Genomic DNA, 144,179 nt, shown 5'->3' with positions numbered 1-144,179 from the left:
ATTCTGAGACTGTCTGATATCATCTCATTTAGAAGCAGCTGCTTTTCTGAATTCACACTTCTCCTTTTTTCTAAGCCACTAGTTAACTAACCCGAGTGTACAGACTGTACAAATCTTATGTGGTCAAGAAACTGGAGATTTGATGCATGAACAAGAACTGGAGAAAAATTTCAAATGTATGCCCTATAATGTTTCATGGTCTAACTTTGAAAATTGTCTAACAAGTAGCATCTGTCTATAGTTAAAAATGGGGATCCATTTTAAAGATAGCAGGAATGTTCTTTCTGACATACAAATATCACTATGCTTCTGAGGTTGATGAAGTCAATCAAATGGAAGATGTAGGTAATTCAATAATTTACACCTATCAAGTGCTTTACAGATAATAATCTGTAAAATAGCATTTGATCCACTAGGAAGGCTTTAGAATGAGACATACTCAGCCTCAAATCCAATTCACTACTTTGTAGCTTGGAAACCCCAGGTTGGCCTACTTGCCCAGCTGACATTTGGTTTTATCATCTGTGAAATGGAACTAATGTGAGGATTGAGTGTAATGATACATACTGACTACCTAACTCTTCCTCAGATAATTTTTTTTTTCTTTTTTTCTTCTCTAGGGTCACACCTGCGGGATATGGACGTTCCCAGGCTAGAGGTCTAATCGGAGCTGTAGCCACCGGCCTACACCAGAGCCACAGCAACGCGGGATCTGAGCCGCCTCTGCAACCTACACCACAGCTCCCGGCAACGCCGGATCCCTGACCCACTGAGCAAGGCCAGGGATTGAACCCGCAACCTCATGGTTCCTAGTTGTATCGTTAACCACTGAGCCATGATGGGAACTCCTTCCTCACGTAATTTTAATTTCTTTTCCTTCCTTTTCCTGGAATGTTTGACTATAAGTGACATTTTTATTAGCTGGATCCTATTTTAAATATATAGGAATAAAAGCTGTAATATAAGGTAAATTACTTTTTAATGAAGAATAATTTTGCATGTGTATTATAACCAGTAGTCAATATAATGCAATGAAAAGAGTACTGGGTCAACAATCAGAAGACTGATTCTATCTCCATTCTGCAACTTTTAAGTTGAAATGACCATTTTTACAAGCGACAAATGATTGAATGAATTTGTAGAGCTGGAGTTCATGTCGTGACTCAGCAGGTTAAGAACCTGGCTGGTATCGATGAGGATGCAAGTCTGATCCCTGGCCTCACTCAGGGAGTTAAGGATCTATCGTTGCCGCAAGCAAAAGTGTATGTAGGTCACAGATGCAGCTTGGATCTGATGTTGCTGCAGCTTCAATTTGACCCCTAGCCTGGGAATTTCCATGTGCCACAGATACAGTCCTAAAAAGGAAAAAAAAATTGTGGTTCTGGATAAACAATAATCTCTCTAAGATTCATTTTCCCCATTAGATGAATTTAGATAACTACATTCATTCATTGATTTAATATTTATCATCTGCCTATCATGTGGTGACATTATTTTAGCTTATGACAATATAGTGAGGAATATGACACTGTCCCTTTCCTTCTGGTACTCTATTCAATAAAGTATACGTATAAAAATAAGCAAATAAGCTTACAAATCATATAAATTTTTCAGGTAGGGATAAAATATTCAGTAACTAGGTGACTGCTAAAGTTTTTTCAGCTTAAAAATTGTAAAATACTAGGTAATTGTTGTAATAAATTATACTCTTTTCTTACTGGATTAGTTTAATATACGATATATCTGCAGGTAAATCTGTACTTCTTAAAAATAGAAAGTAGCACCATAACTGTAGGAAATGTGAAGGAAAATCTTGAGAAAATCTCAAATAAAAGGATTCAGAGGATTATATTAGGAAGCAAATTTGGACACGTTTAACAGTGAGAAATGTCAAACAATAGCAGCTTAAAGAACAAGGGGTTTGTTTTCCTCATGAATCAGGAAGTCCAAATCCAATTACTCCAAAGCTAATTGGCCCCACAGTGCTTATAGGATGGGCTGCTCTTAGCCATCTTGACCATGGGCTTTCTTCTACACCCTTGTGTCTTCACGGTTGCAAGATAGTACATGGAAATTCCCTCTGCAACACTGCACCAATGTGACAGGCCAAAAGAACATAAAGGTCAAAGGGTAAAGATTAAATGTCAACTTAGTTTACCTTCTTTTAAAAAGTTTTCCCAGAAGCCTCACCGAACAGTTCCCACTTATGACTCATTAGCAGGAACTGGACTACTCTTGAATATTTAGTGAAGTACACGGCTACCCTAAACAAAATCAGAATTATGTTAACAAAGAGGAGAATTCAGATGAAAACTGGCAGTATCTACTAGAAGAATGTATCATATTTCACTAAGAAATATAAATCTAAACATCTGTGAAACAAACTATATACCAAGAAATATCATTACTAAAAGAAAACTTTGACATGAATCTTCTTATATAGCTCTGATTGGACCCCTGTCTGAGAATTTCCATATGCCTGGGGTGCAGCCCTAAAAAGCAAAAAAAAAAAAAAAAAAAAATCCAAGGGATGAACTAAATATAAATAGCTAAGGAGATCATGTCTGAAAAAAAGATAAACAAAACAAAATCCTAGAGGGTGACTGGCATAAAAGTGTACAGGTATGCAGAGGTCTCTAGAATTATGGGACGTGGGTGTCTAGCAATCTAAATATGTGCATAAATTTGGTAAAAATATTTACCAAAATTCACTATACAAGTAAAAATATCGGCTATAATGAACCCACGGGTGTACGTGAAGTAAAGGGTTGCAGGTGAATGCCAAGGGGTTCCTTTGGGCATATCCCCTGCTATGGTGTTCAGAGGAGCTTTGGATCAGGAAGTGAGAAGTGCGGGTACAGCAAAAATAATGGGATGTCACATCCAAGATTAGGGTACACAGAGACTGTGACTTCTTTTTTTTTTTTTTTTTTTTTGCTTTTTAGGGCTGCACCCGCAGTATATGGAAGTTCCTAGGCTAGAGGTCGAATTAGAGCTACAGCTGCCAGCCAACACCACAGCCACAGGAACACAGGATCCAAGCCACGTCTGTGACCTACACCACAGCTCACAGCAATGCCGAATTCTTAACCCACTGAGTGAGGCCAGGGATCGAACCCTTAGCCTCATGGATACTAGTCAGATTCGTTACCGCTGAGTCACGATGGGAACTCCAAGACTGTGACTTGCCCGTTCTAGCGGTCTCTTTTTTGTTTGCTCTGAGGGAAGCTTGCTGCCATGTTGTGAGCAGTCTACAGAGAGGTTCATGGAAGAAGTAACTAAGGGAGACCTCTGACAAACACCCAGTGAAGAACTGAGGCCTTGAGATCAACTCACAGGGAACTGAATCCTGCTAACAACCCGTAAGTGAGCTTGGAATCAGGTGAGTCAACAGCCTCAATGACATCTTGAGTGAGCCCTTGTAAGAGACTTTGAGACTGAGGGGCCCAGCCAAACTACACCCAGATTCCTGATATACAGAAACTATAATAACAAATGTTTGTTTTTTACCTCTAATTCGGGGGATAATTTGTTACCTAGCTAAGGATAATTGTGGAAGAATACAAAAATCTTTACCAGTTTTTAACAATTTGGCATATAAAAGAATATGTCTTGGTCATATGGGATTTTCTTTCATATATATGGAATACCTTACTCCTTGGTATTATCAATAAATAAAAAACTTATGGGGCAATACAAAGTATGACATTTTGGAGTTCAATCTAACCAGAGAGCAAACATAAATCCCCAACATAGAATCGGTGTTTACCAACAGAACTGAACTGGTAGGCCAGGGTAGATGACTGAGACTTGAAGGATAAAGAGCTTCCACTTGAACTAATAATTGATTGGTGGTTCTCAACCCTTAGCAAGAGTCAGAATCACCTGGAGGGCTTATTAAATCACAGATAGCTGGGGCCCACCTTCAGAGCTTTTGATTCAGTATGGTTGAGGTGAGGACCAATAATTTACATTTCTAAGAAGTTCCCAGGTGCTTGCTGGTTCAGGAGCCACACTTTGAAAACCACTGCAATAGGCAAGAGTTGCTGTAGTTTCCTGTTGTGGGGAGTCATGTGTGACTAGCACTCCCAGACAACTCAAAATGCATTAGAGAAAGAGCAAGGCTGAAGAGCTGAAACTCGCAACAACTGTGAGGCTCCCAAGATAATAAGGTGCTGGTACTGGAGAACAAGCAGCTTAACCGCCAAGGGAAATTAAAAAGGAAATATTAAAAGAGTTTGCTGACTTAACCACTTCTCTTTCAAATATTGCTGTTTAAACAATCACTCTAACTACAGAGGGAGAAAATCAAATTTCTGTCATACTAATGAAATAGCCACACATCCTGGCCAGGTTCACCTGGCTTCTGTGACAGACATGAAGTACCTTTCAGTATGGCTCCTATGAGTCAGGAGCTCTGAACTCTATTTATTGCTATAATTAACTCTACCCATTCTATTTACCTGATAGAATTGTCTTTAAACTTCCAGATGGCCGTGGCTTCCTCCAGGATCATCAGCTGGAGATCCTGAAAGCCATTCAAACCCTTCAGATTTGTGTCTGATCTGATTTAGGAGGTTTTGGAACAATGGATACAATTTTCCCTACTGGCATCCATTGTCTCTATTTCCAAGCTGAAAACAATTCAAGTCAAAGGACCATATGATTGTATTTATTCATGGGTTGTTTTTGAAATGCATTTATTTCCTCCATGTTCTAGAGACAGTGGTGTTACTAGAGTGTTTTCCAAAACACAGAGCCCATGGAAGTGCCCATTTCCAGGTCTGCGACATCTGGTAGTGGATGTTATAAGAAATGGTGGTGGGCTTCTTGGTGTCTACATCTTGGCATGTGCCACTAAGGACTTGGTTACCTTGCATTTTCCTTATAATTCCTTGCAAAGGGTTCAAGAATTCTAATGTGTTGAGAATCATGTCTAAGTGATAACTTCAGATGCTGGTGTATTTTTGCTCTTTGGGAAATCAGCTACCTTCCAGCAATTTCTAATACCAAACAATGCCTCCAGAACTGGCATTGCCAAAGAACTGTCCATAGACATCCATGGTGGATTTATAGGGAAGGGAAAAAGCAAAGCATCTTGAGTGTTGAGAGAATGGAAATTTACCCCCAAGGAGTTTCTAATCTAACAGGCAGAGAGACATTGTGAATAACCAAACAAGTTAGCTGGTATAAATAAAAATTTAGGGTCAAAATAAAGCAGCTCAAATGGAAAAACCACACATTTTAAGTATTTTTTAAATGAAATGAACATAATTAAGTTAATTTCCAGTATTATCAATGGCTATTTCCATAATAGAAATGAGCAGAGACTCCTGCACCCAAAACGTGAGCAAAAACAGAATTTTCTGCTTCCCCTGTCCCTGATTTTTTATTAAACTTATTTCTTGAGTAAACTTTTTAACAAGCAAGTGCCCTGGTTTCCCTCAGTTTCTTCTCTGACCCACTCCCTTGGCACAGGGCTTGGTGCTGAACTTGCAGGCATGTGTACTAGATAGATAGATACAGCAATTACAATGGCTTTGTTTTGCTTTCACTTCTTTTAATAAAGCCTCTAAAGGTGCTAACTTTCAAGCTGAACTAGAGCAAATACTTGGAAAAAAAAAAAATGCCGTGGTATCTCTTAGACCAAGACAACAGGGAATATTTACCAGTGGAATCACTATATAGTAGAACAAGGTTCTCATCCCATTTTGCATGTAGGCTAATGTGAATGTCTCCATTCTAATGGCAAACTTTAGAATGAATCAGCTCTGTATTCACTTTTTCTGAGTCTAAACTTCCCTGCATGGTTTAAAGATTGCAAAATGACCAGCTCCTTTCAAAAAAACAGCTTTTCCTGGTCTTCTAAATTCTTAAACCATCGGTTTTCTCACACTCGTGGGACTTTGAGCTCTTGGCAACCCAAACCCACAAGTACACTCACTCCTATCGGTTGTTGACATCGCTTTGAAGGTCTTTTCAGTTAACCTTTTTCCTGACCCACCCCACAATTTCCTCCCGTTTGTTATTTGACAGACCATCCAAATACTTTGCCAAAGTCATTTGCTTCCTTCCTACTGAAAGCTTTTTACCACTGCCACCAGCCCCTTTCTTCCTGAGGAAGGATCAATGTTTTATTCAGTCTCTGTGGCACATGGTCTCATTTCACAGCTTTTAATAAAGTTCCACTTTTTGAACTGCTTGTTGGGAAACAGGGGCAGGTATGAATTACAAACTCAGCCATAGAAGTGTAACATAATTAATTGTGAGTGCTTATGGTAACTACATTCAAAACTCACATTCAAATGTTAGAGGAAAACATTTCAAGGGAAGGGCCTTCTAGGTCCTTCCTATAATTAATTAACAGGTAAACAGCATTCATTTTAATTAGCCTATCAATTGCTTCCATGTGAAAAGAGTGTTCTCTAAAATGGTTTCATTATTTCCCTCTGAAAACTTATCTTTCTAGTCAATTGTTTAATAAATCTTATTCTTTTTTTTTTTTTTGGTCTTTTTGCCATTTCTTGGGCCACTCCCATGGCATATGGAGGTTCCCAGGCTAGGGGTCTAATCGGAGCTGTAGCTGCCAGCCTATGCCAGAGCCACAGCAACGCAGGATCCGAGCCGAGTCTGCAACCTACACCACAGCTCACGGCAACGCTGGATCCTTAACCCACTGAGCAAGGGCAGGGATCGAACCCGCAACCTCATGGTTCCTAGTCGGATTCGTTAACCACTGCGCCACGACGGGAACTCCCTAAATCTTATTCTTGTAGATAGCACCAAGGCAGAGTCAAAAGATCATGAACTCTAAATCAGAGGGTACTGAATCTAAGGGCTGGAGGCATCCTTTGATTTACTGGAGGAAGAAGTTGGTATGCATATATTTTAGTTCCCCCAAGGGGCACCGAATTCTTCCCCATTTCCTTCCTCTAAAGCAACCCTAAAGTAATCCTTTCACGCTCTACCACTCCCTTCTCTGGGACCTGGAGTCTAAGACATTACTTAATATTTGCCTGTTTCTCCCCTGGAGAATCCCCAGTTTAACACAGGCTACTTCATACCTAAAACACACTGGTTTGTCAACTCAATGTTGTTGAAGAGCTTCCCATTGCGAAAACAGTACCAAGAAGTGTTTTTAAATTGCCAGATGAATGGAACCTGGAAATTTTACAATTGGTTTCTGAGCTAATAATACTCCTAGTGACCAGGTATGAATTTGGAAGATAGTTGGAGAGTCTAAGCCATAACCTGTGTTGACAGACCTGAGCTCTATGTCTGAAACACTCAAACTAATCACAACCCACATATTCCTTTTTTTTTTGTCTTTTGTCTTTTTTGTTGTTGCTGTTGTTGTTGTTGCTATTTCTTGGGCCGCTCCCGCGGCATATGGAGGTTCCCAGGCTAGGGGTCGAATCGGAACTGTAGCCACCGGCCTACGCCAGAGCCACAGCAACGTGGGATCCAAGCCGCGTCTGCAACCTACACCACAGCTCACGGCAATGCCGGATCGTTAACCCACTGAGCAAGGGCAGGGACCGAACCCGCAACCTCATGGTTCCTAGTCGGATTCGTTAACCACTGCGCCACGACGGGAACTCCACAACCCACATATTCTGAGCTTGATAATAGTAGAACTATAAATTATTAAAGACACCTTTAGGTCCATAACAATATGGTCTGAATGTGGGCCAGATGTCAGGGGGCATGGATATAATTTTGTCCTCAGAAGTAATCATAAGCTATATTACACTAATCTGCCCCATCCCCCACCTGATTTTGACCAGAAGGTTCCAATAGGCTACCTTCTGGTCAAAATCAGGTGGGGGATGGGGAAGATTAACCCTATCATTTGTTATTCTATCAGTAAAGTCCTACTCTTTAATTTTGAAACATCTTGATAAGTACTCTAAAGTGCCAATATCTTTTGAAAGGGTTATACCAATCTTTTATCAGATGACATATTATGAATGGTTAGTATTTTAGCAGAGATTGAGACAAATGTAACACAGGCCAGCGAGAGAAGAAAAAGCTGAGGCTGATGAGGGATGAAGGAGGGTACCAAAACAAATTTTATTACTCTACCAAAACTGCTCTTTAAGGACTACCTTAATTCTCCTCTTCTGACCATCTCTTCATTGAGGCTGGTGGTTTTCCTGAACACACAGGCTTCACTATTTGGATGATGAACAGTGGCAACTTTGATACTTGCTAGCCTTTGGTCCAAAGCATGTCCATCTTCCTTCTATTGGTAAATGAATTCATTTTTCCTTAACTTTCTAAAAAGGCTCAGCTGTCAAGCTGAGACTCCTATCTATCCAGAAAGTGCAACCCATGACCCCTGTGTGCTTTTCTCTTTTCATGGGAATCAATAATATCAAGCTATCCATAATGCCAGAAGGCGGGAGATTTGCATTTTGAAAACAGCAAAGGATAAGGGAAGACCCATCTAAAACTTTCTTGTTGGCAGTCCAAAATATCTAGCCCTGACGCCAATGGAATTAACAGACAAAATGAATCCAAAATAGCTGAATTTCTGGTAAGAAGGAAGGAAATTATAAATACCAATTGTGGCTCCAGGACAAATTTCACAAACAAGGACTCCAGCAGCCCCCACTATAATCTTCCTAACAATTTATAGATAATATCCAGTACCTCTTCTTTCTTACAATTTCATATAAAGTATGTTGGTGGCAGTTAATTTTATAATTTTGTTCTTAGGTCACAGGATATCCAGGAGGGACTACTCCTAAACTAGAAGAATAAATATTACCCAGTTATTATTCAGTTTCCCTTTCAGAGAGATATTAAGCACATTTTCATTTGCACAAAGGATAATAGCATTTTGTTAGGTAATGCTAACAGTAAATAAATAAATATTGCTACTCCTGTTTAGAAATTAAAGTATAGGAAGAAGGGTATGTATAGATATTAAATGGTCAAAGGATGAACCAGGACAGCTTTGGTGAGTCACTAAGCATCTATTCCAAACACCTTATAGGGAGCCTTCCTCTACTGCAGAAGCTGGAGAATTAAAAAGTACATTTCTGATTTCCCGACTCCCAATTTAAGAAAGTTGATTAAATATACACATCTAACTTTGCTTCCTCTTGAAACTCTACAAAAAGTACAATAAAGAGAATTATTAAAAAACATTTAAAAAAAGATACATACCCTCTGGAGCTGGGAAAGCAAGAGGCAAGAACAGTAATATTTTGGAAGCTGGACAGTGGCAAAGAGGAAGCAGAGAAAGAAATCAATTTACATTGCAGGAAAGGATTCTCAAAAGGTTCAAGAACTCATTGTACTTGGTAATACTGGAGCTGGGGTGAAGGGGCATCATGCTGAAAAAAAGGAGGATTGAATGAAAGATGCTTGAATAGCAGTTAGATCCTTAGAAACCCTTCCCTATTCCACAGTGCTGGGTAACTGCTCTCCTTTATCCTAGAAGATCTTGGGGGTTTATTACCTATGTAAAAGAGGGTGTCGGGACTGGGGAATGCTAGGCTTCACTGAGGGCTGGATCCTGCACTAATAAACGGTCCACCCAGATGTCCCAAAAGTAAATATCTAGCTTGGTAAGTCCTACCCACTTGCTCAGAACTTCTGGTGTTTTCATTCCTACTTATTTTTACTTTTTTTTTTAAATAGGCATTTTTGGAGAGAGGTGTAATTTATATACAGTATTGAAATGCACACTTTTTTTTTTTTTTTTTTTGCTTTTTAGGGCTGCACTTGCAGCATATGGAAGTTTCCAGGGTAGGGGTTGCGTCACAGCTGCCAGCCTATATACAGCCATAGCAACACAGGGTCTAAGCTGCATCTGCAACCTATACCAAAGCTCACCACAACACCAGATCCTTTACCCACTGAGCAAGGCCAGGGATGGAACCCGAATCTTCATGGATACTAGTCAGGTTCATAACCCCATGAGCCACAACAGGAACTCCTGAAATGCACAGATCTTAAATGTACTTGAACAGTTTTGGTAAATACACACATCTGTGTAACTCACACCCCTAACACAATATAAAACATTTCCAGTTCCCCAGAAAATTAGTCCCTCACTTAACTTTTTTTTTTTTTTTTTTTTTTTTTTGTCTTTCCTAGGGCTGCTCTCACAGCATATGGAGGTTCCCAGGCTAAGGGTCTAATTGGAGCTATAGCCACTTGCCTACACCACAGCCACGGCAACTCGGGATCCGAGCCACATCTGCGACACACCACAGCTCACGGCAACGCCGGATCCTTAACCCACTGAGCAAGGCCAGGGATCGAACCTGCAACCTCATGGTTCCTAGACAGATTCATTAACCACTGAGCCACGATGAGAACTCCAGTCCCTCACTTTAAATCATGAATAGGCAACTAAGGATTACCAGCCATCTGAAGAAAAACCCTAACATGGAAAATAAAGACAGACAAACAAATAGAAAAAAGCAACTTAAAGGAAATAGCCCTTTTAGGAAAAATAAAACATTAAAAAAAAAAAAAAACCCAAACTCTATCAATATCCTTAGGGAGATAAGAAGAGTGCATACTGACTGCTATGAGAGAAAAAAAAAAACATCAAAGAACAACAAAAAAAAAAGAGCTCTTAGAAATTGAAAACATGATTAACAATAATGGGAAAAAAAATTTAGTAGAAATTTTGGAAGATAAAATTAGGAAAATTTCCCAGAAAAATAGAGCAAAAAGACCAAAAGAAGGAAAATCAGAGAGAAATGATAAGAAAACTGGAGCCCAGTCAGGAGATTCAACATCTAAATAATAGAGGGGAAGAAAGTAGCAATGAATAATTCAGGAGAATACCCAGGGTTTTCAGACTGAAAGGGCCTACTGGATGCCCAAGAGAATGGATGGAAATTAGATTCACACAGAGGCATGTCATTATGAAATTTCACTAGGAACAAAGAGAAAATACTACTAAAAAATTGCCACATAGCAGACAGAAAGCAGCACATAGAATCAGAAGAGCTTCAGATTTTTCAACAGCAGCACTTAAACCTAGAAATCAATAGAGCAAAGCCTTCAAAACTGAAGAAAAAATATTCCTAATCTAGAATTCTCTATCCAGTCACTTTATCAATCAAGCAGAAAGGAAGAGTAAAAACATTTTCAGATACCCAAGATCTAAAAAAATTTACCCACCACATACCCTTTTGCAGAAAACTGCTGGAAACTATGCTCCATTAAATGAAGGGAGTAAAAGCAAGAAAGAATATATAGACCATATGAAACAGGAGATGCAACAGAGGAAGAAGCAAAGGGAATCTATCAGATGACGGAGAAGGTGGTCCTCAGAGGCCTGTGCTACACAAAGCACAGAAGATCTTGTTAGAAAATCTGAGATCAAAGGCTGTGGCTGCCTGGGTGCATAGCTCTCCTTGCCTCCAGAGTGACTACTACACAGGGAGTTCCCATCATGGCTAGGCAGTTAACAAACCCGACCAGCATCCATGAGGACTCAGATTCGACCCCTGGCCTAGCTCAGTGGGTTAAGGATCTGGCGTTGTGGTGAGCTGTGGTGCAGGTAGAAGACGCGGCTCAGATCCTGCGTTGCTGTGGCTCAGGCATAGGCCGGCGGCTACAGCTCCAATTCAACCCCTAGCCTGGGAACCTCCATATGCTGAGTGTGCAGCCCTAAAAGACAAAAAGACAGAGTAACTACCCAGGCATAAGTGAAGCCCATGCATGTAGAATAAAGACGTTAACAGAGTAGCGAAGGACACTTCTAACACAATGTACTCTGAAGAATGGGGTCTCTTGGCAAACCTTCCTATTCCCTATAAATTATAAAGCAGAAAACTACAAAAATCTGCCCAAAGAAAAGAAATTATACTTTTTTTTTTCTTTTTTGCCTTTTCTAGAGCCGCTCCTGTGGCATATGGAGGTTCCCAGGCTAGGGGTCTAATCGGAGCTGTAGTTGCCGGCCTGCACCACAGCCACAGCAACACGGGATCCGAGCCGAGTCTGCAACCTACACCACAGCTCACGGCAATGCCAGATCCTTAACCCACTGAGCAAGGCCAGGGATCGAACCTGCAACCTCATGGTTCCTAGTCAGATTCATTAACCAATGAGCCATAACAGAAACTCCCAAGAAATTATACCTATTAATTTATATGTAAATCTTCCCTAATAAGATAGATTATACCTACTAATTTATATGTTCATATGTTGTGTGTAGGTATATACATATGTGCCATGTGCTTGTATATACATAGACTATCTGTGGATGGATTGTGAAAGAAATCTACTTTTTACTATCCACCTTTTTGTTCCTTTTTATATTTTTACCCTCTGCAAGTATTTGCTAGTCATGAAATGAACTAATGAATAAAATATATTTTCATTAAAAATTATAAACAATGGAGTTCCCTTCATGGCTCAGTGGTTAATGAACCCAGCTAGGATCATGAGGATGCGGGTTCAATCCCTGGTCTTGCTCAGTGGGTTAAGGATCCAGCATTACTGTCAGCTGTGGTGTAGCTTGCAGGCATGGCTCAGATCCCCGGTTGCTGTGGTTGTGGTGTAGGCCAGTGGCTATAGCTCTAATTTGACCCCTAGCCTGGGAACTTCCATGTGCCACAAGTGCGGCCCTAAGGGGGGAAAAAAAAAATTACAAATAGTATACCCATTGACTAAGAAATTCTATGTTTGGGAATTTATTCTATGAACACACTTGTACGCATGTGAAGCTATGTAAATACAAGGCCATTTGCTACAGCATTATTTGTGATGGTAAAGAACTGGATGCTGCCTTCCTGTCCACTGAGGGGAATGATAAGATAAATTATATGCCTTTATATTGGAGAATGCTTTGCAATCATAACAAAGAATGTAAAAATTCATTATGTATTGATATGGGATAATATATAAGATATTCTATTAAATAAAAAGGCAAGGTATAGAACAAAGTGTGAAATGTGCTGTAAAAACACAGGAGGAAAATGTCTCTGACACCCCCCCCCCAATTAAGTCAGATCACCTTGTTACATGTTATCATTATATTCTGGGCTTTGCCTTTATGATAGTTATGACAATAATAATGATTATTTGTGTTAAAAAAAAAAAAAAACCTCACACATATATTCCCTTGCAGCTGGTTCTGGGTGTGACGTTGGCTGCATCAATTCAATGCATCAAGCAAGAGCTGGAAAGCAGAAGGGGCAGGCACCATCTTCTTTTGTTCTTAGCTATTGCTGAAGACAGTCATGGTCATTGCAATGGCACACTGGTGTCTAGAGATTAGCTTCACAAGTGCCAAAAGTTAGTTGCAGTGGCAGCTTCCTGATCCCTGGGATTGCAGTCTCAGGGGTTATGTTCTTAAACTCAACACTCAGGAAGGGCTCCCAAATCTCCATCTTCTGGAGGTGGCACTTCTCTAGCCAGATAGCTCAGTGGTGATGTTCAGGGGGTCATTTGAAAGGACCCGTTTTATTCTCCTCTTATCAGCGCTCCTAACAATTCTGTAGGCACCCAACTCCCTGAATTAAATGCTCTTCTGGCAGTGTTGTTTTTTTTTCCCTGCAGCTGAACTTACACCGATATAATTGATAATATGGACTTTAACATAAAGAAACTGCAAACCTTATTTTAGAATCATAAAATTAATTTCATTTATTTGATCAATCATATACACTGTATGCTACCAAACCAAGTGTTAAAGTGTTGAAAAATTGCAAATCATCTATGAACTCTTCCACATGTGCTAACTACTGGCATGTCAAAACATACACAGCAAATCAGGGGCAGCATGTTAAACTTTGTTTTTAAAGTTTATTCAGAATATAGAACAAGTGAATGAATAGGTATTGAGGATTATTTTCAATAAACTAATATTTTTTTAGCTGTTGAACATGAACATGTCTGTCAGGTGGGCAAGTGGCTCATTTTACTCTCTAAGAAATGCCTGGTGACATCAATTCCAAAATCTGACAGAAATAACTGGGTGATTCCAAGTTTCACTCTTCTTGACTCAGGAACTGGAAATGATTCTCAATAGGCTGGGGAACCTATTAAAACCTCTTCTGGCCCGTAACTATAACAGGTTCATTCCCTTTCAATCATAGTGATACTGTAGATGACAAGACTGGATTTTGTCTTTTTTTACACTGTTTGCAATATAAATTTTACAATGAGTCAGTAAAGGTGAGCGCTACACAGGCAATTACAGCCTTTGAATACCACTGAGCACACACTTGATAAGATAGGTTTGTTTCTGAGGCAGCATTATATATTTGCATTTAATCCAGTGACTTTTTTTTGTGTGTGCTCTTAGAAAAGAAACATTTGGAGGTGATGTTGGCTAAGAGGGCAAATGACTGAGAAGTCACAGCTCCCTGCAAACATAGACATACAAATTTACAATTACCTGGCAGAAAACAAACTGCAGCAAACATCTAATTCTAAATTTTTAGAGATTACACAGTGTTAATGAGGTTTCCATTGAGGGCAGCATAAGACAGAACTGCTTTGACTCTCAGATCTATTAAAAAACTAGTTAGAACCTTCCAATTCTTGACCATATGTGAATTATCCACTTGGTAGATTATTCCCTTGAAATTCAGCCAGCATAACCCCAAGTGACCTGTTCTGCTTAAGTCATATTTAGGAAACACTAACTTATTTAAACATAGACTATGCAAAACATTTACAGGGTAAATATATCTAAGATAAAATATATATATATATATAACACTTCTAAAACCAAAGGAAATGTTTTTTTGACCATCCAAAATTTTGGAATTGAAATTTTTTTGAGATGCCAGGGCCCTTCTTGTCCTACAATTTCATTTAATAGCTGAGAAAACAGGTGTAGTGAGGTTTACTGACTTGCCCAGAGTAACAGTTAATTGTGAAATTAAAATGTTTAAATCATAGCTTATTTTCCATTAACTTGCACACACATTTTTGGAAATATTTTTAGAATTCTCTGAAATGTAGGGTAAATGATCCACACAAAAGCTCCCTAAGAACAGAGCTGGGCTCCAGCGTTGATGGGCTTGATGGGGTATGTAGCTGGGGGAAGGGGCCTGCCAGGTATTCCTTCACTCAACTTTGTTGCCAGCATTACAAGAATATTCTGACTCTATTTTACAACTCACTCAGATTGCTTATTACTTTTGTGCTCTTTCCGGCAAGTATATCTTGTATAGTTCCTTTCAGCTGCCTTTTGTGAACTATGGAATCTTGGGAGGAGCTGGACCTAAAAGGAGTCTAGAGAGACACCCGGCAGGCTAGCATAGAGAAAGCACTGCAGCTCCCGGAGAAGAGAGGAAAGTAAGGTTCACAGTGTATATTTAATGCTGCTGAGCAGCTGGGCGCCAGGAATTGTGAGAATTTACACCACTGAAGCCGCTCAGCAATGGTTGGTGGGGTGCTGCTAGAAGTGAGCAGATGGAGAGAGAGGGGTAAGTATCTATGCAGCCAGTGAATAAATTCCAGAAGCTCACCTCAGCACCACTTGCTGCCTTTCAGACTAAAGACCCACAACTGGGAGCTTAAATGTATTTGCAGATGTATTTAGATTTTACAGGGAATTCTGCAGCACCTCACAGTAGGATGGCTACTGAGGATGGTGACTATTAAAAAAAAGAGAAAGAAAGAGACAGAGAGAGACAGAGAAAGAAAGGAAGAAAGAAAGAAAGAAAGAAAGAAAGAAAGAAAGAAAGAAAGAAAGAAAGAAAGAAAGAAAGAAAGAAAGAAAGAAAGAAAGAAACAAAGAAACAAAGAAACAAAGAAAGAAACAAAGAAAGAAAGAAAATAACGTGTGTACTGGGGAGGATATGGAGAAATTATAATCTTTATGTACAGCTGTGGGAATACAAAATAATACATCTGCACTGAAAATAGTATGACAGCTCACCCAAAATTTTACAATAGAATTAACACATGATCCAGCAATTCTACTTCTGGATAAATACCCAAAAGAAGTGAAAGCAAGGACTTGAACCCATGTTCATAGCAACATTATTCACAATACCTAAAAGTGGAAATAATTCAATTGTCCATCACCAGCTGAATGTATAAACAAATGTGGTATATACATATAATAGAATATTCAGCCTTAAAAAGGAATTCTGACAAATACTATAACATGGATAAACCACAAGGACATTATGCTAAGTGAAATATGTCAGTTATAAAAGGACAAATACTGTGTGATTCCACTTATGTGAAGTACCTAGAACACTCAAATTCTTAGAGCCTGAAAGTAGAATGGTGGTTGCCACAAGGGCTAGGGTCAAAAGGAAATGGGGAATTAGTGTTTAATAGATACAGAGATTCAGTTTTACAGTATGAAAAGAGTTCTGGAGATGGTTGCACAAAAATGTGAATGGACGTAATGCCACTGAACTTAAAATGGTTAAGCTTTTTGTTCTATGTATTTTACTACAGTTTTTTTTTTTTCTTTTAAAGGAAGCCTGCAGTATTCCTAAAGTGTGTTAATTTGTAAAGGATTCTTTTTTTTAATTAGAAATGACAATCACAGCTTATCTTCCATTCATTATCTTCTTTATTCTTCCCTTCTTTCCTTTCTTCCTTGATGTCTCCCTATTTTAAACATCTATGGCTACTTAATATGTGCCAAACATGGTTTGAGGCCCTGGGAGGCTCAGACAATCCATACTGCCCTGATCACATTCCAGCTGTGGGGAAGTGCCCCAGGTAAGCAGACATGATCGCATGACCAAGGCTCAGCCAGAGATGTGTTCAGATTGCCATGGGAGCTCGGAAAAGGGACACCCTGACATGGCCTTGGCAAAGAAGGGAAAGCTTGGAGTTCCCGTCGTGGCTCAGTGGTTAACGAATCTGACTAGGAACAATGAGGTTGCAGGTTTGATCCGTGACCTTGCTCAGTGGGTTAAGGATCCAGCGTTGCCATGACCTGTGGTGTAGGTTGCAGACGAGGCTTGGATCCCGCGTTGCTGTGGCTCTGGTGTAGTCCGGTGGCTACACCTCCGATTCAACCACTAGCCTGGGAACCTCCATATGCCGCAGAAGCGGCCCAAGAAATGGCAAAAAGACAAAAAAAAAAAGAAGAAGAAGAGAAAACTTACTGGAATTTGGAATTCCTAAGTAGAGTCTTGAAGAGTAAACAGAAGTTAGCTGGCCAAAGAAGGAAAAATCAAAACTATCCTAACAATATTAATGATAACATATTTTATAGTAATAAAGCTATAATTCATGTATGATTTATCCAGTTGATGTTTATTAAATACTAGATGCCAGGCCCAGTTCTAGGTGCTGGAAATATGCAGGTGAATAAGATAAAGTCCTCCTGTTATGAAGTATAGGGAGATTGTCAATGAATGTATGGACAAGCAAATACATATATATCAGCGTATGGTAAATGTTTTGGAGAACATTAGAGCAGGAGGAAAAGAAAGGCAGGTTTAGGAAGGAAAGGATGTCACTAATTTTTATATGGTGGCTAGAGAAGTCCTCACTAATAGATTAGCATTTGAGCAGAGGACTACAAGCAAGGAGGGAAGGGGCCCTATGGGAAGAAGTAGAAGCCACGGCAATAGCAAATACAAAGTTTTTGAAGTGAGAACATGCCATATGTGTCAGGAGGACAGTGTGGCTGAAGTAGGAGAAGGGAAGGGAAAAGTATTGGGAGAGGAAAGGATGGGGAGTGAGAGGACGAGTGTTCCCATGCCCAATGTAGGGCATTTGAGGACATGATAAAAACGTTGGCATGAAGAGTATGTGAAATGGAAGCCACTAGAGGGCTCTGAGTTGTGGAATGACAGGACCTGACTTAGGTCTTAAAGGGATCATTCTGTCTGCTCTGCTCAGAAGACTGGAAGAGGCAAGCATGGAAATGGTGTCATCAATTAGAAAACTATTGCAATAATCCAGGACAAACTGATGGTAGTTTGGACTGGATGGCAGCAGGTGAAATTGTCATTTTCTATATAAATGTACATACATATATATTTTTTTCTTCTTTTTTGGCCCCCCTGTGTCATTTGAGGTTCCTGGGTCAGAGATCAGATCCAAGCTACAGTTGCAACCTATGCCACAGCTGTGGCAACACAACACTGAATCCTTAACCCACTGTGCTGGGCCAAGGATCAAACATGCGTCCTGGAACTGCAGATGCCACCAATCCTGTTGCACCACAGTGGGACTCCCTATATATATTTTTAAGACGACATCAACATGATTTGTTGATAGATTGGATATCAGATGTGAAAGAAAGCAAAATAGTCATGAGTGACTCCCAAATTGTTGGCCTGAACAACTAGAAGCCTAGAGCTGCTGTTTACTAAGATGAAGAAACTGTTGGAGGAGCAGGTAGAAGAAGGCAGGGAATCAGGCATTTGGTTTTGGAGAGTCAAGTTCAAGAGTCTTATTAGACCATATACAGAATTATCAACTACCTGTTACGTATAAAGGTCCAGAAATCAGGGAAGAAACATAGCTAAAGACGAAAACTGGAAGTTCTCAGCTTATGTCACTCACAGACATTCCCAAGGAAGTGAGTGTAGATGCAGAAGGTATCCAGCATCTGAGCCATGGGGTACTTGGGGGTACTCCAATAGCCAAAGGTCAGGGAAATGAGGCAGAACCAGCAAAGAAAACTGAGAAAGAACAGGCAGAGATAAAAGGGGAGCGTAGAAAGTCCTTGAGGAATTCCCATGGTGGCTCATCAGATTATGAACTGGATTAGTATCCATGAGCATGAGGATTCAATCCCTGGCCTCGCTGAATGTGTTAAGGATATGTTGTTGCAGTAAGTTGTGGTGTAGGTTGCAGATGCGGCTTGGATCCTGAGTTGCTGTGGCTGTTGGGTAGGCCAGCAGCTACAGCTCTGATTCGACCCCTAGCCTGGGAACGTCCATATGCCACAGGTGTGGCCCTAAAAAAAAAAAAAAAAAGAAAAGAAAACCGAAAAAACCCTTGAAACCAAGTGAAAAGATATGTTTTGATCAGGAAGGAGTGAGCAATTATGTCTGAAATTGGTCCATTGGACTTAGCAACTTGGAGGTCAGTAGTGACCTTCTAAAAGCTGCTTTGGTGTAGTGGTAGGAGTGAAGGCTTGGTTGGAGTACATCTGAGAGAAAATAGCTTTAGTTAAGTTAAAGTTTAACCAGTTAAAGTTGAATTTTCTATGCCTTGATTTCTTACCTATAAAAAAGAATGTTAGTACTTTCCAAATGGAGTCATAAAAGTTAAAGGAAATAACATATTTGAATTACTTGATTAAGGTCTAGTATATATAAGCCCTTAATAAGTACAGTGGTCTCTTGGTTCCACTTGGATTCTCTGCAGATGTCAAACTCCATGGATGTTGAAGTCCCTTACGTAAAATGGTGTAGAATTTGCCTATAACCTACACATATCCTCCCATATATTTTAAATAATCTCTAGATTACTTATAATATCTGCTACAATGATATGTAAATAGTTACTGGCATACAGCATATTCAAGTTTTGCTTTTTGGAATTTTCTGGAATTAAAAAATATATTTTTTTGATCCACAGTTGGTTGAATCTGTAGATGCTGAACCCAGAGATACAGAGGGGTGACGATATTTGCTATTTTTATTATTTATATTATTATTTTTAGATTTCAATTATTTAGGGGGAAAATAGACATTGACTTAAGTTAATCACCTTTTTGAAAGCTTAGATAAGAATTGCCATATTTGACCATTTTTCTCATTTTTATATTTTTTTTCTTTAAATCAGAAATAAAATGATGGTATAAGGATAAATGCAAAAAGAGGGGCAGAAGGAGAAGAATTGAAGAGAGATACAAACAGGGGAGAAGAAACAGCTGAATACTATTGAGAGTATTTTTGTTTTGTTTTTAAAGCAAGAGAAATAACTATGTATGGTGGAGAAAATGATCCAGTCAAGAGGGAAAAATTAATGACACAAGATGGGAAGGCAATGCATTTGAAAGGAAAAGAGGAGTGGGATCTGGTGCCCAAAAGTAGAGTATGGCTTTAGGAATGTAAACAATTCATCCATAACCAAAGGACAGGCAGGGTCTACAGGTTTAGATGCAGGTGGGTGGATAGATGTAGACAGTGGGAAAGTGTGGAATTTTTCTTCTTATGGCTTTCTGTTTTTTCAGTAAGACATGAATTAAGATCCTCAGCTGAGAGTGAGGAGGGGCAGAGGTATTGGAGGTTTGAGAAGAAATAAATGTGAAACATGATATAGCCATCTAAGAGATAAGGAAAATGAATATATTAAGGACAGGTAGGAGGGTTACTTGGCAGCACTGACGGCCTAATTAAGGTTGATGGTGAAGAATTTAAAATGAAACCAGTCAGCATATTTTCCAATGGTGTCTACATGCTGATGGTGGTTTGGAAAATGCGGGGAGTTGACATTACAGGGTTGGGGTTTTGTCAGGTGAGTACAAGGAAAGGAGAGAGGAGTAGGAGACTAGATGGATATGCAAAGGGTGATTATAGGACAGGACCATGTAAGGGTGGAAGAGGAGAGAAGTGAGGCCATGAGGAGGGATGATGAAATGGTGATAGAATCCTGACAGAGTACTAGACGGAGAGCATGAGACAGTTGGAGGGTGAACTCAGAGAATAGGGTTGTTTTTTTTTTTTTTTTTTTCTTTTTTAGCCACCCTGGAGCATATGGAGTTCCTGGGCCAGGGATCAGATCCAAGCCACAGTTGCTACCTAAACCGAAGCTGCGGCAATGCCAGATCCTTAACTCACTGAGCTGGGCTGGGGATCAAACCTGCATCCCAGTGCTCCGAAGATGCTGCCAATCCTGTTGCACCATAACGGAAAATCCAAGAGTAGGTTTCTTGATATTTAGATAATAGAGAGGTTGTGGATATTGGTAGTGACAAGACATGCTTGTGGAGGGGATGACTCAGGCGGTGGAGAATGAAACCACTGGAAGAAAAGAGAAGCAGAGATAAAAGTATTGGAGAGGTCAGGGTATGGGAAGGATCAGGTGCATGTCATCTGAAAGCACCCAGAATTAAGATTATTTTTGGAGAGAGTACAGTGAGACAGGAGCTAAACTCTTCAAAGAATTAGAGTGAGTGACCTGGGTAATATAAAGAGATTCAAACTTTGGGAGGCAGAGAGTTTAGGAAGAGGGAGGAATAATTGGTCTCAAAGCAACAGTAAAGAGCACGAAGATTATTGATCCTAACTCCAGGCCCAGTAGAACACTGGGCTATGGCAGAAAAAGCAGCTGCCACTAGAGAGAACTGTAAAGAAGTTCCTATGGGAGATACCTAGTTATCATTCAGGCCAACAAAGTGAAAAGACTATAGGGAATTTTGCTAATGTTGGACCAGGAGTTCCAGGGGACACAATGAAACTTCTTGTGTTGTACAGGTGAAGAAGTCAGGATCAGATTAAAGAATATACAGAGTAGTATGGGCATGCAAGCCTGGAAGGTGCAGTTCTGTCTTGTGGCCATCTGTATAAAGATCAGATTAGTGCCCATGGTCTTCCAGGTAGACTGTGGTAGTGAGGCTATGACTCTGGCATGGGAAGAAGGGACTATGGTCTTGCCAGAAGCACAAAGGCTGTGGGGTCTGTTGTATCTCCTGTGGCTGGTAAGGAGGAGGATAGGGGAGAAGTGATGATACAAGACATATGGAGCTGTTACAAGAACCCAGAAAAGGGATGATCATGGCTTGGGTTGTGGTAGTGGTAGAGTTAGTAAGAAGTTGGTAAAAAGCAAATATATTTTTGAGACAGAGTTCAGAGGAGTAGTTAAGGAACTGGATTGATGGGGTGAGGAAGTGGTGGGGAGGAGACAGAGAGAAAGAGAAATAAGAATAGTTCCTACATTTTAATCTGAAGAAAGGTGGCATAATCTACCAGAATGCTGAAAATTTAGAAGGAGGGATGACAATGGCTAACTAAAGAAACCATGTTTCAACATGTTAAATTTGACATTTAGATGGAGATGGTGAGCAAGCTATTGGATATATGTCTGCAGCTGTGGGTAGTGAAGCTTGGTGACCTTGAAGAACTTATTTAATTTCTCTAAGACTGTTTCCCCAGTGGAAAATAGAGGTATCTATTGTCAATATCTATGTGATGTGAGAGTTAAATACGGTAACACCATAAAATGCTCAGGCTAGAGCTTGGCATACAGCAATGCTTAGGAAAAGTTTAATTATTCCCACTGAGAGAAAATGGAGCCTGTTGAACTTAAAGTAAATTTTCCAATGCTGCTAAATAGTGAGCCTTGGAACTGGGACTTGAATACCAGTCTACAGTCTTTCTAATACACCAGTGACACAATTAGAAGTAATAGTCAGAAGCCTCTGCCAGCCAGGGTTAGAAGATTTTAGCATAGTATCAAAGTCTATAGAAGGCTATAAACCATTCTTCCAGTGTTTTCATATATATCACTTTTTTACCCACAGAATTATGATATATGGAAGGGAAAACATAGACTGTGGAATTAGACCTGGTTCAATCTCACATTATAATTTTACTTTTAAATTATTTGACACAACAGCAGATTCGAGGGGGGAGGTCATTTTTTTTTAAAGAGGAAAATTATTAAGTATTATTCCTTGGCTTTTAGTAGCACTAAGTTACAAATGCATTGTTGTATGTGGATGCATAGGTATAAACTACTCTTTTTTTTTTTTTTTAAATGTTCTTAGGTAACTTAAGCATCTACTTAGCCAGTTAAATAATTACCTCCCTGGCAATTACCATTTTCTAATACTAGTTCTAGACTATTAACCTTCATATGTCAACTTCAGAGATCCTAGAGTCTTGATAATTTTCTCTGCCAAAGAGAAGGAAAACAATCCTCTCAATGAGACTCATCACCACTACTTAACATGCCATCAGACAGTCAGCCTCATTATCCTGTGAAATAAGGCTTAGATCTCAGAAGATGATAGAGTTTACTCAGAACAAGATGAGTTCTCAGAGACTTTTGGGAACACTAATTGCAATGGATGAATAATTTATCTTTAATAGTTTTCAACAAATATTCATTGAGGGAAATCTTATCAAAATACTATAAATTCTTGCCTCTGGTTAATCCTGCCTCTAGCATGATTAATAAATGGATTCAGTTTTAATAACTTCAGGAAAGGGAAGGTTATTTATTTAAACACTATCTCTTGACTCTAAGATGCAAAGATGCAGGGATCTTGCCCTCAAGGCATACTCTATCTACTGGGGGATAAGGACAAGAAAACAAAAATATAAACAGTAGAGAGTGATACATAGCATAACAGATGCTTAAGATGTAATAGACTCAAGGCAATTTTCAAGTATGTCCAGAGCCAGGGAATCATTTACTGTCAGGTTCACTCCAGGATGGTTCCATTCATCTCTCTCAATGCCTCCTTCATGCCACCTCAGAAATTATTCACTAGAGCTAAAAGCATAAAAACTACGATTGAGGAGAAAGGACACTGGAAAAAGCAAAGCTGTAGGCTCTGGGAAGGCATCAAAGACACACCCACACAAATGTGCTGGAGGCCCTTGATAGCTCGTCTGGGTGCTACTGGGATATCATCCCTAGGGGAAGCATTTAATCGGCTGCAATAAGTATTCTCTATAAAACTGAATCTGGACACTGCCAATGCTTTTTTTTTTTTGTCTTTTTGCTATTTCTTGGGCTGCTCCCACGGCATATAGAGGTTCCCAGGCTAGGGGTCGGAATTGGAGCTGTAGCCACCAGCCTACGCCAGAGCCACAGCAATGCAGGATATGCCAGAGCCACAGCAATGCGGGATCTGAGCCGTGTCTGCAACCTACACCACAGCTCAAGGCAACGCTGGATTGTTAACCCACTGAGCAAGGCCAGGGACCGAACCCACAACCTCATGGTTCCTAGTCGGTTCGTTAACCACTGCGCCACAACGGGAACTCCATGTTCACTGCCAATGTTAAAGGCTGTGAATCAGAGGAATTCAACCTGGTATAACTAGGAAGTTGGTGCTTTGCAGGATAGACCGGTGGTGACTCATCACAACTTGATAATATCATATCTGAGGACACAACGTGGCAGCCTTGATTTGCTAAATGGGAATCAAAAATATTAGTCATTTTTTATAATAAAAGAGAGAGTGCTTCCAAAGTTAACTCTTTAAAATGTCTCCAGTTGTTGGGTATTCAACAGCAAGTTTAACAAACTGTGGAAACTGGAATATTGATGTTATTTCAAAGGACTCAGAAGTAGTTAAGTGACTTAGAAGTAGTTAAATATTTAGTGATATACACTTTATCTGAACAACATATTCAAGATTACTCATATAGCTTATTTTCTCATTTAAAGTTTGAATAACGTGGTTATTCTGCTGAAGTGCCACTTGACATCATCAATGATAATTGATATTGGCTCCTTACTACCCTTGATTTTTTTCTCCTCTCTATGGGAGCAGCTATAGTCTACATGCAGCCTTAGGAGAGGAAAAAGGTAAGTTCAGGGACCAAAAGGATTCATAATATTAGATAAATTTAATTGAAAGCATTATATATATATGCATATATAACTATGCATCTTTAAAGTTATTAAATATACGGCATATTTTTATGAGATACGACTTTTACAGAATGTGTATAATTTTAAAAATTAATCTTAAATTTTTTGGGAAAAACCTTCATTGGAGAAGGCAGCTAATGACACAATTGTTTGGAGAAGTTAAAAAAAAAAAAACTACAAAAGAAAACCCACTGGTTTTGAGAAATCCCAGATGGACTTGAACGTGCTTATGGAGGCAGCAGGTAGTAATATGACAGATTAGGTTTGACTTGACTGTCCAGTTTTCAAAAGGAAGTATGAAATTCTCAGATAAATGAAACTTGTAAAAGAAGGGAATTCATAACTCTCTCTCCGTGGATTTTGAAGAACTATTTAAGAGTATGGAACTGCCTAAGAGTAAAATGGGAGCAGTGGACTTGTTGCCCTGTCCAAGTCAGCCAGACCTTCCATTCTTTTATTTTTTTTTAAAATCGATTTTCTTTTCTTCTTTTTTTTTTTTTTTTTTTCTCTTTTCAGGGCCACACCTATGGCATATGGAAGTTCCCAGGATAGGGGTCAAATCAGAGCTGCATGCCAGCCACAGCCACAGCCACAGCCACAGCCTCAGCAACACCAGATCCAAACCACATCTGCGACCTACACCACAGCCCCCGGATCCTTAACCTACTGAACAAGGCCAGGAATCAAACTCATGTCCTCATGGAAACTAGTAGGGTTTGTTACTGCTGAGCCACAGTGGGAATTCCAGGACCTTCCATTCCATTCTTATCCAGCCATATGGGAGCAGTTATGGTTCCTTGGATACTGTTGCATGACCCCACCCCCCACATTCCTGTCCCACTCTTAAGCCTATTGGGTTCTCGTAGCACCATACACTTTCCTTCTGTGGCAATTAACACAGTTTGTAATTAGATATTTATTTGTTTAATAATCTGATTACTTGACTTCATCATACTGCAAATTTCAAGAGGTACAAACATCACAAAGTATTTTGTTCAGAAACATATCCTCAATGCCTACTTATTGATGAGGTATCTAGGAGTAATCAATAAATATTTTTGGGAGTTCCCATTGTGGCTCTGAGGAAATGAATCTGACTAGTATCCATGAGGACGCAGGTTTGATCCCAGGCCTCAATCAGTGGGTCAAGGATCCAGTGTTGCCATAAGTTGTGATGTAGGTCACAGATGCAGCTCAGATTTGGCATTGCTGTGGCTGTGGTGTAGGCCAATGGTTACAACTTGGATTCGACCCCTAGCCTGAGAGCCTCCATATGCTGCAGGTGCGGCCCTAAAAAGACCAATATATATATATTTTATGTATATATATATATATTTTTTGAACAAATGAATAATTTTTTATTCCCTGCTTATAATGTCTTCCCTCTTCCTATTTGGCTGTTGATCTCATATTTACGTTTTTCAAAACCCAGCTTGTATTGCCACTCCAAAACACTGCTCCTGCAAAGGGATTTATATCCTCCTTTCTCGCCACATCTTCTAAGCATTTGGATTGCTGTACTCACAACATTGTCCTGCGGTTGTTTATGCGGACCTTCTAATAATTAGACTATGAGCTCCTCAAGGTCAGCAATTGGGTCTTATTCATCTTTTTATTCCCAGTATCCAGTGGCATATCGTAGGTGCTCAGAATAAATGAACTTTGTGTTTCTGGCTAACACATTTAGCAGCAGTGGTGAGCTGTAGGTCAACAGAAGGAACACTGGTGTTGCTTCCTTTCCTTTAGACTTTTCCCACTTCTCTCTTCATTTTTCCCAAATGGAGCTTCCTAGGCCACTGTGGGGCAAGTCTATGACATAAGCAGGGACAGTCAAAGAATTTCTCTGGATATGTTCTTCTAATAGCTGAGTGATAGATAGCAGTTCTCTGCCCTTTGATGGTGCTAATGTCAAGTCATTCCCCACCACTTGTTGAATGCAGCCATCTCTAAAGAAAGTCCTGAAAGAATCAAGTGCCTAGTTCTCACAAGATTCAGCCATCACTGTTCTTTCAGTAGACTGGCTATATGAACAAGTACATTCCCATTTGGCCTAAACCAGTTCAAGCTGTAAGACTTGCTAACAGAGGCAGAGTTCAGCTTCAATCCACTGTCAGTCTTCTTACCCCATGCAAAATTTCAAAAAAAGATGTTCCTTTCACAAGTCCTTTCTTAAGAAATTACTGGATGATATATTCCACCAAATGAGGAAATAAACCGGGAAAGAACAGAGTGGATCCAGAGGATTCAACACAGGAGTGAGGCAAAGGATATCTCCAGCATGACAAAAAGAGGGAGGAAGTCCCAGAAGACCTCAGACTAACTAGGTGATGTGGTAGGCCTAGAAGCAACCTGAGTATATTAAGTGGGATGGAGGACTCCCTGAAGGATGCCACTGGGGGAGAAAAACAGAACTACTAGATTATCTAACAGGATTGGCCATGGGAAAATTTTTAGAGAGAAGCATTTTATAGAACTCTTGGTTGCTTTGGAAACACAGTTGGTTCAATGAAATCTAAGCAAATGAAAAAACAGAGGCATTTATCAACTTCAAGAGAAACTAAAAGATATACAAGAAATAAAGTTCAATCATCATACATTTCTTGACTCATCAGAAAACAATTCTTACATTCATATTAATTAGTACTGATTATGAATTCAATCAAAAAGCATGATACAACTATGTTAGGAGGATGGAGGAAGGGGCGGGAGAAGAGTAAAAGAGTACCAACTGTATAATGAAAGGAAACCAATAGGTAATATCATATTAGATGAATAGAAAGAATCATTACCCAGAAACTTGAAGACACATAGCAGTAATTACAAAAGCTGGAAAACATTGTCTCAGGATAATAGGATAGTAGGGGTGGAACAGAGCTGTGTGAAAATGCTGCTGAGTGTTTTTTTTTTTTTTTTAATAAACATTGTGGCAATACTTGACCTTTTATTTTTTATTTTCTTTCTTTTTAGGGCTGCACCTGGGGCATATGGAAGTTCCCAGGCTAGGAGTTAAACAGGAGCTGCAACTGCAGGCCTACACCACAGCCACAGCAATGCCAGATCCAAGCCACATCTGCAATTTATGCCACAGCCTGCGGCAACTCCAGATCCTTAACTCACTGAGGCTAGGGATTGAACCCACATCCTCATGGATACTAGTTGAGTTCTTAATCTGCTGAGCCACACCAGGAACTCCCTTGACCTTTTAAATTATGCACATATATTGCTTTGATAAGTAAAAATTAGTTTTAAAATATCATATTGAAGGAGCACCAAATTATTAGTTTTCTCAGTTGCCTATGTATCTTATAGCTCTACTCTTATTCTTGGAGGATTAAAAATATGGTCAGAGAGCTAGTCAGAGGACAAGTTATGAAATGCCTTATGTACCAAGCCTAAGAGCTCTGATTTTATTGTGCAGAGAATGGAAAGCCTTCAGGGATCTTAATCACTGAAATAATAGATTAGACATGATCTCTTGAGCATTAGTTTTCTAGACTGGATTGGCCTAGGAAGTACTATTCTGTCACTTTTAACTCTCTCAACATTTTAGCATGAAAATTTTTGAATATTTATGTTATTTATTTTTTATTTAATTCATATTTATTATATATTATTAAATAATTATAAATTAACTTTGCTATTAAAATTTTCAGAAAAATTGAATTATACATTGAACATCCATATAACCACTTAGATTCTACAATTAACATTTTACTGTTTTTGCCTCCTACATAGTGATCTACTTACCCCTCTGTCCATGCATCAATCCTCCTGATATTTTTGATAAACATCATTTCCAAACACTTCAGCATGTATATAATTAATGAGAGTTCCTTTTTTTACAGTTCTTTTGGGTAAAATCTACATTCAATGGAATTCACAAATCTGTAGTATACTATTCCAGAGTTTTGACAAATGCATGTGCCTTTACACATGCAAATGTAAAACCCACACTCTTTTCTACATACAGAACATTATCATCACCCAGAATGTTCCCTCATTGTTCTGCCACCTTTTAATTTCTTTGCTACCATAAAGTCCCAATGGGACTGGGTGACATCACCAAAGCCACTGCATGAATACAGGGAGGAGTAAGAGTAGGATGCAAGGGTGGGGTTATCACACAGCTATCTTCCTTGGTGGAGGGTCCAGGAAAATCAGAGACATTGACAGAATATGAGAGGCTCATCTTGGTAATATCTTGGTTAAAGATACCAGATAAGAATTTAAGATCAGGAGTTCTCTTCATGGCTCAAAGGTTAACGAACCCAACTAGGATCCATGAGGATGCGGGTTTCATTCCTGGCCTCGTTCAGTGGGTTAAGGATCTGGCATTGCCTTGAGCTGTGGTGTAGGTCATAGATGCTGCTCAGATCTGGTATTGTTGTGGCTGTGGCCCGCAGCCGGAGCTCTGATTTGACCCCTAGTCTGGGAACCTCCATATGCCACAGATTCGGCCCTAAAAAGCAAAAAAAAAAAAAAAGAACTTAAGATCTGCTATTTGCCAAAGCAGTACCTGACCTCTAAAATCTCTTCCAGCTCTGATGTTACGTCTTCGTTCCTGGGGTTTGGAAAGCTGACTTTGTTTTCAATGAATCTAGCAAGCACGTACTAGATATATAATTGTAATAGGATCTGAAAGGCCCACTGTACCTTAGGTATTACTAATACCATTTGTTCTTGGTCAGAGTTAACCACCTTTTACTCTGGCTCAGGCTTTTGGTTATATCTGTCTGGTTTGTGAGGTGGAAGCTGGTAAATTGAAGAGCTTCTGTAACATATGGTGATCACTTGACATATGGTGATCACAACTCTCACCCACCTTCCATAAAAATTACACAGTGAAAAATTGTCTGGTCCTGGCCAATGATGGGAGTTTGTAAGATTACCAGCTATAGTTAGAATTTCCAGCACAGAACTTTTCTCAATGTGAAATTAAGTGATCTTAGGACCTATCATCTCATGTTCTTCTTAACCACACACGACTTTAATAAACACTTAGTAAAAACTATTTGGTAGAATTTAATCAGAACTTTCTCTGGCATGTCTATAAACTTTCTCTGGCATTACTTTCAGAATGGTGAAGATCCAGAAGTGTCTTCACAAGAATAAAAGAAAAGACACAATAAGTCAGGCACTGGATTCTGAACTGCTAACTACAACCCCTTGCCCTGGGCTAGGTCCTGCAAGGGATTCAGAATAACTGAGAAAGACTCTATTTTTGAAGAGAAGACAGAGCTCACACCAACTAGGAAACACTCAGGTGCTTAGCTGTGTACTAACATCTCTCCCCTGGGTTGGAGAACATCCCCTCTGCTACAGATCCTGCTCTTTCTCTATCACAACTTTCTTGACACTTACATTTATTTCCTTAGTATCAGTTTCTCTGCTAGAGTGAGCAAGGTTCAGCCCAGTTCATTGCTGTATTCTCAGGACCTAGGCCACTGCCTGACACAGAGAAAGTTCTTAGTAAAGGTTGAATAAATGAATAAAGTTATAAAAAAAGACATTTCTACTAAATAAGAGATTTAAATTGTGAGTTGTGTCAAGTTAGGTTTTTAAGGTCTTTACGTTACAACATAGGTATCGTGTCTTGAGAGCAACCTCATCCCCACAAAGGCTGGTCCCACTTCTGCTACATGTTGACATGCGGCTGTACTTACACATCTGGAAAGACAGGCCCTCGGGGAAGGAGGCACGGGTCTGTGGAAAAAGATAAGGGAGGGAAGAGGTGCTGAAAGGAGGAGCTCTGATGAGAGCTCCACCCTCAGGAGCAGAAAAGCAGCCATCAACCCATCTGGGTACTGGATAAGGATAAAGTTGGACACAAATGTAAGGTTTTTGGAGACTTCATAACTCCTTCATGTTGTTAATTTTTTGTATCCCTTTCTGTTTCCCCATGGTGACCCCAACAAAGCCCTTAAAACCAAAGGGTCCTGTGTACTTATTTTGATACACAGCAATATAAGGATATATCCCAATCCACATCCACTCTTGGAGAAAATGAGAACCAAGAAATATACTAACAGCTCAGAAAAGAAAAGAAACCAAACTGAATGTATCAGATCTATGGAAAGGAGAAAAGAGGTTCAAGGGGTTGAGTCATAGAGAGTCTAACTGGGAAAAGAGCCATAGAGTCACCAACAACCCTCCTCCTCCCAGTGCTGTCCTCCTCGAGTGGTCTACGTTTTCAAATGTCCTTTCCTTCCTATCCTTAATTCAAATTCCCATGTGGGCAAAAGAGGAGGAGGGAGTGACTGGACCACCATGGAAAAATCAAGGAAAGATATTCAGAAGAGGCAGCCACATATGAGCTTCTTAATTTGGCATCATCTCTAACAGAATTCTTGTATGACTGTACTCTTCTGGGTCAGCATTCATGGGATCTCCAGGGAAAAAGACCATTTTTTCAAGAGGAATAGCTACTGTTCTATTTAGCGCTTGGAAGGAGAAGGTAGGGCAGAGCCAGTCCCAAGAGAAATATCCAGTGGAAGAATTTCTTAGTGTCTCCTAGTTGTACCTTAGAACCCATGATTTCTTTGCATTTATTCCTGAATGTGATTATATTAGTTAGACACAAATGGCAAATATTTCATGTTAATGACTATAATTTGTGTTCCTTTTACCTTGCCAAGGCAAGCATCTGTAGCTTTTCCTTTCATTCTGTTAATTATTCAGCATTAACGAAAAGCATCTATGTAATACTTTTTTACCAATACTGGATTTCCTATGTCACTTTTACACATTATTGGACCTTCAATCAGCCCTTTAGAAGCAGGAGATCCTCTTGACAGGATCTTTAATTCCATCTCCAGACCTGGGTTTTCTTTTGATCTAACCACACATGTTCCTTCCCATCTTCTAGGTTGCCCTGTCATATACACAGGGAATCTTGAGTAGCACTCTGGCTGTACCCCATTTCCTGTCCTAGCTCCTCCTCTTCCTGTTCCTAGAAGGGCTAAAAGGAACTATGAGAGTACGGCCTGCCCGTGAGGTTAGGGCATATGGAGTTCTTGTTGTGAAGGTGGCCTCTGCAGTCTGACAGCCTGCATTAGAATCCTTGCCTCCTTGACTAATAATATTACCTTGAGCAAATGTCTCAATTCCCAAAGCTTATAAAATGGAAATCACAAAATGGCCAGCTAACAGACCTGACTAATGCTCAAATAACAACTGATACAATAATCCCTAGCTGGGTATCTCATTTACACAGCAAAGAGAACTCACAGTCCTAATCTTGAGTGGTCATTTTACCTTAGTGGAAAGAGAACACTTCCAGCCAGCCCAGAACTTGTGCAACACCTAATTATTAAGGCCAGATAGTGCCAACCAACCAGAGACACTCCAAGACTTTGTTTTCTTAATATAGAATAAAGCTGGTTTGTGGTTTTAGCTTTAAACAGTTGGGAGTTTCTGTTGTGGCGCAGCAGAAATGAATCTGACTAGGAAACATGAGGCTGTGAGTACGATCCCTGGCCTCGCTCACGGCATTGTCGTGAGCTGGGGTGTAAGTGGAAGACACGGCTCAGATCCTGCATTGCTGTGTCTGTGGTATAGGCTGGCAGCTGCAACTCCGATTGGACTTAGCCTGGGAACCTTTATATGCTGTGGGTGCAGCCCTAAAAAGCACACACACACACACACACACACACACACACACACAAAGACATGATAGCCCCAAGATGGCCCCCCAAGGTTCCACACCTCCAAGTATTCATGCCCCTGTGTAATTCTTTCCTACACTGCATCAGAGTTGGTCTATGTGATGAACTGATAGCAGAAGTGATGGAATGTCGTTTCTGAGGCTGGGTTATAAAAAACATTGTGGCTTCTGCCTTGCTATCTCTTAACTCAGTCTTTCTGGAGCATGCCAGCTGCCATAGCTTGGGACAGCCTTGTGAAGAGACTGGTGAAGCAAGAAACTATAGCTTTTTTTTTCTTTTCCTTTTTTGGCTGCACCTATGGCATACAGAAGTTCCCAGGCCAGGGACTGAATCCAAGCCACATTTGTACCCAATGCCATAGCTGCAGCAATATCAGATCCTTAACCAACTGTGTAGGGCCAGGGATTGAACCCACATCCTTACAGACGCTATGTTAGGTTTTTAACCCACTGAGCCACAATGGGAACTCCCTAAATGTTTGTTGTTTTAAGCTGCCAAGTTTAAGGCAACTTTGGAAGGTAAACAGCAATACATGACTAATTCCAAACACTTTCTCTCTCTCAAACCTCAGCCCTAGGGTCAAAATTCTGCGCTATATTCCTGCCCAGCAGTAATTACAGAAATGTCCACTAAGAGCTTACTCTGTGGTAATCATAGTTCCTATCTCATAAGGTTGGGAGGATTGAGCAGGATAATACATGCAAAGAACTTAGTGTGAACCTAGCACATGGTAAGCACTTAGCCAATGCTAGTTATCCCTATAATACAGAAACATAGGGTAATTGCTCTAGATCTTGGTGTCTGGGAGGCTTAGGAAATAGAATAATGAGTGAAGACTTAGAGTTAAGGGTGCAGGGAAGGAACCCCCGAGGTACCTTTTCTCAATCCTAGCAGCTTTTAGGGATCACTCTTCTAATTGCTGCAGCCAGGGTTCCTCCAGTGAGACAGGAGGGACAAGCCAGAGGAGAAACATTCTTTTTTGTTGGTCTCTAAAATGACTAAAGTGATATGTTAAAATGTAGAAAAAGTTTACTAAGTGGAAAAAGAGACAGAAAATAGGAATATAGAATGGTGGAGTTATCTTTTTCTGCTTCTTAATTTTGCCTGGGTACTACTTAGTTTATTTTTAGTTTCCACTGGGCCAAGTAGAAGCTCTGCTCAGAAATATGCCTGATTTCACATAACTATGCACTCTGCAACTTAGAACAAAACATAGTCTCTTGTGTAGTATCTGCTCATGCCCCAGGCTATCTCTGGTATGAGCTGCACAGAAATGTGATAGGCTCTGGAGTTGCACACCAGGAGGCTTATCACTGGGCCATTTGTTCTCAGGGGAGACACACCGGAAGGGAAAGACAGTTTTTGAAAGGCTAAGAACAAAGTGAAGAATGTGAAGAACACAGTGAAAGTTTGTCAATCAATGTGTCAAACCAAAGTGATTATACAGAAAAGAAAGCAAGAACAATCAAGAGCCAAGAGTAGTCAGCGTCAGACTAAAACAAAATTGGTCAGTTGGAGAAATCTTGGAACTAATTCTATGACTATGGTTCATACACTGAATCATTATCCTTAAATAAACTAGAGTATAAGCGTCACAATTTTGTGTTTCAATCACTATGGTGTTCCCAGTGCCTACATCAGAGCTCAGCACATACTAGGAGCTTGATAAATATTTGTAAAATCAATGAATGAATGCGTCTCAACATAGCTCAAGAAGTAGGAGTAAATACAGATAGACTTATTTAAGTATGCACGCAGACATTTCTCAAGTTAAACACTTTTGATTGACATGGTTTTTAGCTGATCTCCCTTAAAAATCAGTAGTCAATGTGCATTATAAATCATATAAATTAGAAATCTCCATTATAAATCAGTCAATGTGCATTATGGCTCTTACTAAACTTCAAAATCATCCTGTCCCCAAACCTTGAGCTCCACTCACCTGTTAGACAAATTAGAAAGAATATACTAGCTTTGTGGGTTGTGGAAATAGGCAAGCTGGCTGTTTCAAATATATGAGATAATAGCTTGAGTTCAAAAGTCAGCAGCAACATACTCAGTTCAAGGGTTGTAAGCTATCATATCTTTTAGGGGTAGAACTATGCTCCCTGCCCCAGTGATTTACCGTTAGAGAAACTGCTTTGATAAGACCAACTGTTTAATCAGCCTAAGGCTCTACAGGGTCACTGCATAACTATCATTCCATCTGTAAGAATAAAAAATAAACCTAAGGAATTTCCATATTTTTTGTTACTTCTGGTATGAAAAAGAGACACAAACTGTGCTTGTTTGACTAGAACCCTTTAGTTCTTCAGGACTTTGAATTGTTTCAAAAGCCTCCTGAGAGGTAAACAAACCTCTTTGCACAAGAGATACTGCAGCATAAAGTTCAGGTCAGAGTACACATAGGAAAGACTCCACGGTTACCCACAAGTTTCACTGACTGTCCACAGCCAGCTTGGCTTCAGCTTCCTCAGAGCGAAACTTGGGAACAGTACAGTCATCTGGAGCCATTCTGTGCCGAATGACAGCCATCTGTTTCCCACGTGCCCTTTCTACTTGCAATCACCTACATGAAAACCCATTAATTCATATTTCTTCAAAGACACTCAGCCCCATCTTGGAGCAGTAACACCTCTGACAGCAATTCTTTGGGTATTAAGAATGGATTACCTAGAGCAAACCTCAGAAGTTTAGATTGTCCATGCATTTCGACAAGAAAAATATTCCTAGTTCCTTTTTTGAAGACTTTTATCTTCCCATCTCAGAAAATCAGATTACTCAAATGATGTATAAAGAATGGGTGAACAATTATTTACATGAGCCCTAGCTTATGGCACTAAGTTTTGTTTGTTTGTTTGTCTATTTAGGGCCACTCCAATGGCATATGGAGGTTCCCAGGCTAAGGGTCAAATTGGAGCTGTAGCCGCTGGCCTACGCCACAGCCACAGCAATGACTGATTCAAGATGGGAATGTGACCTACAACATAGCTCACAGCAACACCAGATCCTTAACCCACTGAGCAAGGCCAGGGATTGAACCCGTGTCATCATGGATACTAGTTGGGTTCCTTAACCACTGAGCCACAATGGGAACTCCTAAGGCATTAAGTTTTAACCATGGCGATAACTGGTTTAAAAGGATGCATGATTTGTTATAATCTTATTATGTATATTCATAACAGGTTTCCTTATGTTCATAGATAATCCACTCTCTAAGGATTAGAGATCTGGAAGTGGCAGATAAACAAACTGAATTCATTCATTCGATAAGTATTACTGCACTCACTATGTGTTGGCCTGGTAGTAGCCTGGGATGTGGGGGTGATTTTATATTTACTGAAGTTAGACCTTGTGACTTTTTCACTTATTTCCTCCTTCAGAAAGTACTTGTATCTATGCATCTATCAGTTAATTATTTTTATCTTGAGCATTGCACCAATTTGCACTGTAATTATCTTTTCAGGGCAGAGTTTCATTGTATTTATGCTATATGCATTATACATCTTGGGCAGTTGGCCTGGGGCAAATGTATTCAGCTCACTTTTCAGTCCAAAATGATTTCATAAAAACAAATGAAGCCAGGAAAACACCTATGTTGAGAATCAATATTACCATTGTCCTAGTACTATAAAATTTGCCACTTCAATGCAACTGATGAAATAAATAGCAATGGTTAAGAAGTAGAAGCCTGGGAATTGCTTAGACAAAAAAAACCAAAAAAAAAACAGGTGGTGAGAAGGCTCCAACATCAAAGAGAACCACAAAGGCAAGGCAAAGTTTACAGCTTTGGCACTCCCCTGCCTTTGAGAAATCACTCTAGAGGGCAAAGAGCACTAGGGTGATTACTGCTTTAAAACTAAGTCTCCCTAGAAACACTATGAAGGATGGATGAGAGGCAAACTTTATTACACATATACACACATATGTACATAAACATATATATACATACACATGTTTGTATATATATGCCCACGTATGTACATATATATACATGTGTACCTATACATATATATTATATAAAACAGTGTATGTCTGAGAGAAAGTAATGGGGAAAAGTAGAGAATCAAAGGGAAACTATGTGAATCGCCTCCCTCCCCAGGATTTTGAAAGTTTCTACTTGCACTTCAGTGAAGGGGAGAGCAATCAGAAAGAATTCACACCTGCTGAACCTGTTTTTTTTTTTTTTCACCCCCCTTTCTTTCAGTTTGCCTACCACTAAGAAGTGGAATGCCCTGGGAATTCTGTTTGGACAAAGAACGTAGCCCCTGCCACCCTTGGAAGGGAGTAGTCATTTCAGAGTCCATAGCTGGGGCAGGCAGGGGGGTAGTACACTGGAGTTCTCCTTATTCCAATTATTAAAATTGGAGTTTCACAAGAGCAAGAACTTGCTCACAGCTATAAACCTGGCAGAAAGGACAGCACAGAATTGGTCCTCAAAAAATATTGTTGAGTGACTAAATAGGTGAATTAAAAAATCAGTGAATGAGATCAATGAGCGTTGAATGTTTTCTATATGCAGTAGAAAACACAGGAAAGTGTAAGACATAATGCTGCCTTTAGGAAGCTTTGTAACCAGATAAAGACACAAAGTTAACAGTCATAAAGCGGTTGGAGAACAATACACATTAATGGCAAGAAAGCCACTATTGTTTTCACAAAATAATCTTGAAAGTGAGGTTATGAGTGGTTCAGTCCATAATGCTCTTAAGGAGCTTGGAAAACAGAGGAATGATGCTGAGCTGGGCCTTAAATAATTGGTAGGATTTAAATAACTGCCTGTTCACTAAACCTCCTACTTTATTGGCATCAGGATGTGCCTCAGAACCCCTTGGGCTGGTTCTAATAATTTAAATTTTTAAGGATGTGTTAGGAGTTCCCGTCATGGCACAGTGTAAACAAATCCGACTAGGAACCATGCAGTTGCGGGTTCTATCCCTAGCCTTGCTCAGTGGGTTAAGGATCCGGCATTGCCCTGAGCTGTGGTGTAGGTTGCAGATGCGGCTCAGATCCCGAGTTGCTGTGGCTGGCTGTGGCGTAGGCCAGCGGCTACAGCTCCGATTCAACCCTTACCCTGGGAAACTCCATATATCACAGGCGTGGCCCTAAAAAAACCACAAAAGACAAAAAAAAAAAAAAAAGAAGAAGTGCTAAATTCACCTCTCAGATCTATTTGCAAGCACAGAACTGTTATCATTAAGAGTGGAAAAAGGAAAACAAAGAATGACTTTGTAAAATAGGTATGGTGACCAGATATTTGGACCTCCAACCTCATATGCGAAATGGAGACTCCGTGGAAACTTTGTGCCCCCTATGTATTTGCACCCTGTCTGTTGCATATTTCATGGCCCTGTACTCACTTGTCACAGGGAAGGTGTTATTGCTTATGTATTACGGTGGACTCTCCATTCTTTGATGTAAGTAGCACTTCAGTTAAGTTAGCTTTCAGAGAGCTCTTTGCTGATAACTTAAAGACTGATTTGGGCTACAAACTAATCTCCTTTGTAGCTTAAAGTCCTAAGATCAAATGGATAAAAGCCATTTTATTTGTCTAATCAGAATGGAGTGAAGCTGTAAACTTGAACAGTGAGAGATTCTACAGCTTCTCTGAGAGGTCCTAACTCCCTAGTACCTCAGAATATGACTTTGATAGGGTCTTCGCAGAAGGGATTAGGTTAAAGTGACATCATTAGAGTAGGCCCTAATATGACTAAGGTCCTTATGAAAAAAAAGTGAGAAATTTGGACACAGAGACACATGCAAAGAGACAATGTGAAGAAACATAAGGAAAAGATAGCTATCTGCAAGGCAGGAAGAGAGGCCTGGAACACATCCTTGCCTCCCACCCTTCAGAAGGAACTAACCTTGCCAATACTTTGATTTTGGATTTCTAGCCTCCAGAACTGTGGGACAACAAATTTCTCACTCAATTTGTTACAGCAGCCCTAGCAATCTAATACATTACCCAAGACCTGAAAGCAACCATTTTCCCGAGAAGCTCAGGTTTCTTTTAGAGAAATGATATTATGGTATTTCAAGACCACAATCTGGTTGCTCACAACTACAGAATTTGTCTGTTTCTAGGCTTCTTCAGTGGACAGAGATATGAAAATTTAAAAAGAAAATTAAAAAAAACTCTTTCAATTATAAAACAATACACAGTTACAGAAAAACATACATTTTAAACATAAAATACCTCAGAGTTAATATTGCTATTTCCAATTTGAATTCAGGATGATAGGTTTTTTATTTAACCTCTCCTGTATTTAGTCTCCCACCATGGAAATTCTGGTACTCACGAGCAGAGGGTAAAACAGAATTTGAATACCTAATAATTGCTGTTTACATTACCCTTCATTGTATACATCCAGGATCAAAAAAATACAAATGGAATTACTGAGAAAAGATAAAAAATTTTCCTCATATATTTCTCTTCCCATTCTCCTCCAAGTTTTTGGTTTTTGTTTGTTTGTTTTTAATGGGCTGCACTTGCAGCACGTGGCAGTTCCCAGGAGAGGGGTCAAATCAGAGCTGCAGCTGCCAGCCTATGCCACAGCCACAGCAACACGGGATCTGAGCCTCATCTGCGACCTACACCACAGCTCACAGCAACGATGGATCCTTAATACACTGAGTGAGGCCAGGGATCAAACCCACATCCTCATGGATACTAGTGGGATTCATTCCTGCTAAGCCACAATAGGAACTCCCTCTCCTCCCAGTTTTAATAGTTGTACTGTATCTACATTGTCAGAAAGCCATTACATACCATACTCTTCCTTTTAATCCTTATTTAATCTTTATCCTATACATAATTATTTGTTTAATGCTCTTGAGCAGGCCTATTGTCAATATCTCTCTAGTCATTTTGTTTTTTTCTAAAGCTTGTTGTCTGACAGACTGCTCAGAGAGAAAAAGAGTGATATCCCCAGAGTTCTTGGTGTTGATAAACACTTGCCTGTACTTTTTATACTTGACAGTCAGTTTTGTTGGATATATTATTATTATTATTATTATTATTTGTCTGTTTAGGGCCACACCCCAGGCACATGGAGATTCCCAGGGTCAAGTTGGAGCTGTAGCTGCCGGCCTATACCACAGCCACAGCAATGCCAGATCTGAGCCACATCTGTAACCTACACCACAGCTCACAGCAATGTTGGATCCTTAACCCACTGAGTAAGGCCAGGGATCAAGCCCACATCCTCATGGATACTAGTTGGGTTCATTAACTTCTACTGAGCCACGATGGAAACTCCTCTCTTTCTCTCCTTTTTTTTTTTTTTTTTTAATATGTTCTTGATTCACGTTTGTTTTTCTCTGAGAGCCTTAAATATGTTACTCCATTTTTTTCTGGCATAAAATGTTGACAAGTCTAATGATAATCTCATTGTGTTTGTTATACAAATCACATGTTCCTTTTACTTAGATAACTAAATGATTTTTTCCCTTTTTTCTTTAAAGTCCAATGATTTTACTAAATTATGTTGGTGGTCCTGGTGGATATTCTCAGATACATAGTGTACTCTTTCAACATGTAATTTAAGTTCTTTCTTTTATTTCAGCAAAGTTTTCTTCAATCATGTTTTTTGGTATTTGATTTGTTCTCTTATTTTGACTTCTTTCTTGAGGACTTCCTATTATCTATATGTTGGACCTTCTCTGCCTTTAATTTGTCCCTTTCTCTTGAATTGTTTCTAAATCTTCTTCTTCTTCTTCTTCTTTTTTTTTTGTCTTTTGTCTTTTTAGGGCTGTATCCATGGCATATGGAGATTCCCAGGCTAGGGGTCTAATCAGAGCTGTTGATGCTGGCCTATGCCAGAGCCACAGCAATGCCAGATCTGAGTCGGGTCTGCAACCTACACCACAGCTCATGGAAATGCTGGATCCTTAACCCACTGAGCAAGGCCAGGGATCCAACCCGCAACCTGAAGGTTCCTAGTCAGATTCATTTTCACTGTGCCACAACAGGAACTCCATTTCTAAATCTTTAAATTCTTTTTCATTTTAAAAATTCTTACTCTTTTTATCTTTCATTTAGCTTAAGATATTATTTATATGTTCTCCTATATTCTCTTTAGCTAAGATTTCTTTCTAAAATAATTTTTCTTTTAGTGATATATGTCTTTTTTCATGTCCATATGTTTTAGATTATTTTTCTTTTCTTTCTTTCTTTATTTTTAGGCCTGCACCTGTGGCACATGGAAGTTCCCAGGCTAAGGGTCGAATTAAAGCTGTAGCCATTGGCCTATACCACAGCCACAGCAACACCAGATCCGAGCCACATCTGTGACCTACACCACAGCTCACAGCACTGCCAGATTCTTAACTCAGAAAGTGGGGCCAGGGATCACACCTGCATCCTCATGGATGCTAGGCAGATTCGTTTCTGCTGAGCCACAGCAGGAACTCCTAGATTATTTTTCTTAATACCTTTTAGATTATTGTGGAATTAAAGGTTAAGGTCTTGATGTATTCTTTGGACACATATTTCTGATGTGCTTTCGTTGTCTGAAGTGATGTCATTTGGTTCCTTATTTCAGCCCCCCCCCCCCAACTTCCAGCCCTTTGGTGGTATAGTAACTAATTTATTGCCCATTTTGATGTGAAAAGAGATTTCTGAATTTTTAGGAGGCATGGTTTGGGATAGCTTTGCTAATTTCACAGAACTCCTTCTTTTGTTTCCATGACTATTAAAAGATTGAGATTTCCTGGCTATAGTTCTTCTCTTTCCTTTGTCTATATTGTCTTTATCCTGATCAATTTTTATTCCATTCTCAGAAGTCTGTATCAGGCCCTATTCCAGAAGGGAGCCCTAGCTGATAGTTTCATGGATTTGGCGGGGGGCGGGGGGGCAATCTGTTCTATTCCCTTCCATCCTTCCTGGAAGCTTCTCACATTTGTCTGCCATTAGAGTAGGGGAAACACCTCCCAATTTCAGCTGCTAGTTGCAAAATGGTCTTCTGCCTTTCCAGTAAATACATGTTGTCTATTTTTTCTACTCTGCTTTCAAGTACATCAGAGGTCCTATTGCTTTCCTCTGCTTTTTCTCATACAAATAGCAAGTCTTGTGGATTTTGGTGGCTTGTTCTCATCTGCTTGTATTTTGGGTTTTCTGGGGATAATGTTTCATCTAATTTTATGACAAATGTTTTTGATTTTGCTATCTAGTGGCTTTATTTATTGTAATACGGGGATTTGGAAAGATTAAAAAAAAAAGTCACTGCTGCCATTATCCCAGAATCTTCTCAGTCCTAAAACACTTTTAAGTATACATTTAAAGCACAATAGTATTGTCCATCAAACAGCCCATAAAAAGATGGCCTGCTGACCCAGCAAGTTGTATCAGAGATCTTAGAGCTAGACAGAGTTTCAAGGAATCATCTGGTCCAGTTCCCTGTGGTCAGGCAAGAAAAGCATCATCGTAAATTCAGAATAGGTAGCAGTAGAAAGTAGAAATGGGACCTACTATTTCGGAGTTTTAAATTTGGATGTTTTCTTACAGTGTTCATATAAAAATATAAATATATAAATATATACTACAGAATATTATTCATTCAAATTAAAATAAACTTAAACATGCAAACAATTCAGCAGTACAAATACCAGGTTTATGTTAGTTACATTTTGGTGTGAATGAGTGCTAAAATGTCTGTATTAGTTATAGTCGTGAATTGGAAATATTAACTTAAAATAGCTATTTTTAAAAACCAAATCTGAAAAATCAGCTAAAAGTGACATCCAATTCAATCAGTTCATGAATAGATTTTTGAGTGAGCCAGAATATTTTAATGCAAGTTCTTATGAATTAACTGGGGAATAAAATCTCTGGTGATGGTAAAATATTGAACAACTAGTGATAGACCTTTTCTCAAAAGAAAGACAGCTCTCTGTAATAATGAAAAGAAATAACTGTAATACAAGATGAAAATAACCTAAAAGCAAACGGAACATGTCATTAATAGACTCCCTCATTATCTAGCATAGTCTGTAATGGAGAAAACGGCGAGTATAATTTTGTTATCTTACCATAGGCAATACACACACACTGTGAAATCCATCTCTTCATTTTCTGGTTGAAAAGATCATTGTAGAAAAAGAATGCCAGGGAGTGGAGGTCATGCTGATTTATTGGCAATTAAACCTGCAGGATTTCTGCACTCCCTTCAAAACAAAGTATCTGAGACTATTCAGCCAGGACGATTACATAGTGGGCTATCTACTAAAACCCAGGAGTCTTTCTGTTAGTGCACAACAGATACAATTGACTTGGCTGTATTTAGAAGATTACTGCTATTTTCTGTGCAGATTCTTGTTGTATCCTCCTCAAATCGCCTAGGTGTAAAGAATTACCTTGTTCGTCAGTTTAATAAGCAGATTCTTACCAAGTAGTATATAATTCTGCCTAGGTGGATAAGAACTTTGGTACAAATACAAAAATGGACTCATTTAAAGCAAGTGAATGTATTACTGAATCCATATAATCTGCAGTGCCTCAACCATAGTTTAACGAAATATGTGAGATGGTGTTTTGAGAGTTTGATGCTTATTATGAACTGAATGTTTGTGCCCCACCCCCCATTCATGTTGAAATTCTAATGCCTAACATGATAACATGAGGCAATGTGGCCTTTGGGAGATCATTAAGTCATGAGGATGGAGCTTTCATGAATGGGATCAGTGCTCTTATAAAGGGAACCCCAGAAAGCTTCCTTGCCCCTTCTGTTGTATGAAGATACAATGCCATGACATACAGAAGTTCCCGAGCCAGGGATCAAATTGGAGCACAGGTGCAACAATGCTGGATCCTCTAACCCACTGTGCCAGGCTGGGGATAGAACCCACACCATCACAGAGACAACACCGGATCCTTAACCTGCTGCACCACATGGGAACTTCCTAAGGTACTTTGTTATAACAGGCCAAACTAAGACAATAGTAGTGCAAATTAACTAGCTTTTATCCATTCCATGTCTAGACACAACCCAGGTTACATAGGCTAACTGTTTAGACCATGGATGCCATTTATATATAGACATATTTCCTGTTATCCTACAGATGGTGATAGGCGGGCTTAGGTACCAGGAATGATGGAATCTCAGCAACACAGGTAGGAGGGAAAGGGAAGGAAGGTAGGAATAGCTGGTTCAAAGTGGGAAAAGTGATCAGGTTAACATTTCTGCCTCTGCCCAACCTCACTGTACCTGAGTTGGTTTTACTCCTTAGAAACAGGAATATGGCCACTGTACATTGTACCATATAGGATTATCTGCCTCAGGCACTAACCTGCCTCCACCATTCTCAGCTTTCTCTTCCTCCCTGCTGACCTACGTTGCTAAGGTCTCAATTATTCATTCATCCATTTCATTCATTCATTCATTCAGTAAATATTTATCAAGATGTTAATTTATGCCAAATACTATTCTAAACTCTTACAATACAGCATGGATCTATAACATACTCTATTTTTAAAATGTTTTCATTTATAAAATTTTAAATAAAAATGATACATTTATTTTGGAAAAATATAGAAAATGAAGAAATTTTACTCTGTTATATGGAAAAGAATATAAAAAAGGATATATATGTATATGTGTATATATGTATATATATGATTAATCACTTTGCTGTACAGCAGAAATTGGCAAAATATTGTAAATTAACTATACTTTAATAAAAAAATTATTATAAAAAATCTGCATTATACTCTCAACAAATATTATACATTTCACTGTGCATCTTTTTGGTCTTCTTTTTATCTCTTCTAAAATACATATTATTTTATACATTTATATATATCCTTTTTAAGATTCTTTTCTCTCACAGGTTATTACAAAATATTGAGTTAGGGATTTCCTGTTGTAGCTCAGTGGGTTAAAAACCCGACTAGTGGAGTTCCTGTCATGGTGTGGCGGAAACAAATCCGACTAGGAACCATGAGGTTGCAAGTTTGATCCCTGGCCTTGCTCAGTGGGTGAAGAATCCGGCGTTGCTGTGAGCTGTGGTGTGGTCACAGACATGGCTCGGATACCATGTTACTGTGGCTGTGGTGTAGGCCGGCAGCTGTAGCACCAATTCGACCCCTGGCCTGAGGGTTTGATCTCTGGCCTTGCTCAGTGGGTTAAGGATCTGGTGTTGCAGTGAGCTGTGGTGTAGGTCACAGACTTGATTCAGATCCTGTGTTGCTGTGACTGTGGCATAGGCCCAGAGCTGCAGCTCCAATTCAACCCTTAGCCTGGGAATTTCCATGTGCTGCAGGTGTGGCTCTAAAAAAAAAGGAAAAAAAAATTGAATACAGTTTCTTCTAATGTTTTTCAGTTGAAGTATTACAGGCATAAAAAAATGTTAGGTATCAACAAAATAAGCACTCATGTACCTATTACACAGTTTAAAAAATAAATTATTTCACAAACTGTTGAAGGCCCTTTCACAACTGTATTAAACTTTGTCACTGTCAGGAGTTACCACTACCATGAATGCTGTTTTTATTTTTTACCACATTGACATTTAATATATTCTATCTATATATGTGATATATAAGACTGTTTTACATGTTTTTAACACTTTATATTAATATCAATCTGAATAAACTCTGCAGTTTGCTTTTTTTTTTTTTTTTTTTTTTTAGGGCCACACCCACAGCATATGGAGGTTCCCAGGCTAGGGGTCAAATCGGAGCTACAGCTGACGGCCAACACCACAGCCACAGCAACGTGGTATCAGAGGCAAATCTGTGACCTACACCACAGCTCACAGCAATGCCAGATCCTTAACTCACTGAGCAAGGCCAGGGATCAAACTCTCAACCTCATAGTTCCTAGTCGGATTCTTTTCTGCTGCGCCATGACAGGAACTCCTGCAATTTGCTTTTATCCCTTATCATTGCTTCGCTTCATTGATTTTAACTGTTGTATCATAGATATTCCAGAGGATGGATATACTACAATTTATTTACTCACTTTCCTATATTAGCATGTAAGTTGGCTCTAATATCTTGTTAAAAACACACAATGATCCTTGAGCATTTCTCCAGGATATATATCTAGAAACAACATTGTTAGAACATAGGGTCCAAATTATCTGGATATTACCAATTGGCTCTTCAAAGAGGTTATATTGACTTACACTCCTATCAGTAATACAAGTGTAACATATTCTTAAAGATAAAGAAAGGTAGTCATAGCCTCACTTATGCATATATGGCATGTATATGGAATGGATGTCATATATGTATGTATCAGGACTCAGAAGATCCAAGCCTGGATATTCTTACCTGGGTCTCTTCCCTTCTCTTTTTTGCCCTGACCCAATTCCTTTCACCTTCCTGGCCTTCAAGGCCCTGCTCCAGTCCCTCTAGAGGCCTTCCTTATCACCATCTCTCTCCTGTCCCTGACTTCCTGAGGCATCCCCTCACATATACTCACCACCTATGAGGGTTATTTAGTGTTTCAGAGGTCTGTGCTCTAATTCCACATCATATAATTAGCTCCTCAAAGGTGGGAACCATCCTGAAGATTTACTGACATCTTCTAGAATCTAGTTCATACCGGGCTCTTGATGAGAATGATGAATTATTGATGGAGTGAAATCAGTTTCTTTTTGAATTTGAGCAAGACCCTGTGGGGCCCTCCTCTGTATAAGACTTTCCATGTCCCCATTTCCTATCTTGTAGGAAAAACACTTTCAGCCACTTAGACCTTCCCTGAGTTTCAAAAGGCAGACTCAAACACTAATTAGGAAAGGGAGGGAATGCAGAAACAAAGGCAAGATAGTCAAGAAGCAATGGTGCAGCAATAGGGCAGGGTCCTGGTTCCTCCTCAGGAAATGCGTATAGCAGTCTGAAACTTACCTCTGAGTTCTTCTATAGGAACTAAGGCCTCCCAGGTAGAAGATGGTAACTTCAGGGTGAGCACAAGCACAAGGACCCCACACTGGTTGAAAACAGAAGGCTGATGATTGAGATTCCTAGACCACCACCCTCACCACCAAACAATCAGAGGAACATCACCCTGTAGCCCTTCCTGAAAATTTTGCCTATAAAAACTTTTCCCTGGAGTTCCGGTTGTGGCTCGGCGGAAACAACTAACATCCATGAGGACACAGGTTCGATCCCTGGTGTTGCTCAGTGGGTTGAGGATCCGGTGTTGCCATGAGCTGTAGTGTAGGTCACAGACTCACCTTGGATCCCAAATTGCTGTGGCTGTGGTGTAGGCCAGCAACTGTAGCTCTGATTTTTTGTCTTTTTTTTTTTTTTTTTGCTGTTTCTTGGGCTGCTCCTTCGGCACATGGAGGTTCCCAGGCTAGGGGTCGAATCGGAGCTGCAGCCACCAGCCTACGCCAGAGCCACAGCAACGCGGGATCCGAGCCGCGTCTGCAACCCACACCACAGCTCACGGCAACGCCGGATCATTAACCCACTGAGCAAGGGCAGGGACCAAACCTGCAACCTCATGGTTCCTAGTCGGATTCGTTAACTACTGCGCCACGACGGGAGCTCCTGTAGCTCTGATTTGACCCCTAGCCTGGGAACCTCCATATGTTGCATGTGTGGCTCTAAAAAGACAGAAAAACAAACAAACAAAAAAACCAACTCTTCCCTGAAAACCATTGCAGGGTTCAGGCCTTTTGGGCACAATCCACCCATTCTCCTTTCTTGGCCCTTGCAATAAACTTTACTCTGCTCCACTTCAGTGTTTTGGCTTGTTTGGCCTCACTGTCTGTCAGTCACACAAACTTGGGTTCAACAGCACTTTTCCTCCCATAGAGAGGTCAGATTTTATTTTTGGAGTAATTTCCTAAGAATAGATGTCCCCTCCCACACACACATTTTGGTAATATCCAGTTAAGATGCAATCCAGGAGTTCCCATCGTGGCGCAGTGGTTAACGAATCTGACTAGGAACCATGAGGTTGCGGGTTCAATCCCTGGCCTTGCTCAGTGGTTAAGGATCCAGAGTTGCCGTGAGCTGTGGTGTAGGTCACAAACGTAGCTCAGATCCCGTATTGCTGTGGCTCTGGCGTAGGCCAGCAGCAACAGCTCCGATTAGACCCCTAGCCTGGGAACCTCCATGTGCCGTGAGAGTGGCCCTAGAAAAGGCAAAAAGACAAAAAAAAAAAGATGCAATCCACACACCCAATGCTCCAACAATTTCATTCCCCTGTATGTGTCTTAGAGAAATGCTCTTATTTTCTTACATTCCTCCTCTTAGTAAATTCTCAGTGACAGCAACAAACACAGGCTAATCTTCTTGAAGCCACTACAAGTGATAAACAACCCTTTGAAAACCATAGCTACATATAGGTCAGCATATATAGGTTCACAGTTCAAGTTTGCTCAACTTGGAAGAAATCTATATAGAGAGTCTTTAGACTGCTCAGCTACCCAAGCATATTCTATTCTTAGACCTGGGTCCTTGAGTGAGAAGAGTGTATTCTCCTTCTGTTTTCCATTTCTAGCTATCTTCTAGTCTTCTCCTCCCATGTCCTGAACAATATGCCCTGTTTGACATATTTATTCTCAAAGCTTGTGTTTCCCTCAACAGGGAATTTTCAGATTTACTTTTTTATCAGATTTTACTAAAACTTCTTTCATTTTGACAGCAGCATGGTATGGTGAAAGGAAAGAAGGCTCTGGAGTTGATAGTCTTAGATGGAAACTAAAATGAAGGCCTAAAAGAAAGAATAAGTCTGCATGAGTCATTGACCTACCTAGACCCAGACCTGCAGTCTCCACTTTATCAGACCTCCACAGGTGAAACAACCAAGCCCATGAAGAGGTTGACTTTCCAAGGGCAAACATAGCCCCAAGGAGAAAGTTAAATTTTTATACCATAATCTCAATCACCATCCCAGACCTGTAGAACTCAGCGCATGATCCCCTGCCTATAAAACCTGATTCTCTTCCAATGGCGGGGGTTCTGAGTTCCTCTTACTCAGGGCTCCAGGCCACTCTGCTGTTCAATAAATCTTGCTTGAGATCTCAGTGCTCTGGTCGTTTTTCTTTCCCCAGTGCTCTAACAGACAGAACTTCAAAGTATGTTTGAATCTCCACCCTATCATGTTCAGCAAGTTATTAAATCACCACCATTTTTCTGGTGTGGGACTTGGCATCTCTCTCTCATGGTTGCTGAGAGAATTAAACATGACAACATGGGTTAAGTGTGTTTAGCATAGTGTCCTGCATACTGTAGTTGCTTGGTAACTGTTAGTATTAGTCTTTTTAAATTTTTCCTTCTTTTTGTCTGCATTCTAGAAATTCTCTCTCTACTAATTATTCTGGACTCCTAATTGACAGATATTTTACGTCCCTTCTCCACTATAAAGAAGTTTGTTAGGCATTTTGTCCCAGGACAGAGAAATATAATACAAACTTGTTACCAAGGTATACAGTGGGGCATTGAAAAGGACGGTCTTCATCTAACCAAGAAAATCTTACCAGCTGGCCTAAGGGACCTACTGAATATTCAATTATCTCCTAAAAGGAAAGAAATGTTTATCTCTATATATCTGTATATATATTGTAAATATATAAATATATATGTGTGCAATAAATATACCTATATATATCTATACTATATCTCTCTCTATATATATTTCCTTATATTGGGACATCTGGTACACATACTTAGTCCATTCATGCTACTGTAACAGAACACCACAGACCGGGGAGCTTAAACAGAAATTTATTTCCCACGGTTCTGAAGGATGCGAATTCCAAGATCTAGGTGCTAGTAGATTTGGTGTCTGCTGAGAGCCCACTTCTTGTTTCATAGAAACCATCTTATTGCTGTGTCCTCACATGGACAAAGAGTGTAGCCAGCTCTCTGGAAGTTTCTTTTATAAGGGCACTAATTTCATTAATGAGGGTTTCACCCTCATGACCTCCAAAATACCATCAAACTGGGGATTAGGTTTCAGTGTATGAATTTTCAGTGATCAAAAACATTCAGTCTTTAGCACAAACAGAAAGCAACGCCATCATTACACCAGAGCTATCCTTCTTCTCTCTACAATGAATGTGCTTTTTACTACAGGCCTTCTAAAATACTTTTAGACTACCGCAGAATAATGTTATTACTTAAAATATTCAATTACTTTTTTTAATAATGAAAATCTCGATACCAATACAATTGCCTCAACAAAAGAGTAGTTAATTTACTTATTATGTGTATCAACATCAAAGCAAATTCTTTGAAGGGTAACCAGCTAGAAAAGAGCTAGTTCATTCTGAATTAGTTACCTGAAAAAGCTAATGGAAAGCCTCACACTTTTACTTATCAAAGTAGAGCTATCCTAGGTCACCACAGACTGACATAAGACTAAGAAAAAAAGCATCATTCATTAGGAAGCGTGAGAAATGTCTTAGGGTTGATTTTGTTTAAATGCCAATGTGAGTTGATCATTAGCATTTGCCAGAGCTGTGCAAAATAACACCACCTAAGAGGCTAAACCAACATGGAATTGTTTCAGAGCAATTAATTCACTTCTAAGTTTCTTGCATTAATACCACCTTATTTCCCTAGTGTAGACAGACAATTTGTTTTAAAAATCAACCAAAAACTGTGATATTCTGCTAACAAGATTGCAAGAGAGAAAAAACAACCCCTAGTCAAATGCAAATTATAGTCATATTAGTGTGTTAATAAGCTAAGTGATAAACTGTGGGTCAAATTTCCTCCTCTTCAGCTTAAATAGCACTTGAAAAGATTTATTTTATAAAGCTTTGGGAAACCTAAGAGCAGCAACAGTTAAGGTTTATTACATGAATATCATCTGTTCAGCAATATGAAAAATTAATAGATGGGACTAGACTAAAATGAGATATAATTCTTTCTAGTGGTTTACAAGTTACTAAGAAACATGGCTTAAAGGAAACATTTATTCTAAACTTGAACTCTTTTCAAAATTTCTTATTTAATGATTAAAAATCTAAAGATCTGAAGTTCCCAGTGTGGCTCAGCAAAAACAAACCTGACTAGTATCCATGAGCATGTGGGTTTGATCCCTGGCCTTGCTCAGTGGGTCAAGGATCCTGCATTGCCGTGAGCTGTGGCATAGCTCAAAAATACAGCTTGGATTCTGTGTTGCTGTGGCTGTGGTGCTGGCTGGTAGTTGCAGTTCCAATTCAACCCCTAGCCTAGGAACTTCCATATGGCACACATGCAGCCCTAAAAAGCAAAAAAGTAAAAAAAAAAAAACAAAACAAGACAAAAAACCCCTAAAGATCTGTTTTGAAAGGAGATGTGATATCACGAGAAGGAATGCCTGGGGATGTAAATTTCTCTTTTTTTTTTTTTTTTGTCTTTTTGTTGTTGTTGTTGTTATTGCTATTTCTTGGGCCGCTCCCGAGGCATATGGAGGTTCCCAGGCTAGGGGTTGAATCGGAGCTGTAGCCACCGGCCTACGCCAGAGCCACAGCAACACGGGATCCGAGCCGCGTCTGCAACCTACACCACAGCTCACGGCAACGCCGGATCGTCAACCCATTGAGCAAGGGCAGGGACCGAACCCGCAACCTCATGGTTCCTAGTCGGATTCGTTAACCACTGGGCCACGATGGGAACTCCTAAATTTCTCTTTTTTGGACACTTATCAAAGAAGCCTTTCTGGATTGAACCTCCTCTCATCACCAGATTTCACTTTCTCACAAAGTAGTTGTGTGCTTTTACAGAATTTTTCAATAAATATTCACCAATTTTTTTTTTTTTTTTTTGGCCGTGCTCGTGGCATGTGGAAGTTCCAGGGCCAGAGACTGAACCTGTGCCACAGCAGTGACAATGCCAGATCATTAACTGTGAGGCCACCTGGGAACTCCTGACTACCTTTTACAGGTTTGTGTTCATTTTATAAGTTCCTTAAAATCCAAAGCAAGTCTGATTGTATTTCACAGCATCCAGCTCAATTCCTTGTCTCCTTATCAAGATCAGGAAAGTTGGGTGAAGACCCAAGAGGGCCAGAAGTCTGTGATGGTAAGACCCTGAAAATGGGGCCATGTGGATACCTCCCCCTTTTCCTGTGTATCCATCTCCATCTAACTTGTCTGCCATTTACCAAGCTGGCCAAGTTACAGAATCTTCCTGAGCCTCAACTTTGATGACTGTAAGAGGGAGAAAATAAAGCTTTAGGTCCAAGGCAGTGGTTCTTTACCTTGGCTGCACAATGGAATCACCTGGAGAACTTTAAGAGTACCAGTGATGGGGTCCCATCCTCAGAGCTTTTAAATTCATCAATGTGGTTGTTGCCAGGGCACAGGGAATTTTAAAACTCCCTAGTGATTATAACGTACAGATGAGGTAAAATGTACTAAAAGAATTAGATAAAACAAAGAAAAAACAGTACCTGACAAGAAATAGATCGAAAATATGTGTTTTCTTTTTGCTCCGCTTGGTTTTTCTGTTTGTGCTGGTAGTTGTATTGGATCCCAGCTGGAAGCTAAGGGAAGGAAAAGAAGGAGAATTTCATTCAAAGATTTGATTTATTTTTTTAACTTTCTATTTTGAAATAATTCTAAACTTAGAAAAAAGTTGCAAGAATAGTACAAAGAATTCTCATATTCAGCCAGATTCATCAATTGTTAATAATTAACATTTGCTCTATCGTTCCTTCACATTCTCTTCATAAATACTTTTTTTTCCTGAACAAGTAGAGAGGTAGTTGCAGAAAACATGCAACTTTACTGCTAAGGAACACATATTTATTAGGTACAAAGGTGATGGAAATGCTATAAAATTAGGTTGTGATGATCATTGTACAACTATAAATGTAATAAAATTCATCGAGTAATTAAAAAAAAAGAACAAAGGCATTCTCCTACATAACCATGTGATATTATTTGGAAAATTTAAGATTGATATGCTACTATTATCTAATCTACAGTCCATATGTAATTTCTCCAATTTTCCCAATAATGTCCTTATGGCCTCTCTCCCATGCTCTCCCCCACCACATTCAGGATCCAATCCAGTATCATGCATTATAGCTGGTTGTCATGCCTCTTTAGTTTTTTTTTTAAAATATGACATAATACTTCTGCCTTCCTGATATTGACATTTTTTTGGGAAAAGTACAATTTAGTTGTTTTGAATCCCATACCATCTTTTTTCCAAATGTTTATTTCATGACTTTTAGTAAATACAAAAGAGTTGTGTAGCCATCACTACGATCCATTTTTATAACATATCCATCATTCCCCCCAAAAAAATCACCTTTCCCTACTCCTACCACCAGCCTTAAGTAACCACTAATCTGATTTCTGTTTCTATAATTTTGCCTTTTCAGAATGTCAAATAATAGAAACATCTGTGTGGTCTTTTAAGCCTGACTTCTTCTACTTGGCCAAATGTTTTTAAAGTTCATCCATTTGTAGCACAACCCTGTAGTTCGTTCCTTTTTATTGCTAAATAGCACCATTGTGTGGCTGTACCACGCTGACCACAGCTTCTAAGACGTCCCACATGATCCCTGCCTTCTGGTATTCATGCCCTTGTGTAATTCCTTCTCACTGAGTGTGGGCTGGACCTAGTGACACATTCCTAGTGAACAGAATATAGTAGGATGTCACTCCTGAGATTAGGTTATAAAAAGGCTATGGTTTCCATCTTGAGGACTCTCATTCTTTCTCTCTCTCTCTCTTTTTGCCATGTCTGCAGCAGTTCTCAGGCAAGGGATAGAACCTCAGCCACAGCAGTGACAGCCCTGAATCCTTAACCACTAAGCCACCAGGGAATTCCTCTCTATCTCTCTCTTTTTTTTTTTTTTTTTTTGTCTTTTTGCCATTTCTTGGGCCGCTCCTGCGGCATATGGAGGTTCCCAGGCTAGGGGTCGAATCGGAGCTGTAGCCTCCAGCCTACCCTAGAGCCACAGCAACATGGGATCTGAGCCGTGTCTGCGACTTACACCACAGCTCATGGCAACGCTGGATCACTAACCCACTGAGCAAGGCCAGGGACCGAACCCGCAACCTCATGGTTCCTAGTCGGATTTGTTAACCACTGTGCCATGATGGGAACTCCCTATCTCTCTCTTTTTTTTTTAGGGCCACACTCATGGCATATAGGGGTCAAATCAGAGCTGCAGCTGCAAGCCTACAACACAGCCACAGCAATGTAGGATCCAAGCTGCACCTAAGACGTATGCTGTAGCTTGCGGCAATACTGGATCCTTAACCCATTGAGCAGGGCCAGGGATTGAACCCACATCCTCATGGATACTAGTTCAAGTTCTTAACCCACTGAGCCACAGTGGGAACTCCCTCTCTCTCTCTTTTGAATCCCTCACTCTGAGCAGCCATGTTGTGAGCCCTATGGAGAGATCCACATGGCAAGGAGCTGATGTTTCTGGCCAATAGCCAATGAGAACCTGAGGCCTGAAAACACCATATGGATGAGCACGGAAAGAGACACTCCGTTCTCTGCAGTTCTGTCTTCAGATGAGACTACAGCCCTGGCCAGCACCTTGATGCCAACCTTAGAAGAGACTAAACTAGAGTTACCCAACTAAGCAAGGTCCAGATTCCTGACCCTGTGATGTCTCACAGGAATGGTGAGGAAATCACATGTGTTGTTTTTAGCCACTACATGTTGGGGTGATTTGGCCATACAACAGATATCCAATATACCACATTTTGTTTATTGATTCACCAGCTGATGGACATTTGGATTGTTTCTAGGTTTTGGCATTTAGGAATATTACTGCCATAAACATTCACATATAGGTCTCAAAGGACTTTTCTTATGGCAAGTTCATTTGTACTATTACTACATCTTGTACTGTTCCTACAATTCCAAACACAACTTTAATTTTTTTTAACCATTTCTTTGCTTAAAGTACTTTCTTATCCTGTCAAGTAAAATTGGGCAATTTACCACCTATGCCCTTAAGTCAGAACAGAGTATGTTGGAGAAATAAATTGACTTAATTTAAAAAACCATTAAGATCCGATCTATACATAGCACCAACTATTTCTTGATATAGTATTAATATTTCAGGATATTAAAACATAATTTGGAGATAGCAGCCTACTTTTATTTTATACTAGATATATGTATAAGGTAAGATACAGTTTTATGCCCTGGGAGAATTAGGGCATATTTTCTTTTGCCACTTTCTTACTCTCCAAAGCACATATCTCTTAGGAAAAAAATCATTTTTAATCTACTATTCCTGCACAGTGATACCTGTACTCCTTTAATTCTTAAGGATACAGTTACCATGACCACGTGCCTAGTATTTTCTTTGCATAGCCAAGATGTGGACCATTTTCTAATAGTTAACACCTAATAAACTCTTACCATGCATTGGCACTGTTCTAAACCCTTCATAGGCATTCCGCTTCATTTAATCCTTATAGTGGTCTTAATTATCGCAACTCCATGAGGTAAGTACTCATAATAGGATGACCCCTTTGCACAGTTCTAGGGAATGCCATTCACGTCGTAATCCATATGAATGGGATCCCTGGAATTGTATATTGCTAGGCTGCTTACTGGAATTATCTATTAGACTATCTACTTTACAAATAAAGACTCACAGAGAGGTTAATTGTCTTGCCCAGGTTCACCCACTTTGTACGTGGCAGAGTCAGCATTTGTATCTAGGTTATCTGGCTTCATCCACTGCACTTACAACCACTGCACTCTTCTGAAGAATGTTAATTTTTGGTTAAAAAAAAATGTTAGCTATGGTCATCTTAGATGATTATTTCTAGAGCATTGTTTCTCCAGGAGTGGTTCTTGGACCAGCAAGATCAGCATCACCTGGGATGCTTAGAAATATGAATTACAATGTCCCACCCCCATCCCAGACATACCGAATCAGAAATCCTGGGATGGGACAGAGCAATCTGTGCTTTATCAAGCCTCCAGCTGATTCTGACACATGCTTAAATTTGAGAACAACTGTTTTAGGAAATAAGGGGGTTTTGTTTGTTTTTTGTTTTGTTTTGTTTTGTTTTCTTTTTAGGGCTGCACCTACAGCATATGGAAGTTTGTGGGCTAGGGGTCAAACTGGAGCTGCAGCTGATACCTACACCACAGCTTATGGCAACACTGAATCCTTAACCCCCTGATCCAGGGCAGGAATTGAACCCACATCCTCAGAGAAAATGTCAGGTCCTTAACCTGTTAAGTCACAACAGGAACTGCAACTTAAGGTTTTTTTGTTTTTTTTTAAGGAAAGAATTTTTTTTTTTAAATTTTCTACTTGTTTTGGAACAAGTTCTTTTCAAGTAACCTACTCAAATTAGTTCAGGTGTTTACTATACGCTTGATCTGTAATATAAGAATTAGTGATCTTGGAGTTCCCATTGTGGCTCAGAGGTAATGAACCGGACTAGCATCCATGAGGATGTGGGTTGGATCTCTGGCCTCACTCAGTGGGTTAGGATCCAGCATTGTGCCATGAGCTGCAGTGTAGGTTGCAGACACAGCTTGGATCCGGCATTGTTGTGGCTGTGGCATAGGCCTGCAGCTACAGTTCTGATTCGACCCCTAGCCTGGGAACTTTCATATGCTGCAGGAACAGGCTTAAAAAGACAAGAAATAAATTTTTTAAAATTTAGAATTATTGATCTTAGAGAATTCAAGGAGAAGGCAAGGGTGGGAACAGAGTGGTAACTCTTTCCAGCTCCTCTGATGAAAGTGATGCAGCTAACCACTTCCCAAGTTTCTACGTCTCATTCTCAAATGTTCAAAAAGAAGAGTTTCATTGATTGGTTTAACTATAAAATAGATGATGTCTTTGGGCCAACAAAGTGTCTGCCCATCACTTACCTGCCTAAGTCCAGGGGAGGGATGGGACCTCGTAGTACAGATAGGCCAGCAAGGGCTCTATTGTGATGGAGGCAAAAGTCAGAATTTTTGAGAATAGAGTGTGGTTAGAATCAATGATCTGCATCTCTAATACACAACTTAATGTTTAAAATTATGTGGTAAACAGAAAAGTATGCATGTCGTTCCATCATGTTCTTTATTGAACAAGTAGCAATGCATTGTTCAATAAACTTTCTTAATTGGTTTGGGAAAGGAAGAAGATAGGAGCAGGGTTAAACCCAAGCCCCATGCAGAGCAAGAATGGGTAAGATTTCTCCATTAAGTGGCAACACAGACACCCAAGAAAGGTCCAGTAATAATTAAATAAAATAATAAAAGGGGGAAATTATTTCCTTTGCTCACTTAACTGAATTAAGGTTAACATTTTTTTTTCCCATTGGAGAGCTGAAAATATTTTTTAACAGAACGTGAAATGCAGTGTTTACTGATGAGAAAATAAAGTCAATGGTAGTTCAGACTTCTTTAAAGTGATATCATCATTGGCTGAATTATACATTGTATTTAGCTATTTCTTGAACAGTATATATATCCTTTGAATAAATCTTGACTGGGATAATTTTGGCTGCCTTGTTTCTACCCTGTTGCATTCTCCCCAGCCTCAGCTGATTGGATCATACAGAGACAATTAAGAAGAAAAAAGCCATCTCAGCCAATAAGACTTCTTCTTTTTTTTTTCTTTTTTGTCTTTTTGCCTTTTCTAGGGCCCCTCCCTCGGCATATGGAGGTTCCCAGGCTAGGGGTCCAATAGGAGCTGCAGCCGCCAGCCTACACCATAGCCACAGCAATGCCAGATCCAAGCCGTGGCTGCAACCCACAGCAACAGCTCAAGGCAACGCCAGATCCTTTAACCCACTCAGCAAGGCCAGGGATCGAACCCACAACCTCATGGTTCCTAGTCGGATTTGTTAACCACTGAGCCACGATGGGAACTCCAAGATTTTCTCTATCAATAAAAGTATTTATTGATAGAGAGGCACATTTATGATAGTGCATTAGAGTAAAGGTCTTTCAATCCTGATACTGAGAGTCCCAAAATGTATAGAGGCCTGTCCTTCCTTTGGCTTACTTGTTGCTTGTTTCTTTTTGAACTGAAAAATGTTATTTTTATAATACCCATTCCTTTAGAAAGAACATATTATTTAAAAACACCTATATAGATGTAAAATCTGTAAATAATGAGAGAATGATTATCTCAAAAAAACAGTCTAACAGTTACCTCTGTAGAAGGGAGAGAGAGGTATGTTCAGATTGTTTCAGGGAGTCCTATTGTGGCGCAGTGGAAACAAATGCAACTAGTGTCCAAGCAAAAAAACAAACAGAGAGGTTCAAACAAGGGGCTTCCAAGGTATGGTAATATTCTATTTCTTCAGCTGAGTGGTGATTACTTTTATAGGTTTTTTTTTGTTTGTTTTGTTGTTTTAGGGCTGCACCCTCGGCCTATGGAGGTTCCCAGGTCAAATTTGGAGTGTAGCCACTGACCTGTGCCACAGCCACAGCAACGCTGGATCCTTAACCCACTGAGTAAGGCCAGAGATCAAACCTGCCGTCTTCATGGATATTAGTCAGATTCACTTCCCCTAAGCCACGACAAGAAATCCTACAGTTATTTTTAATATGTATTCATACATGCATATTTTCTACATTCTTGTTCTACATGACATAATTTCTCAAAAAGAGAATCAAATCTTGAGTATATTCAGAAGGTTTCTATTCATTTCATGCAAATATGTTCCAAGATCCACAGTTATTAAAGATAGTTTAGGGGTTCCCATTGAGGCTCAGTGGAAATGAACCTAACTAGTATCCATTAGGAGGCAGGTTCAATCCCTGGCCTTGCTCAGTGGGTTAAGGATCCAGTATTGCAGTGAGCTGTGGTGTAGATTGCAGATGCAGCTTGATTCTGGTGTTGCTGTGGCATAGGCTGGCAGCTGCAGCTCTGATTTGACCCCTAGCCTGGGAACTTCCATATGACACACATGTGGCCCTAAAGAGCAAAAAAAAAAAAAAAGTTTAAGTGAGTGTGTGTGTGTGTGTGTGTGTGTGTGTGTTTAAAGCATGCTATTCAAATTTCATTGGATTCCATGCTTGGAAGAAACCTAAGACATTTTATACTTAGTTGAAGGTCTTTATTTAACCAAGATAAAACTGAAAACCAGAAAAGTTAAATAACTTGCTCATTTTCTTTTTCTATCTCAGAATTCTGGGTCCTTTCTACTAAGCTCTACCACTTCTCTATAAAATAGACAGCAAATGCATATTTCAAAGATTCAATTATTTTTAATGCTTATTTTATCCTTAGAAGACTTGACTGCCTCAGCACTGAAAATAAATTCTATGTAATAATATAACATCTATACAGAAGCAACATTTTATATGATTGCTAGATATCAAGAACACCAAGAAAAGAAATTACTGCAATTTAAAATGAAATTTTACTGATTCTACTAAATTTTCTTTCCTGCTTATTAATTTTAAATCATACAGAAAAGTGAATTTAATGATACAGTGATTTTTATGGGTGTGGAAAAAATTGTTTCCCCTTTGCTAAACCCATCAAAGGTAAATGAAGATTAATAATACTATGTACTTTAAAAGTTGGTTATTTTCACTAATGGAAGACATATCACCACTTCCGATGTTATAACCTATAACTTAGAAAGGAAAAAGAAGTGGAATGCCTACAGACAGGACTGGCCATATTATTTGCACGGCCTAGTGAAAAATAAAAATACAGTGCCTGTTCAAAAAGAGGAAAAAGTGCCAACATACTGTAATTTTACAGTACATAATAAAATATAAAACATTTATTTCTTATTCTCTTTTAACTCATAACGGTGTTTTTCTTATTTGCTACTTAATGTCTTGTTAATTTGCATGGGGATACCTTCAAGACACTGCTCAAAGGTACCCTTGGGCACCATTTCATAACTGTGCACACTCCCCATCCACCGCTGCCAGGTTCACCTCTCACTAGCTGCAGGACCTAAGTGCTGTGCCCTAGCCAGGGGCAGGAAGTCAACCTCCCTTACCATGGTCCACCACCCTAGCCCATGGCAGAGGGGCAATCCCCGAAGGATAGCAACCTACTCTAGGAGGCACTTAGTACTCAGATGGGGGAAGTGAGAGCTTACCCCTACCAAGACACCTACCAAAAGCACTGTGGTGCTACCAGCCTGGGGCAGGGATGGGCACTGCCATGCCTGTTCCAAGATGCTGTGGGTGTGTGATGGACCACGACCTTCACCCCACTGGGATCCAGTTCCCTGCTGGAGGGTGCTAGTAGAATGCAACTTCCCCATTTCCCCATAATGCAGGTGCCACTCTAGGCAGGGGCAAAGAGGAGGGCAGGACAGGGCTTGGGGGAGCCAGTAGTTGAAAACCCATCCTGGGAAGCCAGCAGATGGACCATGTGTGAATTGAAGCTCCAAGCCCCAGTCCCCATCATATGCTTCATCGTCCCAACAACTTCATTTACAAAACACAAATTCAAAGATAAATTTATTAAGAGGAGACTACAGACATTACACCTCCAAAGCAGGCCTCCAGAGCACCAGGCCCTACAGGAATGTATTAGTCACATACCCAGAAGCCAGCCCAGCTCCCAAACGATGGTTACTTCCAGAGCATGCCAGCAATGCAAATACCTGTGTGTTTGCGTGTACATGTTTATGTCTATGTTGAAATATCTTTTTATACGAAGAAACTACTGCTGGCAGTATTCAAGTTATGATGCCAAGCAGCCAAAATAAAAAAGGTAATTCTTCCAAAAACATTATATAGCTTTGATAAAGAAACAGATGGGAAAATGTTGTATATAAAATACTTAAAAGCTTTTAAGGACTTTCAACTATCATATGAAATATAGACAATTATATGTCTATCTATGGTGGCTTTCAGGTCTTTTATTACAGAGAACTATCAATTTCTTCTACCACCCAGAATATAATTTCTTTCTGCTCTCCTACATTCTATTTAGTAATCCTCACATAGCTTCAATGCCCAATCATCTTTTCCTTCAGGCCTTTTTCCACTATCCCAAAGTTATCTGTAGGTTGCTTGTTTCTTATTTACCACTATTTATTGTTCATTACCTTTCAATAACATATGCATTGTGTTCCCAAGCCAGGAATTTATTTAAGGAGACCCCTATTACCTCTTAGTATTTCCTGTGCCTTTTATTTCTTCATCTTCCTACTAATGGCTTGATAATCTGCCTTATATTGTATAAACATAATCAGCAGTTTTTGTTTTGTTTTTTTTTTAAACAGAGCTCTAAATTGTTAAGAACTTGATTAAATGAGAGTAAAATTTCCATTGGAGATAAAAGACAGTGGAAGATGAGGATATTCATGGTCATAAAACCTTAGGCCAAGAATGGTATTAGGCAAAAATGTGATGAAATTGAGTAGAACATGACCCAACCTCTCACAAAACACAAAAAGAGCCACACATTCAACTATGTCCTCTTCCTACTGCCAGGACACATACTATGATCCCAATGCCTTTCTAAGCCTGTTGACAGTATGCTTTGCCTCCAAACATTTCTGAAATGACTGTTTCATCCTAACCATGAATACCTTCCTTTTGCCTTTTCTTTCAAGATTTTGTTCATTTTTATTAAAGAAGCTAACTAACCTAAATAAGTGTGTTAACAAAAGATGGGATGGACCCTACCAATTTCTCCCTTCCTTGGCAACATCTATACGTTTAAAGCAGACATTTAGAGACATATTCCTAACCCCAAAGGAGGGCTCTAATTATATGATTTTTTGTCATCTTTATGGTCCCTCTCCCAAAACTTCTCTCAGTTACTTGAATAGGTCTTTATTAGTTCTGCTAATACTACCCCTAAAATTTTCCTTGTGTAGCCCTGCCATGGAAGCCTCCATTTTGGCTCCATATCAACCTTGAAGTAGGAATCAGAACATATAAAAATCCCTTCCAAAGAAAACCCACTCTTCAAATATTTATAAGCAATGCAGATTCTTTTGGGGATTTCATAAAGGAGCCAATGGAGGGTTTTACAAACCATGGCACAGAGTATAAAATTTTACTAATGTCCCCACTTGTATTTGTCTTCTTTCTCTTGTCCCATGGGGAAAAGGGTAACAGAGATTCAACATTTTCCCACAGAGGGGCCAATCCCCAGCTCTTCCTCTGTGCACAACTGCTCCTATCCTCTCTGTTCTTTACAGCAATAGTCCCAATCCAGACTGCTGGCCTGAGGATGAGTGTCTTTCAGCCAATGTATAAGACTAGGCAGTCCTAAAAATAATGGATATTTGGACATAAAAGTTCTCTTCTGCACATAGGTATGGGGCTGCGACCTAGAAAGGAAGTGGAAATGGCATAAGTATATATTAAACAACATAATGAGTATAGATCTTTTGGTGAGGAGATATGCATGTCAACTTAAAATACAGTTGTATTTAAGACATTTGGGGGTTTTATCATAGCACGAAGAAGAAACAGAAAACAAAGAAAAGTAAAAAGAAAATGGAAATCCCTTATCTCATGCAAGTACTGGATTTGTCAAATTATTGTCAATTTAGCTTAGTCTTTGTCCAAATAAGATAGTACAACAAACACACACAAAAATAGTAACTAGTCTCTGTCCTGGGAATTTCTACATGTCCCACAGGTAAAGCAAAAAAAAAAAAAAAGGCGTTCCCAGGTGGCTCGGTGGGTTAGGTATCTGGTGTTCACTTCTGTGGCTCAGGCTACGCTGTAACACATGTTCAGTCCCTGGCCTGGGAATTTTTACATGCTGCAGGTATGACCAAAAACAAACAAAAACTAGTAACTACAAGATTAATTAATTTGGCAAATATTTGCTGAGTGTGTACTATATGGCAAGCACCGTTCTAGATGCTTAGCATACATAAGTGAACAAAACAGAGACTGCCACACCTCTGAAGCTTACATTCTAGTATGTGGGACAGGGAGATGCAGACTTACAATAAATAAACTACCTAGTGTGTTGCAAAATGATGAATGCTTTGGGAAAAATAAGAGTATAGGGGAAAAGGGATTAGGATTCCTGGGATATGGTTGGGGGTGACTTTTAATGTAAAATTAGGAGGTCAAGGAAAGTCCCATTGAGAAAGTAGAATTTAAGCAAGACTTAAAGGAAGTTAGCTAAGCAGATATCTGGGAAAGAACATTCTGGGCAAGGAACAAAGGTCATAGGGCGGGGTAGGCCTGGCACTATCAAGAAAGAGCAGGGAGGCCAGTGGTTGTGCCAGTGATGTGGTTAGGTTATGAAAGACTTTGTGGGCTATTATAAGAACCTTGGCTTCATTTCTGAGTAAAATGGGGAAGCCATTGAATAGTTTTGAGCTCAGGAGTAATGTGAACTGACAGATGTTAAGAGGGTCACTCTGGCTGCTAAGGTAAGAAAAGAAAGAGAGAGAGGGAGGGAAGGAAGAAAAGAAAAAGAAAGAACATAGAAGCAGGGAGTTGGGAGGCTACTAAAGTCATTCAGTGAGATGAGTGTGGTTTTGACCAAGGTGGTGGCAACAGAGGTAGAGAGAAGGGGTCAGATTCTAGACATGTTTTGAAGTTATGAGAGAAATAGCGATGCCAAGGGTGACTCCAAGGTTTGGGGCATGTACAATCAAAAAGACAGAGTGAGGCAACTGACCACAGTTACTAAAAATGCCCAACTCTAAATGCAACACTACCGTGGAACAAAAAGTAGCATTTGCTATAATATAATTTGGAATCTCTTTAATACTCTGCTTTCCTGGAGTTCCCATCATGGCTCAGTGGAAACAAATCTGACTAGCATCCATAAGGACACATCTTTGATCCCTGGCCTTCCTCAATGGTTTAAGGATCAGGCGTTGCCGTGAGCTGTGGTATAGGTCGCAGACGTGGCTCAGATCCTGCATTGCTGTGGCTGTTGGATAGGCCAGCGGCTCTAGCTCTGATTTGACCCCTAGCCTGGGAAGCTCCATATGCTGCAGGTGCAACCCTAAAAAGACACACACACACACAAAAGTACTCTGCCTTTCCTAAACATTTACCTTATCTTTCAAGAACCATTTTCACAACTGCAGTATTTAATTTTGAAGAAACTCTATTTACTAGATAGCCTATTGCAGATAAATTTGTTTTACCCTTCTAGCAGTAGAAAAGAAAACAATCTAGCTTCACATTTGCCATTTAGGCAATTTCTAAAATTGAAGTAGTTTGACTTTTCAGTTGTTTATTTAAAATAATATTAATAGTAGCTAACATTTATTGAGCACTTACTATGCACCAGGCCATTGCTAAATTGCTTCACATATATTTGTCTCACAGTACTCCTCTGAAGCAGAAATTATTATCTCCATTTTAGACATGATGAAGTTTAGAAAATGCTGAACTATTTTGCCTGGGCTAGTGAGTAGCACAGCCAGGACTGAAACCAGTCAGGTCTAAATCCAGGGCTTTAAAAAACTGTACACACTATCTCTCTACTTCATGCTAGATAAAAAAGAATATGGAATTTTAGCACTTTTTTGTTCCTAAGAATTAGTGAAGTTTCAGATTTGCCTCTTAGTTCATTTTAGTTGCTATGACAAAATATAATAGACTGGGTGGCTTACAAACAACAAACATTTATTTCTCACAGTCTGGAGTCTAGGAAGACCCATAGTTCGGTGTCTAGTGAGAATACAAGTCTTGGTTCATAGACTGTCATCTTCTCACTGTAATCTGACATGGCAGAGCTCTGAAGGGTCTTTTATTAGGGCACCAATCCCATTCTTTAGGGCTCCACTCTCATAACTTGATCACCTTCCAAAGTTCCCATCTTCTAAAACCATCACACTGGGCATTATGGGTCAACAGAAGAATTTGGGGGAACACAGACATCAGCTTAGAGCAGCCTGTTTTGTTAGCAATCAGTATAGTTTTAAATGTGGCCATATTTTAACGGAGTTTCATTGGTCACATTCTGAGTCCTAGTTTCCCCATCTTTAAGGTGAGCGAAGGGATCTAGATCAGTGATTTTCAAGTCTTAAAAAATTCCAACTCTTTCAAGGGAGGACACATCCCAACAGTAACAGGGATTCATTGTAGCAGAAGTTTCAATGAGGTGGAAGTGGAAGGGAGCCTGTGAGTTTGACAGAACTGGGCCCTGAAGATTCTATTACTCCCACTCATTCTGCTAGATCAGTGGTTTCCAAACTGTGTTATGGAGGAACGCTGGATTTAAATGCCTAGATTTTTCCAGCCCTTCTCTGTCTGTCAGCATCCATCCATCTTCAACCAGAGAAAGTCCACTTTGATCGTTTGATAGTTAGGCTCCGTAAGATTTCACTCAAACAAAACCGAACCATACTGTTCTGCTTTGAATAGTCTGAATACTACTGTTCTAATTCAGTGCTTCTCATACTTTCGTATGTGTGTGAATCATCTGTGAAATCTTTAAAAATGCAGATTTCTTAATCAGTGGATCTTGAGTGGGGCCTGAGATTCTGCATTTATAATAATAAAACTACTTGGTGATTCCAATGCTGCTGAGTGAGCTCAGAACACATACTGGGTAGCAAGGACTAGAATGATCCCTAAGATTGTTTAAACTCTTATAGTTTTTCTACTCAAACCAAAAGACCGCCTATGAAAGATTTTCCCGACAGTGATCTTAAGTTTACCAAAATGGTAAATTTTCATTTTCTAGATTTCATCTCCTCCTCCCCTGAAGTCTCAACCTATCTGCCTCTGTCTTTCCATTAATCTGTCTCATTCTCTTGGTAACTCTCACTCTCTCCCTCTTTTAAAAAGTAAGTATTTAACCTTCTCTGGACATGCATTTAAAAATCTTTGTATATATAATGAATCTTGTGCCTCAGCCAGTTCATCTCAGCAAGAGCTAACTAGGAAGGGTCTGGGAAATTTGCCACAAGTGTGTTATTTAAAGGTGGTTACTGTGACACGCTTTCGTAAATTTAGCATCTTAATGAACTTTTCCAGATTAAGGAGTAACTGTCTTGCACTCTCTCACCCTTCGTATAAGAAATTTAGCACATATTTAGACATTATTATCTTTCCTGCCTTAGAACATTCAAAGAGTTGTTTTCTCAAAATACTTCCTCAGCTGCCTTTTCTCCACATTATCCTTTTTCTGCAGAGGGGGAGGTGTTTTCCCCTCTCAGAACTTCATTACTAGAGCCAAGCCCTGCCTCCACTGCCTTCAAGCCTCTATAGCCCTAGTCTCCACATTCACCTGTCTAATACAGAGGTCAGCAAACTTTTCCTTGAAATGTCTAGATAGTATGGCTTTGAAGTCCATAGGTACTTTGCTGCAACTACTCAGCTCTGTCCTTATAAATGCCAAAGCAGCCATAGGCAATATGCCAATGAATGTGCTGTTTTCCATTAAAACTTTATTTACAAAAGTGAAAGACAGGCCAGATCCCTAACACCCTTGCCCCACCCCCAGGCTGTAGTTTGCTGACCTCGGGATCTACAGGCTTACTGAAATAGTTCCAGTTGATTACACCTCCCAGGAATTTGGAATTGGGACCCCAAGTCCCAATTAAGTAATAATTGTGAGTTAAGTAATAATTGTGCGTTGCTAGACAGGAAAGCTGGGCAGACTGGGTAGGGGCCAGAAGTGGAGAGCTGGGATCACTACTTAGGACAGTCACAGGCCACATGCAAACAGAAATTAAGCAGAGAAGCCAATCTGCAGAGAGAATGAAGCAGACATACTAAGAAAAACTGAGATCAGACATCAGAAGATGAGAAAGAGAAAGGGGGAAGGGGAGTTGTAAAGTTGGCTGCGCTTCCCACAGTTGTGTCTCACATAATCCCTGCCTATTTTTATATTCATTCCTCCTTTCCTTTAGCCAGCTGGCATGAATTTCTGTTTCTTGCAACCAGATAACCCCTAACTCGAGCAGTCTTTTATACTCCAGAAATTCCGAACGATTAACAGTTCTCTGAACAGTCAGCTCTCACAGAACCAGTCTTTGCTATGTGCCATGCCACTTCCCACCCCCACACTGTCACTTCTACTCCATATTCTTCTTTCTTCATGTTTTGCTCAGACATGAGCTCTTGCGGCTGAGTTAGGAGTTGGTTCCCATTGCTCCTTATGTAAAGCTCTACCACTACACTTACAAATCCATATTATATTTTGATTTTCTTTGTCTATAATTTTACCTATAGTTTTCATCTCTGTGCCATAAAGGTCCTGGCCCATAGTACAAATTTAATATGTTTATTTAATGAGTGAGGTAAAGGTATACAATGGTAAACAGAGCTGTAAAATAAGGGTATGTTCCAATCAGCCTGAAGGCTCAGGATCCTTGGATGTCCCTTCCAGCTTTATAAATCCAAACAGAAATAAGTGACAAATTTGTTCATAGGTAAAGGACTACAGAAATGTACTCAATATGCCATTGCACTGAACTTTGCTAACAGTGTTTTTCTTTTTTTCTTTTTTTAGCCAACCTCTTGGTATGCAGAAATTCCCAGGCCAGGGATCCAAGCTGTGCCATAGCAGCAACCCAAGCCACGGCAGTGATGACACTGGTCCTGAACTGCTGAGCCACCATGGAACTCTGCTAATAGTGTTCTTCAGGAAGTTCCTGTTGTGGCTCAGCGGTAACCAGCCTGACTAGTATCAATGAGGATGCAGGTTCAATCCCCAGCTTCACTCAGTGGGTTAAGGATTCAGTGTTGCCATGAGCTGTGGTGTAGGTTGCAGACATGGCTCGGGTCCTGAGTTACCATGGCTGTGGTGTAGGCTAGCAACTGTAGCTCCGATTTGACCCCTAGCCAGGGAACTTTCATATGCTGCAAGTGCGGCCCTAAAAAGCAAAAGAAAAAAGTATTCTTCAATACTTTATTCTTACTGAATTTTTTTAATCTATTTTATCAGTAACTGAATATGTTGACATCTGCTAAGGCATATGGAAATTCTTGGGTCAGGGCCTGAATCCAAGCCACAGCCACAGCAATGCCAGATCCTTTAACCCACTGCACTGGCAGGGGATCAAACCCATACCTCTGCAGTGACCTAAGCTGCTGCAGTTAGATTCTTACCCACTGAGCCACAGTGTGAACTCTAAAATTGTCAATTTTTTTAATTCAATGAATTTTTTTTATTCCTTGTAGTTCTGTAATTTTTGCTTTATGTACTATGAGGTTATGCTGGTAGGGCAACACAAATTTTGATTTAAAAATATTTTTCTGGCCAACTAAATCTTTATCACTACAAAGAGTATTCATTTATCTCTAGTACTGCATTTAGTCTTAGAGTCTACTTAATCTCTTCCAGCTTTCTTTTGGTAGTATTGCATGATTTAGTTTTTTTTTTTCATCCCTTTTCTTTTGGCCTTTCTGCATTTTTATGTTCTAGGTATATACCTTTTAAACAACACATAGCTCAGTTATGACTTTCTGTCCAGTCTGACAATCTGTGCTGGCTGATTATATGCATAAGCAGCCCCAAGTTTATCACACCTTCTGATATTTATGTTCTTATAATACATCTCCTTCTGCTTGACTGGAATGGGGCTACAATTTGTTTATCATAGAATGTGGCATAAGTGACAATGTACTAGTTCCAAGTCTAATTCCTTTGGAAGCCCTGAGCTTGTGTATAAGATGGCTGCCTATCTCCCAGAAGAGACTATACAGAGAGGCACTTGGAGAGAAAGAAGTCATGAAAACTACTTGTACAAAAATCAAAGAATCCAATCAACAGTGAGAACCAAGGCCTTATACATATGATCTCAGTCAAGCTAGTCCAGCTTCCCTCACCACTGGAGCCATCCAACCAGACACCAACCAGAGATGAGATGAGCCATTCCCTTTGTGTCCTGTCCAAATATCTGACCCATGGAATCGAGAAATATAATAAAGTGGTGAAGTTTAAAGTTACTAAGTTGGGGGGTAGTTTGTTACATAATAATAGGTAACCAAAATAATCTTTTTCATTAAATTAGAATCTGTTTTCACTTAATGTAATTAGTGATATGTTTACGTTTAAATCTACAACCTTATTAAGTACTTTTTTTTTTTTTTTTGGCCAGCCTCACAGCATGTGGAAGTTCCTGGGCCAGGGATTGAATCTGCACCACAGCAGTGACCTGAGCTGCTACATGCTAGCCTACGCCACAGCCACAGTAACGCCAGATCTGAGCAGCATCTGTGACCTATACCACAGGTAATGGCAACGCCAGATCCTTAACCCACTGAGCAAGGCCAGGGACCGAACCCGCAACCTCATGGTTCCTAGTCAGATTCGTTAACCACTGCACCACTACGGGAACTCCTGAATTGAGTTTTTCTAGTATCCTCGGTAGGAGGGTTGGTCCAATACCAGGGCTTATAGAAATGTAAATATGATTAAATAAGGTAGTTGCTTTTTTTTTTTTTTCTTTCTGCTGAGCCCTCAGCATGCAAAGTTCCCTGGCCAGGGACTGAACCTGTGCCACAGCAGCAACCCAAGCCACAGCAGTGACAATGCGAGATCCTTAACCCACTCAGCCACCAAGGAACTCTGACAAGTCACTTTTAAAAAAATACATTGAAAAAGATCCTTAAGGAGTTCCTGTTGTGGTGCAGCGGAAACGAATCCGACTAGGAACCATGAGGTTGCGGGTTCTATCTCTGGCCTTGCTCAGTGGGTTAAGGATGCAGCATTGCTGTGAGCTGTGGTGCAGGTTGCAGACGCAGCTTGGATCCCCAGTTGCTGTGGCGTAGGCCAGCAGCTACAGCTCCGATTAGACCCCTAGCCTGGGAACCTCCATTTGCCGAGGGTAAGGCCCTAAAAAGACAAAAAGACCAAAAAAAAAAAAATCCTTAAAAGAAAAAAAATTATACTTTCACAATTCTACCTTTTGAGTCCAAGTTCCAGACCAGTATTTAGCAATGTTGTATCCCAGTTCTGGTATCATTTGAGTAAATTACTTTTTTTTTTGACAAATACTACTGAACATCACCTCTGTTCCAAAAGCTATTCTAAGAAATTGCACCATAAGGATGAAAAAGACATGATCATTGACTTCAAGGGGCTTGAAATCTAGATTCTTTGTTGGTAAACTGGTTATTTTTAGACTCATCAATTCATGATCAAAAAGCCTTTTAAATATACATGATACAATAATAAATAAATTAAAATATAAACATGTCTATTTGAGTTCCTATCACTTTTCAGCTTAAATATGAGGGCATTTTATTTTATTTTTTATTTTTAGGCAGCATCTGAGGGATATGGAAGTTCCCAGGCTAGGAGCTGAAGCTGCCAGACTATGCCTCAACTATGCCAGATCCAAGCCACATCTTCAATCTACACCACAGCTTATTTCAATGCCAGATCCTTGACCCACTGAGTGAGGTCAGGGATTAAACCCAAATCCTCAAGGATACTAGCCCAGTTGTTAACCCACTGAGCCACAATGGGAACTCTTACGAGGGCATTTTATATTTTTTTCTTCTTTAGGGCAACACCTGTGGCATATGGAGTCCCTCAGACAAGGGGCCAAATCAGAGCTGCAGCTGTTGGCCTACACCACAGCTAGAGCAATGCCATATCCATACCGCAGCTTGTAGCAATGCCAGATCCTTAACCCACTTAGTGAGGCCAGGGATGAAATCCACATCCTCATAGATATTAATCAGGTTCTTAACCAGGTGAGCCACAATGGGAACTCCACGATGTATTTTTAAAACACCTGCCTTCTAGTAAAGTTTATATTGAATATGTTCCTTTAAAGTATTTTGGAGAAAGATGAATATAAGCATGGCAGGAGATCTTAAAACACCAGGATCCTCCTTTTCCTAAAGAGTTAAGCTCTGGTTTACTTTTTAGTCTTTGTAAACTCCTTGGAAAAAACTATTCACTCTGAATCATCATTATCTTTAATCAGAGCTTTTCCTTGGAGTTATACAAAGTCCTCTAAAATAACCTCTAAGTATACAAGTGTCTTTGGGCTCTAAACAAGTGTGACGGATTTTTCTAAGAGATCTGAGCCTTACCCAGAGAGATGATTTAAATGTGCCCAGCCTCTCTGGGGGTAGGTGAATCAGTCAGTAGGAGATGATCAGCAGAGAAAACTTAGTAGATGGGGATGCAGAAGTTTCATTATTTGACCTTGGACAAGTTACATAATTTTTCTGGATTTATTTTCCCACCCATGACAGACTGGGTTCCTAGACATATCTCTAAAGTTTATATAACTTTAAGCTCTCAAATTCTGTGATTCTTCTGGAGTTGAGGATTATTTGATCACCTGAGTTTAAAATAGATTAGAAGGAAAAACAGAAACTGAAGTTCAATATATCAAGTAAGACACAAGTATAGCAATTTATAAGAAGATGAAGACCATGACCATAACCAATAGAGAAAAACAAGACTGAGGTCTGAGGAGGCTATTATTCTCCAGAAACCACCTTCCCTCACACTTCCTTCCTTCTTACCTCTGCTCCCTTTCTGCTACACTCTCCTTCTAGAAACTTCCCTGAATTTAGGGGGCACATTTGGGGGCAACACTGACTGCTCTGAAGGGAGAAACTGAAGCAACTCTTGCTTCAGTTGAAGCATACTGTACATTTGCTTTGTGGTCTCTTACTCTTTTTTTTTTTTGTCTTTTTTTTAGGGCCACACCTGCAGCATATGGAGGTTCCCAGGCTAGGGCTCAAATCAGAGCTGTAGATGCTGGCCTATGCCAGAGCCATAGCAAAGTGGATCCAAGTTGCATCTTTGACCTACACCAAAGCTCCCAGCAATGCCGGATCATTGACCCGCTGAGCAAAGCCAGGCATTGAACCTCACGGATACTATTCAGGTTCATTAATGTCTGAGCCACAGAGGGAAATCCTGTGGTCTCTTACTCTGAATGCACCTATGGATTGTCCTCCAGGACAGTGTAATAAAAAACAAATGGAACTGGTAGATGACTTTGGACAAGCATATAGACATGGTGTTTTCATCTGTGGAATGAGAGGGTCAACCACTTCCATTTTTGTTACTGTATACTGTAACACCTATAATTCTTTGGTATCTGTGTCATCCTTACAGCTTAATTTGTTTCATTATCAGTAGGCATCTTGTTTCATATTCTGCTCACTTTATACTTAGAGCCTGGCATATAAACAGTTAACATTCATTGTTCTGGAAGGAAATGAACTTCTGTTAGCACCTACCTAGCATGCCTCAATCACTGTCCAGGTCTCTCTCACATACCCTTAAAAAAATTCATTCAAACACATTGGTGAGAAAAGCATCATTACTCTAGTTTTTGAAGATGTGGATATAGGAATTCAGATATTTAATTATCAGGGTCAAAATGACAATGTAAAATGGAGTCTTAGTTTTGTCCGCCTCAGTTTCTCTATCTGTAAAGTGGGAATTAGTAAGAATTAGAATAGCGTTGGTGGATTTAGCAAACAAAACAAAACTGGAAGGTATATACCAAAGGGAACATTCTTATGCTAAAAAGCTATTCCACATTTGCCTGAAATTCAGATTTAACGGGGGTCGCCTGTGTTTTATGTGGCAATGTTGTCTCAGCATTATGATTACGACAATGCACGTAAAGAACTTAGCCCTGTACCTAGCACTCTGTGAGAGGTCAGTAAATGCTATGCTTATTAAATTTTGAATCTTATACCAAAATCTATTTTTTTTTTTTTTTAGTCTCAGACACGTTAACTTTAATCGCCACATAAAATTTCAGTCAAGCGAGGGTGATACGACTTTAAGTGTCTATTAATGCTTTACCGTTCGTAAAGCGCTTTCAAAGCCTGGTCAATGGCGGAAAGCTCTTGAAGAAACCCACAGAAGCTCGCGCTGTTGCGGTCGTCGCTACATTCCCACCTCAGCCTCCGCGGGTCGCCGCAGCCAGACCGCCACGCTCGTCCCGCCTCATCTCGCCCCGCCCCCACACCACCTCGGCCACTCAGCAGTCGCGCCGCGCACTGCTGCACTCCTATAGGTCCTTCCGGGACGGGCGAGGCCTTTCCATTTTCCCGCCTTCCCCAGCCCTTCCTCAGCCCGAAACCCGACTGGCCCACAACGTCTCCGCCCTGCCTTCCGTGCGAGCCCCGCCCTTCCGGACACCGCATCTACCCCCTTTTCCTCTCCCACCCGCAGTTCTGGGCAGCTAGCCGGTCCCGGACCGGCCCTTCGGTAGGAAGTGGGAGGGGACAGGGAGAGACTGGTGGAACCCCCTCCCTAGGGGTCGCTGGAGGCGGGGACCAGAGGGAGGGGCGGGGCTAATCTCCTTGGCGCCGCGTTGCCATAGCAGCGGGGGAGGGTAGAGGGAGGGGGAGGAAGCGAGCGGGAGGGGGGATGTGGTACTGCCGCTGCTGCCACCGCAGCTGCTGCTGCCTTCTCCTTGCCGCGTCTTCCCGGAGGCGGCTGCTGGAAGCCGCCGGGAGCAGCTGCGGTTCTCTGCCATATTGTGTCTTCTCCTGCCTGTCCCTCGTCTCTCCGCTGCCGCGGCCGAGCTGATGGTGAGTCCCAGGCGGAGCGTAGCCCTCCCCCGCCGGCGCCGCCCGGCGTTCGCGCTCCCCGCGCGGACTCGCTGAGCCGCTCCCGGGCGTGGAGGCAGCGCGTGCGGCAGGCGCCGGGTGTGGGGCGCGGAGGCGGCTGTCCCGTGACGCGTCCGGACATTTTTGTCCGGGGAGGAATTGACGCCGGCGCAGAGTTCTCTCTTGCGTGCGGCTTGGGTTGTGTGGGCTCCCGGGGGGTGGTGAACTGAGGGGGTGCGGCTCCATGAGGAGTTAGTTTTTCCTGAGTGGTAATGATCGCCCGGGAGGGCTGCCGGCTGTTCGGAAAGGCTCGGAGTTGGCTCTGAGGAAGCTTAAGGCTCGACTCAGGGCCAGTTATTAGAGGAAGCGCCCCAAACCCGCCGAGAGTCTTTGCAACACCCCCTCCCCCGGCTTGAAGTGCAGCGAGACGTGCCAGGCGTGGGGTCCTGTCCGGCACCGGGCAGACTGGCTGGGCCCGGCCAAGTAGTGGCCGGGGAGGCGCCGGGCGCGGCCGGGAATGAACTTCGAGCAGCGGGGCGACCGGGCGTTGGAGTGGGCAGGGGCGGGTCCCGGATGTGGGGGTGGCCGACCCCGGCACCCTCTGGACACTCCTTCAGCAGGCGCCCCCGGGGCCTCTGAGGGTGGCCGTTTTGGTAGGGTGGGAGTTAGTGTTTTTGCGAAGCAATATGGACACTTCCTGTTCGCGGCTTCTCTTGGCCCGGTGGTTATCTCTGCCCTTAAGTCCTCTTTCCTGGGAAGGTGAGAGGTCGTGAGGGCGTGTGTGAGATCGTTCAGCTTTTTGAGTTCTCCCCACCGCAGCAACCGCGAGTCTGGAACCCGGGAGGACGGTGGGAGTCAGGGGACCGCGGCCCATGTGCGTTGTGTTCCATCTTACTCAACTCCACCCCTTTGCCTCTTTGAGGAATTCCTCAGTTCCCATCGCAACTCATGGGAGTCGGAGTGTCTTAATTCATTGGGAACACACTCTCGGGATCTTGTTGGACTTGATTTCTGCTTTAAAATCTCTTTAAAGCAGCCTCTGTACTTCGTTTTCACTTTGCAGTGAAAAAAAAGTTTTAGCGTGCAAAGATACACATTTTTTTCGCATCCCAATTCTGACGTTGTGGGAGAAGGTTGATTATTTTTTCCAGGTTAGTTTACACTGTTTCTCCTGTCTTCAGATTGTGACAGCCACGTGGCGGGCTGAGTATAATTGAGTGCCCTAGCGCCTCTAGAGCACAGGCGTCACTGGTAGCCAGGGGCTTTGTAACTGTGCAGTGTCTTTGCATCCACATTTAATGTGGTGTTTTCTGAGATGGGGAAGTGGGAAAGACCGAACTGTTTATGTCTTTTCCAACCGAATCTGTTGCCTTGCAGTCTTTGTAAGGGGTATATTGACATTTTTGCCTCCTTCTGCTATTTTGATGATTCATCTTTAAATTCTCAGCAGTATTATGTACCATTAAGGAGTGATGGGTAAATAAAAGAGTACATTATGGAATTTATCAACTGACTCTGGGAAAAAAAGTGTGAGTTTCAGAGCTGTTAATGAGAGGCTTAATGTAATCAGAAATAATCACCTTCTCGAGGATTTCTTTTTAAATAGTTGATTTATGCATGTTCACTTAAGCTTTTTTGAGGCAGAGTATTGACAGTTAATAGGTTAACATGAACAGATTTTAAGAGAATGAAGTTTAATTTTTAGGATACATAAGAGTAAAATGTCAAGGGTTGAAGATAAAAAAAGTTAATAAAAAGTAAAATAAATAAAATAACTATAAATTTAAAAAGATTAATACAAATTAAAAGGGTTGAGGATAAACTTGGAGAGTTTGGAAATTTTTAGAATTTAAGTACATAACAATCCTTGGTTACTAGTACATCATACTTCATTTTGTAATGCTTTGGTGAATTAGAATTATTTCTGGAGTTTCCAGGTGGCCTCGTGGGTTAAGGATCTGACGTTGTCCCTGCCTTGCTGTAGGTTCCATCCTTAGCCCAGGAACTTCCATGTGCCACAGACATGACCTGTAATAATAATAATTTGAAATATTTCTGTACCGTCTGTTTGTATTTGAATCAGTTTTACTTGAAAAGTGCTAAAACCACAGGAAACATTTAGAATATTTAAAAGAATTGTTAGAAGAAGTTAAAGCAGCACTTTTATCATAATTTTAATTACGCCATAACAAGGGTTCTCAATGATGTTAATAGCTAAAAAGATGGGAGGGGCTTCAGTGCAGGAAAGATAATACATTTGAGAAATTAGTATGTGTGCTGACCAATGAGTGCAGTGCTTAGTTGAGGAAAAAAAAAGATAAATGAGGTGAAGAAATACTTTTAAAGCAGGAAGCACTGAAAACATGCTGGGAGATAACGACGTTATTAGTTATGGGATCAACCATCAAATGAAACTTTTAAAAGTGCCATCCAAACGGGGGGTTAATCTTGTTCTTATGGCAGTTTGTGTGTGTGTGTTGCTGTTAGACTGTGTCATTTCAGTTACTGGGTTTTGTATAAATGCATAAGCTCCTCCAAAATAAAGTTTTGAGGATCCAATGCTTTGCTGATTGATTTAGAGAAGAAAAAGAGGTCTAAGATTTGATCTCTCTTCTTGGGTTGAAGTGTCATGATTAGTATACATAAAAGTTTACAGGAGTTCCCATTGTGGTACAAGGGAAACAATCCAACTAGTATCCATGAGGATGTGGGTTTGATCCCTGGCCTTGCTCAGTGGGTTGGGCATCTGGTGTTGCTGCTATGAGCTGTGGTGTAGGTGGCAGATGTGGCTCAGATCCTGTGTTGCTGTAGCTGTGGTGTAGGCCAGCAGCTGTAGCTCTGATTCGACCCCTAGCCTGGGAACTTTCATATGCTACATGCACAGGCCTAAAAAGCAAAAAAAAAAAAAAAAAGTTTATGTAATTAAGAGTTAAATTGAATGATGCAGGCAGGTACTATAAGAGTTCAGAGAAGAAGGAAACTAGAGGGTTTGGGTAGATAGGAGAGGCTTTTGAAGAAAGTAAGGTTCTTGCTTTCAAAAGTCTAACCTTTGTGTTGCTCCCATTAGATTAATCCTCCTAAAGGTTATATCACTAATGACCAAGTATGAATACCAAATTTCTTCCCAAAACTTTTCAAACTTTGGTCCCAGAACTTTGGTAAGTGTTCATTATTACCACTTCTAAGTGGTAGAACAATTTTCCTTCTTTTTACCTTTGCTGATACAACATTTTTCTCTTGGAAATGCACCTGCACACATCCTCTCAACTATTGAAGATCTACTCACACTTGAGACTTGGTTAAAATCTTGCCCTAAGAGTCTTAGAATCATAGAATTTTAGACCTTCTTTCACATCTCCAACTGAAAATTATTTTCTTTCTCTAATAGCGTATTATTCTTTTGGGCTGTAGCATTCTATACTGCCTTGTTTTTATTTAATAAATATTTTCGAGCACCTCCCCTTCACCAGGCACTTTTCTAGGAACTGAAGCTACAGGCTTAATTAAGACAAATTCCTGTATTCTTTATCATCTTTTTACGTTTTATCAAGAAATTCAAATTCAGATTTCAAGAAATTTGTAAAGTCTTTGACCATCCAGGGGAGTCTGATTTTTTAAGATATGTATTATATACTTAGTATTTGATTATTTTCTGAGTACAGCAAAGGCGGCACTTAGAATATGAGTGAAGAGATGTATGCAAAGCTCTCTATAAGTGAATGATTCCAAAGAATAACCAATTATGGATGGCCTTAAACACATCATTTCTGAATTCAGAATAGGGTTTGGTACCTCCTCCCTCTCCAAAAAAAGGGAACGAATTTGAACCTGGTAATGATAAGATAAAATCCTTATTTGAGGAAGTTTCATGTGACAGCAGTGTGCAAGACTAATTATTGACTATGGGAAGGAGAAAGATGTATTGAAAGATAAATTAATAACTTTGATAAGGAGGTTTGGAAGAGGAGTATAATCAAAATGGTGAGTTAGGTTAGAGTATAAACTGAGTGGGAGATATCAAAGTGAATATAACCTTCAACGACTAGAGATTAGAGGTGTGGGATCATAATGTAGAGGTGACAGCTTAAGTCAGTAATTGAAGTGTTGATGCTTGGGAAACAAGTTTAAGGGACATCTGCTTTGGTCATATGTGACTTCATGATTAATACTATAGATTTATTCAGTAACTTTAGTTCCACTTTATGAGAATGCTGCCAAATAGAATCCGAAAGAATGTTTATCATCATTCACTTTCAGGGGATTTTTTTTTTTTTTTCTTTTTAGGGCCACACCTGTGGCATGCCAGGGGTTGTTTCAGAGCTGCAGCTGCTGGCCTATGCCACAGCCACAGCCATGCCAGATACAAGCTGCATCTGCGATCTACACTTCAGTTTATGGCAATGCCAGATTCTTAAGCCACTGAGCGAGGCCAGGGATCTAACCTGCGTCCTCATGAATACTAGGTGGATTCTTAACCCACAGAACCACAATAGAAACTCCCATTCACTTCCAAGGGATTTTGATTTATGTATTTATTTCCATTACCCTTTTTTTTATTTAAATAAGCTTTAATTTTAGAATAATTTTACAAAAGAGTAGCAAGGTAGTAGAGTAAACCTCACTTGGTTTTTCTTACTGTTAACTTCTTACATTATGGTACATTTGTCACAACTAAAGAAACTTTAGTAGTAAAGTAAAAAAATGTGGTACATTGCTACATTACTATTAACTAAATTGAACACTTTATTCAGATTTCATTAATTTTCCCCTAGAGTCCTTTTTCTCCTCCAGAATTATAGTTTCAGACTTTTCTTGTTTTTGATGACTGTGACTGTTTTGAGGACTACTAGGAATTTTGTAGAATAGACCTCAATTGAGATTTATCTGATGTTTTCCTAATGATTAAACTGGGTTATGGGTTTTAGGGAGGAAGACAACAGGTGAAGTGCCATTCTTATCACAGCATCAGGGGTATATACCAAAAAACATAAAAATTGATGATGTTAACATTGATCACCTATTTGACGTCTTTGTGAGGTTTCAGTCTCCACCTGTTCATACTCTACTCTTTGGAAGCAAGTCACCAAGCATAGCCCATGCTCAAGGCCTTGACCTAATTTTGATTCATGTATTTTTTATTTCTCTTAGCCTGATTTCCTTGTGCATAAATCAACATTTAAGCTTGGACAGATATTTATTGAGTATCTACTGTTTTTAAGTGCTAAGAATATAGTACTGAGCAGGAGACATCATTCCTACTCTTTTGGAGGGGTCTGCCTGATGTAATCATAAAATAGAATGTATCCCCTTACCTGCATAGGTCTTCTTTCATTGCCAGTTATAAGCATAGTATTACTGTAAGCCAAAAGGCATAAAGCTATTAAGTAGCCATTTAGAAAATATGCTGTCATCATAAAGGTTAAATGTATATATCATAAAAATAACTATCTTTCTGCTACCAACATGTATAAAGTTACTTTGGTTCTCTCCAAGTAGGTGTATTACTGTTGAATTACCAGAATAGTTTAGTTATCATTAATTATCTTCATATCTTATAAAGTTTGCAGGTTGTATAAGAAAATTCTTGGCTTCTTTATTGTATTTTTCTAGGTATTTGGTGCTTTTGCTACTTAGAGGTTTTCGAAGAAGTTGTTGGAAAGACTTGTTGAATGAGAATTTGAGTTAATTTTTCTACTTAACTGGGTTAACTAAAAGTACTCTTACTTTGAATTCTGATTGGAATTCTTACTGAAATATTAATACATTTTCACATTTTTTAGTGTTCAGTCCACTGAGCCTAATTTAATATTTAAATTAGAATTTTGACACAGTATAGTTATTTTGAGACGTATGTATAACCCTGAAGGTAGAGAATTGAGGAAATTGATAGATGTACATTCTCGTGGTTTATCTTAAAAGAGGAAATACAGAAAAAAAGGAAGAGATTTCTTGTAAATTAAGACTTTACTGTTCCTTCTGCCTGCCCTATGCCTCTCCTCCATCCTTGAAAGTTCAGTTTAAATTCTACCTCTGTGCCGACTGAACAACATTTGTTAATAATCATAGCAAGAATTAAGTGACTACCATGTTTTGGCTTGGTATTACCTTAGACACATGAGTATATAATTTAATCACCCATAACAACTGTGCAGTTGTTTTATTCTTATAAAGAAACAAGGTATGTAAATGCAGAGCTGGATATTTGAACCCAGGTCTTTATGATTTTAATTAGGGTTTTTTTGGTTTGGTCTTTTTTGGGCCGCACCTGTGGCATAGGGAGGTTCCCAGACTAGGGGTTTAATTGGAGCTTTAATTTAGTTTAATTTAATTGCTGCCAGCCTATGCCACAGCCACAGCAACGCGGGATCTGAGTTGAGTCTGCGACCTACACCACAGCTAACAGCAATGCCAGATCCTTAACCCACTGAGCCAGGCCAGGGACCTGAACCCGCAACCTCATGGTTCCTAGTCGGATTCGTTTCAACTGTGCCATGACGGGAACTCCAGGTCTTTATGATTTTAAAACTTAATCTTGTTTGTTTGTTTTGGCTGCATTCTTGGCATGTGGAACTTCTGGGGTAGGGATCAATCCCTGGCCACAGCCGAGACAGTGACACTGGATCCCACTGTAAAACTTCATATTCTTTGTGCTATGACCTGAAGTCTTTGAAAAATGGGTATTTGCCAGGACAAGATGCTTGCATCTTGGTATCTCCCCAGGAAGAATACAGGGTAAAGAGAGCAAACTAATATTTATAGAATGCCTATTCTGTGATATGAATGCCACAACTATATTGTTGTAGTAAATTAAGTAAGTGATGTTTGGGACATAGGAGGTTATTTGTCAGAGATTAAGTAAATTGATGGATGATGGGTCTGCTTGACATCAAAGCTTTATTACTCTTTTACTTTTCTATTTTTCTAGTACAGGATTCTGCTATATATATTCATTCTTTTAAACTTTTGCTTACTAAATTTTATGATCTGTGATAGAGCATAAAAATGAATGTAATTTTGTTCTGAGTAAAGAGTTTATATTCTAGTACACTTTCTTAAATGTATGTTAAAGAATCAGTATAGTAAGTTGTTATTGAAAAGAAAATTTCAGGAGTTCCTGTTATGGCACAGTGGAAACGAACCCGACTAGTATCCATGAGAATTTGGGTTCGATCCCTGGCCTTGCTCAGTGGGTCAGGGATCCGGCATTGCTGTGAGCTGTAGTTTAGGTTGAAGACGCAGCTTCGCTCTGGCATTGCTGTGGCTGTGGGGTAGGCCTGCAGCTGTAGCTCCAATTAGACCCCTAGCCTGGGAAGTTCCAAATGCTGAGGTTGCGGCCCTAAAAAGCAAAAAACAAAAAACAAAAAACAAAAAACAAAAAAACCCAAACAAAAAAACCAAAAGAAGAAGAAGAAAGAAAGAAAAAAATTTCAGCAACAGCTATGACCTATTCCAGTGAATTCAGTCCCTGACCTGAAACTTTCATATGCCATAGGTGCAGCCATTAAAAAAGAAGAAGAAAGAAAAGAAAAAAAGAAAATTTCAGTGTGTTGTATGTGGCAAGGGTAAAGACATTATTTCATTTTGTTTCAGTTATGTATGTAAGCATCTCATGGATCTCTTATAAAAATGTGCTTGTTATGGGATAACATCAAAGGTTTGAAAACTACTGGTCTAGTGATTGAGTTGGAAAGGTAAGCAAATAATTAGGGTAATCAGAAATAGCAAGTAAGTTCTATTGTAGTGTTCTATATAGGGTGCTTAAGGATCATGATTGGAAAAAAACTAATAATTCAAGGAAGGCTCCTAAATAGATGACTTTGAGCTGGGGTTGGAGAACCTAAAACACATCTAAGGGCATGAAGGAGTGAAAGAGCATTGCATATTCAGGAAGCTTGGGGGTGGTGTGAAATAGATGCAAGCAGGAGCCAGAGATTTTAGGAAATTTGTAGGCCACCATGCTAAAGATTTTAGATTTTATTAGACCTGTGGGTTTTTCTGAAGTCTCTTGGCACCCTTTAGAACAGATGTGTTTGCATATTTGATTCTATCATACAATCTAGAAACAATTTTAGGAATAGAAAATTTGACCATATAAAATATACGTAGTATAAAATGGTAACTATGAGAACAACTGTAGATAAAAGCAATCATAACCAGGAGTATCTGTAGTGGCTTAGTGGTAATGAACCCAACTAGTGTCCATGAGGATGTGGGTTCAATCCCTGGCCCTGCCCAGTGGGTAAGGATCCTGCATTGCCATGAGCTGCAGTGTAGGTCATAGCCGTGGCTCCAGTCCTGTATTGCTGTGGCTGTGGTGTAGGCTGGCAGCTGCAGCTCTGATTTGACCCCTAGCCTGGGAACTTCCATATTCTGCCTATTTGCTCCCCCTTCCAAAAAAACAATCACAACCAAAAAAAAGCTAAGCAGTTTTGAGGTGACTATCAAATGCTCCTTTTCTACCTTTTCTTGCATTTTTGCTATTGCTAGCAGATTAATGGTAGCAAGTGCTAAAGTTTGAAGAAAACTTTAAAAAGTTCATTTTTCCCTTTGAATTGAAAGACAACTTTTTTCAGTTTTGAGGACAGTAGGGACCCCCAGTTGGAATATTAATATCTTATTGGGCCCATTTCTGTAAGCCCAGATTTGTGAACTTTACCTCCAGCTGTGTTTTAATTGGCCTGGAACATTTTTTTTTTAATTTTGCATACTTGCCAACACTTAAATATTGGTACATTTCATATACAAAAATCTAGAGTTCCTTTGTTTCTTGAAAAACTAAATAATGTGTCAGCATTGGTTTCTTGGTGATAGGCTGAAGTTTATAAGTAGCTCTCTCACTTTTCTCTTGGGCAGTCTTCATCATTCTCTGTTGTCTTATGTAAGACCAGCCTCGCTTGTTTGTTGCCTGCTCCGTTCTTTTAAGGCTTTTGAATTGCCTGCTGTGTACTGTATTCTGTGAAGTGTTTTAAAAGGGGAATATGGGGTCTTTGAAAAATCATTACACCAGTATTAGGGAAGACGGATTAGAGAAATATGAGTTGGCTCTGGTTAGAATTAATTGTAGGTGAGGTGCCCTCTTCTTCTGAACCCACAGTGCTTCACCTTTCTCAAAGCACTTACTGCTCACCACATATAACTTTCTCTTACATGTCTTATTTTGTCAACTAAATTATAAATACCTCATACATAATATGTGCTGGGTGAACCCTTGTTGAATTTAATTATATTTATTTTTATGATTACTGTGTTTGTCTCAAAGATGAGTTTTCTTGGCAATTTTAGAGTACCTTTTAACTGGAAAAAATCTTTTACACATTTTAAGTATTAGCCGCACTTTATTCTAAGAATGAGTAAATGTCAAGTACTTTTAAAGCATATATTATATGTGAAAAACAGAACAGGTAGGTTCTGTAAAATAAGATAGTGGACTTTTAATTCATTATCCTGTTTGCCAAACATCAGAATGAAACACTGTGGGAAAATTGTCTCTTGGTATGCTATGCAATTTTATTAAGTCATTTTGAAGATTATCCAAGAGCTTTTTGTTACTGTATTTTCTATCTACTGATAGCTAGAAGTAGTTTTAAATTGATAGCATCTATGTTTTTTTCTTTTCTTTCCTTTTTTTTTTTTTCCCTAGGGCCACACATGCAGCATATGGAACTTCCCAAGCTAGGTAAAATTTGCAAATCTGGGCTTACAGAAATGAGTCTTATATGTTTATTTTTTTTTTCTTGTATTCCTTTTACTTAAGTCTTCATTTCTGAAATAATTTGTTTTCAATTTCCAATTCTTTCCTGAGCTCTGTCACTTTATCTCTGAGCTTTTCTATTTCTAATGTAAGTTTTTCTTTTCTGTCATTAAAGCCCATTTTGAAATAGAAGCTCATTTCTATCTCTCCTGTGAGCATCCTTCTGCCATGCTTTCATTGTAGGATATTATTTTATTTCCTATTTTTTCTTTTATTTCTTTACTTTTTTTATTGTGGTAAGAACATTTAGCACAAGATCTACCCTCTTAACAAAATTTGAAGTGTGCAGTGCAATATTCTTAACTATGTTGTATACCAGATCTCTAGAACATATTCATCTTGTGTAATGGAAACTTTTACCAATGGAACAACTCCCCATTTTCCCTTCTCCTGCTTCTGTTCATTTGACTATTTTTCTGTTTTTTCTTATCATAACTTTGTATGCTATTCTACCTCAATGTTTTTCATCAGTTCTTTATACATAATTAGTTTAAGGGTAGACTGGTTCAGATAGCTCTTTTTAACTTCATAGTCCTCTTCTCTTGTTTTTTTTTTTTTTTGGTCCATCATTTATTTTATTTTATTTTATTTTTGTCTTTTTGCCTTTTCTAGGGCTGCTCCTGCAGCATATGGAGGTTCCCAGGCTAGGGGTCTAATCGGAGCTGTAGCCACCGGCCTACACCAGAGCCACAGCAACATGGGATCTGAGCCACGTCTGTGGCCTACACCACAGCTCACAGCAATGCTGGATCCTTAACCCACTGAGCAAGGCCAGGGATCGAACCTGCAACCTCATGGTTCCTAGTCAGATTCGTTAACCACTGTGCCATGACGGGAACTCCTTTTTGTCCATCATTTAAAGAGTGATGCATGACTTTCTGAGATTTTGTGACTCTCTTCTACTGTGGTGCTTCTGTCTGGACCCTCTTTCTTCCTTCATCTTGTTTTTCCCTATTCTGCTCAATTTTGTTTCCATGCCTAGTACTTCCTCTGAAGTATAGGGTCTGTCATGGAAGAGAGTCCCAGGTGTCAAGTTTTGAGAGCTCAGAGGAACTAGATTATCTATGTCTGTAGATCTTACTGTGGACCCTTTGAATGGTTTCAGCTTCTGTTCACAAATTGTCAGTGCTTTCCAGTGAATACCTTTTGACCCTTTTGTGCTTCTGTTCTCAAGTCCCTCAGACACCTCATTGCTTCCCTTTCTTTTCTCTCACTTAGACACTGATAGAAAATAAGTCTGTGGGCTGTTGGCAGGTTAAGTCATTTATATTTGGGAGTTTGTAGGGGAGACTATTAAATAGTTTTGTTGTAAATATTATCTGTGGCTTTTGGGTTTGCTTTCTACTTGCTCTGCCGACATATGGAGGTTCCCAGGCTAGGGGTCCAATCGGAGCTGTTGCTGCCAGCCTATGCCACAGCCATGAAGGATCTGAGCCGCATCTGTGACCTACATCACAGCTCACGGCAATGCTGGACCCTTAACCCAGTGAGCAAGGCCACAGCTCGAACCCGCAACCTCACGGTTCCTAGTTGGATTTGTTTCTGCTGCGCCATGACGGGAACTCCGATCTGCCTCTTTTTATGAGAAAATTCACAGGGAATCAAGATTTGCTGCCACCACAGCTACTGTCTTCCTATAATCCTCTTTCTGATAATTTAAATTTGGGGAATGGTCATATTTTCTGTTCCTAAACTCTTGGCAAAGAGTTTCATTTCATTAGAAATTATTGTCATTTAATACTAGCCACTGCAGTTCCCACTGTGGCACAGTGGGTTAATCATCCAAATTGTCTCCATGGAGGCATTAGTTCTCAATCCCCAGCCCAGGACCCTCCATGTGCTTTGAGGGCAGCTGAAAAAAAAAAAAGAAAAAGAAAAAATACCGTTCACTGATTGTATGCATACATGTCACAAAGTTCTGAATTTGTTGTCTTGCTCTGATTACTTCTTCATAGTTGAGAGACTATTGAAAAATCTATTAAAGTTACTTTGGGAAGTTGCGAAAGGTCATAGGATTATATTTCTTTTAAAATACACAAGTGTTAGTGCTTTGACTTTTAATGCTTTAGCTTTTCCCAATATTTAAAAGTTAACCTACATTATGTACACCTAGGGCCATTCTTAAGTTATGGGAAAGAATTGGGCTGAATAGCTTAATATTGTATCAATTGATTAAAATTTTGAGAATATATATTTTATATATATTTTTTTTTTGGCTGTGCTCACAGCATATAGAAGTTCCCTTGAGGATGTATTTGTTGATTTTCTTTTATATAAAGATGATAATTTAGAAATATGAAATAATTAGAAAGCTTAAAGGGAAATTCTTATGTTTGGGAAAACAAAAAGGGTGAAATGATTTGTACAAAGTAAAGATACTCATTTTACAAAAATCAAATGCTTACTATGTGTTAAGAATCAAATGCATAATAAATAATTGCAGGAGTTCCCATCATGGCTCAGTAGAAATGAATGTGACTAGTATCCACGAGGATGCAGTTTTAATCCTTGGCCTCGCTCAGTGGGGAGTTGCCTTGAGCTGTGGTGTAGGTTGCAGATGTGGCTAGGATCTCATGTTGCTGTGCTGTGGGCCAGTAGCTACAGCTCTGATTCAGCCCCTAGCCTGGGAACTTCCGCATGCCGCAGCTGTGCCCCTAAAAAGTAAAAAATAAAATAAAATAAGGTGATATCATGTCAATTGTTTCTTTTGAGCTATTGACACAAATAACTACTATAAAAAGAGGACATATAAATGTAATTGGAACATTGTAGGAGAGATTAAAAATCCCTAAAAGAGGAATTCCCATTGAGGCTCAGTGGTTAACAAATCTGACTGGGAACCATGAGGTTGCGGGTTCGATCCCTGGCCTCACTTGAGTGGGTTAAGGATCCGGTGTTGTTGTGAGCTGTGGTGTAGGTAGCAGATGCGGCTCAAATCCGGCATTGCTGTGGCTCTGGCGAAGGCTGGCAGCTACAGCTCCGATTCGACCCCTAGCCTGGGAACCTCCATATGCCCCGGGTGTGGCCCTAGAAAATACCAAAAAAAAAAAAAAAAAAAATCCCTAAAAGAAGTTAAGGTGGAAATCACTTGGGGGAATCATTAAATGAGGCCTTAAATATTAGGGTTTTGACTGAATTGTGGTAGGGAAGGTAGACAATTCAGATATTTAGAATAGCAAGAGCAAGCATATAAATAGAGAAACGAACAGGAACAGTCTAGTTTGGACTAAAATTTCAAGCAGAGGAGCATTAGCTTGAAGATAAAGATACTGAGTCAGATATATTGATGATAGTATGTCCTATTTTTATGTACTTATGAAGTAGTCTAGGTAGAATGGCAGCTAGTGTAGTAGTCAAGACTGCAATCTCTGGAGCCACACTCCCTGAGCTTATATCCTATTGCGCCACTTCAATGTTTGGGATATAGGCATGCTGTTTAATCTTTCTGCATCTGTTTCTACATAAAATGGACACTAACCTGGTGGAATTGTTACAAAGATTAAAAGACTACTAGTAATGCACCTGGTATCAATAAGCATTCAATTAAATTTTTTATATAGATGCAGGGAGACTAATTCAGGAACATATCAAAGCCGCTGTGGCTGTTTCTACAGGACACAAACCGTAAGAGGTGCCATTCTTGTAGGCTACCATTGTAGTGATCTAGATGAGAGGTATGTTGACCAGGACTACCTGTGACTGGGAAGGTGGAGAGAGATGAGCACATTTCAGATTTAACTATTCCAACATCTAAGCCAGACCTCTTTCCTGAACTTTACATCACATATATCCCAAATGCCCACTCTACTTAAATATCTCACAAGCATCTCAACCTCAACAGGTCAAAACAAAAGACAAAAAGCACACACACACACACACACACACACACACACACACACACACACACACACCAAACCAAAAATCACCACAAACATTGATCGGTCAAAACAAAAGACAAAAAGCACACACACACACACACACACACACACACACACCAAACCAAAAATCACCACAAACATTGATCGGTCAAAACAAAAGACAAAAAGCACACACACACACACACACACACACACACACACCAAACCAAAAATCACCACAAACATTGATCTGCCCCCAACAAGAGAAACAGCCATTTTCTCTTTCACTGTTCTGTACATTTTCAAATGGAACATCCCCTCAGTTGCTGATCCTATCTAGTAGTAATGACAGCTAGATTACTTAGCTATAAATAGTTGTCGCTGATATGGCCACTTAGAATTTGAGTTGTATTCCATGTAAGTTTATTTAGAAACTTGAGTGATTATTAAAGTTAAGCATTACTTTCTAAAATGCTCTGGAGAAGCTCCCATTGTAGCTCAGTGGGTTAAGGACCTGAATATTATCCATGAGGATGGCCGTTTGATCCTTGGCCTCACTCAGTGGTTTCAGGATCCAGCGTTGCCCCAAGCTGCAGCATAGGTCATGGATGCAGCTCGGATCTGGTGTTGCCTTGGCTGTGCCATAGGCCTGCAGCTGCAGCTCCAGTTGAACACCTAGCCAGGGAACTCCCATATGCTGCAGGTGTGACTGTAAAAATAAAATGCTCTAGAGATAGTCTATTTAATAACATATGTATCTTTAATAATTTTTAGTATAAATATATCTTCAGTAAGTGTACATATAGGGTTAGTTTAATCAGTATATTAAATCAGCCACTACACAGTCTTAAGTTTTTTTTTTTTTTGCTTTTTGATTTTTAGGGCCGCACCTGTGGCATATGGAGGTTCCCAGGCTAGGGGTCTAATCAGAGCTATACCTACCGGCCTACACCACAGCCACAGCAACATGGGATCCAAGTCCGTCTGCGACCTATACCACAGCTCACAGCAATGCCGGATCCTTAGCCCACTGAGCAAGGCCAGGGACCAAACCTGTGTCCTCATGGATGCTAGTCAGATTAAGATTCATTAACCGCTGAACCACGACAGGAACTCCAGTCATTGTCCTTAAATTTAAATTTATTTTAATTCCGAATATACTTTTTTTTTTTTTTTTGCTTTTTAGGGCCGTACCCACAGCACATGGAAGTTCTCCTGCTAGGGGTCGAATCTGAGCTGCAGCTTCCAACGTATTCCACAGCCATGGCAACTCTGGATACAAGTTGTGTCTGCAATCTATGCCACAGCCCACAGCAACGCCAGATCCTTAACCCGCTGAATGAGGCCAGGGATCCTCATGGATACTCGTCAGGTTCCTAACTCCCTGAGCCACAATAGAGTGTACTTCTAAAAGATGCTTATTTTCAGAGGAACAATTTAATTTACTGTAGATTTATTGCCTGGCTGACTATCGATTATGTTCCAGGCACTGAAAACACATTCAATTTTGGTGACAAAGAATACCTGCTTATATTCAAATGACAACCAAATTTATCTTTGTACTTTAGGACATTAGGTCTGTTGACCTTCAGATTTCTGTGACTTTGTTTCTTTCAAAATAATTTTTTTGTGGGGGAGGCCTTGCCTGTGGCATGTAGAAGTTCCTGGGCCAGGGCTCGAACCTGTGCCACAGCAGTGACCCAAGCTGATACAGTGACAACTTCGGATCTTTAATCCGCTGTGCCATAAGAGAACTCCCAAATTAACTTTTCAAGTACAGTAATGAGGCTTTCAAAAAACCAGAATGTTGGTTGACTGACCGATCACTGTTTGGTTTATAGCACAGGTGCTATTACTATTTCTAGATGGTAAAGATTTCCCTCCATTTGTGTTGTTTTTCTGTGCTGTCAGGTTTTTTTTTCAGCCGTTATCATATTTATGTTCAGACATGGCACTGATTGTAATCCCAGAGGATGAGAAGATGTGTTCTAAGCTGGATTTACTCTAAGAGCTAGTAGCCTTTTTATCTATCATTAAGTTTAGTTACATGTCAGGTAGGGAGTTCCCTGGTGGTCTAATGGGTAGAAATCCCCACTTTCACCACTGTGGCCTGGGTTTAATCCCTGGTGTGGGAACTGAGATCCCTTTCGGAGCTGCTACATTTGCTGTGGCCAAAAAACAAAACAACCCCCCTAACCCCCAAAAACGTAAGTAAGGTAAACTAGTGCTATGTTTTAGATACTAATAGAAGTTTACCAAAAAAACAAAATAAAACAAAAAGTTTACAAGTTATTTTGTCATCAATTTTTTAAAGCTTTTATTAGAAATAACTGTTTTTCTTGACAAAACACTCAATTTAGATCTATTTTGGTACCATTGTTTGTTTTTGTTTGCTTTGTTTTATTTTTCTTTTTTGGCTGCCTCATGTGGAGTTCCCAGGCCAGAGATCAGATATGAGGCGCAGTTGCAACCTATGCTGAAGCTGCGGCAACACCAGATCCTTTAATTCACTGTACTGGACTGGGGCTCAAACCTTCGTCCTAGTGCTGCAGAGACGCTGCCCTAAGCATGTGGTACTGTTCTGTATTATTTGTTTTGCCTTCTAGGGCTGCATTCACAGCATATGGAGGTTCCCAGGCCAGGGTTCTAATCAGGAGCTATAGCTGCCGGCCACAGCCACAGCCACATCAGGTCTGAGCCACATCTGCAACCTACACCACAGCTCATGGCAATGCCGGATCCTTAACCCACTGAGCGAGGCCAGGGATCAAACCCTCAACCTCATGGTTTCTAGTCAGATTTGTTTCCGCTGCACCATGATGGGAACTCCATGGTACTAGTTTTTGAAACCAGTATTTCTCTGTGTGAAAGGTAGGATTATGTGCTGGGAATTCATTGGTTTTTTAAGAAGTATAAATGTATTTCATGTTTTTGTTTATGAAGTTATTGCTTCATTTTAACTTCTCCAAGAAACTGATGAACAACTGAGACATTTTTTTGATGACAAACGCGGCAACAATGTGTAGGAAAACCCTGTATACTGTGTATACATAGCACAGAATTGGTAGAAGAGGCATTTGAACCATAGTTTACACAATGTATCTGGGCAAGTTAACTTAGGAGAAAAGTGGATTCAGTGGAAGATTGCCACAAAACATTTTCCTTCCTTCTTTCGCCCCACCCATTTTAGTGTTTTCTGCTTTTAGCATGAGTTGGAGAAAGATTTTTTTCCCCTACTCAATTTTATTTCCTTTTTTATCCCTATTTGAAAAACAGTTTCCCTATGAGACAAATCTTTGACCCTTTTGTATTCTGTGTCCTCCCCTCCCTTTCCCTTTCTTGACTGGAAAATGCAGCTGCACACATTTTTTGTTTGGAGACAATGGATCACATGCTGTGTCACCTAAATCTATGACCAAGAGGCAGTTTTATCCCTAAGAGACCATAATGCTTCAGTTGTCCTGGATACATGACATCATGTAGCATTATAATCAGATATACATCTTTTTGCAGTAGTACATTTGGGATTTGAATCTACCCTCTAATCTCAATATTGGATTTTATAGGATGGACAGTATTTATAATAGAGAACCTTAAAACAAAGAATGTATTATAGGAAAGGTTGTGATTTCCTTTTATATGTCTTATTTCTTTCTTACCTGAGGGTTACCACAGTTATCAGATAACTTGGGTTAATAGAATATCTTTAGAGTTCTAGTGTTAGATTTGTGAACAATGCCTTGCAAATATAGTATGTGCTCAGCAAGTGTTACACTTTATTATCACTATCAATGTGATAACAAGAAAATTATTTTTGTTAGTTAAGAATGAGGAACTCTTGAAAATAATTAGTATCTGTAAACTGTTATGTTGAGCTTCTTATAATAAGCTTATTATGCAGCTGAATAAATCTTGAAAATGTAATACTATGCCTTCCAGTCTTGAGTAATAGTGCCTTTTGTAATTAATTAATAAAAATAGTTTTTTTTCCTAAGGAGATTGAAGGTGAGGAAGGAGGGGAAAATTGAATGGAATTTCCTTTTAGTATATCTTAATCAGGGACAAAGCTTAAATTATAGTAACGAAATGCAGTATTTGCCAGGCAGTTCTAATAAAATTCACAAACATTTTGGAATTCTATACTATGTCTTAACTTTGTAGTGGATTTTTATTTTCTATGAAAACATTGTTTAGTGATCTGAGCTAAGTGAATGACAGCTGTTTCCCTTGCTAGGGTTGTCTTAGCCCATCAGATGTTTTTTATATTGAGTACTTAAAAGTGATTGGATGGGAAAGCCACAAGTCTGAAAGGGGGCTTACTCTCTGGTTGCTCTTTTGATATTTCTTTTTTTGTTGTTGTTGTTGTTGTTGTTGTTGCTATTTCTTGGGCCGCTCCCGCGGCATATGGAAGTTCCCAGGCTAGGGGTTGAATCAGAGTTGTAGCCACCGGCCTACGCCAGAGCCACAGCAACGCGGGATCCGAGCCTCCTCTGCAACCTACACCACAGCTCACGGCAATGCCGGATCGTTAACCCACTGAGCAAGGGCAGGGACCGAACCCGCAACCTCATGGTTCCTAGTCGGATTCGTTAACCACTGCGCCACGATGGAAACTCCCTCTTTTGATATTTCTAACTAAAGATTGTTTGATTTACTTAGGACATTAAGCTCTTGGTGAAAGGTAAAATGGCAAGTCATCAGAAATAAACTTTCCAAATGTCTTAAGACCATACATATAAAAATACAGACATTGTAAATGTATAAATTAAATATAACCAAATATCAGATTGGTTTGTTACATGCTTCAGGAATTTAGATGTTTAAAGTACTTGAGACTGATTTTAAGTAGGAAGTTAGACTAGTAGGGTAAAAATGGTGAGAAACAATTTTTTCTGTAGGTCAGATATTGCCACATAGTTCAAGATTGATCAATCATCCCTTGCTTTAAGCATGGGACTGACTGCAAGTCTTCTTCAGGGCCTCTCAGTGCAATTGTTCCAGAGTTGGTTTCAGCTTCTTTTCCAGCTCTAGTAGAATATAACAGATGGTATGTTTCCTTTCATTCCAGTGTAAGAAAAGCTTCTTAGGAACAGCAAAATTGATTTTTCTCATTTATCCTTTCTGTGTAATGAGGAAAGAAATATTCAACAATTGGCTTGCTTACTTGTGGAATCTAAAAAAATGAACAAATGAACGTATTTTTAAAAACAGAAACAAACTCATAGACTTCAAAAACAAATTTATGGTTATGAAAGGGGAAAAGTGGCTGGGAGGGATAAGTAAGCAGTTTGGGATTAATATACATATACTACTATATAGAAAATGGATAATCAACAAGAACGTACTTACTGTACAGCACAGGAAACTCTACTCAGTATTCTGTAATAACCTATATGGGAAAAGAATCTGAAAGTATAATTAAATCACTTTGCTGTGCATCTGAAACTAACATAGCGTTGAAATCAACTATATGTCAATAAAAAATAAAAATTAGTTTAAAAAAACAGCATAATTGATTTTCCTCATTTATCCTTTCTGTGTAATAAGGAAAGAAATATTCAAGGATTGGCTCAGGGGTGCAAGGAAAAAATAAATAGGAATAAATTTGCTTTGGGATATCATTTTATTTTAATGTCTTTTTTTTTTTTTTTTTTTTTTTAGGGCCATGCCTGCAGCGTATGGAAGTTCCCAGGGTAGGGGTCGAATCAGAGGTGCAGCTGCTGGCCTACACCACAGCCACAGCAACACAATATCCAAGCGGTGTCTGCAACCTGCACTGCCACTGACAGCAGCGCTGGATTGTTAACCCACTGAGTGAGGCCAGAGATCAAACCCACATCTTCAAGGATTCTAGTCAGGTTGCTAACCTGCTGAGCCACAAAAGGAACTCCCATTTTGATGTCTTTTTTTAAGTGCTGTTTTTTATTTCCTAAGAAGAGTTCTTAAATAATATTTGCAAACAATAACTTACAGATTTAGGGTTCTAAGAGCTATAATATAGGTAAGATTAAACAACTAAAATTGAAAAATGTAACATGAAATTCGGTGTTCCCATTGTGGCTCAGGGGAAACAAACCTGACTAGTATCCATGAGGATGCGAGTTTTATCCCTGGCCTCACTCAGTGGGTTTAGGATCCGGTGTTGCCTTGAGCTGCAGTGTAGGTTGCAGATGTGGCTCAGATCTGACATTGCTGTGGCTGTGGCTGTGGCAGGCAGCTGCAGCTCCAATTACACCCTAGCCTGAGAACTTCCATATGCAGGTGCAGCCCTAAAAAGAAAAATGTAACATGGAATTCAATAATACAATTTGAAAAGCACTTTTGAAAATTATTAAACACATTAATAGAATTTAATTAATTGCAATTATTCCTTATTTGCTATGGAGTTATATTACTAAGGTTTACATTAAAATTTTACTGGACTGAGTTGAGAATTGCTGACTAGAATTACTGGACCAAGAGCCTGATTTGGGGGGTTGTTAAATAAATTATATATATATGAGTGGTGTGTGTGTTTTGGCCACTCCTGCCACATAGAAGTTCCCCAGCCAGGGACTGAATCTGAGACACAGATGCAACCCCTGCCATAGCTGCAGCAATGCCAGATCCTTTAACCCACTGCAGTTGGACCAGGGTTTGAACCCATACCTCTGCAGCAGCTGCAGTTGGAGTCTTAACTGACTGTGCCACAGCAGGAACTCCCATAAGTCTATATTTTTATTTATTTATTTATTTTGCTTTTTAGGGTTGCACCTGTGGCATATGGTAGTTCCTAGGCTGGGGTCAATCAGAGCTACAGCTGCCAGCCTGCACCACAGTAATGCGGAATCCAAGCTGCCTCTGAAAACTACACCACAGCTTACGGCAGTGCTGGATTCCCGACCCACAGAGCACGGCCAGGGATCGAATCTGCATCCTCATGAATGCTAGTCAGATTTGTTTCCTCTGTGCCTTAATGGGAACTCCAGTCTGTATTTTTAAAGTACTGTAGGAGTTTCCATTGTGGCTCAGCAGATTCCAGCTAGTATCCATGAGGATGCAGGTTTGATCTCTGGCCTTGATCAGTGGGCTGATGGTCCCGTATTTGGATCTGGTCAGGAGCTGCAGCTCTGGTTCTCACCCTAGCTTGGAACCTGCATATGCTGCAGGTGTGTCCCTAAAAATAAATAAATGAATAAATAAGTAAATTAAATACTGTAGATATTATCCTGAAATTACTTACTTACAATGTAAGTAATATTTTGAAAATTGTTATTTTGAACATTGTGACTTGATAAGAATTCTGTAGATCCAAGATAGTAGATTCTGAACTAGTTGGAATCAAATAAATAAAACTATATATAGATCAAATAAATAAAACTATATATAGATATTTATAATCCTGTCCTGTTTTGAGTGTAGCATTATATTTGCCACTGTATCTTTTTGTTACTGAGAATGTCATTAAACACTGAAAACTCAACATATTTTATACAGAGATAGTGTAGTTATTTACTTCACTTTTTTTTATAAATTCTTTTTTGTGTGTGTTAGAATGTTAGCATCAGACAGAGATGTTAAAAGGCACTTAGACCCTTTTGGAGCCATTAATAACAAAATACTAAAAAAGGGTTTTTTTAAATTTATATGGTTTAAATTCTTTTATGTTATTAAACTAGAAAGATTTGAAGAAAAGTTCTGTCATGTAGCATGATTGGTAAAAGAATTGACATAACATAATAAGTGAAGTTCATGGAAACAGAATAAGGAAGTGAAAGTGGCTATTGCAGCTCTTCTGAGAAGTGCTAATTTTAGTTGACTACCTTACAAGAGTGTGTCTTTCTTTGGTCATAGGAAGATTCGTCCTTCATACTAGACTTTTTTTCTTTTTTTTAGTTTCCGAACTTCAAAACATATAAAGTATTGGAGTTCCCTTGTGGCACAGTGGGTCCACCATTGTCACTGCAGCAGCTTGGGTTGCTGCTGTGGCGCAGGTTCAGCCCTGGCCCAGGAACTTCAACATGCTGTGGTCCTAGCCAAAAAATAAAGTTTTGTTACTGATTTTATACCCTAGTTTTTCTGTATTTGAGAGATATAACATTTAGGAATCTACTACTTTAGGAAGAAGGCGAATAAAAATTTCTTAAATTAATAGCAATAATAATTACCATCTCTATAACTAGTATTCATTGTGTACTTTCTGTCTTCATTCTGAGTGCTTTATATTCTCATTTAATTGGTACTAACAGTCTTATGAAAGTAGGCACTATTAGATTTCTAAATTGATACGGCTTAGAGTCTGTTGAGTGGCAGAGCTGGGATTTGAACCCAGGCAATATCTTATGCTCTTTAACTGCTTCACCACTGCCAGAATTAATTATAAGATTAAGAATAGTAATTTAGATTTTACTTTTGTGACTTTTTTATAGTATGAAATTGCTTTATCTTCCACAATTTTAACTTCAAATACACTGCCTTCTCAGTTTCTATTCCATATCTTCTTTTTTTTTTTTTTTTTTTTCTTTTTATGGCCACACCTACAGCATTTGAAAGTTCCTGGCCTATGGCTGGAATCAGAGCTGCAGCTTCATGCCTGTACCACAGCCATAGCAACACTCGATCCAAGCCCCATCTGCAACCTGCCAGATCCTTAACCCACTGAGCAAGGGCAGGGATGAAACCTGCATCCTCACAGAGACAATGTCAGTTCTTAACTTGCTGAGCTACAGAGGGAACTCCTGTATCTTCTAGTGTTACGTATATTAATTCCTTTCTCAATAGAGAAGTCTTTCATTTCATAGTTGTGTACTATTTTAACATAGTTGTGTACTATTTTAACTGTGACAACAGAGCTATGAGTGTAGTAGGAGTAAAAGATTTCTTCTTGAAGAGTCTTGGAAAAGGACTAGGAGAGATTATTCTGAATAGTATATATCTCTCATACTTTTCTTTATCTTTTATTCATATTAGGCATAGAGATATTATAATCTAATATAGCTAATAAGTTAGCTTTGGAATATATTTTAAATTCCTATTTACATTTAGATACTTATTAGAATTCATAATGTAATACATTTTCTGCTTAACAGGAGATTACTTACTCTGTATCCTCAACTATTAACCACAGTTAGACAAAAAGGGACTCCTAAGTAGTTGAGGGAAAAAATTACAAAGTTCATGCATTAAATTCATGCATGTCAAGGCGAACTCTTTAACCTTATCAGATTTTACTTATATGAAATTCTGATGAAACTTATCTGGCTTCCCAGTCTATAGCTGATAATTCTTCTATAATTATATTTCCATGGTTTTAGAAATCCACAATATTCTGAAAGCCAAAAGTTTTTTCTTAACTCATTTAGTGGTAAAACATGGTATAAACTGATATAAGACCGTTATTGATCTTTGTTTACTCTCCTCTTAGTGTGAATATACATTTCGCTGCAGAAGTATTAACGTATTTATTATGGGGTGCTGCCTCAGACCTCACTGACACATCATATAACATATTACATGTAAATTATAGTCTTTTCCTAAAATCCAAAATATTCTGAATTCTGAAATATATTTGCCCTCAAGGGGAAATATTTAAAAATATTTATTTTTTAAATTAAAAAAAAATTTGCTTTGACTGCATCCACAGCATGTGGAAGTTCCTGGGCCAGGGATGGAATCCAAATCACAGTTATGATCTACACCACAGCAGTGGCAGTCCTGGACCCTTTAACCCACTGTGCCAGGCTGGGGATCAAACCCACACCTCCACAGCAACCCTAGCCATTACAGTCAGATTCTTAACCCACTTACTATAGCTGGAACTCCTCCAAGGATTTTACATAAGGGCTCATATACTTGTGTAATCAATACAGTGACTACAGTACAATGGAGGGCTAGGATATAGAACTAAGATTAATCCAGTAACTCAGGCATAACAAGTGAGACCTTTTAGTGTGGAGCAGTATTTGCAACTAGAATAATACATGAATCCTTTTTAAAGAAAAAATTATAGATCCCATTTTGAGAATCACTGACACTAGTTTCTGAAGTAGGGTTTTTTTTTTAAAGTCATTTTTTTCTTTATATTGTTACGGAAATGATAGCACAAAATGAAAATTTGCAAAACTTAAAACACTCAGAGCGTATCCATGGGGGACGCTGATTTGAGAAACACTGAAAAGGGTGGCAGATAGTTCCATATATTTGAGCCATCCCTATAAACATTATTCTTTACCAAATCTTTATGATAGCCTGAATCATAGTTAAAGGATTAAAATATCTTTCCTATATTTAAAGAATATGATTTTTTTAAAGGGATGAAACAAAGCACCCTCTTTAAAAAATATGTATATATGTACACACACAGTTTTTTAATACCACCTTTCACCTCCCAGGAAATGTCTCTACCTACTGCCAATTGGGAATCACTGTCATAACAAGCAACTCTTACTGGTAGGAATAAAGTCAGATTCCTCAAGTGTGCAGAGGCAGAAGCAACTTAAGAACCAATGCTCTAAAATGCAGGATAATGTATGTTAGAGATATCACCGTCAAAAACTAATGTAAACATCTGTTTTCAGTGGTGTGGCAAATTGGACCAGCCCTTCTGCTGAAAACAGCCTAAAATGCTGGATAAAATGCATCAGTGCTCTAGACAAAAGTAAAGAATATTTAGACCAACACTAATTGGAAACCCAGTGAGATAAGCTAAATACTGAAGATGGCTATTGCCTTGAGGGTATTTACCACATCAAGTGAGCGTTTGTTTTCCTGGCCTTGCCGGGGCTCAGGAATCGGGAAGGAAAGCCCAGACCCAGCCAAAGTAAAACATCTAGCAGGAAATAGTCTCCTCCTTTAATAGCCCTTCTCTATATACCTTCTAGGTGTAAGAGAGATCTAGAAATTCCTTCCCAAACAAGAAAATTTTCTTTCTAGAATATTGCTGATAACAGGAAAAATTTTAAAAATCTCTACTGAAAATTTGTTACCACAAACCAGCCCTCACACTGGTTTGCAGCCTGAATTCACGCTAGGTCTCAAGAAAAGAACTTTTTTTTTTTTTGCTTTTTAGGGCCACACTAGCGGTATATGGAAGTTCCCATCCCAGGCTAGGGTTCAGATTGTAGCTGTAGCTGCTGGCCTACACCATAGCCACAGCAACTCAGGATCCGAGCATGTCTGCAACCTACACCACAGCTCACAGCAATGCCTGATCCCCGACCCACTGAGCAAGGCCCGGGATCGAACCCTCATCCTCATGGATACTAGTCAGATTCATTTCTTCTGTGACACAACGGGAACTCCCAAGCAAAGAATTTTAAATGATCCTCGATTGTTACTACTCCCAGGGGCTTGACAGAAGCAGCACAAATCATCATCATCATCAAAGAATTCCTGTTGGTAAAGCTCTAGTGAAAGTGAGCTGCTTAAAATAAAACTTTACAGACCATCTGAGGAAACAGGGAATTCAGTATAATCAGATCAGCAAGGAGTTCACATCTTGTAATTATCAGATACAAAATTTAAGTGTATTTAATATGTTCAATGAAAGTTTAAAAATGAGAACAAGCATTTTGTAAAAGAATCAGAAGTTCTAGATAAAAAAATATGCAATAACAAATTAGAATTCAAGGGATAAGTAAAAGCAAATAGACCTCATTGAGGAAAAAATTATATAAGGAAAGATAAATCTGAAATCTAGAATGCGACAGAGACAAGAAAATGAAAAATATTAGGCTAATAAAGGGGAAGTTTTTTAAAAGAAAACACAGTGTTTCCAAAAGATTATGAGATTTCAGCAACAATAACGGAAATAGAGAACATGAAATGATATACTCAGTGAAAATCTAAAAACCATGACCTGTTCTAGTTCAACCCAGAACTCTATAGCTAGCAAAAACAAAGAAAAAAAGACCTTTAAAGAAGAGGGCAAAATACAGATATTTTCAGAGAAATCTGAAAGTTTACTTGCAGACCACTTTTTAAGTAGAAAGAAGATGGTCATTGAAAGTCTAAACTGTATAAATAATAATCGTGTCTTGTGAGGTTAAAAAAAAAAGATAGGACCAAAGTAACAGTTATTTTGGTTATGTACCAAATAACCAGTTATTTTATAAACCAGGAGGAGATGATTGGAGCTGGTATTCAAAAGATCTTTTTGGAAGTTCCTATTCTGGCGCAGCAGTAATGAGCCTTGCTAGTATCCATGCAGGTTTGATCCTTGGCCTCGCTCAGTGGGTTAAGGATCCAGTGCTGCTGTGAACTGTGGAGTAGGTTGCAGACACGGCTCGGATCCTGAGTGGCTTTGGTTATGGCTGTGGCTGGCAGTTCTAGCTCCGATTTGACCCCTAGCCAGCGAACTTCCATATGTCACGAGTGCAGCCCCCCAAAAAACAACAAAAAATCTTTTTATTACTCAGGAGAAGATTAAAGGTAACTTTGGATTTTGATAAGTATGCATAGTAAAAATTTTAAGGTAACACAATAGTAATAGAAATTAAAATATAACTTACAAACTAGTAGATGGTAAAAAATGGAACCAAAAAATGTAATCCCAAAGGAGGCAAGAAAAGTGTAGAACACCAAATAAGACGATGGAAGTAAATCTAAATACATCTATGCGTTAAATATTCAGCTATATAGGGTTTAGAACAGACTACAAAGAAACAAAAGGGAAACATTGTAAGTTAAATATGAAAAAAAACATACCAGGCAAATAATAATGGAACAAAAGCAGTGTAGAACACCAAATAAGACGATGGAAGTAAATCTAAATACATCTATGTGTTAAATGTTCAGCTATATAGGGTTTAGAACAGACTACAAAGAAACAAAAGGGAAACATTGTAAGTTAAATGTGAAAAAAAAAATACAGGCAAATAATAATGGAACAAAAGCTGGCATACTATTTAAAATAGATTTTTTAAATTATTTTTTTAAATTGTTATTTCCCCAATACAGTTTTTTTTCTACTGTACAGCATGGTGACCCAGTTACACATACATGTATGCATTCTTTTCTCTCATGTGATCATGCTCCATCACAAGTTACTAGACATAGTTCCTAGTGCTACACAGCAGGATCTCATTGCTAATCCATTCCAAAGGCAGTAGTTTGCATCTCTTAACCCCAAGGTCCCAATCCACCCCTTTCCCTCCCCTCCCCCTTGGCAACCACAAGTCTGTTTTCCAAGTCCATGATTCTCTTTTCTGTGGAAAGGTTCATTTGTGCTGTATATTAGACTCCAGATATAAGTGATGTCATATGGTATTTGTCTTCTCTTTCTGACTTACTTCACTCAGTATGAGTCTCTAGTTCCATCCATGTTGCTGCAAGTGGTATTATTTTGTTCTTTTTAATGGCTGAGTAGTATTCCATTGTGTATATATGCCACATCTTTCTAATCCAATCATCTGTCAATGGACATTTGGGTTGTTTCCATGTCTTGGCTATTGTGAATAGTGCTGTAATGAACATGTGAGTGCATGTGTCTCTTTAAGTAGAGTTTTGTCCGGATATATGCCCAGGAGTGAGATTGCTGTGTCATACGGTAGTTCTATGCATAGTTTTCTAAGATACTGCTATACTGTTCTCCGTAGTGGTTGTACCATCTTACATTCCCACCAACAGTGCAGGAGAGTTCCCTTTTCTCTACACCCCCTCCAGCATTTGTTATTTGTGGACTTATTAATGATGGCCATTCCGACTGGTGTGAGGTGGTATCTCGTGGTAGTTTTGATTTGCATTTCTCTAATAATCAGTGATGTTGAGCATTTTTTCATGTGCTTGTTGGCCATCTATATATCTTCCTTGGAGAAATGTCTGTTCAGGTCTTTTGCCCATTTTTCCATTGGGTTGTTGGCTTTTTTGCTTTGAGTTGTATAATTTGTTTGTATATTTTAGAGATTAAGCCCTTGTCAGTTGCATCATTTGGAACTATTTTCTCCCATTCTGTAAGTTGTCTTTTTGTTTTCTTTTTGGTTTCCTTTGCTGTGCAATATTTAAAATAGATTTTTAGGACAAGTACAGTTACTAGAGATGAAAAGAATTGATGATAGTAAATGTTTCATTTTGCCATGAATATATAGAAGTTTTAAGTTTGTATGCACTAGTAACCATAGCCCCAAATGAAGTAAAAATTAGTAACTACCTGGAAGAAATTGATAAATTACACTAGTATAGTGAGAGATTGTAATATATATTCCTCACTATTTGGTAAAGAAGTAGGAATATAGAAAAAAAAATCAGTGGGAATATAGAAAACTAAATGTAATTAAAAGCTTGATTCAGTGAAAATACATTGCATTTAATCACTCTGGAAACATCAGCTGAATCTTAAAATCAATCGCATACTGGTCCATCAAACAAGTTTTAACATATTTCCAAGAATTAGTGTCCCATAGATCAGTTCATTTAAGTTAGAAATCAGTGAGAAAAAAAATGTGGAAATTAAGATATGCTTTTCTAAATCATGAATGAAAGAAGTGTTAAAGGAGGCTGGCCTACTGTTTGTCTGAGAGATGTTAGGTCATCCCTCAGTTTTGCTTGTGGCAAACAGTACCCTGAAAAATGGCCCAAATAAAGGCCTTTCATTCTTGGCATACATGTTGAGAATGTGAAGAGATGCTAAGGGCCAATGATGGATCAGTTCTCTGACCGGAAGAGACAAAATTTTTAATAAATGATTCTGGAACAATTGTGTGTCTGTATGTAAAAATGAAATTAGATAAAAAATACATACATACATTTTTGGTGAATTGAAGACTTGACTGTAAAAAGTAAAAACTGTAAAACTTTTAGTAGACAGTGTGGGATAAAACCTCTATGAATTTGATGTACAGAAGGAATTCTTTTTTTTTTTCTTTCTTTCTTTCTTTTTAGGGCCACACCTGCGACATAGGGAGGTTCCCAGGCGAGGGCTTGAATTGGAGCTGCAGCTGCTCACCTGCACCATAGACATAGCAACTCAGAATCCAAACCATGTCTGTGACCTACACCACAGCTCACAGCAATGCCAGATCCTTAGCCCACTGAGTGGGGCCAGGGATGGAATGTGCATCCTGATGGGTACTAGTTGGGTTTGTTATCACTGAACCATGACAGGAACTCCAGAGGAATTCTTAAATGAGAAACAAACTACATACAGTAGCCTAAAGAAAAGGGTTTATCCATTGTATTAGGATTTCCTTGGTGGCCTAGTGATTAAGGATCCTGTGTCATCACTGGTATGGCGTGGGTTCAGTTCCTGGCCTGGGAACTGCTGCATGCCATGGGCACAGCCAAAAAAAAAAAAAAAAAAATTGGAGTTCCCACTATGGTGCATCAGCTCCATTTGCTGCAGAGGCGTGGGTTCAATCCCTGGCCCTGCTATGGTTTAAAGGATCTGGCCTTGTGGCAGCTGTGGCTCAGATTTAGTCCTTGGCCTGGGAACTTACATGTGCCATGGTGCAACTATAAAAAAAAAGTGTTTAGCAATAAAGTTAAGAACTTATTCATTAATAGGCAACTAATAAAAAGGCAAGACGTCTAAATAGGAAAAGATACGTGTATCACATGAGGAGTAATGGCCAAACAATACGAATGACTTCAATAGGCACTTAATAGAAGAGGAAATCTTAATGGCAAAAAATTATGTATTAATTTGCCACTAAGTTTTCTTTTATATATGAGGAGACACTCAACCCAATTAGTAATGTGGGAGATGCAAATTAAGTAACAAGGAGATACAATTTCATAGTCATCAGGTTGCCAAAACAAATTATTTTTTGATGAGTACCTGGAACAAACAATACACATACATTTCTGGTAGCAATCTGTCATTATCAGTTTAAGTTGAAGAAAAGAATACTCTCTGACCCAATAATTACTCTTTGGCGTATATTCTGCTTTTAGAATTTCAGAAAAATTATTTGCAGTTGTGTTCCAAGAGATGAACAAGGATGTCTGTAATAATATTACTTGTAATAGCCGCAAACAAATAAATGTCCTTAAGACTGTAATAAATTGTGGTGTATTCATAAAGTAGAATATAAGTCATCTGTAAAAATGAATGAATTACTGCTGCAATAATGTGGTGTTTTTTGTTTTTTGGGGTTTTTTTTTGTCTTTTTGCTATTTCTTTGCGCCACTCCCGCGGCATTTGGAGGTTCCCAGGCTAGGGGTCTAATCGGAGCTGCAGCTGCCAGCCTACACCACAGCCACAGCAACTCGGGATCTGAGCCGCGTCTGCAACCCACACCACAGCTCACAGCAACGCTGGATCATTAACCCACTGAGCAAGGGCAGGGACCGAACCCGCAACCTCATGGTTCCTAGTCGGATTCGTTAACCACTGTGCCACGACAGGAACTCCAATAATGTTAATAAATGTGGTGGGGCACAGTTTTCAGTAGAGTTCAATTTTATACGATGTTTGAAAAACTTGGAGAGCTAAATAATAATAATGTTGAGGGATTCTAACTAAAAGAAAAAAAAATCTTTTTTTTTTTTTTTTTTTTAAGGGCCACACCTGAGACATATGGAAGTACCCAGGCTACAGGTCAAATGAGAGTTGTAGCTGTGGGAAATGAGGGATCCGAGCCACATCCACGACCTATACCACAGCTCACGGCAACACCAGATCCTTAGCCAACTGAGTAAGGCATAGTCATGGATGCTAGTAGGGTTTGTTACCGATGAGCCATGACTGGAACTCCAGGAAAAAAAAAATTTGTTTGCTTAGTTTTTGATAGAATCAGTTAAAAATGTGGACAAATTTCTTTCCTTTTTTTTTTTTTATTTTTTGGCCACTCCTGTGGCATGTGAAAATTCTCAGGCCAGGGATCTAACTTGCACTACAGCAGCAACACTAGCTGCTGCGGTGACAACACAGGGTCCTTAACCTGCTTCACCACAAGGGAACTCCCATAAAATCTATATAGTTTAACCAGCAGTATGTGTTTAGGAGTTTCCTCAATTATTTTGGCCAGAAAAATTATTAGTGTAACACCTCTAACACCATGGCACCTTATGTCTTAGATAAAATTGAAAATTCTCTGCCTTAGTTTCTCTTCTCTTATTTAGTCTCTGTCAAGCATTTCCTCTCAGACCAGTATTAATACCAACCTAAGAAAAAGTGCTGTCCTCTAACCTTTTGGGAAATGATCTTAAGAATTCCAGTATAGATTTTATTTTTCCTGCCCTGGAGTTGAGTATCACTGTATTATTGAACATAATATTCAGATATGCCTCTCTCTTTGGAGCTGCGTGAATGTACAGCTGTGAAAAAATGGTGCATTTTAGGAGTTCCCGTTGTGGTGAAGTGGAAGCGAATCTGACTAGAAACCATGAGTTGCAGATTGGATCCCTGGCCTCTCTCAGTGGGTTAAGGATCTGGCGTTGCCATGAGCTGTGATGTAGGTTGCAGACGTGGCTTGGATCTGGAGTGGCTATGGCTGTGGTTTAGGCCAGCAGCTGTAGCTCCGATTAGGCTCCTAGCCTGAGAACCTCCACATGCCGTGGGTGCAGCCCTCCAAAGCCCCAAAAATAAAAAAGGTGCATTTTAATCCTGAGCCCTCTTCTCAAGCAAGATACTGCAAAGGACATTATATAGTGAAACTCTAGTCTGGGGCTCCAAAGTCATTGTACTGAATTTATTTGAACTCTCCACTTTAAAAATTCCCCTTGTGAGAGAATATTCTGCCCTTTCCTGAAATGTAGGTTTGGAGTCTTAACACACATGTGTACTTTGCTAAATTGCCTTGTACATTTACTTACCTTTTTTGTAGCAATGCTTTGGATTTAGAAATTGGATATAGAGGATGTATTCATTATTTGACTTATGCTAGTTACATACCTACGAAATTGATACATTTTTCAAATTCCACATCTTATTCTCTAGGCCTTAACTGCTTATTTTGAGTGACATTTATTATGTGGAACAATTATATGTGGTTTGTTGTTGAAGTATTGTTCTTAACAGATTACTAAAAGGAAATGTTACATCACTAGTACAGATTTCCTTTCTTTATTTACTTTGTTTTATGAAGCAAACTTCCATGCACATTATTAATAATGTGCTACTGAATGCTTTCAGTTTTAAGAAGTAGTTTGATAAAAATAAAACCGGGTTTTCTTGATGTTGGTGTGAAGTATGCGGACCTTTCTGTCGCAATATTATATGTTCTAAAAACACTGAGCTTGTACGTAGCTGATGGGTCACACCTAAAACATGCAAAGCTTGTAACCAGACGCTAACAAAAATAAATCTTACTAAGACTACTAGAATATTTAGAATATTTTAAAAGATAAAGTGAATCTGTTGCAAATAAAGAAATACTACAATAAATTTAAGGTTTAAAAAAAAAAAAGATGAAGGTGGCCTGATGGAAGGGTGTACAAGAAAGAGTTGAAGCTTCAGGGTTATGGAGGCCAGAGTAAAGTGTGTACAGATTTGGAGAGAAGAACTCATTAAGCACTTTACAAGAAAATTCATGTAGCCAAGCTGCGCCAAGAGGAAGAACCCAGGTTGAATGAGAATTGTGTACAGTAATGTACTTCAGCAGCTTGCCAGTTTCCACTGTGTTAGCTTATTTTGGGTTCAGCTCTTGTTACTTACTAGTGCAAAAACATAGGCTGAGAAAAACTGTGTATAGACCGATGTGATTTTCACTTTGTACTAAATTCTTTCCCCTACTTACCAGTGAGGTAATTTGTGTTAAAGAAAAATTTAGTAATAGAATAAACTGTACTAGGAATATGAAAGATGGCTTCTCTTTTTGACTTGCAAACTTTGATCAGCCTGTGACCTTTTTGTGATCTGATTTTTTGTGAAATGGAAATGCTACAACTAAAAATAATCTAGCACAATCTGTCCCACCCCCGAATATAATTGTTTTAATTTTAAACTATAAAAATAAACACATTAAAAGAAAAACTGGAAAATATAACCAAAAAAAATACCAAGTTACTATCATAAACCACTGTTAGCTTTTTGTATATTTTCTACTTTTTCACCAGCTTTTAATAAGCTTTTTTGTTTACTTTTTTTTTTTTTTTTTGGTTTTTAAGGCTGCACCTGCGGCCTGTGGAAGTTCCCAGGCTAGGGGTCTAATTGGAGCTGCAGCTGTTGGCCTATGCAGCAGCCACAGCAAGTTAGAATCTGAGCTAAGTTTGGGACCTACACCACTGCGCACCGCAACACCAGATCTCTGACCCACTGAGTGAGGCCAGGATCCAGCCTCCATCCCATGAATCCTAGTTGGATTCATTTCCACTGCACCAACAACAGAAACTTCTAAAGCAGTTGTTTTTAATGACTACTAAGTATTAGATTAAATACATGTTCTTTGGTCTACTTAGCTATTTCTCTATAATAAAATATGAAAGCTGTTTATAGTTTTCCTATTAATCTTTCATAATTCTTAGATGAACATGTATGTGTGTAAAAGATAGAAAAAGAAGGGAGTTCTCATTGCGGACAGCGGAAACGAATCTGATTTGATCCCTGGCCTTGCTCAGTGGGTTGAAGATCCGGCATTGCCATGAGCTGTGGTATAGGTCGCAGATTTGGCTGGGATCTGGTGTGGCTGTGGCTGGCAGCTGTAGCTCTGACTCGACCCCTTGCCTGGGAAGCTCTCTATGCTGCGAATGCGGCCCTAAAAAGCAAAAAAAAAAAAAAAAAGAGAGAGAGAGAGAGAGAAAGAGAAGAGAGAGAATCTTTTCCCCTACATAGGATTATTTCACTGAAGTGACTCTTAAGTGGAATTATTGGGTCAAAGAATATGACGTTTTTATTGATTCTTGGTGCATGTTGCCAGTTTGCTTTCCAAAATGGTCCTAGTTCCTTGCCCAAAATTGTATATTATATATATATATTTATATATTTTATATGTTTAAACCATTGATAATTTGAGCAAAAATAAGTACTGTAATTTGTATTACTGATATTTGTGCTTATTAGTCACCATGCTAAGTACATTATCATGCTTTTGCTTTGCATTTCTTTGATCATCAGTGAAATTGAACATTGAACATTTTCTAACTTATTTATTTCCTATTTATATACTTACTTGTAAGAAAAGATAATTTGCCTATTTATTATGGTGGACTTAGTGTTCTAAGTGGATGGTGTTCTCAAGTATCCTACCAACGATAGTTTAGAAACAGCCTTTTTTCTCGCCTTGAAAATACAATGACAATTAAAACCTTACTAAGAGAATGTCAGCCTTTCAGTGTCAGTACCTGATTTTTAAACTTTGCTTGGCTGTATGCTTTGTATAACCTTTGGCACATTTGCTGCCTTAGTATTGTCTTACATCTTAAAGTAATGGGATTTTATTATAAACCTATAATTCAGAGGAATAACATATTCACAGGCACTCAAATTGCTTTCTGGAGTTCCCATCGTGGCTTAGTGGAAACAAATCTGACAAGTATCCATGAGGATGCAGGTTCAGTCCCTGGCCTTGCTCAGTGGGTTAAGGATCTGGCATTGCTGTGAGCTGTGGTGTAGGTTGCAGATTTGGCTTACATCTGGTATTCCTGTGGCTGTGACATAGGCCAGGGGTTATAGCTTCAATTTCACCCCTAGCCTGGGAACCTCCATATGCTGCAGGTGTGGCCCTAAAAAGACAAAAAAAACCCACAAAAACCCAAATTGGTTTCTCTGTCAACAATATGTTTTTAAGTAGTATTGCTAAAAAATATGTTCCTTAAATAAGTATATTCTAATGAACAAAAAAGCTTGAATCTTGAACTCAGCCTAGTTTATAATTTTGGCTCCACCTTTTAAGCTTTATAGCTTTAGGCAATGACTTCACTTCTGTTTCCTCATTCATAACAGTGTTTTCACTTTTTTGATTGTTAATAGTGAGGATGTTTCCTAGCATTAACGATTTGATTTTTTTTTTCTTTTTTTGCTTTTTAGGGCTACACCCATGGCATATGGAGGTTCCCAGGCTAGGCCTCTAATTGGAGCTACAGCTGCAGGCCTACACCACAGCCACAGCAACAACAGATCTGAGCCGAGTCTGCGACCTGTATACCACAGCTCGTGGCAATGCCAGATCCTTAACCTACTGAGTAAGGCCAGGGATTGAACCCACAACCTCATGGTTCCTAGTTGGATTTGTTTCCGCTGCGCCATGATGAGAACTCCTGAAATAACTCTTAAAAGCAGGTAGCACAGCACTTGGTATATGTTGATTATAAGTGCATTTCAGTTAGAAATGATTATGATTTGAGTGGCTGCTCATATCCAACATTTTGCTAAGATTTACTAGGAATACAAAAGTAAAAGACTCTTATTTTTTATGAGATTTACAGTCAGAAAGGCCCATGCATAGAACTAAATAGTAGTGCAGAGTAACCAGAAATAATGCATTTTAAAGACCGTAACATAGTGCCTGTAATATAATAAAATCTCAGTAGTGTTAGCCACTGCTGTTCGCTATTTTCTAATTTTTGTATGTAATTGAAAATAAATGAATATAGGTAAAAGGCAGAAGTGGACAATTAGTAATGACTCATTACTTTTTGAACACTGAATGCTAAGTGGTTTGGGTTTTTGCTTTTGTTTTTTTTTAAAGGAAGCAAGACTTTCTTCAACCAGTGAATTTGCATCCACTACATTTAAAAAATTCTCTGAGTAGAGAGACTTTGGTTGTAAAATGAAAAAGTTGGTCAGTTGCATAGGATGGGATGCCATCTCTGAAATATGTTGTGTGCACATATGTGCGCATGTGCGTACATCATGTGTGGTTTTCTTAGTTGATTGACATAGCAACCAAATTTGTTATAATTTGGTCTTTTCCTTTTTATAATATCTTGGTGTGTTAAGTTGTATGTATACATGAGAGACGTAGGAACTGGATAGGGAAAGAACAGTGAAAAGATTTTATTTTATTGTCTTTTTGCCATTTCTTGGGCTGCTCCCATGGCATATGGAGGTTCCCAGGCTAGGGGTCGAATTGGAGCTGTAGCTGCCGGCCTACACCAGAGCCACAGCAACGCAGGATCCAAGATGTGTCTGCAACCTACACCACAGCTCACGGCAATGCGGGATCCTTAACCCACTGAACAAGGACAGAGATTGAACCCGCAACCTCATGGTTCCTGGTCAGATTCGTTAACCACTGAGCCACGACGGGAACTCCAGAACAGTGAAAAGATTTTAAATGGATTGGGTCATTGGTACTCACAGGTGATGTGTATCCATATACTGTTACCAGGATAATAGAGTTGTTCTGAGGTCACTTTGCCTGGCTTTAAGTTCTGGTGCTTCTAATTACTAGCCACACAACCTCAAACGGGATGCTTAAGCTCTGAGTCATTTTCCAAATAAGATTTGGTTAATAGTAGTGCCTACTTTTAGGGTTTAATTGAATATGTAGTGTTTAGTGCAAAATATTAGCCAGTGCTAAGTGGTCTGAGACATCTGCTAATAGCTACCAGAATCCAGAGAGACTCTTCTACATCTGAAGCTGACCAGTTATCACAAGATAAATTCTTGGAGTAACCTGCCAGCTATATTTGAAGTAAAATAAGATCTTGGAGATACTTACCTTATTTCTGTTATATATGCATAAGAAGTTTGAATAGAATTATGGAAGACATAGAGGGTTTTTCATAGAATTTGGAAATGGGGGAAAGGAGGTACTATGATAAACCATTGAAAATGAATTAAATGGCACATTAGTTCTGTCAGTTTCCTTTTTGGTCAGTTATCCTCCTGTGATAAGATTTTTGAATTGAAGTGTGTTTAAAAGCAAAACAAAAGTCATTGAGAAAATTGAAATAAAAAAGCATGGCTTAGAAAAAAGCTTTTCCTTTCTCCCCTTGAAAATACAATGATGGTTCATACTTGACTAAGAGAATGTCAGCCTTTCACTCTCAGTACTTGATGAGATAATAAGGAAGAGAGAGTTAAAAATACTGCAGTTTATGAGTTCCCGTCTTGGTGCATCAGAAATGAATCCAACTAGGAAACATGAGGTTGCGGGTTCGATCCCTGGCCTTGCTCAGTGGGTTAAGGATCCAGCGTTGCTATGAGCTGTGGTGTAGGTTGCAGACGGGACTTGGATCTCATGTTGCTGTGGCTGTGGTATAGGCCTGCAGCTGTAGCTCCAATTAGATCCCTAGCCTGTGAACCTCCATGTGCTGTGGGTACAGCCCTAAAAAGACAAAAGACAAAAATTTTTTTAAAAATGCAGTTTAAAATTAAGTAATAAATTTATAGTAAATATATTTTTTCTGATAATGAATTTAGTGGTTAAGAAATGTTATCTTTTTCATATGATACACTACAAAATATTAGAAATTATTTCTTTATAGTAAAAGTATTTCAAATTTTAGGAAAGGGTTTATTTGGAATTATTGGTTAAACTTTATTTTAAATCTGGTTTTTGTCTGTATTGAGCCATATGTATGGCTATTACAGTGAAGTCATAGATCCTTAAGACAAGTAGTACATAGTTTTATAATTCAGAGAAATCGTTCATTGTTAGTAATAACAGCCATTACTTATTAGGCAGTTACTATGGACTAGGATTCTTGTTAAGTATTCAAAATACATTATTTAATTTTGTTAATATCCCTTGTACATATTGTGCTATAATGCTGCATTTTTATTTAGTCATTTTTACAGAATATGAATATGTATTGTAAACTTTAGTGTCTGTTTTATCAATATTGTGTTTAAATATTGATTGCAAAATTTCTCTGATTTGGGGATATTTAAATATGCATTTCCTTTTTCCATGAGTTTATGAATCTTGAATATTACATTGATTGAGAATTGTTTTCTTTTGTTGCAGAGTTGTAAGAGTAAATGGGTCCAGTAATTGGAATGACTCCAGAAAAGAGAGCTGAAACCCCAGGAGCTGAAAAGATTGCAGGATTGAGCCAGATTTACAAAATGGGAAGCTTGCCTGAAGCTGTTGATGCTGCCAGGCCAAAGGCTACTCTAGTGGACAGTGAGTCAGCAGATGATGAACTCACAAACTTGAACTGGCTTCATGAAAGTACTAATCTCCTAACAAACTTCAGCTTTGGAAGTGAGGGTCTTCCAGTTGTTAGTCCATTGTATGACATAGAGGGAGATGATGTGCCATCCTTAGGACCAACATGCTATCAGAACCCAGAAAAAAAATCAGCAACTTCAAAGCCCCCATACTCCTTTAGTCTTCTCATTTATATGGCCATTGAACACTCTCCAAATAAATGTTTGCCTGTCAAAGAAATTTATAGCTGGATTCTGAACCGCTTCCCATATTTTGCAACTGCACCAACAGGCTGGAAGAATTCTGTTCGACATAATCTGTCTCTGAATAAGTGTTTTCAGAAAGTGGAAAGAAGCCATGGCAAGGTCAGTATTTATGAACATGTTAGGGATATTTGGGGAGAATTAACAGAGATCTTAAAATACGGGAAATCAAAGGAAGATGAAAAATATTCAAGTCACATTACTTCAGCTTGAGCTTAATTATATTCACCATTTGCTTGCACTTAAGATGTTTTTAAATTTCTTCAGTACTGATATAAACCTAGCAGAACTATATTCAGTCTACTATAGGTACATAAATTAGTTTTTTTAATGTTCCAACTTTCTATTCTTAGTTTCTGTAGTGTTCCTGTCACTATACTTATATTATTCTTATTTATTCAACATGACAGTCTCTGCCTTATAATTGGAATGTACTTGATATGGCTGGATTTAAATCTATCATTGCTACTAGTTTTCTTTCTTTTTTTTTCTTTTTACGGCCATACCTGTGACACATGGAAGTTCCCTGGCTCAGGGGTCGAATCAGAGCTGCAGCTGCCAGCCTATACCACAACCATAGCAACACCAGTTCTGAGCTGCAACTGTAACCTATGCTGCATCTTGCCAAAATGCTGGATCCTTAACCTACTGAGCAAGGCCAGGAATTGAACCCACATCCTCATGGACAGACATTACTTTCAGTTCTTAACCCACTGAATCACAACAGGAATTCCTACTTGTTTTCTATTTGCTGTATCTGTTCTTTTTCCCTTTTTTTCCTTTCCCTGCCTATTTGTCAATTGAGTATTTTTTATGATTCAATTTTCTCTCTTCTAATGGCTTATTAGCTATTCCCTTTTCTTTTTTCTTTTTTTTTAGTGGTTGCTCTACAGCTTTCAGTTTTTAATTTATTACAGTCTACCTTCAAATAATATTGTTACACTTATTATTTGGCCTTTTACAGAAAAAGTTGACTGATCCTGTTGCCCTATCTGGATTAATCGCTTTTTCCCAGAGAAGTTCATTTGACATTTCTTGTAGTTCAGGTCTACTAGCAATGGATTTTTTTTTAAACCTTTTTGTGGGGGATGGGTATAGAATTATAGGTTGATAGTTATTGTTTTTTTTTAAGTACTTCAAAGACATTATTCTCTTCTGCCTTGCATAGTTTCTGGTGAAACGTCTGCTGCCATTCTTTGTTCTTCTGTCTATAATGTTTTGTTTTTACTATCTGTCTAAAAGATTTTTCTTTTTATCACTACTTTGCAGAAGTTTGACTGTGATGTGCTTAGGTGTATTTTCCTTTATTTTTATCCAGCTTTGTTTTTTCAGAGATTCTTGGATCTGTGGTTTGTTGTCATTCATTAAATTTAGACATTTTTTGCTTGTTATCTCTTCAAATAATTCTTGTGGTTCACTGCCTACTTCTGGGGCTCCAAATAAAAATATATTAGACCATTTGCTGTTGTCTCACCCCTTGGTTGCTCCACCTCTCCTCCCATTCTTTTCTTTGTTTCAATTTGGATAACTTCGTTTTCTTTTTTCTTTTTTCTTTTAGGGCTACAACCATAGCATATGGAAGTTCCCAGGCAAGGGGTCCAGTCAGAGCTACAGCTGCCGGCCTATGCCACACCCACAGCAGTGCTGGATTCAAGCAGTGTCTATGACCTACACGTGCGGCAGCACGTGATCCTTAACCCACTGAGCAAGGCAAGGGATCAAACCTGAATCCTCATGGATACTAGTAGGGTTCGTTACCACTGAGCCACAACGGGAACTTCCAGTTTGGATAATTTCTATTGATCTTTCTGTAGTTGCACTCTTTTCTCTGTTGTGTTCATTCTACTGATCAGCCTGATAAAATCTTCTTCATATATTTTAAGTATTTTCATTTTCCTTTTAAAAAATAGTCTCCATCTCGCTACTAAAATTTCCTACTAGATTTTTTTTTTTTTTTTTTGGCAGTTGTGGCATTCAGTGGCTTGATATGAGGATCTCAGGTCCCAGACCAGGGATTGAACCTGGGCCACAGTCATAAAAGCACCGAATTCTGACCACTAGACCACCCAGGGAACTCCCCTGAGCATATTAATCATAGCTATAGTGTCTTGTCTATTAAGTTTAGTATCTGGTCCATCTTTGGGTCTGGTTTTGCTAATTGTTTTAGCTCCTGTTTTTATGTGTTTCACAATTTTAGATTAAATGTCAGACATTGTAAAAGAATGGTAGAGACTGAGGTAAATAATATTTCTATCCAGAAACAGATATGCCTCTACTTGTATCTGGTTGTTAGTATGAACTGCTATTGGTCAATCTAGTTAATAATCGAGCTGGGTTTGGGTTTTGTTGTTGTCATAGTTACCTTCAATGTACCACAGTCTTCACGTTCCTTACAGAGATAGACTGCTGATACTTTGTACTTTGGTGTGAGGCCTGGAATGTCAGGTGGTTTTTCTCAGCATTCTGCTCCACCTTCATCTTTCAGCTTGTGACACATTTAGGGGTGGGAGAGGAGTTGAATATTTCTCTGTACTCTTACCCCTCCCTTACTTTCTCTTGCTTGATACTTGGTACAAGGTTCTTGATTTGAGCAGAGTAGGTTTCTCAATTCTTCTACTTTGATTCTAATCTTAAGCAGTCTTTGTATGCCTGTGCCTCAAGAGTGGGACTTTCCTTGTCTCCTCCATAAGTGGACAGTCTCTCCCATCTACTGAGAGTGAAGTCTAGAGTTACACTCATCACTAATTATCTACATGTGGGTAGTGGTAGGCATATTGGACAGCACTATTTCAGAACTCAGTTCAATTTCCTGCTCATTCCCATCATGGTAAGTAAATGTTGCCCAGTATCAGTGGGAAGTTCTGGGTGCAAGTGAGTGACCATTTCCTTTCCCAGCCCAGTGACAGCAGATCTCTGCTTTGTGTCTTTGGAGGATTTGGGCATGAGAGTAGATTTCCTGCCCTTCTCCTGATGACACAAAATACATTGCCTAATGTCGGTAAAGTATGAGGATAGCTGGGTTTTGTACTTTTCTCCCAATTGTAGCCATCCCTTGCCTGGAACTAAGGTGAGGAGAGTATTTTTTCTCTCTGTCAGTGGCTGACAGCTTTTACTTCTTTTTGGAGCTTTGTCCAGGGTGTAGGCAGGTTTTGTACCTCTCCTACAGTGACATCTGATCTCACCTTATGTTCACACAGGACCTAGAGTGTGAATGAGCTTTACCTAATATCCTTGCTCCAGTTTCAAATCTTGCTAGGTTCTGCACAACTATCTCCATCTCCTTAGGACTCCTGCCCTGCCTATGGTCTTCTCTGAAGCATCAGATGAAGGCTTATGGGAAGATGCTGGCCAGTGTATGCACACTTACCTCCTGTCTGAGAAAGCCAAGGATGCTGAATTATCTTGCTAGCTCACACTTGGCTTTTAAGAATTTGTTAAGAGGAGTTCCTGTCGTGGCGCAGTGGTTAACGAATCCGACTAGGAACCATGAGGTTGCGGGTTCGATCCCTGCCCTTGCTCAGTGGGTTGATGATCCAGCGTTGCCGTGAGCTGTGGTGTAGGTTGCAGACGCGGCTCAGATCCCGCGTTGCTGTGGCTCTGGCATAGGCCGGCGGCTATAGCTCCGATTCGACCCCTAGCCTGGGAACCTCCATATGCCGTGGGAGCGGCCCAAGAAATAGCAAAAAGACAAAAAAAAAAAAAAAGAATTTGTTAAGATTTGAGTATTTGTTGCTTTTTTTTTTTTTTTAAACCTTTTGTTGTGACTGCCACTTTTTCTATGCTCTACGAAAGGTGAAATAATTTATATGTTTCATCTCTCCTGACAGGGCCTGTCACACTTCAGAATTCAGTTCTTTCAGTTTTGCAGCTTTACCTCTCAAATAAGCTCATAAAATTTTTTTGTTTTTTTTCTTGTTAGGCTGGAAGTAATGTTCTTTTATGGCATTCTGTATCCCAAGCAAGTAGTAGCAGAACCCTCCTATTCTTATTTGGAATAAAAGTTAAAAGAGCAAGTAATTATATGTTTAGATAACTGAAGGATTTTATAGGACAATGCTGTTCAAACTTGAATGTACCTGCTGATCATCTGGGGATCTTGTTAAAATGCAGATGCTGCTTCAGCAAATCTAGGATGAGGACTGAGCCTTTCTCATTTCTAAGAGGCTCCCAGGTGATTCTGATGCCTCTAATCCATGGGCACACCATGGGTAGCAAGACATTTGGATACATCATCTTACAACTGATTTAAAGAAGGTTGTATTAGTTATCTGTTGCTATGTCATAAATTGCTATGTTATACATTTTCTACTGCACATGGAATATTTATGAAGACCGACTATGTGCTAGGCCATTAAAACTCAGCAGTTTCAAAAGATCAATCTCTGTCATACCTAGCCTCCAAGATGGCCCCCAGATGAGCCTCGCCTTCTGACATTCATGCCCTTGTAGAGTTCCCTCCAATACTAAATGGGGTTGACTTGTGTATCCAAGAGCATATTGTGAAAATGATGGAGCATACCTTTTGAGATCATATAAGGTGTTATGGCTTCCATCTTGGGTTCCTGGATAATTAGTTCTATGGGAAGTCAGCTGCTATATCATAAGGACACTTAAGCAGCTCTATGGAGAAGCCCATGCGACGAGGAAGTAAGGCCTCCTGCCAAATAGCTATGTGAGTGAGCCATTTTGAAAGCAGATTCTCCAGTCTCAGTCAGATTTTCCTTTCAGATAACTGAAAGTTTTGGAAGTTTTGGATGCATCCTTTCCAGCATGCATCAAGTTTTATTTCTGAATTATATCACTTAATTCTTTTATAGTTTTAGGGCTTTTATGTTTATACTTATTTATTTATTTTGGCCTTTTGTCTTTTTAGGGCCACAGCATATGGAGGTTCCCAGGCTAGGGGTTGAATTGGAGCTGTAGTTGCTGGCCTATGTCACAGCCACAGCAATGCCAGATCCAAGCCATGTCTGTGACCTGTACCACAGCTCATGCCAATGCCGGATCCTTAACCCACTGAGCAAGGCCAGGGATCGAACCCACAACTTCATGGTTCCTAGTCGGATTCATTTCCACTGAACCACGATGGAAACTCCTATGTTTACACTTATGGTGGAACATTAAGAGGAACTGTCTACTAGGTATTTAGAAATATGAAAGAGGAATAGTGGTGATGTTATGGGATCAAAACTCTAAGTTTGGAAGTTACCAGCATTGCTTTTCAGTAGAAGAGTCTAGAAGAAGTATGGTATAACGCAGGCCAAGGAGGGTAAGTTTAAGTGTGAATGAATAACGGTGTCAAATGTTGCAAAATTTTGAAAATAATTAGCTAAGAAAAGGTGATAGAGAAAAATAGCAGCCAAAAGATTAGAATTGAAAATGTATAAACAGTGGTGTCTTGGTAAATATTTCACAAATGGGTAGGGGTAAGGATTGTAGCTTTCACAGATTTCCATGCTATAAATATTTCTAACATGGTTGTTTTCAAGCCACCAACATTCTGACATTAAAAGAACAAAAAACTGGGGACTTCCTATGCGGCACAGCAGGAATAAATCTGACCAGGAACCACAAGGTTTCGGGTTCAATCCCTGGCCTTGCTCAGTGGGTTAAGGATCCAGTGTTGCCGTGAGCTGTGGTGTAGGTCGCAGACGCAGCTTGGATCTGGCGTTGCTGTGGCTCTGGCGTAGGCCAGTGGCAACAGCTCTGATTGGACCTCTAGCCTAGGAATCTCCATATGCCATGGGTGAGGCCCTAGAAAGACCAAAAAAAAAAAAAAAAAGAGTATAAACCCTCAGTGGGTTAAGGATCTGGCATTGCCATGAGCTGTCATATAGGTTACAGACCTGATTCAGATCCAGAGTTGCTGTGACTGTGGTACAGGCTGGCAGCTGTAGCTCCAATTTGACCCCTAGCCTGGAAACTTCCATATGCTGCAGTGGCCCTTAAAAAAAATAAAAAAGCTTTAAAAAAAACTCCAAAGAACAAAAAACTAGAGTTCCCTGGCAGTCAAGTGGTTAGGACTTGGTGCTTTCATTGCTGCAGCCCAGGTTCAATCCCTGGTCTAGGAACTGAGATCCTACATCAAGCCCCTGTGTGCGGCAGCCAAAACAAAAAAAAAAAAATAGAGGAAGCAGAAAACTAATTTGTTCTCATTAGATTGCAAGAAAATTTTTAAAGCTTTATAACTTCAAATCAGTCAAGGAGGGAGTTCCTGGTGTGGCTCAGCAAAAACGAATCTGACCGATAACCATGAGGATGCAGGTTCAATCCCTGGACTCGCTCAGTGGGTTAAGGATCCAGGATTGCCTCGAGCTGTGGTGTAGGTCACAGACGAGGCTCAGATCTGGTATTGCTGTGGCTGTGACATAGACTGGGGGCTATGACTGATTCGACCCCTAGCCTGGGGACTTGCATATGCCATGGGTGCGGCCCTAAAAAGACAAAAAAAAAAAAAAAATTAGTCGAGTATATGGGGACATCAGTATCAGTAGTTTTTCACCATTGATAGGAGTGTAAATTAGTATGAACATTCTTAAGGACAACTTAATAGTTGTTATTAGAATTAGAAACATGCATATCCTTTGATCTAGTGGGTAAGATTCTTATTTCTCCCCTAAAGTCAAATTCATACTTGCACACAAGGAGATGTATATAAGAATATCCATTGCAGTATTGTTTGTAATAGAAGTTGCAGAACAGTATATCCAATGTGGTATAATTTGTAGTAGTGACCAAAAGGGATTTTTTCTTGTACATAATTTTTTTTTTTTTTTTTTGCTTTTTAGGGCTGCACTTGTAGCATATGGAAGTTCCCAGGCTAGGGGTCACATGAGAGCTGCATCTGCTGTTCTACGCCACAGCCACAGCAACTTGGGGTCTGAGCCACATCTGCTATCTACACCACAGCTCACGGCAACACCAGATCCTTAACCCACTGAGCAGGTCCAGGGATCGAACCCACATCCTAATGGATACTAGTTGGGTTTGTTTCTGCTGAGCCACAATGGGAACTTCTAATTTATTTAATTGTGTGCATCATTTATATAACTAACCTGAGCATTTTTCAATGCTTAGAGAAAGAAAGGAATTAAGGAAGTGAGAGCTGGTGAGTGGTAAAACATACAGTCCAAATTTCAGGGAGCTTGTGATAAAAAAAAATCAACTATTGTGTTAATAAAGAATAGGAGGATAAATACTTGTAATATATTGGAGCAAAAATGAGTTGGCTGTCACCAAAAGTTAGGGTGAGAGGAAATGAACTGGTAGGTGATAGTCTGCACAAAAGTTATTGGATCACTTTGCTTAAATGCCTGAAATTTAGGCAGAAAGTAATATAAACAAGTAGGAGTGGGAATGCTTGTGGATTTTTTTTTAATTTATGAAATACTTGAATCAGTGCCTCAAAATGATAGTATTTCTCTTCCAATCAGTAGAAGGCAAGTTAGTTATACTTATTTCCTTTAAATGTTGGGATTGAATTTGGCAACCTTGGAAGTGCTTTTCATATGAATAGCTGTTATCTAGAGATGATTACCTCAAAAGGCAAGATGACAAAGGTTTAGGTCAAACTAAAAACTGATACTGATATCCATCCAGCTGGTATAGCTGCTAAAAGTTCTCCACCCCGTCTATACCATAGTTACCACTCTTGGTTTGGCATTTATCTGCCGCAGGATTTTAAATTGTTTTTTTTGTTTTGGGTTTTGTTTTTATGTTTTAAATGTTAACATTGAAATCTTAGAAATCTGCATTTCCAACTTTTTATAAAAGCCAAACTAAAACATTTAATATGAGATTTTAGCTGAGAAACATGAAATTAGAACTTTTGCCTGGTTTCTAAACCAGTTTTAGTCTGTGCATTTTCTTGTGATGATTTCCTTTAATACCTGAATCCCAAGAAAGGAAGTCATGCTAGCCACCGTAAGTTAACAATATAGGAGTCCCCATGGTCGCTCAGCTTACGAACGAGACTAGTATCCATGAAGATGCAGGTTCAATCCCTGGCCTTGCTCAGTGGAATCCCTGGCTTTACTCAGTGGGTTAAGGATCCAGCATTGCTGTGAGCTGTGGTTTAGGTCACAGATGCGGCGCAGATCCTTCGTTGCTGTGACTATGGTGTAGGCCCGCAGCTACAGCTCTGATTAGACCCCTAGCCTGGGAACTTGGATATGCCACAGGTGAGGCCCTAAAAAGCAAAAAAAAAGAGAAGAAGGAAAAAAAGTTAAAATATAAGCAAGAGTTATGAATGCCCTTTAAAATTCAGTGGTTTTAAAAACCACTGAGAAGGTAGTCAAGGGAAGAAATTCTGTTAAATTGTACAGGGCAAGTACATAACATTTCAGGAATACTGAACATTGTTTCTTCTCCTAATCTTTACAACTTCCATTGAGACAAATCTTTTTAAAGTTCAGTTCTTAGTGTATTCCTCATTTCTTCAAAACCTTCAATGGTTCTCTACCAAATAAGTCCAGAAGGTTTAGAGTTCCAACATGCAAACTAGTACATGAGAGAACGCACATTTCCTGTTTCCATTGCACAAAATGTATCTTGTTATAGGCAAAAATTTTTAAAACAATACTTAACTTCTAAAACTCTTTATTATTTCTGTTCCATCATTTAACCACAATAAAGACGCCAAGTTTTTAAGTGAGACTTAGTTTAAAAATAAGTTCCTTTTTGCTCTAGAGTCGAAAACATAGATTAGCAAATACACAATTTTATCTCGTTACTGATAGTTTGTGAACAGACCCAGTGAACGGAAGTGCTGCCATGGTAACATAAACCAGACTGTTATTTGGAGACCTTACTCAAGACTTAACTGCCCTGAACTGCAAATTTTCAGTACCAGTTCTTCCATTTTGCTATTTCAAGGAAATAACAATTCTTCTATGATCAAAATAATTTGCAATTCTCTCACAATAGAATTTAAAAAGTAGATTTGAACTAAACTGCTTCTAGGAGTATAATCTCAGGAAAACCAAGATAGAACATGGCTAGAATTATTAAAATAATTTCTTAGTCAATATGAAAAATAATTCATGCATATATTTCTCTATGAAACTAAAGTAGTTTGGGGGCAAAGGATATTCTGCTAATATTATAAAGTTTTATTTCGGTCTCATCAAAACACATTTACTGGAGTTCCTGTTGTGGCTCAGTGGTTAACAAATCGGACTAGGGACCATGAGGTTGCGGGTTCCATCCCTAGCCCTGCTCAGTGGGTTAAGGATCCGGCGTTGCTGTGAGCTGTGGTGTAGGTCACAGACGTGGCTCGGATCCCGAGTTGCTGTGGCTGTGGCTGTGGGGAAGTCCAGTGGCTTCAGCTCCGATTAGACCCCTAGCCTGGGAACCTCCATATGCCGCAGGAACGGCCCTAGAAATGGCAAAAAGACAAAAATAAATAAATAAATAAATAAAGCTTCCTTTGGGAAAAAGTTAAAATTCCAAATACCTGTTTAGTGCAGTTCATGTTGCTATCTTTCTGCTGTAGGCCAGGAAGAGTTTCACCTGATAGTGTGGTGTGTTTCTATATTACCTTGTGGTATGATACTCATAGTTTTTCTTTTCCTATAATGTTTAAGTTGCTAGGATGTTAAAAACTGCCTTACCAGCAATTATCATACTTTTCTTCACACAAGAACTTTTTCCCCCTTCTTGGTTTGGTTTATCTCTTGTTTTTTTCTACCTAACTTTTTTCTCTCTTTTTTCTTTTTAGGCCCGCACCTGTGGCATATGGAAGTTTCCAGGCTAGGGGTCAAATTGCTACAGCTGCCAGCCTACGCCACAGCCTTAGCAATGCCAGATCCAAGCCGCATCTGTGACTTACTCTGCAGCTTGTGGCAACACCAGATCCTTAACCCACTGAGGCCAGGGATCAAACCCGCATCCTCATGGATACTAAGTAGGGTTTTTAACCTCCTGAGCCTCGACGGAAATTCCTCACTTTTTCCTCTTATTCAAAATTGATTTTTGTTCTTATTGTTGATGTTTTAAAAACCCCCTCATCTCTTAGAAGAAAAAGAGTAGGAATATATTGTTATTAAACCATATAAATTCTTATTATATGCCAATTTCAATATAACCCCTTAGTATTAACTTATTTTGTACTTCTATGTCACTTACATATGAATTACCTTATTTGAATCTCATCAAAACTCAGTGAAATGACCGTTTTTTTATTTTATGGATAAAATGTAAATGGAAAATATGAAGTATGACTCTTAGAGATTAAATGATTTGTCCAGTATAACGTAGCCAATCAATAACCAATGGTTAAGACTTCAGTTTAAACCTGTTAACAGTGTTCTTTTAATTACGCCGTTCTGCTATAATAATTGTGACATGATATTCAGAGTTTTAAAAAAAAAAAAAAAAGAGCCTTAGTAATAGACTGATATTACCTTGGAAAAGAGTTCAGGAAATGAAAGCAACCTGGAATTCATCACTTTAAATCTTCACCAATTATAATAGCTTAAATCATACAAGCAAAAAGGAGCAGGAGATCAGGACATGTGTAAATTGTATTGTTGTCTAAGTAATTGTTAATGTAGTTGTGTAGTGTATTTCAAATTTTAAGAAAGGGTTTTTTAAATAGAAATGATGTAATATAAAAATAAAAATTAGGGAGTTCCCATCGTGGCTCAGCAGTTAATGAACCCAACTAGTATTCGCATACCTGGCATCTCTCAGTGGGTTAAGGATCCTGGTGATGTAGATCGCAGACATGGCTCGGATCCCAAGTTTCTGTGGCTGTGAACTAGGCTGGCAGCTGCAGCTCCAGTTCGACCCTAGCCTGGGAACTTCCATATGCCACATGTGCGGCCGTAAAAAGACAAAAAAAGAAAAAGAAAAAAATAAAAATTAATAACAGTTTGAATCTCATCAATCTTGTGAATTAGTTCTGAGGTTCTGAGGAAATTTTGTACATCATGATGGGAGAGGGGTCAAGTTATATCATATTTTTGACATTTGTATCTTCAAAAGATTTATTAAATATCTGAAAATATTTATTAAAATTTAATATCAATAACTGGTAGAATAGAAACAGAAACAAATGGAGTTCCCGTCGTGGCTCAGTAGTTAACGAATCCAACTAGGAACAATGAGGTTGCGGATTCAATCCCTGGCCTTGCTCAGTGGGCTAAGGATCTGGCGTTGCCGTGAGCTGTGGTGTAGGTCACAGACAAGGCTCTTGGATCCCACATTGCTGTGTCTCTGGTGTAGGCCAGCCATCTTTTTATTAAATTGTTTCTTTAAATTTAAACAGCTTAAATGGGGAGTTAAGCACTTGTGTTAATTAATGTTATTAAGTTATTTTTTGAAGCATCACCTAATATGTTCCTTATCACTTTTAGGGGAATGACACTACTTGATTTTTTTTCTTGTTTTTTCTATAACAATAATGATAATGGCTAACATTTGTTGACATCTTAGCATGTAGAGGGTGGTCTTGTACAGCCCTTCTTGCTGTTCTCTGCCAATCTAGGGTTGTATTATTCTCCAGACCATGATGTGAATGGCATGTCCAAGAGTTGTACAGTCCTGGGGCCCTGTGTGCCATGCACTGTACAGAGTACTTTATGCATAGTTTAATCCAGGGAACAACCCTGTAAAGTAGGTACTATTATTATCCATACCTTACAAATAAAGGAATAAAAAAAAAACAAATAAAGGAATAATGAATGGCCCAGAGAAACAGAGATTAGTTAGCCTTCTGCAGATCATACAGTGGGTAAATGGCAAAGCTGAGTGTAGGAACTCAGGCAGTCTGCCACCAAGGCTTTCAGTCACACAGTGGCATTCCTAGCAAGTTTACTTCAATTTTTGCATTGTACACAAAAAGTACTGTTGGGTTTTTTTTCCCCATACACACTTATTAAAAACATTCAGACTCTGATTTTGTGTGTCTTAAAGTTCCAGGTTATTAATTCTTGTGTATTTCATTCTAGGTTAATGGAAAAGGTTCCTTATGGTGTGTTGATCCAGAATATAAACCCAACCTTATGCAGGCACTGAAAAAGCAACCTTTTCCCTCAAAATCAACATTTTACATGCCTCCTGCATCACCACAAAGGTACAGGATCTTCCATATGAATGTCAGTGGTGGAGTATTCCTTTGGTGCAGCGGGTTAAGGATCTGGTGTTGTCACTGCAGCAGTTTGGGTCACTGTTGTGGCTCCAGTTCAGGTCCAGGTCCTGGCCCAGGAACTTACACATGCTGCAGGTGCAGCCAAAAAAAAAAAAAAAAAAAGGGTCAGTGGTGATATCTAAAATTTCAGTGTATGATATGGAGAATCTTTAACAAAGTTTTAGGGTTTGGTTTTTTGTCTTTAATTACATAGAGAATTATTTATGGATAAGACATTAGCCTAAGGCATTTTTACTTACAGTCCAACTTATATAATTAGGAAACGGGATATTGGAGAGATGAGAACATACATTCTGAAAAATGTAATCAATACTGAAAATATTCTAACTAAACTCTGAAGACATTTATAACATGATTTCAGGTGCCTGAAGCCTTTTTGTAAAGGTTAAATCATTTTAATTGTCTGAAGTGCTAATGTGACCTAAAGACACAAGAAAGTAAGAGTATATTTAAAATATTTTAAATAAGATGATTAAGATAAGTTTGTCATTACAACATTTTTATATACATATTTATTTTTCTTTTTTCTTTTTTTTTTTTTTTGTCCTTTTAGGGTTGCACCCGTGGTATATGGAAGTTCCCAGGCTAGGGGTAGAATTGGAATTGTAGCTTCCAGCCTGTGCCACAGCCACAGCAATGCCAGATCCTTAACCCACCGATCGAGGCCTGAGATCAAACCTGTATCCTCATGGATACTAGTCAGGTTCATTATTGCTGAGCTACAATGGGAACTCCTCTTTTTCTATTTTAAGCTTTTTTTCCTTCACAGTATGTTTAATATTTGAAAACTATATATTCAAGTCTCAAATTTTAAAATGCTGTCAAGTAAAATAATGCTTTAGTGTTTTTATTTGTTTTGTTTCTGTTCGTACATATAGTTATGATGACTTTCTTTGGCTTTTATTTTCAAACTCAGTCATCAACAAATTGGTCATATAGCTTTCCCATTTTAAGTTGAATCTGAAAATTGCATCATGTCTTTAAATCTGATTGTTCCCTTTTCTTAAACCTTCAGAATCTTTTTGTTGAATTTTATTACATATATTCATTTGAGTTGAAAATGACAGATTTTTTTTTTCTTTTTAGGGCCATACCTGCAGCATGTGGAGGTTTCCAGGCTAGCGGTTGAATTGAAGCTTTAGCTGTTGGCCTACATACACCACAGCCACAGCAACACAGGATCTGAGCTGCGTCTGCAACCTACACCACAGCTCACAGCAATGCCGGATCCTTAACCCACTGAGTAAGGCCAGGGATTGAACCTGTATCCTCATGGATACTAGTTGGGTTTGTTAACCACTGAGCCAAGACAGGAACTCTCTCTTTTTTTTTTTTTGGTAAATACTTTTAAGGATAATCTATAATGGGTGATATTTTTAAGTTTTAAGCTGTTTAATAAAATAATAAATGGAAATTTTGAAACATAAAAATAGGGAGAAAGAGTGAACTCCCAGTTGCAACAATTTTCACCATTTCCTATAGTGTTGAATTTCTTTTTCTTTTTTTTTGTCTTTTGTCTTTTTAGGGCCACACCTGGGGCATATGGAGGTTCCCAGCCTAGGGGTCTAATCAGAGCTGTTGTTGCCAGCCCACGCCAGAGCCAAAGCAACGTGGGATCCGAGCCATATCTGGGACCTACACCACAGCTCATGGCAACACCGGATCTTTAACCCACTGAGTATGGCCATGGATCCAACCCAAAACCTCATGGTTCCTAGTCAGATTCGTTTCCACTGTGCCAAGATGGGAACTCCTATAGTGTTTAATTTCTTAAAGTATTAGATAACTTTTAGAGGAGTGATTGTAGCTGAGATACAGTAAAAAAAAAAAAAAATTAGTAAGACCAGTAATATATATAGTTATTGAGATTTTTAAGTTTATTTACTGTATTGGATTAGAAGGATCATTGTAGCAAGAATTGGTTTATCCTTATGAAATGAAATCTAAAAAAGATGTTATCAGAATTTATATTCTCATTGTTTGGGAATGATACCATCTTTATTAGTTAATGTTGGTGCTTATGAGGTGTCCTAGTTAAAAATAATAACAAGGAACTAATGGTAAGTTCTGCTGATGATCCTTTCATGTTTTATTAGTGATGTTAATGTTTTATTAAAAATTAAATGGTGACATACCTAGTTGAGAATCCACTGTTGTCACTGCAGCAGCTTGCCTCGCAGCTGTGGTATGGAATTGATACCTGGCCCAGGTATTTCCATATGCCTGGACGTGGCCAAAAAAAAAAAAAAAAACAAATTAAATGAGAGAATTGGCGCTCTTCTTTGGATATTGTCAAAAACACACTCTCCTGTGCCTTTTATATGATCACTTTCATGTTTATATTTTTTGGCTTTATCATGTTTACGTGTTAGAGATGATTTTGTAGTTTAAAGATAGGTAGATAAAACAACAGTATAAAGGTTTTAATCTTTGACTTAAAACATTACCTTAATATTTTAAGAAACATTTTCTCTTTGTCATTGTTTGGCCAAACGACAGTTGCAGCTGACATAGCTTTGTGTTTAATTGGTAAGTCTGAGGAAGAAATGAGCTATGGTGTATGTAAAACTGTGACTGGAAATAGACTTTTAACTTAGCAAAACAATGAAAAAATGAAAAACAAAAAACAGATCTTTGGAGTTCCCACCTTGGCACAGCGGAAACAAATCTGACTAGGAACCATGAGGTTGCAGGTTCTATCCCTGGCCTTGCTCAGTGGGTTAAGGATCTGGTATTGCTGTGGCTCTGGTGTAGGCCGGCCACAACAACAGCTCTGATTAGACCCCTAGCCTGGGAACCTCTGTGTGCTATGGGTGCGGCCCTAAAAAGACAAAAACAAAACAAAACAGATCTTTTTTATACTTAACACAAATTTCAAAGAAAAGTAGTTTGTCCCCAGAATGTTTTAATTTGGGGAATTAAAATGTATGTACTGATATCTTCATAAATATAGAAAGTTTAATTTGATAATTATTAATTAAATCAGAAACTTATGTGTGTTTTTGTCATGACTATACAGTCTTCCTTAAACATTTGTTTTGATAAACACTTTCATGTCTGTAGTAACACCTGTATTAATATCATATCAAACTTAGACATGCAGTACCAAATCAGACAGTAACTATTACTTATTGTAGTTACAGCCATTTAAAATTCATTATTCTTATTTAATTATCATAGCAATCCTGTGTGGGAGGTTTAATGATTCCTGTTTTACAAATGAAGAAACTAAGACATTAATTATTTTGCCTAAGAATGTCCAAATAGTTCTGATTTAAACCTCGATCTTATGCTCTTTCTGCTTTGGCAGACTCTTTCTAAAGTATTAGCAAAGAAAAACAGATAAAAATAGTTTGTATTTTTTATTGTACAGTTTAGTTGTATTTGCAACTACATTCTGTAAAATGTGAAATAAAGATTTTTACAAGTAACTTACTTCTATTTTTCAGTGGTTCTTTATCACCTCACTACTTAAGCTCTGTACTCAAGCAGAACCAGGTGCGAACTCTCAAAGGTATGTGAAAGATCAGTTTTTAAATTATAAAACCTCAGGTCAAAATCAGAATTTTTGTTTAATTCTTTTCTTTTTTTTTTTTTTTTTAAGGCCTGCATTCGTGGAATGTGGAAGTTCCCAGGCTAGGGTTAAATCGGAGCTGCAGCTGCCAGCCTATGCCACAGCCACAGCAACTCAAGATCCGAGCAAAGTCTGTAACCTACAGCACAGCTCATGGCAACGCCAGATCCTTAACCCACTGAGTAAGGCCAGGGATCAGACCCATGTCCTCATGGGTGCTAGCCAGGTTCATTACCACTGAGCTGCAACAGGAACTCCAATTATTTTCTAATTACAAAATATTATATGGTCATTGTAGAAGATTTGAAAAAGAAAAACATTTATATAAAAGAAAATAAAACTTACCCTATATTCTGCTGTTAACTTTTTTAAATTGGGGTATACTTGATGTACAATATTACATAAATTTCAGGTGTATAACATAATGATCCACAATTTTTTAAGGTTTTATACTCCATTTGTAGTTAATATAAAATATTGGTTACATTCCCTATATTGTACAATATATCCTTGAAGCTTATTTATTTTATACATTATAGTTTGTACCTCTTAATCACCTGCCCCTCTTTTGCTAATATTTTGATGTAATTGCTTTGGTCTTTTTTATGCCTTATACATGAGTAGATATGTTTGCATGCATGCACATATACCCCTTACCCTCTGCACATACTTTTTCTTCAAATACTGGGCTTATACTGTGTATACTGTTTAATATTCCTGTTTTCATTTCCTTTTATGTGTACTTTTCCTTGAAAATAGGGAAATATTTCTTAGTTATGCCATCGGGAGAGAATTATCTTGTCAAGTCTGTCTGAGACTAGAATAGAGGTTGGCAAACTATGGCCCATAGTCCATATCTATCCTGCTGCCTGTTTTTGTGTGGCCTTTGATTTAGGGATGGTTTTACATATTTCTTTAATAGGTTAAGTATAAGGAACTATAATTTAGGAGGAAAGCAATGAGTTAATTTTTAGAATTTTGTAGACTTTTCAAAAGTAGACCAAAATTCTGAATTAGTGGTTTTTTCTCTCTACTCATAGTTAATGTTATAGGTTAGTGGTATATTAACGTAAATTTTCTTGGCATTGTTGCTTTGGAGCCTCCAGACATTTCTATGACCTCTAAAAATAGAAAGTATCATACCAAAAGCCTTTCTATGTATCAGAGACATTTTGGTTCTTTGTAACTACACTGAGCCAAGCCTAGGAAGCAGTATGATGATGGTCTGTAAAAATAGGGAAGGAAATGAGTGTGAAAAAGCTCAAGAGATCTCTGCAAAGAAAGGAGTTGGGAGTCGGCCTCAGATAATGTTGTGACTTACCATAAGGCAAGTATCCATTTTCCTGTTACCTGCATGGGTACATATGCTTGCTCTTTACATTAGGTATTGCTGAAACTTCCTTTATCTTTCTGTTACCTCAGTATTCTGACCCTTAGTCATTCAAGCTAAGTTCATACACACGTTTTGAGAACATTTTCTCTTTTTGAATTCTGCAGCTTATTTAGAATTTCTTTTTGCTCTTATTCTAACCAAATTCTGCTTCTTCCTTTGTGGAGAAGCTTCCACAACTAGAGTATGGTTACTTCTCCTTCATCTAATGAGTTATACATATTATCCATCCTCTCTCCAATGCTACTAACACCTTACTTCCCTCCATCTCTATAATTGTGAGTCTTAGGCCTATTCCCCTAGTAATAGTTAACATGGTGGAGGAGGTGGTTGGTATTCTAGGTTAAAACAAAGGCAAGTCAGTCCTGGAATAGCATACGAAATGCTTGTGAGTTATAAGAGAAAAACCTAATAGCACTCAAAAACTTCAGAAAATTTATATTTAAGTCAGGTTGCTCTAGCACATATTCATAAACTTCTTTGAAACTTGCTTTTTCATAACTCTTGGTATTACTTCTAGAGAAAAGTTTGAAAAATACAACAATAAATCCATTAAGCATTCAGTTGTTTATTCTACAAGTAATTGTTGAATTCTTCCCTTGTGCTAGCTCTGAACTGGGTGCTTTAGGATATGCAGTGATGAAAGTGACCCAGGCCCTGCTCTCAGAAAACATACCGTTTAATTGAAGAAACTTGACTAGAAGTATACAGAGTATACTGGGAAAAAAGGAAGTGGGTAGCAAATTAAGCTTAGCGATAGGTCAGGAAAGCCCTCTTAGAGAACAAAGTGGGATGCTTGAGCTGAGCCTCAAAAGTTGGGAGAATTCTTAACCTTGGGTAGAGGTTTGGTGAAGGACGGTTGCTGGGAACTGCAAGTTGATAAATATGGCTGAAGCCTAAGGGCATAGAAGAGGGCCAGGTAGCTTTAGTCCAGTAACTTAGATGACATTGTTCAGTGTGGGCAAGGTACATGAACAAGTGTAAGCAGGCACTAGCCAAATCTAGGAGAGCTTATTTAGCGTAATGAGTTTGAACTTTCCCTATGACGTTAGTTTTCACTGAGCTCCTGACTATGATGTTTTTGCATGGGTTATTTCATTTAATCCTTACAGCAACACTTTGAGGTATTGCTGCTTTCTCATAAATAAGGAAACTAGACTTTGGAGAGATTAAGTAACTTTCTCAAGGTCACACAATTACTGATACAGAAGGACCTCTGACTTCACAGCCTGCACTCCTATCAGATATGAGGCTTGTCAGGGGCGGGGAAACTGCAGAAGGTCTCTAAAGAATGATTTGAAGCATTGTCAGTTTTGTATTTTGTAAAGATTGCTGAAATATCATTCTTGGGCTTCAGTATTAGAATCCAATATAAGATACATCTGTCACTTCATAGAATCATCTTTTTTTTAAAGTCTAGTTGTCTCTCTTCCTCACCTTGCTAATATCTGTGTTACACTACTATATAGTGAGCAACAGGAGGCATGGGAATCACATACTAAGGTAGCAAAACAAAACCTCTTTGTCAGTATTTTGATTTGGTGTGGGTCTGGAGTAAATTCATCTGTTTAAAAATATTTATTGAGCGCACTCGTGTGCTTGGCACTGTTCTAGGCACCAAGGGTACCTCAGTGAAACAAAGAAGACAAAAATGGAACTTTATTATAGTTAGTAAATTTTAGTATTTATATTTAAGCACTAGCATACTACAAGCAGATAAAAAATTTAGACAGCTAATGATGAAGTTAGAGAGTTAAATGCAAACCTAAATTTAAATTTAAGGTTACAAATTAGCATAATTTGTATATTAATTGAAATGAAAGTAAACTAATGGTTCAGACAGCTTTAAGTATTGGTAATGTATTGACAACACTCTCCTACTACTCAAAGAATCACAAGAAACAGCTTCTCTGTTTGAATGCTTTGTAAATGTGTATATTGGTTTTGATAGAGGCAGTAAATCCTATTATACCTAGCTTATAACTATTTAAATTCTGCCTCTGTGGTTCTTATATCATTCCTTAAGCAAATGGACTGAGAATCAGAAAACAAACTTGTTTGTCTTATTATAACTCTCACTCTCACATAAACTAATGTCTCTCTAATTTTTTTCTCAAATTATTGCTGTTAATTTTTTAGCTTCTAGGCTAAGTTGAACCAGTTATTAAACCAGTAGCATATTTTGAACTCCAGTCAGAACTATGAAGGATAGATACAAAAGGAAATAATGTGACTCTTAACTAAATTGTTGTTGTTTAACTCACTGGAAGCCTCTCATGGCTCTAATGATCAGTGACTTTAAGCTGGAACTGAATTGATTGGATTAACTGAAATAGTGTCAGAGAAAACATACAAAAGACTTTGTGAAAGAACCAAATTTTCATTCTTCATGAACTGAATATGCTACATAATAAAGCTAATACTCTTAATTATTAAAAACAAAGTTTAGTTTTAATATCAAAACCAATCTGGAACTATAAAAAAAAATTGTAAAGTCCACACAGACAGTTTTCTTTCCAAGAAGTTCAAGATTGCACTTTGGACAAATCATTGATAATCAGGCATTCTCTTGGGGGGGGGGAGCGCCTTTTTTTTAAGGGCCACACACTCTGCATATAGAGGTTCCCAGGCTAGGGGTCCAATTGAAGCTGCAGCTGCCAGCCTACGCCACAGCAACGCCAGATCTGAGCCACAGCTGCTACCTACACCACAGGTCCTTAACCTATTGATCGAGGCCAGGGATCGAACCCGAAACCTCATGGTTCCTAGTCAGATTTCTTTTCCTCTGTGCCTTGATGGGAACTCCAATCAGGCATTCTTGATTACCAAGTATTTGGGGTCTTTTCTCTAGCACATATTTTAACACCGAAGTTAAACTTTTTTTTAGTTAATTGGTAAGATATTGTGGGAAACATACTTAGCAAATATTATAAACTAAACAAATCAGATGTAGATAAAATCCTTTTGCAAAGAAGTTTTTGGTTTCATGAAGTTAATTTCATGTGGGAGAATTCAGATTAATTTGGCTGTAACAAATTCCTACAAGATATAAATATATTTAAGGAAGAGTTTTCCTATCATTCTACTCTTATAGAAATAAGTGCCTAGTTTTGTTATTATTTTAAGAAAAGAAATGGTGGAGTTCCCGTTGCGGCGCAGTGGAAACATCCGATTAGGAACCATGAGGTTGCAGGTTCGATCCCTGGCCTCACTCAGTGGGTTAAGGATTCAGCGTTGCCATGAGCTGTGGTATAGATCACAGACGAGGCTTGGATCTGGTGTTGCTGTGGCTGTGGTGTAGGCCGACAGCTACAACTCCAATTAGACCCCTAGCCTGGCAACCTCCATATGCTGAGGGTGTGGCCCTAGAAAAACCAAAAAGAAAAGAAAAGAAAAAAGTGTTCTTGCAGATTTCTTAGGTTTGTCCAGATAAGTCTTAATCGGTTATCTTTAGTTTTAGGTATTGTATTCCAGAAATATGACTCCTTGAATTGTAATGGAAATTTAAGAGGTCAAGTTAGGGATACATTAACTTTTAGGATATACTATCTATAGAGATATACTGGTTTTTATTAGGAATGTTTTGGAATTCCCATAGTGGCGCAGTGGAAACAAATCCGACTAGGAACCATGAGGTTGAGGGTTTGATCCCTGGCCTCGATCAGTAGGTTAAGGATTCAGTGTTGCCCTGAGATGGGGTGTAGGTTGCAGACACAGCTCGGATCCCATGTGGTTGTGGCTGTGGCTGTGGCATAGGCCGGTAATTGTAGCTCTGATTTCCTAGCCTGGGAAACTCCATATGCCATAGGTATGGCCCTAAAAAGCAAAAAAAAAAAAATTTATAGGTGCTTCATTTATAAGATTAATAAATGTCCTAAAATTGTTTCCTTATTATAATGCATTTCAGTATTAGATACTCTCCCTCACCACCACTTCCCTCTTTTAAAATAAAATTTGAAACAAGGTAGATTTCTTTTTATTGAAGGAAAACTTCCATGGAGCATGAATTTCTCTGTTAGGGCTCTTATAAAATGCCATGCAAATTGTGCCCTGCACAAGGACACCTGGCTAAGGCAATGAGTGGGCTCTGAAATCAGCCCACACTCCAGTTCTCAAGCTGTGTGCCTTGGTACAGGGAAGCATTCACCTGGAGGCAAGTTGCTTTTTTTCCAGTTCACACAGAGATACAATATGGACTTGAACTGTACCTTCTTTTTTTCAAAAACGTTAGAATGTTGAACTTCATATTGTAGTCAGATCTCATCCTAAAATAATGGGAATTGAAGAGGTCTTTGTTTTGCTAGATTCCATAGCTGTGGCATGTGGGAATCATTGATCCAAATTCTTCTCACTTGCTATTCTTTCTGCTTGAAATACTTTTCCTTTGGCTATCTGTGTGGCTTCATTCTCTCACCTCCCTGAGGTCTTTGCTCAACTATTACCTCACCTTTAGGCCTTCCCTAACCTCTATATATTTGAAAATTGTAAGCACCCTTCTGCACATTTTCTCACTCCTTTCCCTTTTACTTCTTCTCCGTAGTATTTGTCACTCTTTGATATAGTCTTTATTTCTTTGTGTTCTGAGAGGTTAGGAGTTTTCCTATTTTGTTTTCTGCTATATTCTCACAGCCTGGAATGATGTCAGGTTTATAACGGGATACTTCATTTATTGAATGAATAACAGAATAGAGAATTTCTAGTACATTCTGTAATTTTCTGCAAAATTTCCTACCCTAATTATGTATGCTTAGTAAGTTTTAAGGGATAATGATAGAGTACAAATTGAAGGCCTGGGGTCTGGAGGTAGACTACTCAGGTTTAAATTCCATCTCTGTTGTTCCCAGAGGCCAACTCTTTGTCCATTTGCTCATCCCTTTTTTTTTTTTTTTTTTTTTTTTTAGGGCTGCACCCAAGGCATGTAGAGGTTCCCAGGCTAAGGGTCTAGTCGGAGCTACAGCTGCCAGCCTATACCACAGCCACAGCAACATGGGATCTGAGCCACATCTGTGACCTACACCACAACTCATGGCAATGCCAGATACTTAACCCACTGATTGGGCCAAGGATGGAACACGCATGCTCATGGATACTGGTTGGGTTTGTTATCACTGAACCCTGACAGGAACTCCAGAGGAATTCTTAAATGAGAAACAAACTACATACAGTAGCCTAAAGAAAAGAGTTTATGTGTTGTATTAGGAGTGCCCTGGTGGCCTAGCAGTTAAGGATCCCATGTCATCACTGCTGTGGCATGGGTTCAGTTCCTGGCCTGGGAACTGCTGCATGCCATGGGCACAGCCAAAAACTGCTGCGTGCATGGACACAGTGCCAGATCCTTAACCCACTGAGCGAGGCCAGGGATCCAACTTGCAACCTCATGGTTCCTAGTCGTATTTGTTTCTGCTGCATCGCGATGGGAACTCCCGTTTTCTCATGTCTAAGGTGGAGATACTAACAGTACCCACGTCATAAACTGAGAATTAGGTGAGTTAATAATACTTGAAATAAAAAACAAAAGACAAAAAAATAAAAAAAGGAGTTCCCATTGTGCCTCAGTGATTAACCAACCTGACTAGCATCCATGAGGACATGGGTTCGATCCCTGGCCTAGCCCAGTGGGTTAAGAATCTGGCGTTGCCTTGAGCTGGGGTGTAGGCTGCAAACATGGCTTAGATCCTGGATTGCTGTGGCTGTGGTGTAGGCCAGCAGCTACAGCTCTGATTCAACCCCTAGCCTGGGAACCTCCGTATGCCGTGGGTGGGGCCCTAGAAAGACCAAAAAAAATAATACTTGGAACATGCAGGGTATTCATTGTTAGTAATTTGGTGATAACTGCTTAATCTAAGGAAAAGGAGGGAGGGCAAAGATGTAATATATATTCTTTATATAGTTATCAAGGAACTATTATTTGTTCCAGGCATCATGGTACATAGAGGATAATACATGATTCCTATCTTAAGGAAGATAAGACAGCTAATAGTCTAATTGGGAAGACATTTATCTAGAAACTGGTTTATGAGATCACATTTAAGGGAAAAGAGTATATATAGTATTATGTGCTCCCTCATAGCAACAATCATCTGATTTGCTAAAGTCTGTTCATAAGGTCAATAACAATATTTTCTTCCTTCACAGAGTTTATGGTCAAGATTAGGAGAAAACAAGTCAATATTCTCATTGCTTTATTATCTAAAATAACTTTATAATTAGGTATTATAAATAAAATTCAAAACTTTGGGATAATAAAAATTTCTCATCTTTGAGACAGAAATGGAAGGTTTATATGTTGAGTCTTATTTTAAACCTATCTATTGTAATCTAAAATTTATAAACATTTTCTACCTTTTCCTTCATATTTTAGATTATGGCACTTTTATTCAGTTACAATTCAGACTAACAGATCTCTAAGACAGAGAGAAACTTAAGTATGAGTAGATATCAGAGCATAATGACATCTGGAATAAAACTTGCTGATTTTACCAGCTTTTTTTTTTCTTTTTATGGTCACACCTGCAGCATATGAAAATTCCCAGACCAGGGGTTGATCTGGGTCTAATCAGAGCTGCATCTGGGGCCTACTCCACAGGCCAGGGATCAAATGCACATCCTCACAGAGACAATGTCAGGTCCTTAACTTGATGAACCATAACCAGGAACTCTTTTTGTCTTTTTTAGGGCCGCACCCACAGCATTTGGAGGTTCCCAGGCTAGGGGTCAAATAGGATCTGTAGCCCCTGGCCTACAGCTCAGCCACAGCAACGCCAGATCTGAGCCTCGTTTGCAACCTACACCACAGCTCACAGCGTGCCGGACCCTTAACCCACTGAACGAGGCCAGGGATCGAATCTGCGTCCTCATGGATCCTAGTCAGATTCGTTTTCCACTGAGCCACAACAAGAACTCCAGCCAGAACTCTTTTACCAGCCTTTTAAAGCCTGTTTTTCTTATGAGTATCTACAATTATGTTTGAGCTCTTGAGTATTACATAAATCTATAGTACTTGTAGACTTCTATATAATTATGACACTACTAATATTTTTGTGTGTTCTTGGCTGCTTTAATCTATTTAAGGACAGTCTTTATTAAAATTCAGGTCAGGTTCTTATTTTCACTGTGAATAATTAAAGAAGAGAACTTTCATTATCTCTAGTACCTCTCAGTTTTCCTTTATACAACTTTAAGTGAACAAAAGCAGATTGCAAAATAATGTTTCATTTTATTTAGTGTGTATACTTGTGTGTGTGTGTATGTCTTTATATGTGTGTGTATGTAATATAGTAAATATTATGTGTGTTTTTAAGTAACAGATACACCTAAACTTTAATGTTGGTTATCCTTGGATATATGCAAATACTTAAATAGCCTCTCTTTTGTAAAAAGAATTAATATTATTACTCTTCATTTTTCAGAATCTGATATTGATGCTGCCACTGCAATGATGCTTTTAAATACTTCTATAGAACAAGGAATTTTAGAGTGTAAGCAATCATGCTTTTCTTTCTTTTTTTTTTGTTTGTTTTTTTTGTTTGTTTTTTTAAGGCCGTACCCATGGCATATGGAGGGTCCTAGGCTAGGAGTCGAATCAGAGCTGTAGCTGCCAGCCTGCACCACAGCCACAGCAATGTGGGATCCAAGCCATGTCTGTGACCTACACTGCAGCTCAGGGCAACGCAATATCCTTAATCCACTGAGCGAGGCCAAGGAATCGAACCTGTATCCTCATGATTACTAGTCAGATTCGTTTCTTCTGAGCCATGATGGGAACTCCTGTGCTTTTCTTTTTAAAATATATTTTTGTGTGTCATTTAGAATGTAAAGTATTTCAATGTTACACACAAAATTACTTTGTTCTGACTAAATTGTTTTCATCTGAATAACTTAGTTTCTGTTATATTTCTATTAATTTATAAATGTGAGGAATTGAATGATTGAGTTTAGTGCTGTGATAAATCTTGTTACATTGACCTACAAAAGAAGAAATAAATAGCATGTTATTAGAAATAAAGCTGGAAGATTTAAAAGTAAAAATGAAAGCTATAAATAAGAATACATAGAAAAGTGTATTTATAACCTTGAACTAGGAAAATCCTTCTTTGAGATGCAAAATACAAAGTCCAAAAAAGAAAACCCAAGTAAATTATGAAAAGTAATACAAGCTTAACAATAGGGGAACATATTTATATATATCAGAGGATTAATATTGGGTATACATATGTATATTTTAAGAATCGTAAGTAAGAAATAAGAAAACAGTTCAACAGAAAAGTCAGCAAAATATATGAATAGCTAATCCTCAGAGGAAGAAATTCATAAATGGACACCATCTCCTTGATTTCTAGAGAAGCTGCAAAATGAAACAATATTGAGATACTATCTTTTTGTCCATGAGATTATGAAAAACTAAAATGATTGATAATATTAGGGATGAAGTGTAGTAACTAGGTATTATCATACCTAGTTATATAATTGGAACAACCGTATTGGAGCAATTTGGAAATACCAATTATATTTTAAAATATATATTCTTTTTTACTTAGTAATTCTATTTATTGTTATTTCTCCTAGAAAAAAAATATTGCACATGTGTAAGAAAAGGCACATAGAAGGATTTTCATTGCAGTATTATTTGTAATAGTGAAAAATTGGCAACAGCCTAAATATTAATAAGGAAATCACTAGCTCAACAGTGCCACATTGATATTAAGGTGTTCTGTGCAAGCAACTCAAATTATATTTTCAATGGAAATGTTAAGACATACCATTAAGTGATTTAAAAAATGTTTCAAATTAATGCCTGCAGGACAATGTGGTCTGTGTAAAGTTTTGAAACCCACAAAACATTACCTATCTAATGCACTTTTTCAGGAGTGATATAGTAGTTCTGAATGGCCTATTTCTGTAATCAAAGGTATTTGATTTATTGATGGAAGCTTTATTTTCCACAGGTGAGAAGCCTCTTCCTCTTAAAACAGCAATGCAGAAAAAGAGGAGTTACAGCAGTGCATTCAGTCATTCCAGCGCTGTGCGATTACACGAGAGTGATTCTCTGGCCACCAGCACTGATCCAAAAGAAGACCACAATTACAGTGCAAGTAGCATGGCAGCACAGCGTTGTGCATCCAGGTCTAGTGTGTCCTCCCTGTCATCTGTGGATGAGGTATATGAATTTATCCCAAAGAGTAACCATGTAGGAAGTGATGGCAGTGAAGGATTTCACAGTGAAGAAGATACAGACGTTGATTATGAAGATGATCCTCTTGGAGACAGTGGCTATGCCTCACAGGCTTGTGCAGATACCTCTGAAAAGGGGCAGCCAGGCAAGAAGATGCGAAAACAGTCATGTCAAGAAATTGATGAGGAGCTCAAAGAGGCAGCTGGATCTTTGCTTCACCTTGCTGGAATTCGTACATGTCTAGGCTCCCTAATAAGTACTGCAAAGACACAAAATCAAAAGCAGTGGAAAAAGTAGAAATACTTATTAGTGTTAAATTATTTTAAAATGTGGCAATACTCTTCTACTTAATTCTTTCAAGGGATATCAAAGCCATAATGGATTTCTTTTGGGTTGGGGGGAGGGGTGCTATGTTTATTTCAAAACATTTTTGGGTTTTTTTTTTAAGTTTTTATTAAATAATTGCTGTTAAGGATCATGCCCAACCATAAATATGATGCGAAGTCCTAAAAGCATAAATTTTATAATAAGTGTTTCCAAGATTTGGAAATTTTCGTATTAAAAAAAATCCCCAGCCTCTGTCTTAAACTTGTAGGAAAAATCTTTTATTTTATTAATGTCAAAATGTAAGAATGGGCAACTCTATAACATATTTTTCTTTTCCAGTCTGTAATTAACTGTAGTTGCGGATCCAGCTAAAAATTTTGCTGCTGTCTTTCTCACATATTACTATTTGACACATGCAATTCAGTAGAATGAGATTTGAATTTTTTGTTTTAGTTTTTGTTTTTAATTATTTTTTTTTTGATGCATGAACAAAGTTGAATATAAATGGGAAAAGATCCTATATGTCTAGAAAGTTCTTTTGGATACCTAGGCAGAGAGTATACCAAAAAATTCTAAGATTTAGAAAAGGCAATTTTTTGTTGTAATTTCATCTGAGGGCACTCCAATTCCTATTACAATATTATCTTTGAAATGTTTTACCTTTCCAGATATTGAATAACATTTATTGGAGCCATTTGTTCTTTCCCATAGTGCTTTGTAGCCATGGCTTAAATTTTAGCCACTAGCTGTCTTTATTATTGAGAAATTATCCAGTGAGAGGATATAGCCATAGAGTGTGTTAGGTAGTAAACACCCATTTTGACACAGCTTTGCAATAAGAGGATCTTTCATTTGCTTGTTAAATGTACTGCATTCTGAGAATCTTGTAGTACAAATAGAGTGTAATCTAATATTGACATTTTGAATACATACTATTTATGTCACCACAAATAAAGGTAAATCATTTCGGAAAAGACTTCTGTCCAAGCTTTATATGAATTAAATTTGTATGTATACGCAGTTAAGTTAAAGGATTTAACAAAGGTGGACAAAATGCCTTCATGGATTTCAAAATTTGTATAAAATTAAATATTATATACTACACCCTTTTGAGGAGGCAGTGTAATACCTATTATGTGCCATTAAATCCATGCTAAAAGATTTTACATTACCGTTCCAAGTATGTATTGACTAAGGCCTTTTTAAGTATTTGAATGAATCTGCTTGTATGATACATTTTTTCATATCATTTATATAGTTTGATTATATCATTCAGAAAGAATAAGGGATATTAATAAAACTAAACTTACTCATTGTATTTTTTTATATCAGCAAAATCAACTTTTTAAAAGTTCAGTCTTATCTCAAGCTATATACTATTTCATAGACAGTGACCTTGTTTTCATTTTCTGATTATTTCATGTATATACATACATACACACACACACACAGGCTCGGGATTTTGGTTTGTTACCTTAGCTATTTCTATGATGATAAAAATTTTTCTTGGATTTTTTTTTTTTAAGAGACAAATATTTTTATTTTAACTTGTAGAATTTATTTGGGCAAAACTGTCAAATGAGAAGCATAACAAAAATGTCTTTTTCAATTTGCAAGACTTTAAGCCAAGATAACGACATTAATATTATCTGTCCTGTTTCCATGTTAATTGTAATTGAACCTGATAGCCACATTAATAAAATCGGTGCTGTTGAAAAATAGTAATTTTTCAATTTGTTGATAATGAAAAATAGTCCATAAGTGTGCAGAATGAGGTATTGGATTTTTTTGTTCTTCATATATGTCACATCTACTATAGAAAATGGCTAATCCAAATTAACATCTTTTACTATAGACAGTGAATATAACAGCAAAAATTGCTTTTACCACAGTATAAATAGTACACAAATTATAAAATCATTTTAATAACAAGATATTTTTAAGCTATTTACCATGGCCGTCTGAATAGACCTTATTAACAGTGTTTCAATGATCTGGTTCCAATTTATTTTGTTCAACTGAATTTCTCTACCACATATGTTCTCTGTAGTACCTGTGCATTGGATAATTAGTCTTTGTAAGTAAAGGAAAATGATCTAAGCTAGGGAAAGGGAGAGTGGTTCCTAGTTCTAACAGGGATCTTCAAAGTTATTTTTGTCTTAATGTAAATAACAATAACTCTTTAAACTTGACTTTCTCTCCCTCTTCATGTACTCTTCCCATAAATTTAAAAGTTATATTCATCACTAACAAGGCCAATAAACACTTGTCACACTAAAAACTAACAGGAAGAAGTTACATGATATTTTATATTGAATTCTTCTTTAAAAAATTGAATTCTTATATTAGAATTCAGTGCATCACTTTCCATGTATTGGTTTACCAAGGCAGTTACTTTTAAGGGGAAGAACCTTTTTAATTACTTCCATAGACATGACATGATCCCATTCCTCAGGTGTGTTGAGATAAAAACATGGCTAATTAACCACCCAATTAAGGAAAGTCATTTCAAGTCACATGGACTGGAAATTGTATTTCTAAAAATATATTACCAGCAAATTTTGTGGTAATAAAAACAATTTGGCAATCCCAGAGAGGTTATGTACTTCCCAACATATTTTAAAACCTTGACTTAAGCTAACATAATTTGCTTTGCATCAATATAAATTCTTAGAACCAATTCCAGTGTAGATCCCTAGTAAAAGTTTTAACTCGGCACAATTAATCTTCATCTTTCACATCTCAAATAGAATCAGTGTTTCTTGACTATGTATTATTAAAATTTATTTGTGCAATATGTTACTAAATTCATGTTTTCATTTTACTTTTCAAGTTCAGAGACAATATTACTTAAATTCATGGAAAAGCTAATTATGGGTGGATCACCTCCTTTTTTCCACCTTTGAGCCTTTCCTGTCCTTCTTTGTAGCCAGCATGACTTAGATTCCTTTGTATATAGTAAACTTTAGAAAATGTATAATTTTTTCTTTTGCTACTTTCTGAGGCATTATGTAAAGGGTCATACTAGGTGATCAGTTCAATATGTGTTAGCACGAATTCAAAACTAGAAAAAGTGTTAAGGGGGAATGTGCGTGTCTTTGTAAATCAGGAGGCCTTTCTCAGCAGTTTAAGCAATGGGTGTGAATACTTCACAAAGCTGTGAAGACTTGTCTTAAATATTACAGTAACTTAACCTTTTGTGAAGACCATAGCATTTAACTGAGAAAAATTTGAGGCTTTCTGGTTTACATCTACTTTATAGTTTTTTGTTAGTTTGAAACGTTATGTAAGCTTTGATTTAAACAAAGTTTGTTTCAATATGTTAATGATATAGCCAAAATATTTATTGAAAGACAAAGTAGAGTATTTTAATGTGATACCTGCCATTTTTTTTCTTAAAGCACATTTTTTTTGCATCTAACTGCCAGTGCCATTGTCAAAACTTGTTTTTAAAATTGTTGTACATTTCTTATTAAACAAGTGCTTAATTTTAAAGTATTATGTTGCCATTCTGTAGTGTATAAAAATGTATAATTTGCCAATTCATTGTAACTACTATTTATTTTTAATGAGTGTCAGAATCCTTTCTGATTGAAGAAATTTGAGTTATTAAACTGTCCTTATCTTCTTTTCTAATGTAGCATAAAATTTCCCTGAGTTTGAGTTACAACTGCCAGTAGATGACCAGTCCAAGTGAACCACTTCTCAGTTGCCAGACTTTGCTCATATTAAAAACAACTTAACAAATGTTTAGTTTTTGTATCTAATCTCTGATTATTAAAATGTTTATAAAGTTTATTTTTACCAAAGAGATGCAATTCATTATGATAAAGTATTACAGAATAAACTTTGTTTTATAACATTTCTGTGTGTTCTCTGTACTTTCAGGGGTTGAATGCAACTTTGCACTTCAGTGTTAACAAAGTCAGAGTCATACAGGTGAAAGGTAAAAGTTTTAATTTCAGAATTTTTAAAGTGTTGTTTCTCCTGGTTTTTACATGTCATCGTAATCATTGAAAGTGAATTGTTCTGGGTAAGAGTAACAGCATTCACTAGAACCCCTGTGATGGGAGAAAATATGAGATTTTCAGTGAAATCACAGGCTAGTCTTAGAAAGCAAAAGAGATGGGGCCAGGCTTTGCAAAGCTATGTGAGTCAAATTAAAGATTTCAGATTTTGGAGTTCCTGCTGTGGCTCAGTGGGTTAAGAATCCTACTAGTATCCCTGAGGATGGGGGTTCAATCCCTGGCCTCGCTCAATGCGTTAAGGATCTGGAATTGCAGGAAGCTGCAGTGTAGGCCTCAGATGCAGCTTGGATCTGGCGTTGTCGTGTAGGCCTTTTTATTTTTAAGTGCCTGGGGAAGCCAATGAAGGTGTATGCAGTTTAAGAAATCACCTTTACACATTGGGATTCTCTTTTCCCAATTTTATCCCATGAGCTTTTTTCCCCATTTTAAAAAAAAATTGTAGTTGATTTACAGTGTTTCAAGTTTACAGCAAAGTGATTCAAAGTGATAGATACTATTTTTTGGATTCTTTCCTATTATGGGTGGATTATAAGATTTTGAATAGGTCTCCTGTGCTATGCTCTTCAGTAGGTGCTTGTTTCCCCCTAACACTTTGACTTGCAGCTATAATAAAGTGACAGGACCAGATTTAAGCTCCTCTATAAGAAACTAGAAAACTAGACAAAATATATGAAACATTTTTTATAAGATCATTAAGAGTGCTATAACTCTAGCTAGCTTAATGGGGGAAAAAACATAAATTAGCAAAATCAGACATGAAATGAGACATAAGGACAGATCCTACAGATATTAAAAGGATAATGAAAGAATACCATTAAGACCTTTGAGCCAGGAAATTCAACAGCTTAGATGAACAAATTTTTTGAAGTATACTTACAATATTTATTTCAGGTATACAGGGTGACTTGATATTTTTATACATTACAAAATGATTACCACAGTACCATCTGTCCCATCTGTCATCATACAAATTACAATATTATCTACTGTGTTCTCTATGCTGTACATTATATCCCTGTGACTTATTTTATAACTACAGTTTGTACCTCTTAATCTCCCTCACCTATTTCACTCATTTTTCCACCCCACCTCCCCTCTGGCAACCACCAGTTGATCCTATGTATCTATGAGTCTGTTTCCGTTTTGCTACATTTGCTTTGTTCTTTAGATTCCATATGTAAGTGAAATCATAAGTATTTGTCTTTCTTCTGATTGATTACATTTAGTACAATGCCCTCTAAATCCATCTAGATTACCCATCAATGGACATTTAGTTTACTTCCATATCTTGGATACTGTAAATAATGCTGCAATGAACACAGGGATGAAATTTTTTTAATTAGCATTTTTTGTTTTCTTTAGCTAAACACACAGAAGTGGAATTGCTGGATCATATGGTAGTTGTGGGGTTTTTTGTTGTTTTTTTAGAGCCACAACCCATGGCATATGGAGGTTCCCAGGCTAGAGGGGGTGTCCAATGGGAGCTGTAGCTGCTGTGCTAGGCCACAGCCACAGCAATGCAGGGTCTGAGCTGCATCTGGGACCTACACCAAAGCTCACGGCAACCCCAGATCCTTAACCCACTGATCAAGGCCAGGTATTGAAACCGCGTCATTATGGATGCTAACCAGATTCTAACCGCTCAGCCAGGACAGGAACTCCCAGTCGTTCTATTTTTAATATTTTGAGGACGCTCCCTGCTGTTTTCCATAGTAGCTGTACCAATTTACATTTCCACAAAGAGCACAAGTGTTCCTTTTTATCTACAGCCTTGCCAACACCTGCTATTTGTTGTCTTTTTGATAATAGCTTTTCTGACATGTGAAGGGTGGTACCTCTTGGTGGTTTTGATTTGCATTTTCATGATACTGATGTTGAGCATTTTTTCTAGTGTTTATTGACATCTGTAGGTCTTTGAGAAAATGTCTATTCAAGTCTCCACGGGCCAGTTCTCTCAACCCCTACATCCATTCCCGCCCATGCCCCCACCACCCCCGCAGTTCTGCATCCTGTGCCAGCCGGATGCCAGGAAGCTAGAGGCCCTCCCAGCCAGAGCCTAAAGGCAGGGGGCAGCACTTCAGAGGAACAGCTGGCAGACGCCTGCCTCACGTAGGTGGGGCAGTGAAGGCCACAGCATTGGCCCTGACACTAGTCCTGTTGTGTGCTGCTGGGGTGACCTCCCTGGCCCCACTTTGCCCAGAATTGTGAGGTCCCAGGCATGGATGCAGGCAGGAGTACCCATCCTGAAGACGCAGCACCCACCCCCAACTGGGGGGTGTAGATGTTTGCATCTCCTGGAAGCCCACAGCCTGGAAGGAGACAGGGAGGCTGAAGGATGTGTGGGCCCGCATGTGGGCCCCTGGGAAAGCAGGTTCTCCAAGAGCAGCCCTTGTCAAGGAACCCAGCTCTGCCCCCACGAGCCGGCCCCGTCCTGGAGCCCACACCCTTCCTGTGTGACTCGGGCCCCCTCAGCACTACATTCTGCCCTTTGTAGAAAAGTCTCCACTGGACCCCGTGCTTTTCCTTCTCTCTGAGTAGAGTAACATTCTAGATGTCCTAACTCTCAGGCATTGGTGCCTGGGCGCAGGGTCAGGCATTCTCAGCTCCCCACAGCGGCCAGTGGGTCAGGGCGTCTTTGCCCTGTCATGTTTCCTGGGCCATCAGGGCCCGCTGGCCCAGGAGGAGGAGGAAGGCAGTGGCCGGTGGTCTGGTGCAGGACAGGCTCCCCAGCAGTGCGGCCCATGGACCAGCCAGAGGCTCCCAGAGCCCTGGGCCTCCTCAGAGTCTTTAATGCAGTCACTGCCCAGTAGAGCTGGGAAGACGAACACACCGCCAGCCAGTGGGAAATCTTTTCTTTCATTTAAAGGAAAAAAAAAAAATGTATTTATAGAGAGACAGAGCGCATATAAGTGTAAGACTGGGGAAAACCTGAGTGTCTCTTGAATGAGACTGAAAACTAATTATGAAAGCGTGGTGTTGGGGGTCCAGGCTTGTCCTTTGTGAACTTGAAGGAAAACACACTTTACAAACACTGTGCTTCTTTTATTTCAGTCTTGATCCCCATAGGGTTTCTTTTTGTTTGTTTGTTTTTTTGTTTTTTAAGGCCGCACCCGCAGCATATGAAGGTTCCCAGGCTAGAGGGGGTCCAGGCAAAGCCGTAGGGGCCGGCCTAAGCCAGAGCCACAGCAATGGGATCCGAGCCGCGTCTGCAAACTACACCACAGCTCATGGCAAGACCGGGTCCTTAACCCACTGAGCGAGGCCAGGAATT

At 38.9% G+C, this 144,179-nt stretch overlaps 1 protein-coding gene across 3 annotated transcripts; it reads left to right on the top strand.

Annotated features, from left to right (window-relative positions):
* Positions 1 to 72,002: 72,002 nt before the first annotated feature.
* Positions 72,003 to 140,742, top strand: FOXN2 (forkhead box N2). 3 transcript variants are annotated; one of them, XM_047782124.1, is made up of 7 exons: positions 72,296 to 72,423; positions 79,934 to 80,003; positions 109,818 to 110,368; positions 122,218 to 122,342; positions 125,867 to 125,931; positions 134,791 to 134,859; positions 136,327 to 140,742. In XM_047782124.1, the coding sequence occupies exons 3-7, from the start codon at positions 109,832 to 109,834 to the stop codon at positions 136,848 to 136,850; spliced, it is 1,320 nt and encodes a 439-aa protein (XP_047638080.1). In that variant the 5' UTR covers positions 72,296 to 72,423; positions 79,934 to 80,003; positions 109,818 to 109,831; the 3' UTR covers positions 136,851 to 140,742. The 3 variants fall into 3 exon arrangements, with proteins under 3 accessions (XP_047638079.1, XP_047638080.1, XP_047638078.1); XM_047782123.1 differs by lacking the exons at positions 72,296 to 72,423; positions 79,934 to 80,003 and adding an exon at positions 72,003 to 72,097; XM_047782122.1 differs by lacking the exon at positions 79,934 to 80,003 and having other exon boundaries at positions 72,308 to 72,423.
* Positions 140,743 to 144,179: the final 3,437 nt, after the last annotated feature.

This window comes from Phacochoerus africanus, chromosome 5 (genome assembly GCF_016906955.1).
Source record: "Phacochoerus africanus isolate WHEZ1 chromosome 5, ROS_Pafr_v1, whole genome shotgun sequence".
NCBI lineage: Eukaryota > Metazoa > Chordata > Mammalia > Artiodactyla > Suidae > Phacochoerus > Phacochoerus africanus.
The sequence above is the reverse complement of the archived record's forward strand: the minus strand, read 5'-3'. Positions and strand labels throughout refer to the sequence as shown.

What these genes read in the sequence shown, in the direction of transcription:
- FOXN2 (XM_047782123.1), top strand. Translation starts at nt 109,832, where the DNA reads ATGGGTCCAGTAATTGGAATGACTCCAGAAAAGAGAGCTGAAACCCCA. An exon ending in TGGAAAGAAGCCATGGCAAG is followed by an intron (nt 110,369 to 122,217) that starts GTCAGTATTTAT and finishes ATTTCATTCTAG; the next exon opens with GTTAATGGAAAAGGTTCCTT. An exon ending in CCTCCTGCATCACCACAAAG is followed by an intron (nt 122,343 to 125,866) that starts GTACAGGATCTT and finishes TCTATTTTTCAG; the next exon opens with TGGTTCTTTATCACCTCACT.